Below are 142,756 nucleotides of genomic sequence, written 5' to 3'. Positions count from 1 at the left end.
GATCGCGACTTGAAAATTTTTTCATCGAACGAACCTAAAGTCATTAGAGATGTCAAAAGTGATCGCGACTTGAAAATTTGTCCATCGAACGAACCTAAACAAACAATTATCAAGTTTCGCGCGCAATAGTTGCACTCCTTAATTAAATTTAATTGTTTTCTAAACAAATCTCCTTGAAAATCATTAACTCCAGACACGAAAATGTCTCAAAAGCAGCTCATGTTGTTGTTTTTAGGAGTAAATTAAATAATATGATATCCTGATTTAATTATATTTTTTTTATATTTTTCTTATAGCGGCGCATAAAAGTTGACAACACGAAGAAATCTTTTGTGGTGTTAATCTTTTAATGATATCACGACAAGACGAAGAGTGTTTTAAAATGCTTCTGTCTTTTATCATCGCTCCTCTTTATCCATAAATTTTAAAAGAGTAATTAAATTATATGTTTCTTCTCATCATCGCAGCATCATCGCTGTATCTTTTTCGTCTTAATAAATACATATTCAGGAAGAAGGCGAAACGAGCAGGGAGTTAATAAGTGGCTCATTTTCGTGCGGAAATCGAATAAATCAGAGAAAAATCACCCCGTAATACGAAACTAATAAAATTATAGACCATGAAATGTTAAGAGAGAGTCGACACGAAAGTCCGCCGTTGTACGATGGAAAAATATTTGTTTTATAATAATGGAAAATGTCTCAAGTAACATATAGTTTAAAAGATAAAATTACATTTTTATGCTGCTTCGTCCTTTGGGTGTTGAACATTTCCTGTTTATTTCTCTTCGTCTTTGAATCACTTTGGTATCTCCTTACTCTTCTTAACTCTAACAATTTGCACGAAAGCTTGTCCATTGCAGTTCAATTTCTTCAAGGATTTGAAACACACTCACACACTAGTTTCGATAGACAGGAAATATAAGACTTTTAATTACTATTGGATTTGAGTTTTATCAGATTTTCCGTATAATCTGTGTGTTTGTGCTGTTTATGAGGAGAGAATGGGGATGAAAATGTATTTTAAGTGTCTCTTTTATTATTATTGGAAACTGCATTCATCCCATAGACATAATCTTAAGAACAAATTTGAGCAATTCATGCAAGGAGGAAACGAAGGAGTGTGATAATTAAATACTGGATCATATAAAATTGAAGGTATCGACTTACTATTTTACTACAAATTGATTATTATCAAGTTTATATCCTTTTTTTATTTATTAAAGTTCAAATTTTCTTGACTTTTATAGATTTCGTCTCAAAATGGCGCCAAAAAAAATTTTAGGTTTTGACATCACTATTGGGAGATTCGTTCGAGAAGCAATCAGGCGAGATTTGCAAACCAAACAACCCACATGGCAAATATGGATTCCGAAAAAGACTGGATTAGTAAATAACAAACAATCGAAGTAAATATCAAATCCAGTTTATTATTTCTTCTTTTGCCTGTTTTGGTCTGTTGCGTAAGTTTTTGATCGAATGTAGGATGTATGTTCATCCTAATAAAACACGTGGTATGGCAATCTGAAGTTATGCAAGAAAGATGCATTTGAAAGGCAATAACATTTCAAAAAGGACGATTAAAATGTTTCGATGTCGATGATGGCAGAGTCGTAATAGCAATCATAATAATAAAATAGAGAAACTTCTGTATTGATACCCATTTCATAAGCAGCTTGATAGCGATTTAAAAAGTTTTATTCTCTCCCAACAAATTATAATGATAACTTGAACAACATTTTAATGCTTAAAATTTATATCGAAATGCATTTGTGCTCCCGAAAACCCATACGAGTGTTGATGGGCGAATGAATGTAAGTGACTTATATAATAATATTATTATTAATATAATAAAATAGAACGAACGAGTCACGTTTAATTGCCACAACATACACATTTACATTTTATTTCTCTTTTCAAATATTTAGCTGGAGTCGAGCTTTATATGTGATGATGCGATGATGATGATGATGAGATTTTGTTTAATAATTTACAACTTCAAAGAAATTCAATTGGAAATATTTATTTTGACTATGTTGATTTTTTTGGCTGCCTCCATTGAATGCGGTATTATGAAATTAATCATGCCAATTATGAGAGCCACGTTTTTAAAGAGGATTCGGGTCAAGCCTTTTGTATGCGATCTAAATGGAAAATTTCTATGAATAATTATTTAGAGACTAAATTTTTGGTAAGTTTATGATTTTTTTTTATTTTAAGTAAGGCCTTTCCAAATTTTTTTCTATGTTTTTTAAAAAATTTTTCATACAAAAAAAAAAATTAATTTTTCATTAAAAAATATTTTTAAAATTTTTCATAAAAAAAATTTTTAAAACTTTTTCATAAAAGAAAATTTTTCATAAAAAAAAAATTTTAAAATTCATAAAAAAAAATTTTAAAAATTTTTCATAAAAAAAAATTTTTTTTAAATTTTTCATAAAAAAAAAAATTTAAATTTGAAGACATAGTTCAATAGTTTTAGAAAAAAAATATTTTTAGAGAAGAAAGTGTTTGTGAAAATATTATTTTGAATACAATTCAATACAAAATTCAAAAAAAAAAAAAAAAAAAAAATGAAAAAAATTTTGAAAACATCAGTTTGAAAACGGTCATTTTTGATGAAATTTTTAACTTTTTTTTTTATTTTGCCCCATTAGGACAAAAAGTTAAAAAAAATTTGGAGTGGCCTTATTAGGAACTAAATTTTTGGTAAGTTTGTTTTTTGTTTGAATTTAACTATTTTTTTTAATTTTAGGGAAATATTTAATTAAAATTCATCAAAAATATTGGTTTAAAGTTCTAACAGATTAAAAAGTATTTCCTGATAAAAATAGCCATATTAATTAAATGGAAATTTATTTCATTGCTTGGAGAGCTTCGTTCGACAATTAATTGAGATTAGATTCACAGAGAGAAATCTTTTAATATTTACTCGGAATAAGTCGTCATCAAAGAGACAAAATTTTGCTGCTAATTCTACCATAAATCATCAAAAAGATTAATTAGTTTTCAAAAACGGAGAGATTGTAAGCTTTCATGTTAAATACTTGCCAAAGCTGGGTAATGAATGATTTTGCGGTGCATTCAACCGAATTACAAATTAGAGATGATACGATTAAAATTGCAATATTTTACTTTGGCAACCAAACTTTGCTCAAGGTATTTTTACGCAAATATTTGTCAATTTCTATCGTATTTTTATTTCATTCTGTGTCATGTCATTCGAGATTCTATTAAATGTCTTCGTTGGCATGATTTATCGTCTTCTTGCCATGAAGTTAAATAAATTCCTGATGACACATTATGTAAAAGAGCAGTAAAAAAATTAACATAAAGGGGGATTATTTCCTCCTGATTTAGCAGAAAACTTTCAACTACAATAAAAATCATAATAATAGTTAACAAAAAAACAACAACAACAACTCACAGCACGGCGTTTCACAAATAAAATGGGCTCTAAAATACATGATGAAAATCCTTTTTCAGTTCATTTATTTTTGCCAACCAGTCGGCGTGCGATAGAGGAAAATATTTTCGATGTCATCGTGTGCCCCGTGTCAACTGTCGAACCGGAGGAACGTGTTTGCGTTGTGTCAATCCAATTAAAAACAGCATTCAAGTTAAATAGAGCTTGCAAAAATCACCGAGCATAATAATTATTATGGGATGATTATAATTATAATATTAACTATGACAGAGAGTTTTAAAAACAACAACGTCGCGCGGCACGAGGATACAGATCGAGGGAAGGACGACTTTTCGGTTTTATTGGTGTTTGTTAACTATTTTACTTTGATCCGCACGGTGAGTTGTTAACTACTTTTTGGCTTGACAAGTTTTGATGGAATGATTTTTGGTTACAGGTCTCAAGGATTTTTATGGAGATGAACGATGACTTGAAAACTAACAAATTTTATCGTAGAATCGACTTTTGCTTTAAAAATATTTTTTTTTAACTTCAAATTATCGAAAATCTTAACATCTAAAAATTTAAAGTTTCTAAAAAAATTCAAAAATATTTTATTCGAAAATTTTGAAAGACATCAGAATATATTTTTACGTCTTTTAGATACCAAAAGTGAAATTTTGATTATTAATTCACGAAATGATGAAATAAGAGTATAAAAAAATGCATAAAAGTGAATTTCAAAAACATTCAGAAGATTCGAAGTTAAATTGCAAAGGAAATTTTTAACAAATTTTAAAAAAAAATCTTGAGAAAATTATCGAGTTCAGGTAAGAAATTCATAAATTTTTATAATTTTTCTTCGAAATTTGAAAAATTTATTTTTAATAAATTTTTTTTTTATTAAAAATTAGGTAAGTGAATTACTTATAAAATTTTTTTTTTCAAATACAAAATTAGAGCATTTAAAAAAATTAAATTTAAATATTTTTTTTTTTATTTTAGGGAAATAAAAAATTCACCTCTAAAAATTATGTTTCGATATTTTGAAAACGAAAATTATGAAAAAATAGATTTTAAGGTAAAAAATTTTTAAATTTTATGATTTTTCTTTGAATAATTTTTTTTGAAAAATTATTGAAAAATTGAATTTTAATTAAATTTTTTTTTTTTTCAATAAATAAGTTGAGAACAAAAAAAATCCCTCTTAAATTTTATATATATATTTTTTTTGAAAAATGTTTTAAAAAATGATATTTGATGAATATTTTTATTATTTATTTTATAAAAATTATAATTTCGCTTCCAAAAAATTTTATTTCAATATTTGAGAAATGAAAAATAAGAAAACTTGAGAAAATTATAGATTTTAGGTAAGAAATTAATAAATTTTTAAAATTTTTCTTCAAAAATTGTTTAATATTTATTAAAAAATTTATTTTTTATGAAATTTTTTTTTTATTAAAAATTAGGTAATTAATTAATAAATATTCATATTTTAATTAGAGCATTTAAATAAATTGAGTTTTATTAATTTTATTTATTTATTTTAGGGAAATTATACTAAAAATAATTTTTTGATATTTTTAAAACGAAAATCATTAAAAAAAAATTTAAGGAAAGAAATTTTTAAATTTTATAATTTTTCTTTAAAAAAATTCAAAAATAATTAAAAAATTGATTTTTAATGTAAATTTTTTCAATTTATTTTAGAAAATTTTAGAAAAAATGTTTCGAAGATTCAGAAACTAAAAAACCAACTTTTCATCCCATCGTGCAACGACAATTCATCAAAATTTGTGTAAATTGTGTCGGAGATAGTCCCGCAAAAATAAGACTGACTTCGTAACAACTTTTGTATGTAAATTTAATGTTTATGTGTCTCTTAATAAATTACACGAAAACCATCGAGTCGGCAATGAAGTGATAATTTTTTGGACTAAAACTACTAAAAATGCTAAATGAAAACGTTTTGTCGTCGTCACCGTCACAAAATGTAATTGTTGACGCACACCGAAAAAAGGGGGAGATAAACAAAGACATTTGCATATTATTTGAGTTTCGTTCACTTGGAACTCGATTCGCATCAAAAAATTGCAAAAAAAAATTCGTTGACAAGTTATTAAAAAACAAAAATATTGATATTCTGAGATCGTAAAGATAATAATCAGTAAAAAATCGAAAATGACAAGTTTGGATCATCTTAGCAGCAATAATGTAAATAATAATCATAATCGTAACAACTCGGAGGGCGAAGGCGAAATGAAGGGGAAAATGTAGGACCATCAAAAATCTATTCGGCGTGAAAAATAATGATAACGATAATAATCATTTTATATTTTTTTATAGATAACTCCCGATTTTTGGTCGATTTCAACGGAAAGGCTTCCCGAAATTGCTATTAACGGAGAAAAAGTAAACATTTTTGGCGCTGTCACCCGCAACCATCGTGCGGATCTATAAAATTAGGTTATAAAAGGCACAAAAATAACAAAAGATTAATCTCTATTGTGGGATGGTAAAGGAAATATAATATTTGTTCGGGGAACATCATAATAATAATAACATAATATACATTTATAGGTCCTCAGAAAAGAACGAACGAACGGAAAAAACGGAAAAATTGAAAAATATTTTAAGTGTTTACTCGACAATTTTGTTGTTGTTGTGTTTTGTGTTTATTATTATGATAAAATCGTACGCGCTACGTGCATTCTGCGTCGTACGTCAAAAGATTTAATGTTTATTGAAGTAATTTTAATAACATATTTTCCACGGTAGCGCGTCGTTTTTCTTTTTCTTCGTTTTTTTTTCATTCGCAGCCGAAAAACACATTTCAAAGGGAATCATGTCAATGCTTACATATGAATACTTAAGGAAAAATTATAAACACACACATTTCCGCATCATCCCTCCCAAAATTCATGATCTACGGAGGAAATTGTTATTTTGAGCTATTGAATAAATTATCATTAAAAAAACGATGTCGACGACGTTGTTTTTTTAGAATAAAATTTTCCGAATGAATAACTTATGTCCTTTTAATAATTGAATGTTGCGAAGAAAATGAACTGGAAGTCAATGAATAACATTAAGCGCGACAACGTTCTTCTTCTTCTTTCCGAAATGAAATTAATTTGACATTATTTTCAATAAACAGCCGCGTGTTTAAAAGCAATTGCATGACATGCGGAGAGAAGAGCAGCGAAAAAAAATTATAAAAATGGGCAAGCACACGTGCTTTGAATTTATGGTTCAGAGAGACATTTGTTAATGTGACATTTTTAGAAAAAAAAAGTTTGATAAGAAGATATTTAAAAAAATAACAAAAAAAATGATAAAATAATAATTGAATGAATTTAAAGTTTAACATGAAAAGAAAAAAAAATAACAAAAGTTTAAAATAAAAAAAAGTTTTCTTTTCAAGTTCAATGGACTTATTGAAATTCCTTCAGAATTCTTGGAAAAGATTGTTTTTCCCGTCAAGTTAATTTTTTCTTGATAAAATAGTCTGTTAGAAGTTCTAAATTAATGATCAATGTGAAAAAATATTTTTTTTTTGCTTCTATAAATAATTTAAATCCATTAAAAATGAATTTTAAAAGTTATTTTTGTAAAATTTTAATAAATTGTGAAATAAAAAAAAAGTTAATGAGCAAAACAATTAATTTATTTAACAAAAATATAATTAAATAAATAAAAATTAAATAAATAAATTAATTATCACAGTACATTTTGAACTCAACATTTTTTTTATTTAATAACACTTAAATTACTAAATTACAATAATTGAACGAGAAAATATCATTTTAAAAATTAAAAAAATTGCAGTTGGAGTTGAAAATATGAAAAAACGATACGAAAATTTTTTACAAAAACCAGCGCCAAATGTCCAAAAGATAAATATAATAAATTAAATTTTAAAAAAATATCAAATAAATAAATAATTATTAATTTATATTAATATTTTTTAAATTAATTTATTTATTAATTTTTTTTAAATAAATTAATTTTTTTGCTCATTAAAAATGTTTTGTTTCAAAATTTAATAAAAATAACTTTTAAAATTATTTTTTATGGATTTGAATTAAATATCAATGTTTAAAATAAATTTTAATAAATTTTATTCTATAAAAAATGAATATTTTATAAAAAAATTCAAATATTTTATTTTTTTTTAATAAAAAATACTTCAATTTTTCAAAATATATTTAATTTTGAGAAATTTTATTTATTTTTTTTTTAATTTTATTAAATTTATTAAAAATAATTTTTTTATCTTTATATCATTAAATAATAAATAAAAAAATAAAATAAAATTAAAAAAAATTTAAATTTAAAAATTAATTTTTTTGACAAAAAAATTAATTTGTCAAAATAATTAAATTAAAAAAATTTATTATAAAAAAAAAAAAATTAAAATAAATTAAATTAAAATTAATTTAATAAATAAAAATTAAATTAAAATCTAATTAAATTAAATAGTTTTTTATTAAAAAATTAAAATCTTTCAAAAAAATAACTGACTTTTTCCAACATTTTGTCGCAAAAAATTGTAAAAACCTCCCTCATTAGTATCAATATTTGTCTCAAATTCTCGTCTTGTCGCAAAATCCCTCATAAAACAGACAAATAAATAAAATTCAATCGATATTCGGCAACCTTTCTCGATTTTATTTCATTTGTATCATCACCAAATCATCGCCCATGTATCGAGAAAAAAAAAATATAATAATAATCATAAAAGTTTTCCTGTTCGCCCCGACAAAAAATCTCCTTTTGGTCCATTTTTCCCTCCCTCCGCACATGTATCGATGTACTAACCAACTCCATATTATGTTAATAATGAGCTCAAAAAAACAACAATAACATTTTATTTTGTTTACCAATTTCGTTCGTCGTGCCGTGTGTGATGGATGGAGTGCGATAGAGATGAAAAGATAGATAATAATGGTCAAATAAGGCATAAATGGTGTGAGATTGCTTTTCCTTCGTCTCTCGTGCGACACACACACGGCTCAACGGCACAAGACAAAATAAATAAAATAAAATGTGAAAATCCGTTGTTATTGTTGTTATTTGTTAAGATACGTGACTCCAATGTGTCGACATGTCGTGCGAAAGAGAGGTGCGAAGATAAATATTTTCGTATCAAAGCTCATCTTAAGCTCTCCATGTCAATTTGATGAATTAAAATTAATCTAAATGGACCAATAATCTCCGTTCGAGAGTTGTTTATTTGCATTTTGCGACGCGAAAAGAGGCGACGACACGACGAAAATGCGATTTTATCTGCTGCTGCTGCGGCAATTCGTGGGACATCAAGGCGTGTTGCTTTCAAATGTTTGATTGTGCACACAAACAATGAAGAAAAATAACAAATATCTCCGTGCGACATGCTGCGTCGAGTGAGAGATAAACGCCATGGTAACTCTTTTTTTCTCTGATGGAAGAAGCCTTGAAGGTGATTTTTTTTTTTCGGATCAGGTAAGGGCAATTTTTGAAAATGTTTCACTTTTCATTAAATTTTTTTTTAAATATTTTTATTAATTAAAAAATTAATTAAAATTTATTTAAATTTGTCAAAATTTTTATATATTTAACATTTTTTGACTAAAATTTTATATAAAAAAATAAAAAAAAAAATTAATTAAAAAAAAATAAAATAAAATAAAAATTAATTAAAATTTAATTTAACTCGTATTGATAAAATTTGATTTAAAAAATGAATAATTTGTAATTAAAAAATTTTACAAAAATTTTCGAAGTATCAATTTTCTTGAAAAATGAAAAAAGTATTAACAATTATTAATTTGATTAAAAAATTGATTAAAAATTTAATAAAATATTGAAAGACTTTTTTAAAAATTTTTTTAAAATAAAATAAATTTGAGGTAAAAATTTTTTAATTTTTTTTTTGTCGATAACAATGACATTTTTTCAATTTATTGAATTTTTTTAATGTAAATTTTTTTTTACAAAATTTATTTAATTAATTAATTTTTAATTACCTATTTTTTTATAATTTATTACAAAATACATTTTTTTTATTTTAAAATTTGAAAAAAATTAATTTGGTTTTACAAATTTTATAAAAGTAAAAAAAAATTAAATACCGATTTTTTTTTTCCTCATAAAAAGAATAATTTTTTTCCTTTCAAATATTAAAAAAAAATCTAAATTAATTTGAAACATTTTTAAAAATTGCATCTGCTTAAAAAGGTAAAAATAATGTTTTCGTTCCTTCTCATCCCCCCTTTCTCGACTCAAATCATCATCATCATCATCAAATCAACAAATAGTCCGGATTTTTATTTATTTATTTTTTTTTTGTTATATTTAGATTTCGTTCCAACGGAAAAACAAAATTTTTCGGCAACAACGGTGACGATGCGGAATCTAATCAATATTTGTCGCTCCTGGCAGAAATTATCCAATGACCGTTTCTGGCATACCGCATTGACATCGACAACGACGATAAGGGCTTGACAGGGGCCTGCATTTTTTCCATTCCTCCTCGTCACCGCAGCAGCAAGAGTTACAGATTCGAATAAAAATAATAATAAAATATTTGCTCAATTAATAATTTAGCCTCAATTTTTTTTTAGTACTTTTCAATCGTACATGAGAGACGTACACGTGGCTGGAAGTGAAACAAGAAGCTTAAAAGAAGAAAAATATGTTTTCGATGCGAATTTAATTTGAAGCCAAAAATCAACAGATGAGTGAGAGGCAACGATATGCGGCACGGTAGCACGAGAAAGAAGCATTAAACTGGAAAAGCAACAGCTTAAAATTTCCCCAAGAAAATGTTCAACAAGGTTTGGCGTCTCTTTCACGCAGCAGCTAGTTGTCTCAAATACCGCTTGTACCGAAGCACCATGACAATCGTTCATTCCGGTCAAATGTTCGTCGTCGTCGTCGTCGTTGTCGTGTCGTGCATGTGACATAATGGAAAAATAATCGTTACTCGGGCACGCGATACGCAGGCGCTAACGAAAGGATCGTGTGTGTGTTGTCGTACCGCACCCTTGTCCCATTATTATTACGGACAGACTGTTGCTTTGTACGCGCCCGAGAACATTATCAAGTCTCATGTCTTCAATAAAATAGTCAAAAAAAAAAAAAATAGTGAAACACACAGAATAATTGTGACCTAAGTGTGAAGTCATCCACCCAAGTGTTCAGTCGAAAAGTAGATGTGCTCAAGTGAGGTTCTCTCGGCTCGCAATATTTTTTTTTTATTATTTGATTATCACAGAAATTGTCATAAAATAATATTGAGTCACAAAGTTTTAGAGTTTGAACCTAAAAAAAAATTAAAAAAAATATTAAAAAAATTTAAAATTAATTTTACGACATTCACAGTAACAATTAATTGCTTGACGACGACATCGAATTTTTTTGACATTTAATTTTTTTTATTAAAAAAAAAATAATTTAAAAAAAAAATTAAATAAAAAATATTAAAGTGTCGAAAAAAAAAAGAAAATCTTTCCTTGTCACACGTGTCTGTGTGTTTGTGCATGACAAAGCAGATTTTGCACAGAATCTCACATGCGAGGGAGAGAAATATTAATGACGAGTACATTTGACACAAACAAGCATCAGATTTCGTCATCCTTGCCTCCGTTCCTTCTTCTCGTGTCGTCTTCTCGCATCGACTGCTACTGTGTGTGTCGGTTTGTGTGAAATTCCATCGCAAGGCAGCAGCAGCAGCGGCAGCAAAACATCAGTTGTCTACCATATGGAACAGGTGAGTGAACAAAAATACCATTTTCTCTTCGTTTTTTCGCTTTTCTTATAAATAAATTTATATATTTTGGGTTGGCAGCGAGCAGTCAGCTTTCTTGTCATGCGAGATCCGAACGTTATTATTATTATTTTTCGTGTGCACTTGAGTGAATGGAAAGATAGAAAGCAAAAAAAAAAAAGGATAATAAGATACATGATCTTCGTTGTTGTTGTTACTTCGCGTCACTCGAGTACAGCCGACGACGACGCTAAAAAAGAGCATAATATTTGTTCAAAATTATTATTACATTAATTATACGTGTGTTGTCACCTCTTTGCGCCCGAGATGCGATGCTTGAAGAAGGAAATTTGTTACTTGATATTTTTTTTTTGTTACGACAATGTCACGCTTCTTCGTACGAGAGACGACGACGATAACTGAAAAAGTAATGAAATTATTATAATTAGGGATCACTTTAGCATATTTTTGTGTGTGTTTGACTCCGTATTGTGTCTCGCGGGAGATTATTAGCTTTCAAAAGGTGTGCAATGGATATTTTTTCCGAGAATTTTGGGGGTTGCTTGAATGAACTTTTGTCTGAATGTGACAGAATTTGGCGTTAAATTGATTTTTTCTGAGAAAAATTGTTTTTAAAGCGAAGTTTTTTGATTTCTCATTTTTTTTTAAAGATTTTTAAAGAAAAATAGTTAAATATTTACTAATTTTCTTTGATAAAAGTTTATATATTTAACAAAATTTTTAAATTTTCATAAGAAAAAAATATTTTTTTAAGATTTTTGACAATTTTCATGAAGAAATTTGGAAAAATTCATTAAAAAAATAATGAAAAATTAAAAAAAAATAAAATTAAAATTTCTTAAAAAAATTTAAAAAAACATAAAAAAAATTTAATATCAATTTTTATATATTTTAAAAAATTTTTTTTAGAAATTTTAAATTTATTTTTTTATTTTAAAGAAGTCTTAATTTTATAAATTGAATTGGAATTGAAATTATTTTTTTTTTTACTAAAATTTTAACGAATTTTAGCAATTTTTAATTATTTTAAGAAGATTAGATAAAAATCTTTCAAGAAAACTCCAATTTTTAAATAAAAAATTTCGAATAATTATATTTTTTATTAAAAAAAAATAAATAAATAAAATTATAAAAAAATATTTTTTTTGTCAAATCTTTTAAACAAAAAATTAATTAAAAAAAATTTAAAAAAAAAAAATTTTTTTTTTTTTAAAATCTAATAAATAAAGTCTAAATTTAATTAATTATAATTATTATTTTTAACTAAAATTTTAATGAATTTTAGCATTTTTAAATTTGTTTTTATAAGATTAGATACCTAAAAATCTTTAAAAAAAATTAAATTAAAAATTTATTAAAAAAATTAAATTAAATTAAATTAAATTTTTTAATCGAAATAAATAAAATAAAAGTAAAATTTCAATAATTCTATTTTAAAAAAATAATAATAAATAAAAAAAATACAAAATTTATAAAATAAAAAAATTAAAAATTAATAAAAAAATATTTTTTTGTCACATTTTTTAAACAAAAAATTTAAAAAAATATTTAATAATTACCTAAAATATTTTTTTACGAATTTTAATAATTTTTACTACCAAAAACCGTTCTCACAATTGTCACCTTTAATCATTTTCGACACAATTAATTTAAAATTGCTGACATTTCAGGTCCCAATTCCATTCGAAATCCTTCTTACTGCTCTCCAGAGGCAATCATTTCCTCCTAAAAAAAAAAAAAAAAATAAAAATAATAAAAAACGTAAGCTATCAACCTTCAACTCCCCAAAGAAAAGTCTCACCTCTCCAATTTAATGGGAGCATCATCATCATCATCGTCGTCGTCATTCCCGAGCGAGACTCGAAAACGAAAATCGCAAAACAAGATGAAAGTAAAAGCATGTCAGAAGCATGAAGGAACAAATAAATTTCCATATGTTTCTATCTATCTTCAACGGCAAACGCGAAACGAAAAAATATGTATTTAATATTTATATTGTTTCCTCGTTTCTTTTCCTCCTGCACGCCTTGTCTTACTTTCATTTAGCATTATTGAATATTCATGCCGTATTTTGCGAAAGTAAAATTATATTTTCCGATATTTTTCATTTCCCGAAAAAATTTTTCGGAGAGAGAGCCTCGAAGGTATTTCTTGTTATGTTCGAAACGTACATCATAAAATATTTAACAAACAAATGTGTTGTGTACGCTCGAGAGACGACGTTTTCACATGAAAATTAGGTGAACTTCTCTCTGCAGCACAAAAAATAAACGATTTTCCGAGCAAGTTGTTTGTTTTTCGTCGAATTGTCGAAAAAACACAAACATTTTCGACGAATTTCAAAGAATTTCTGGCGGGCTCAGCTGCCGAATGTCTCCCGGAACGTATTGAATGCTCATTAAAGTTTAATTTGGAGCTCATTAGTTGCCGCAAAGTGCAAGTGCGGAGGTTAGACAATCAAAATTACAGTCTAATTGAAAGCATTTTATTCTCGGTTGCGTGTCGTGCGCTCCAATTTATTGCTGCAAAGGCCATTATTCCATTTGCTCCGTTCAACTTGCGATGCTTTGTCGTCTAAAAAGGAAGAAAAAAGAATAATTTAATGAGTTTTGACGATATATTTAACGAGACTCAGGTGAAGCATCGCACCTAATTGTTGACTAACAACGTGCCTGCCTTCATTAAATTACACGAAATTTTATTGCATCTCGCCGTTCGTTACTCGATCGATCCTTCGTTTTTTTTTATTGCCTCGTCGAGTTGTTGCTTTTAATTCCATTTAAATGCGGAGGCAATTACCATGAAACGGTGTCCATAAAAAAAGCGAGTTGAGTTTTCCATGTCAAAACAAAGTAATTTTTTTTCCTTTTTTTTTTGAATCAATTTAATTTCATTTCAATCGTCTCTCGTTTTATTTTATGATGACTGCTTTTTTTTCGGTGTTAAACGCACGGAAATGTAATTTATTGTAATTTATCAGGACGAATGAACAAAAAAAAGGGGGAAAGAAAGTTTGTTACTTATGCCTATTAAAAGACAATTTGAATCAATTTTCGGTAAATATTCAAAAAAAGTTTATGTCAGAGTGACAAAAAATGGTCTGGCTGTCATGAAAATTCAATTAAAATGATTTTTATTTCGTTTGTCTATCGAACGAAACTAAGATCTAAAAATTTTTATATGGGCTTCGTTCAAAAAGCATTCGAGTTTTAAATTTACCGAATCAATTTTTGTTTAGTTAAAATTTAATGATTTGAAAATTTAGAATTTAATTATGTTTTGTGGTTTTAAAATTAGATTTTTATTTAAATAAAATAAACATTAAATTAATTAAAAATTAAAATTTAATGAATTTCTAAAAATTATTAAAGAGGTTTGTTCGATAAGCTTTATTAAAAAATTTATTTTATCAAAAACTTAAAATTTCAGTTAAATATTTATTTTTAAAGAATTTTCAAATTTAAAAAAAATAAATAATTAATTAAAGGTTCGTTCGATAAGTTTTAACGAAATTTTTTCATTCAAAAATTTTAAATTTGAAGCAAAAGTTTATTTTTAATGAATTTTAATAAATTTTTATTAACTTTTTATGAAATTTATTAATCTCAAAAAAATGTACATCGAACGAACCCTCGAAAAAAAATTATTAAATAGGTTCGTTCGATAAGTTAAAATTTTTTATTTATAAAAAGTTTTAATTTGAGACAAAAGCTTATTTTTTAAGAACTTCTTTGACATTTTTGAATAATAAAATTAACATTTTTTTTTAATTATTAAAGGAACTTAAAAAAATAAGAAAAAATGCTCATCGAAAAAAAAGGTTCGTTCGATAAGTTTCAATGAAATTTTTTTTCAGAAATCTAAAATTTCAAATTTAAATCAAAAGTTTATTTTTTGAAAATTTTCTGAGATTTTTATTGATTCAATTAATTAAATTTATTTAATTTACCATTTAATTAAAATTATTGATCAAATCTCAAAAAAATGTTCATCGAACGAACCCCCAAACAAAAAAAAAGAGATCAATCTCAAATCCCTCTAATTCTCATTCAGTTATGAAAAGAATACGAAATTGAATTATTATCGATTTTTTCTCAAGATTCTTCCTCTTTAATTCGATTTCCTTTCTTTCTTCGCAATTTTTATGCGATATTTCATTATTCAAAAGACAAGAAAAAGTCGAATTAATGAAATATGAAAAAAAATCTTTTTTGTCTTCTTTTTCAAAAGTGATTTCATAAAACAAGTTGACGTGAACAAAATCCATCTGTAATGAGTTAAAGCAAGTCGTCGTCGTCCAAACTGGTGTCTTCCCCACGGGTAATGGAATGTAATATAATTAAAAATCATGCTTGTCTTCTGTCAGAGAGAGAGAGAGAAAGTTGAGAGGAGTCTGCCTTTTACATCTCGCCGCAACCACAAATATTATTTGATTTTTGTTCGTCCTTTGAAAAGTTTTTACCGCCACCCGTTCACGCAACTCTTTATGGGTCATCGGTAACGAATTTTGAGGAAAAAACGGAGCGAAAGATGAAAAAGAAACCAAAGACGGCAGACAAAGTGAGTTATTGTGTGCCGTGAATGGTGCAAGTGAAATAATACCCAACGGCAAATAAAATGTTGTATTTTTCTAATTTTATTTATTTAGAAAAAAAAAAAGATTGAAGAAAAAAGAGATTTTTAATTAAAAATCTTTATTACTTCATTATGGGTTGTTGGTTGGTTGTCGGTTGGCTTGCTTACTTTTTGCTCTGTCGGTCGACAAACAAATAAAAATAAACCGATTACTGGTGGTTGCGTCGCTTCATTCATCATTATGAAGCAATTAAAGCAATATTGAAAGGAAATCCGTGCCCTCGAGTCACTCGTCAATGATGAAAGAACTTTTTTTTGCAATCTCTTGACATTTCCCCCTTTTTTTGCTTTCGGACTCTTCTTTGTTTCAACGCAAAAGTAATCACATGTTCAAATTCCTGCCTCGAAGGCAACATATTTACCGAAAAAATATTTCATAACTCAAATTATGGGCAAAAATCGAAAAAAAAGTTAAAAAAAAAAAATATTAAAAAAATATTTTTAAAAAATATTTAAAAAAAAATATTAAAAAATATTAAAAAAAAAATAAAAAAAAAATTTTAAAAAATATATAAAAAAATATTCAAAAAATAATATTAAAAAAATATTTTAAAAATAATATTTTAAAAAAATATAAAAAAAATATTTTAAAAAAAATATTTAAAAAAAATATTAAAAAAAATATTTAAAAATAATATTAAAAAAATATTTAATTTTTTTTTTTAAAATAGAAAAACATCGCAAAAAAACCTCAAGCACGTCATAACTAACATTTTTCTCCAAAAAACATATGCTCTGAGACGTATAGTTTTCGAGATCACATCTCAGCAACAAATTTTGTAAGGCAAAATCAATAAAAAATTGTAAAAAAAAATTATTACTAAAAGCACATCATTCCTGCTCCTTTTATTGTCTTTTCACATCTAATAAAAAAAATGTACTATAAAAAAGTCACTGAAAGTATTTTTCATCCCTTTTGTCTGTTTGTTGTTACTTGTTACAAATTTTTACCCACATCTGCCAAAGTTGCGTTCAGACCTATTACAGCGATCTGATAACATAACAAAATTTGAATATAAAGCAACGGACTAAATTTCACCCGAAAAAAAAATTTTTTTTTTGCTCACATTTTTTTGTTATTCAATAAAAATGTGAGTAGTGTCAGCGATGCTGTGCGAAAGTGCGGTGTGACGTCAAAAGTGTTGTTGTTATCAGTAGACAGCAACAAGCGACACACATACAGAGATCTATGTTGTTTGGGATTTTTCGCAGTATATTATTTTTCTCGGGACAAAAGTTTTTTTTTTGTGTTCGGCAACATATTGTCGTCGCTCTTACGGGCCAAAAAAGCAAATATTCATGAAAAAATGGGGAGAAAAAAATTTATTATGTGTTCTATTTCTCTATTTTTTTTTTATTTTATTTTGGGATCAGAACACAAATCAAATTTGTTGCTTGTCGAACGAAGCTAATCTCTGTGATTTTTTTTTTTATGATGGACCATTTATGGACAAAATATTTGGTTTTCATTCGAAATTTATTGAAAATTACCCCGAGAAAAAAAGATAAATATTAAAAATATCAAAAAAGGGAAAAATTTCAAAGTTTGGCGCCAAAAACGAGATCGATGGAAAATTCATTGCATACAGCTCGGAGCAAGAAAATTTTTTTGGCACGAAAAAAGGACAATTTTCAGCAATTTTTTCAATAAGCCAACAATAAATGGCAGAAAATGGGGCAAAAAAAAGATTCAATTGTAACTTGTTGCTCCATATTCCGTACAAAAAAAAAAAAAAAAAAAAAAATACGAAACCGTGACATACGAAAATTCTTGTTATAAAAAGACTTGCGTGATGTCTTGCAAGACATCTGACTCGGTTATGTGTTCAGAATGTTAACCATATACGTTGCGTGCGATGTCGAGGGTGTTTTTTCGTTTGCCTGTTGCTTTGCTCGATATCTCTGTGAGGAACGAAAAAAAAGGGAAAAAAATGTTCTGTCGTGGTAACAATAAAATTTCACATAAAAACGCATGAAAAAAAGGTGTTTGTACAAGAATTATTATGATTTTATTACGATTCATATCTCCTTGCTTGCCCCGTATTTGGCTTGTTTATTGTTATTGTTATAGTCTGCTGTTTGACTTTTTGATTTGATGAGTTATAGAGACGATTCAATCGGCAAAAAGTGGGTGTTTTCTTTAACCTTTTTTACGAGGTATTCCGGAAATGATTGAGAAAAACATAAAAAGGCGAAAAAAGCGGAACGGAGAAAGAATGTCGTTAAATTGATTGAGTTCAGATGTTGCCCCTCATTGCATTCATTCATTATTAATGTTGCCATTTTTTTTTGCTCGGCGAAAGAATGAATGAATGGGAAAAAGTGTCGAAAAGAGGTAATTTAATTCAATCTTTCAATCATCATTTATTGTAATCAATCAACAATTGTTCATTGTTAATTTTTGTAGAAGTGCAAATTTTTTTAAGTGAAGGAAAAAAATCGATTTTCTTTCGACTTTAGAGCTGTTTTTAAAATTATTTTTAAAAAATTAAATTTTCGACGATTTTTTCGATTCTAATATTTTTTAAAATAAATTTATATTTTTTTTAATTTAAATTTTTTTTTCAATTTTTATTTTTAATTTTTTTTTATTTTGAATTTTTTATTATTTTTAATTTTCAAACGTAAAATACTCCAAAGAATAATTAAAAATGTTAAAAAATTCAATTAAATATGTATTAAAAAATTAAAAAATAAAAAATTTAAAAAAAATTCATAATTTAAAAAAAAAAAATAAATTTTTAGGAAAAAAAAATGTGAATTTAAAAAATTATTTTATATATAAAAAAAATATTTCTTGAGCTTAAAAATTAAAAAAAAATATGCTTTGAAATAGAAGACTTTAATTTAAAAAAATAAATATTTTTTAACGTTCAATATACGAAAATGCATTCGTTCGAATTTTTTAAGAGATGTTTTGAAAGGAAAAGTAAATTTTGAGTAATTTTATATCGATTTTTCAATTAATTTTTAATTAAAAACTAAAAAAATATCTTTACAGAACATAATTATACTCAAAAATTAAAAATTTTGAAAAATTCGATCCAAAAAAAATTTTTTTTTAACAAAAATTAACCAAATTTTAGACTTCAATGACGAATTTTTTCACGTAATTAAATATCAGCCCCTTTCAAGTATCCGTGAACGACATTTCCCGTTAATTGTCACCTCCAACATCCAAAAAGTCATCTACTTTTGACAAAAGCCAGCTTTCCGTTTGCCCAAAATGAACATTTCTTGCTGCTCTTACATCGCTCGCCCTAAAAACAAAAGAGACACGAGAAGATTAATTTCCTTTATCAGTTAACTGCCAGTTAGCAATTTCAATAAAATACCTTTCCATTTATGGAAAACCGCAAATTTTGCAACAAAACCGACCATACGCAGTACAATCCCCTCCGTTTTATGACCAACGCAAAGCTCTCTTCGCTCCTCCGTTCATTAACTCATCAATAATTTATTACCATTATTATGAAAGATAATGAAGCGAAAAGCATGCATGACTTGTTTATTTGTTGATATTACGACTTGACTTTTCGATCGCCTGATGATTTTTTGTTGTTTTCGAGTCTCGAGTCCTGAGAACTTTACCTGAAAAAGTAAGGAATAATCAATAATTTCCTGTCATCGGGTTGTCGTTCGGGTTGATACGTCGAATAATGGTAAAGTAAACACACTGTGGCTTTGCAAGTAATTAATTAGTCAAACAGCGATAGATATGAGCGAGAGACAACCGCCGCAGCACACACAACAACAACACACAATGCCAACGCACCAAAGCGAAAACTTAATTTTAATGGTAATAATAATAGTTGGTATCAAAAAGCAGATAACACTCCTCATTTGTTCGTATGGGCGACGCACAGTGGGAAATTTTGGGGAAATTTTCGTCGAAATTTTGATCAGAATTTATTTGAATAAACTTAAAAAAGGCTTATTTGATGTAAATTAATCGAAAATTATGGAAAAATTATTTTTTTTACATATTGAGGACCTCTAAAAGACGAAAAAGTACAAAAAAATGTAGAAAAAAAATGAAAATGAGGTTCTTAGAGGACAATTAAGTTGAAATTTCGAACACAATTTCATCTAATTAAAATATTTTTATATCAAAAATGCTCATCCTTTTTCGAAAAACGATAAAAATTAAGATTTTTTAAAAAGTTTAATATTTTAAGTCCAAATTTTCATCTTTTTTCAAAAAAAAAAAACAAAAATTAGCTATGAAATTGAACATTTTTGTATAAAAATATTTTAATTAGATCAAAATATGTTCGAAATTTCAGTTTATTTGTCCTTTCATGAATTTTATGCTTAAGATTATTTAAATAAACAAAAAATATATTTAAAAAAAATGAATTTGTTCAATTTTAAAGTTAAAAAATTTTGATTCAGAGCTTTTTTTTTTTGAAAAAAAATTTTTTGAAAATTTTGAAAAAATATTTTGAAAGTTAGATTTATGGTTCTCGAGCATGAAAAAATCCCAAAACCAACAAATAATTTTTTTACGTATTTTTTACGTATTTTTTTACGTAATTTTTACGTAATTTTTTATTATCAATTAATTTTCGAACTTAAGAACCATTAAATAAAAATTCATGGAAATCATGCAAAATTTTAGATTTCCCTCGAAATTTGTAATTTACGTTCCAGATGTCAAAATTAACCAAAATTAATTAAAATTTTTAAATTAAAATAAAATTAAATAATAAAATTATTTTTTTTTCGTGATTTAAATTTTGGGTTAATAGTTTGTTAGAGTTTAACTTTTAAATTGAAAAAATTCAAATTTTTTTAAAGAACCACATTTTCCATGAAATTTTTTTTTAATTTTTTTACTTAAAAAATTAAATTTTTCATAATTTTCGTTAAATTTACATCAAAAAAGCATTTTTTCGAGTATCAAATTATCGAATGAAAATTTCAAAAAAATTTTTTTTTACAAATTTTCATGAAAATCCCCCATTGTGCATCATTATCGTAACGAACGCTCTTTGGCGGCGTCGACGAACGACGGTGTTTGCCATTGTTTTACGACCTGTAGGCGAGTTACCCACAGAAATTTGCCGAACGCTATATGCCAACAACACGTTCCCCATCATCGTGCTCATTGTGTAAGTTTTCAATTAGCTTTTTCTCCGCATACGACATGTGTGTGTGTTGTTGTTGTTGTTGTAATTTTAATCATCAACGTCATTGTTATTACTATTATTACATTACATTTTCCTGTTTGATGTGATAATTTAAATTAAATAACCTTTGAAACAAACCACACGGAATTATGTCTCGCTCATCGTACTCATCGCTTGTCGGTTTGGTTTCCAGTCCGTGAGAGATTAAGTGATTTCGATGGAAAATATATTTTCAGAACTAATCATGATTTGTGAATTTGCGTAAATGATCGACATAAATTACGGAAAATGTTTTCCTCCTCGCATGGCAATAATGAGAAATTACGGTAATATGCATATCAACACAATTTCCTGCCATCTCCGAGGCACCTGAGACGAAAAAAAAGGAGAGAAAAAGTTGTATGGACAGGAAGCACAGGACGGCGAATGGCAGAAGACATTTACCCTTATAATTATTATTGTTGTTTCCTGTCTCAATATCCGTCGTAATAGCGTCTAATAATAATTGCCGCGCGCAAGGATAGCAGCAAAATCATCATCAACCACACCTCCGCAAAAGCGGTAATGAAAAAGTAATAACAATAATAGTCGGTAATAATGATAAGTGATGTTTTTTCCTGCATGTGAAATGTGAAGGTTTGGGATTTTCTTCGAGAATTGATCCTTGAATATCCTAAAAAGAGGTAAAAATAGAAAATTTAAAAAAAATCGTATAAAAATTAAAAATTTCTTCTGAAAATTACAAAATTTTGCATCAAAAAAAATATTTTTGGATAAATTTTTGAACATTTTAATCTAAAATCTCTCATAAAAGGTCAAAAATTTAATTTAAAATTGAGATTTCATTCAAAAAAAAAAAAAAATTATTTTTGTCCTAAAATGGATAAATTTTTTAGTTTCTTTTAAAAAAATAATAAAAAATTATCTTGAAAGATCTACTGAAAGATTAAAAATTATTTTTTTTTAATTTTAAAGTCATTTTTTTCAAAATCTTCTCAAAATTTATGAAAATTTACCTCTTTGGTGAATAAAATTTAAATTTTTTGTCCATTTTAATACTTTTATGCTTTGAAAATTAATAATTTCGTATAAAAAATTGATAAAAAAAATTACAAAATTTTGACTCAAAAAATTTTTTGTTTAAATTTTTAAACTTTTTAATTTAAAATTTCTAATAAAAAGTCAAAAAATTCAATTTAAAATTAATTTATCATTTAATTTTTTTTATGAAAATGAAAAAAATCATACTTTTCTTTTAAAAAAATAAATTATTAATTGTCTAAAAAGATTTTTTGAACAATAATAAATTAATTTTTTAAAAATTCAAGTTCATTTTTTAATGAAATATTTTCAAAATCTATAAAAACTTACCGTTTTGATGAATAAAATTTTAATTTTCAGTCCTTTTGAGCTTTTTTATGCTTTAAAAATTAAAAATTTTACAAAAATTTATCTCAAAAGTACCTAAAAACTAATAATTTCGTATAAAACATTGAAAAAAAAATTAATAAAAATTTATTTACCTTTAAAAATTGTCCAAACATCGTTCAAAACCCATAAATTTTCCATTCATTTCCGTTCATTCACTTAAATACCAACAAAAAACTGTCTCGTAATCCTTTACTACTTCGTTTTTTTTTTCGGGTGACATGACATTTTCCGATAATCCGACATCAATTTCTACCTCACCTAAATAATGTCGAGTCGTTCATTCAATTAGTCCAAATTCGAAGGCACGCAATGTCTTCATTTTAGTTTTTTTTTGTGTTGGAGCAATTTATTAATAGGTTCACATAACGCACTTCACACACGCAGTCCCCAATTTCGTATTTTTTATTTTTGGGTTTTCTCTTGAGAAATAGTTCGAGAGAAAAACGCGTTAAAGTGACACCTGTTTTTTTTTATTGAATAACGCTTATCTCCTTTAATAGAGCGACACATATGGAAATACCTTTAAAAATTGATTTTTGGCGTCAATTTTGTGCGATATCACTAAAAATAGGCAAATTCCCCCGGCAATAACGAATTTTTTTTCGTCGTACCTTTATCATCTTTTTTAAGAGGGGCGACAGTTTTTGCACCTTTTTTTCATTTATTAAATTTGTGCGAGTAGTTTTTTTCTCGTTTTTGACGAAAAGTCAGTCCAGTTTCTGAAAGAAAAAAAATAAATAAATAAGGCAACAAACAACAAAAGAGGAAACAGGAAAAGGATGTGAAAATTTTGTGAAATTTCCTACATTTCGTTTGCTCATCCTTGAAGAGTTGTTGCTTTAACTGTCAAATCCTTCCCTTTCTCCTGCCGAATGCCTCCCTTCGTCTCCGTCGTCTTTTGTCGACTTGCTTGTATATTCAATCATTTCCTTATTTCCTCCGTTTTTCCATCTGTAGAAAATATATTTCGAGTAAAAGGTTGCTACTTCTCGGATTTTCCTTCTTCTTATTATTATGCGAGAGAGATACGAGAACAAAAGAAACCAATCCAGGAATTGATGAATGAATTTCCCATTTATTATTAATTCCTTGCTCGGAATTGTGTTTTGTATTACGAAAAACAAAAAAAAATGTACGATTGTTGTTGTTCCATTTCCATTCACATTTTCTTGTTTATCTATCAAAAGTTAGAGCATTTAATCTTGTATTGCTTCTTTTTTTGCTCCTTCTTTTTTTTGTGAACCTTTTATTATTTTATGTGTTACATTCCGAGCAGACATGAGAAAACATGCAAAGATGAGTAGACGAAAAAAAAAATACAATCGATTTTACGAAATTGTATGTAAAGAGCTTTAGATCCGAGTGAATTCAAGCAAAACAACATACGATTGTTTAGTTTTATGGGTTTTGAAGTAAAAATGTGTTTTTTGACCTCGTTTTTGTCTGAAGTAATTTTTACTTGTTGCTTTTAGAATTTTTCAGGTTTTAAACTCCTTAGTTTTTGAATTTCTCAGTTTTTCAAATTTTTTAGCTCTTTGATTTTTTCAGTTTTTAAAAATTTTCAGCTCTTCAATTTGTTAGTTTTTAAATTTTTAGATTTTAAACTTCTCAGCTTTACAATTTTTGAGTTCAAAATGAAAGCTGAAAAGTTCAAAAGCTGAGAGATTAAAACCTAACAAATTTTCTTAAACTTTTCAGCTTTTTAGTTTTTTTAGCTTTTGAGTTTAAGTTGAAGAGCTGAGAAGTTATTGAAGAGCTAAGAAACTCAAAATTTGAAAAATTGAAGAGCTGAGAAGTTCAAAAGTTGAAAGACTGAAAACTGACAAATTTTCTTAAGTTGTTAAAATTCTCAGCTCTTCAATTCTTCAACTTTTAACTTCTCAGCTCTTCAAATTTTAACAAAAAAATCAAAATACGCTTTCTTACCATTTCACTTCAACTCAAACGAAACATAAACTCGTTCAAAAATCCTAAACGAACATTAACCAATCCAGGTAACTGCTCGAAAAATCCATATTCCCCCCATTTAAAGCACTTGAATGAAGCAAATCCCTTTCACAGACGAATACAATCAAAATCTCGTAAAACATTTTGCAAGTTGAAACAGTAAAAAATTGACATAAAGCCTTTTTAAACAAAAAATAAGAATAATAACAACAACAACAATACGGAAACACTCAATTTGTTAAAGTCGTTAACGAGTCTCTTTCATATCAGATCATCTTTCATCGTAAAATTGTTAGAAAATTGCCATCGTATAATTAACAGATCACAAAAAGTTTCGTTCCCTTTCCTCCGCATTCATTCATTGTTTTCGAACTTTTAATTCCATCGTCGACAGTGAGATATGCGCCCTAAGTAGGCCATAGAAATTTTTTCCTATCCTTATCCTTAATTAAAATATTTATTTTTGTTATCATTATCATCGTCGTATCGTATCGACGACGAAGATGAAGTGTCTGTGGAGACGCGCGCGCGAAAAAGAAAAACTTTTTCCCATTCATTTTTTTTTCGCTTTCTTCGTCCTCGGCAAACAAACATTCGCAGGCAAGGAGGGTCTGTGTCTTAAATATTGTTTGTTTCTTTTATTATTTATTTCAGAGGCATATCGGAAAATGAATGAATGACGACGACGATGATAAAGTTATTTGTTTGTTCTTGTTCTAATATTTTCCTCCAACACACACACAAAAACTTTTATATTAATTTATTATTATAGTCATCAACAAGTTATGGCGCCATTCATTTATAACGTCGGATAAAAAAGGACATTTTTTGACCCCAACCCCCCCTATAATTGAAAACTGTCGAAATCCCCCCTCCCCTCACTGAAAAGGAAATTTTTAATATTAGTTCAAATTTCAATGGAAACTCGTGAAAAATTTAAAAAAAAAAATCATGGGGGGTACCGACCCTCCCCTAAACTTTCGACGTCATTAATGGATGGCGCCCTATCTTTTTCTTCGTAGCACACGAAAATGCGGAGAATGTTGCAAATTCGAAATTCGACGAAATATTTTCGGCATTTATTACTTATTTATCGATGATGGGAATTCGAAACGACCTCCTTTTTTGCATCGATTGCCTAATTGTCTCGAGCAGAATGAAAGGAATCACAACAATGCCAACACAAAAAGTGAGTCGGAACAAAACACAAGAGGAAATGTGACACAAAAGCAGAAAGAATGAATTAATAGCTTGAAATTGTTTCCTTTTTACTCCTCTTTCTCTCCCTTTATTCAAATTTCACAAAAGTGTATCACGAGTTAAGTCGGTCTTCAATTATCTCTCTCATGGCGTGCAACCTTTTGTTGTTTCACAATAAAAAAAATTTTTTTGCATCAAAAAAATTTTGGGGAGCTTCCGGAGCATTTCCAAAGAAACGTTGGTTGTCAAGTCCAAAAAAGATCCAGTCATCCATGAAAAATGGATTTCCATGGAAAAAAACGAGAAGTCACTGAAACATGTGATGAGCATTACAATAATTATGAGGCAAACTGAATTATAATTTCTTGACCCTTTTTTTGTGTCTGGATACCTTTTTCTGCCTTGCGTTTAAGTAGCTGGCTCGGGTACAGAAGATGAAGTTGGTCATGTGCTTTTATGTCATGATAATTGAGATAAATGGTTTTAAGGGACTTTTGTGTAATGGATCTCTCTTGTGATGAAGGAACTTTTTTTTTGTTTGAAGAGACGAACGAATTAAGGAATTTTATGTGAAGGTACAAAGAACCAGGCGTTCTACGAAAAATCGTTTGAAGTTGCGTTTATTTTTTTTTATGTTTGGTTAAGTAGGTCAAAAGAGGATTTTTTATTAATTTAAAAAAAATAAATAATTTTTAAATATTTTAAATTAACCAAATTTTTCATTTTTTTCATTTCAGATGATTACTGAAGGTCTTTAAAGTAACATGAACAACACAAAGACGAAGTATAAAAATTTTTAAAGTGAGTTCATTGACTTTTTAAAATCCTTTTGAGACATAATGTGAAAACTTTTCAAATGAAAAATATTTAACAAGAGCAGAAAATGAAAATTTTTTTTTTATGAAATTTTTTGATCAATTTTGGATTTTTATAAATTCAAGAAATATTTTTTTTTAATTCTAATTTAAATATTTTAATTGTATTTAAATTTTATAAAAAAAAAACTTCAAAAACTATACCTAAGATCAAAAAATAAAAAAAAAAAATTAAAAATTAAAAAAAAAATAAAAAAATTAACAAAAAATAATTTTTCTAATTTTTAAAATTTTTCAACAATTTTTAAATATTTTTTTAACTAAAAAAAATTAATAAAATTGAAAAATAAAAAAAATTTAATTAAAAAAATTGTTAAAACTTTAACAGCAAAAAATTAGATAAATAAAATTAAATAAATTTAAAAAAAAATAAAAATTAGGTATTAAAATTTAAATTTAAATAAAATAAAAATTTTTAATTTAAACTGAAAAATTTAAATAAAATAATTAAAATTTAAAATTAATTAAAAAAATATTTTTAGAAAAATTAAATTCAATTTATTTAAAAAAATTTCCAAAAATTAAAAATTAATTGTTAAAACTTTTAATTTTTTTTTAAAAATATTTTCAACTTTTGGATAAATTTTTGAAAATTTTTCTTTTAAAAATAAATTTTTATACTGAAATTTGTCACTATTTTCATAATTTTGATAAACAAATCTGCTGAAAAAAAAATCGTACAAATTGAATTTCGTTCGCCTCTAATTAAATTGCAACTCCTGTTGCACCATCAAACCGTATTTCACACAAAATCATATTTAACGCACGGCACAAAAATAATCAAATGAGTAAATATTTTTCGATGATACATTTCAATCAGCAACGTTATTTTTTATGTATATGTACATTATTTATGCCGGATGTGATAAATTACATTTTTGCCGTGTAGTTGCTCGACCACGTTGCACATTTAATTACAAATTCTGTAACGAACAAAATAATTTTATTTTAATGCACGGAACGACCACTTAATTAAATGCACATGAACTCAAAAAAAAAAATATTATCGTGGCTTCGTCATCATCATCGTCATACACTTTCGCTAATAGAATCAACCATAAAATTTATGATATGCCAGGTAATGATATTATTATATGTTATTTTTTTCGGTTGGTCTGCGGTTTGAATGGCAATTGAGCGACGACGAGGACGAACGTTACTCATTTAATTTGTTTATCGATATCAACAGTAATTATATTACGTTTCGTGGCGGAACTTTTATTTTGCTGTGAGATGACTCTCTTCTCGCTGCGGAGACAAAGGAAAAAAAAATCACGTAATTGAATTTCGATTCATTTTCCGAGAAAATTGCACGAGAGACAACGAACATCGATGCAAATTTAATTTGATTTGTGGTTTTCATGGAAAAAATGACGACGTCGCCGCTGTAAGTCCTGCCCAGGAACGTATCGAATTTCCCATTGACAACGACCAATATTTGTCTCGTGCTTTTTCCCCCAGAGTAGTAATTAGATTTCTCCATTTAATTTTGTATCGGAAACAGGCACTTTATATTTTTTCGCATCCACGCGCCCATAACAATGAATAACTAAAAAGAGAAAGAAAAAAAAAATGCAATTTTGATTTAAAACTACTCGCTTGTTGAACATGCTGCAAGGAGTAGAGCGACGAGCAATAAAAACACATGTGTCACTTTTTTATAACCAATGTGTGTGTTGTCATCTATTTTATTCAAATTCATTCGCATGATATGCTGCGAAAGAGAGATTCAACTCGACATTCAATTATATCACACACAATCACGTTTTTTTCATAACCAGCGTTGGACAACGATGACAATGTTCGTGATGATGATGATGATGAAGGAGAAAGAGGATGAAATTTGTGTAAAAAAACGAGACGATGGCTAATAATAGGCTGTGACACGCTCTCAAGTGCTTGAAGGATTTTTTTTACGGAAAGAGGATTAATTGTGCGATGTTTTGATGTCTTGAAATGACAAGAGATGGCGCTTTATTTTAAGGAAATTTTTAGCGTCAAAAAAATTTTCAATTAAATTTTTGTTAAATTTCCTCAAAATTTTTTTCTTTCAAAATTTTTTAATATTTTTCACTAAAAAATAAATTTAAATTTTTTTTTTTTCAAATAATAATTTTTTAATTAAAATTTAAATTTTAGAATTGAAAAAAAAAAATAAGATTTAAATGAAATTTTAAAAAATTAAATTTTAATGAAATTCAAAAAAAAAAACTCAAATTTTAATAATTTTTTTGAAATAAATTTTAACAAAATTTAAAAAAAATATTTTTTAAAAATAAAACTTAAAATTTTTAATTAAGTTTTATATAGTTTAACAGAAATTTAAATTTTAAATAAATTTTTTATTTTTTTTAAATTTAAAAAAAATCTTGCGGATTGACTCAAGAGCAAAATAAAACTGCATTCTTAAAAAAAAATAAAAAAATTTAAGAAAAAAATCCGATTCAAGTGCATCCGAGTGAAAATCATTCTTTCAAATGATAATGAAGTACTTTAAAAAGAGATTGACAACAACAACAACAAAGGCAAGGAGCAACGGCAACAAAACATAATGAAACGCAAGTCATGTTTGAAAACTTCTTACGAACGACGAGAAAAATGACGTCGATTGAACGACGACGACGACGAAAACGAAGAGAAAATTGAGTCTACTTATTACTTTGCTTTAAATATCTTACGTACGACGACAACTTGATAGGCGATGGCATGGAAAAATTGATTGAAAATAAGTTATTAAAAAAAAATATTTTTTTTTTGTGAAAAGTCATCATGATTTCGCGTCAACTCCAAAATAGAACACGGACAGACTTGATTTTTAATCCGCAGTGAAGTTGCACAAAAAATTTTTCCATTCAGTAAAGTGATGATTTTACATTTTGAGATCCTTTGTGATGCTTTGCCCTAAAGAGAGAGACAAGATAGCAAGCATCAGTGACATAATAATAATAATTTTAAAGTGAACGAGCGTTAAATAAACATTCCATGAACAAAAAAGGGGAAAAGGCACGGAGGATATTCGCGAGTGCCTTAATGACTTAATAATAATGAATTTAATTGCCGCTTAGAAGTCTGGGAAACCACAAATTGCTCTTTAAATGGGAGTCACACGGAATATTTTAAGCTTAAACGGCAACACAGCAGTTGCTGCATGCATAAATTGCCTCTTAGATATTTATTTTTATTATCAAGCAATTCATTTTCAACGCACCATATACACCTGACACTATTTAGAAGTACCGCTGCTGATGCTAAAAATAGACACAGGCACAGCAGGTGTTGGAGATTTTTATGAACTTGTGATAAAAAGGACATTTTTTGATCTTTTTGTGCGTAATTGAGTCAATTTTTGGCAGAGATTTGTTGAAAAATTATTTTTTCACGACAATTTTTTTTAAAGACGAACGATTCTTTGAAGAATCTCACTTTTTCAGTGCCCCATAAAACTGCATATCGAGAGAATGTCACGAGATTTTCAAATTTAGTAGATCAGAAAAAGCATATTTTTATGGAGATTCCTTCATTTTCACTTTTTTGTCTTCTCCAATTCATTTTTGGTTGAAGTTCAATGCTCTTGAATCACTTTTTGGTCCTTAAATCTAAAAAAAAAGAAAAAAAAATAAATTTTTGTGAACAAAATCCCGTGCACTTAAAATTTAACTCGAATAAAGCTTTCCCTGCAAGTAAAATGAAAAATAATAAATACTTATACAATACATAAAAAAGAGTAGATGGCGGCATACACAAAACAAGCATTAATATTATTATTATATTTTCTGCTTTCTTCTTTTATGCCGCCGTGTCTCGACTTTAGCTTCGAAGGAAACGATCCATTTACGATTTTTTTTCTTCTTCTGCTTCGTTATTCTTTACTCCTTGCCTGTTGCATGAACATTATTTTAAAGGTGGTTTTAATTTTAATTAAAATGAACTCTCTTTATATCCGAACCATTTAAAGTCATCTATCTTTATTAATGGAGACGGCTAAAAAACGGATTTGTGTTCATTCTTTTATCTTCGTTTCTCAGAAAATTTTTCGGGATCTTTTGTTCTCTCGTCTTTTTGTAAAGTAAAAACATTTTTTTTTTTTTTTGAAAAAGAATTTCAAGCAAGAACGAGGACACGAGAAGAAAAAAAAGGAGCAAATTTTATAAATTGCCAGAACATTAAAGAGGACATTTTGCTGTGTGTGCCTTGCAGTTACAACTGACGAGACAATTTTCTCTGTATGTCTCTGTGTGTGAGATTAAAGAGAACTGACTTATCGTAAAAAGCAGTAGTAGTAGTAGTTGGAGTGAATGAGTTTAATTTAATAATTTTTAACAAATTACGAATGCGAACAAACGATAAGCCCGGAGTAATGAGATGAGATGAAATTCGGTCCCCTTTCCTTGTCTTTTTGTCGTTTAATTAAAATTTCTGAGGCACAAAAAAAAAACGCAGCTCGTGCCAAAAACTGGATTACGCGTAAAATTGCCTTTAATTATCGTAAATTATCACAATATGTCAATACTACCCGGAGCGGCGGCGACGGCGGCGAGGACGAGTCTCGGGTGAAAAAGGCAAAAAGCAAGCAAATATCGTAAAAAGAGCGAGAGAGAGACCACATCCTGTGCAATCAAAGTTATTTATCCAACACATAAAACCATTTATACCAATTTAAAATGTGTCCTCTCACTTGTCTCTACCGTGTGCCTCTACTGTGTGTAATCCTCTTTAATTTAACAAACAAATATAAATGAGAAGTACAAATCACCATGTTTTTGCCTGCACACGAGCTGCTCAGTGTTGCGGAACGGTGAAAAATATAAAGACATAAAATGAAATTTAAATACGAGTCAACATTAAAACAAATTACTTTTGTGTAGTAGCTCTGTGTGTGTGTGCCTCAGTGCAATGGAGATAATAAAATAAAAAATTGTACACAAACAATGGGAAAAATACACCGGAGTGAAGTTGAGTAGAAAACTGTGTTGTAAAAAAGCAACTCGGTAGCTACAAAAAAAGAATTAATTTATATAATTTATTTAAATATACGGAACGATAAAGGTACTTGCTTGTTATACGACGCTCCGATTCCATTTTTATCGCCTTTTTGTAACTTTTTTTATGCAACAGAAGAAAAAAAGCGGAAATTGTCAAAGAACTTTTGTTTTGATATCGAACAAAGCTAAAAACAAAAACTTACCTGACGATGCGACGAACGAATCTGCTCCCAGCTAACATGCACTTGCTAAAATCTGTTCAATTACAATTATGGCTCATGAATCAAATTTAAGTGCCTTCCATGCGCTTTTCATGCCTTCGAACATTTTCATAATACAAAAAACAACAAAAAAAAATTGTTGCACATGTGTGCTCGATAATTGTTCCCAATAAATTTTCATTTTTTTTTTCGCGTTCTCTCTCATGTTCAACATTTGTCTCCAATAATAATCGCATGGCACTTCTAATCCTCCTCGTGCATGGAGAAGCGAAAAAAAAAACTCGCGCCATATATTTTCCAATTACATTTCCTGCCTGCCTTTACGTGCTTATGGTGCGTAAAAGTCAATGCGATAAATTTCGCCTGTCATTTGGCAGTTGTTGTTGTTGCTTTTGCGATTAGAATTTCATTTCCATGTTGCATTTTGTGCGCAAAAATGGAAATCTACAGGATTTTAAAACGGCCTGCACAAAACGACAACCGCAATAACTTTGTGTCAGATATATTAAAATATTCTGGCTTATGCACCAATTATCTCCATAATTTGCCAATTACGAGCCTTTTCTAATATTTTTTGATACTACCAACAGTTGCCGAATCGTTTTTTTTTCAGTGGTTTTCAATTGTTATTGGGAGTAAATTAACTTTCTCTCCTGTTCTTGCAATTGGCCTCTTTTGTTCAGCTGTGGAAATATCAATTTATTTGAACCGCGATTGGTTTTAATTAAAATTTTTTAGAGATACTCACAGGGACAGATGTTCTCTATTTGCACTGTTGTTGTTAGCTGGGATACAAAATTTGAGGTTGATCTTTAAGGATCGCTTGATTGAACTTTAAACAAGCTATTGATAGCTGGAAGTCGAAAAGTAATTCTGATGCACTTCCTGACAAATAAACGTGACATAATTGAATAAATGTCTTTTGGTCATGTCTCGGCATGTTTCTCAAATATTTGCAATCCTTTGGATGTCGTTGAGTGTTTTGCCTCGAGTGTTCTGTGCGCGCTGTGTATATAAAGACCCTAAATTAATTACAACACACAAACGCCTTCCTTGATCGAAATCGTAAAATAATAAAGTAATCGTTCCATTTAAAAGGCATTTGTCGTGTTTTCGTGTCTCTTGTGCGGCGGCAGAGGGAAGATGATGATGATATAGTATACGGAGAAAGAGGAGGGCGCTGCCCATTAAATAAAGCCACAAATAAATAGAAATGTCAATAGATTGCTTTTTGTACAACGGGAAATGTGAAAATAATAAAACAATGAACCGCAAAATAATTGCAAGTAAAATCTAATTATGTCGTAAAAAATAAAAGGGTGTAATAAATTTATTTGTTTGTTCGCCGGGCTTGCTTGTGTGTGTGCGAACCTTATTTAGTTGGAAAAAGTTGAAAAATAATTTATTTATCTCGTGCTTCTTTCTTTTTTTTTCGCTCTTTTTCTCCTCTTGCGTCGAGTCAAGTCGAACAAGGCTCGGTAAATAAATAAATAATTGCCACACCTTTTTGATTTCTATTCCAACAAAGTTCGTTCGACGACGACAACGACGCGACTTTTAATGAATGACTGCTTTGTGTGCCGGGTCATCATTAAACAAGGATACAGATCGCTAACAAGCAAAGTCAGTCTTGCAATTCTTGCGGATACAAAATGGCTCGTTGCACGAATGAATGACTGAATAAATGCAACAGCACAAAAAATATCGTTATAATAACATTTTTTTGTTCTGCCTGCTTTTTTTCACGCTGGATATTGATACACTTGTGCCGTTTTTTTTGTGCTTTTTCTCTTTAGAGGATTTATGATAGTCATAGAGTACACACTCTAACTAACAAATACAATAGATAAACATTCTCAATTCCAAACGAAAATAACAATGAAAGTTTATCATGCAATCCGAGTGCAATTCATTGAACGAGTTTCAATTTTTTTTCCTGTATTTTTGCATCGCCTCGTTTGGAGATCCAAATTTGTTCCTCTTTAAAGCCCGTTCCTCCGAAATAAAAAGAAAGAAGCAATCACGGCAATCAAATCACCATCATGTCAAGTGTTTGTGTGTGATGTTTGTAAACATCTGAGACCTGAAACAGAAATTTATCATGTTTATTTGCTACCTTATATCGCAGAAAACATAAAATGACGACAAATATAACACAAATAACACAAAATAGAACAAAAAGTCCTAAATAAATAAATCATATTTGCCTACAAAACTATCATCAAAGACAAATATTAATAAAATGTTGCTTGCTTCTGTTGATTTCATGTTGATGATGATGATGCTGCCTTTTTTTGTTCAGGCTCCTCTTTTTTTTGTTTTTGATATTTATTTGCAAAATTTTGTACAAATATTCAAGAAATGTCCATTTTTAATATTTACATTTTTAGACAAGTAAATAATGGTACATCGACATAACAACAGGAAAAATTAATAATAATAAAATCTCTCTGCTCTCCAGAAGGAAGCACTTGATTAAAAAACTTTTTTTTCGTTCGTATATAATATGGGAAATATTTGAGTTGGATCTCTTTTTTTTTGCTCTATTGATCTTTTTTGTCTTCGTTTTTTGAATTGTAGAAAAAACCATTGCTGCAAAAAAACTACAGTCATTTGAAAAATTCAACCTCAAAAGTATTTCGTTTCTATTGTAGCTGATTCTACTTAATTTATTACATTTTTTAAAGTAAAGCTGTTTGTTTACGTTATCGAACGAAGCTTAATTTGTTTACATATATACCCAGCGAACATGAGTGTTTTTCAAATTTTGCTTAAATTTGAATTTGATCATCATAAAAGTTGCTTTAAATTTTAATCTTAACCACAATTCATGTCAAATTCAACTCAATTGGTTACGAATCGAGCAAATCTATTTAAAATTTTCGATCAAAATAAACAAAAAATCAAGCAATGATGATTTTATTGATATTGATGACGACGATAATGTGTTGAAAAGCATGTTTCGCCCCAAAACATTTTTCACACACGTAAATAAAAAAAAAGTACTACTACATGAAATAACGCAAACTCATTCCTCATTCATTCACAAACTGCACGAAATAAAAAAAAAATGTTCAGACAATAAATATTTTGAAATGTTTTCTGGTTCTGCTTGGTTATTTAACTTTTTTTTTTGTGTATTTTGATAGTATGTTTGCGGTGTGTCGGAAAATGTTTTGTATGTTGAAATATTATATTATCATTATTATCATGTTGTTCATGTGTGTTTCGGTGAACTTGAAACCAAACAAATGGGTACTGATGATTGAAGTTTTCTCTCACATATCCACATTTTGAGAAGATGTTGAAATTTGATCGGTTTTTAACAAGTGTTTCCTTCCTCGTTTCTCGTTTTCATCGTGCTCAAGCGTGTCCCTTTCTCCCGACAAAAAGTAGCAGATTTGTATCCAAAGTATTGTCACGATTTTTCCTCGCGATTTCCTGCAGAGTCTCTAAAACATGGAAAAGCAATATAATAGTAAATAATACCCAAAATGAAATAAATATCACGAATCCAGTATTTGTTCTTCGTGACAATTATTTTGTCGATTGTTGGTTGATGATTTTTCTCGTACATCATTCTCTGTTCTGTTCAATCAATGTCGAAGAAATGAAGGAATCTCTCTCGGCTTTTTTTTTATTGTCATTATTGTCAACGCAATGATTTTAATCCGCAAATCAATATTTTGTGTTTTATACCATGAACGCGAGTGACAGCGTAAAGAGAGAGAGGAAAAAATGTAAACGTTTCGTCGTAAGACTTAAAGCCCTTTCGTTGTTCATTACTGCCATCGTTATGTTTATTTTTCATTGAAAAGCAAATAATTCGTGGCTTTTCATTCCATTTCCTTGTTGCCGATGTTTATCTATTTCATTATTTATTGGAATGTTTGTTTTGCAATTGAGAGCTTCGTTCGACAGACAATCGAATGAGAATTGTCATTTTTTTGCAAAAACATGTTCGCTGGGAGTTCAAAATGACCGTTAAAGATCCATCCATCAGTTTCGTGACAAAAAAAAAAGTTAATTATCATCGTTCTAATAATGTGCGACATGAAAAATGACAAGAAAAGTACTCATAATGAGCGTTTACGCGACGACGACCATGTTCTACATCATCAATTTGTTAACGAAGGGAAAAATTATGCATTCACATTAAATTAAATTAGAGCAAATGAGGATATTAATCATGTTGGTTTTTTCGTGTCCCTTTTTATTTTTCGTCGTCTTTCAAGCAGTTTCTTCCTTCGTGTGGTAAGACGACAAACTTTTTTTTTAAAAAATAAGAAAAAAAAATTAAACGTTTCATCTTCGTCGTCGTCGTCGGTGTCTCGAAAAGTACTAATAATAGCAAACGGACCATCCAAGCAGGCTAGACAGGCGATTTGTCATCCCGTAATTTCCTTACACATTTCAGGCTACTTGTGTTATTATTTATGCAGCACATTTTCGCACAAACACGACACACACCAAGGGAGCGCAAGAAGAAAAAAGTAATTTTCCTTTCATGCCTTTTCATAAATTGAGTGCGGATACCAACCACATGATGATCCAAACTATAGTTCGGTACCATAAGAAAACTATAAAATATTAAAGAAGAAGAGAAAAAAAGTTTAGAAATAAAATCTCGTTGCGGCGAACGAGTTTCGTAAAGTGAAAGAAAGAAAAAAATAATATTTATGGCTTAAACAAAGTTGTTGCTTCCTCGGAAATAATACCGAAAAAAATAACTTGTTGCACCAAATCATCTACGGCTGTACGAAGTTATTGTTCTCTGCACGAGTTGTACGGCAAGAAAGTTAATGGGAATTGTTGGTGTTCTTCTGCTTCTGAGGAAATTGAAAGATATCGCGTGCACAGTTTTTTCCGTGTTTTATTTTTATCGCGTTGACGACAACTTTATGGAAATTGAAGCTGAAAAAGAAGAAAAATTGTGTTGTTTTAGCAGGAAATGCAATCACGGCTTTGATGCACTCGAGTGCCTTCGCAAAAAATACTAAAGAAGCTGTCTAGATTTTCCTAAAAATTAAAATTTTATTGAAGATCGATTTTTAACCTCACTTTTTTTTGTTATTGTTTACGTTTAGCTTCGTTCGATAGATAGCTTTAACTCAACTTCCCAGCTAACAGATTTTCCTAAAAATTATTATGGATCGATTTTTAACCTCACTTTTTTGTTATTGTTTACGTTTAGCTTCGTTCGATAGATAGCTTTAACTCAACTTCCCAGCTAACATGATTTTTACAAAATTTTTTGCTTTAAAGCTTGAAAAAGGGAAAAATCTCTCTTTAACGTCAAATTTGTCCATTTCAATTAATTTTTCGTGCGAAACTTTCTTCGCCATGGGAAATGCAAAGTTTTGACAAATCGCTATCTCAGTTTTTTTTTCACACATTTCCCCTGATGACGACATTCGCGTTCGGCTCTGTCTTCGTTCGCTCTTTGACAATAAACAACAAGTACTTCTTCGTCTTTACAAACTATTTATTTCAGCAACAAAAAAAAAAGAAGAATCAAGAGGAAAAACTTTTTGTTTGTGACTGAAATTCATTTTGCGGACTCGTTCTTGTGCAACCCGATTATTATATCTGAATTCGCTTCGTCCGTCGTCGTTCGCGTCAGTACAGGACGAAACTAAAATAAAACGATGATTTGAGATACGATGCATGTGGAATTTTTAATTTTCTTTCTTCTTTTATCCGTTTCTTGTGTTGGTTTCATTCTGGCATGCAGCGAGCACGAAGAAAAGGGGCACCAAACGTTGTCATGTACCATCTATAAAAATTTTCTCACACAAATGGGGTAATAACTTGATATAAAAGATGTGTTTTATGTATGAAGTTTTTTTTTCGCTCCTTCTTCGATTCTTCTCGTTTGTGGTAGAGTTCAGGAAAATTGTTATGATGTCTGCTGAGAAACCGTTGAATGCACGAATCAACATAAATTGCAATTATTTTTCAGTTATTATTATCCGACATTTTATTATGGAAGCGAAAGGAGAAGAGTTTTTGAGCGACGAGGAGTGGGAATATTTCCGATTTCTTCCTTATTTTATTAATAATAATGAATGACTTTATTTTTATGACTTTTGTCTACTTCTTTTTTTTTCAGAAGATGCAAGTAGAAGAAGAATTGGAGGCAGAATCGACTAAAATATCGCAGACTCTTGTGTTGGCCACGCGTATTCTTGGGTTGTTAACACATTTTAAAGCTTGTTATTGCTTGAGAATACACGTAGTTGACAAGTTTTAAACAGCAAATTTTAGTCGCAACGATTTTGGTGGTTTTATTGAATTTTTTTCCAATTGAAAAAATTAAAAAATGTATAAAAATCTAATTAAAATAAAATTAATTTGCAAAATTTAATTTTTTTAAAATTTTAATTTTTGTGGAATTTTTTTAATTTTTTTTTTATTAAAAAATTAAATTAATTAATTAAAAATAATTTTTAATTAATTTTTTTAAATCATATTTTTTAATTAAAATTTTTTAATTTTTATTAATTTTATAATTAAAATTAATTAAAAATTATTAAAATAATAATTAATTTAACGATTTTCAATAATTTAAAAATTATTTATGTTCAATTATATATTTTTCTTCATCAATTTAAAATAAAATTAATTAAAAAAAGGAAATTTAAAAAAAAAATGTTTTTAAAATATGTATTTAAAAAAAATTAATTAAAAAAATTGTTTAATAAATAATAATTTTAATTTTAAATAAATAAAAAAAAAATTTAATTAAAAAAAATATTTTTTTTTTTTGAAAATTAAAAAAAAAATAAATTATTAAATTAAATAAATAAATCATAATAATAAATTTTTTTAAATAAAAAATCATAAATAATAATTTAAAAAAATAAAATAAAATGAGAATTATTGAAATAATTTTTAATTTTAAGATTAAAAAAAAATTATAAAAAAATTATTTATTTATGTTCAAAAAAATTTTATTTTTATAATTTTAAAATAATTTTTTTAAGTAAATGCAAAATAATTTTTATTTTAATTAAAACATTTTTTTCAATAAATTAAAAATTAAAATAAATTAAAAAATATTTTAAATAAATAAAAAAATTATTTGAATTAAATTAAAAAATTATTTAAAAAAATTGTATATTTATTAATTTTAAAAATTAAAAAAATATTATCAAATATAATAATTTTAAAGGAAATATTTTGTCATTCATTAATTAATTTATTAAAAAAAATAAAAAATCGAAAAATTCACAAAAAATGCATTTTATTCTTTCATATTTAAAAAAAACTGTAACTGAATTCCAATGTAATAAAGAAGGCTTCTCAACATTAGTTGAGCTTCATCAATTCTTGCCTGAAAAACGAGAGAAAAGTAAACAATCGTAAGTAAGTTTAATAAACACAAAAATAAGAAAAGAAAGAAAGAAAAATTGAACAAACAATTTTCCAAATCAACCTCTTTCTTATTTTCTTCATTTATATCTTCTCTTACTTTTTTTTCTTAAAACTTGAGCTATTACTGAACTGATGACCGGAAAATGCTTTTTACTTTTTTGTATCCTTTTTTCCGTTGATTAAATTGAACGAAGAAGAAAAGATGCCCTTTTGTTGCGCGTTTCGTCGAGTTGAAAGGAAATCGAATGTATTTGATTTTATTTATAAAATATTTTTTTTCTGCCTGTCTTTGAAAAGTCGGCAGCAAAAAGGGAAATATTATTATTTTTTTTTTCGAAGATCAATTGCAAGTTTATTTATTTTTTATGAAAAATTTCTCTCATTTTATTGAAAAATCGGTTTGAAAGGGTTGCATGTCGCATTTCAGGCCTTTGATTAGCGAAATTTTGCCATTCAAACGACTTGACAGGGGTTAGACAGGTTAAATTTGGGCCATTTTTCATCACATCACACGAGACAATTGTCCCGCTCTTCAGGTCATGAAACTGAAAATCCGCTTTTAACCCATCCCCTTCCCCCTCTGTGGATGTCGATGCGACGAGATGAATTTTAAAATTAGCAATCAAGATAAAATCTGTTAGCCAGACAGGAAATCAAAGTAGGCACAGAGAGAGATAAGACGAACGGAGAAATAGGAAGCAGAAGAAAATCATTGATGCAGTGAAACGTGTTGCTTTTTTTCGGGTTGTTTGTTTCCTTTTCCCTTTTTTTGTGTGTCGTTCCTTTGTGCGTTATTTGAGCAGGAACCGATTTCGTCGTCGTCGTTCTGTTTGTGAAATGTTTGTCGGAAGAGTTCATTCTGTGCACTTTTCTTCTTCTTCGATTCGATTTTGGGTAAGAAATTCCCTTGAAATGATGAAAATTGTGAGAAAATCTTGCTGAAAAGGTGAAGTGAGCAAAATCGATAACTGTCACAATTGATAATGATTTATTCGGTATATTTATAATTCTTAGATGGGTTCATTTTTGGGTTCGTTTCTTCGTATTTTGACGAAAATAGTAGAAAATTATTATCTGAGATTAAAGTTAGTTCTTTAAAAAAATAATTTTTCATATTTTTAATGGTTAAAAGTCGATAATAAATTTTTCTCAGAATTCCCGGGTCAGAAATTCGTTCTCTGAAGGATTTCATGAGAACCAATATAATAAAAAAAATAACTCAATAAAGCTATAAGACTTACCCTGAGGCTTCAAATGTGATTTTTAAAGATTTTTTCAACTTTTAAATTGATGTTTTTTGTAAAGAAAAGTTTTTTCAGACAGTTTTCGATGAATTTTTTAAACTTTTTGGGCCTTCTGAGAACAATTTGGCTTTTAAAAAGTTCTTTAAGGACATTATTGAGTTTAAAATTCGAAAAAAATTCTATGAAAAGTTGACTTTTTATATGATTTTATTTTTATTTAAAATTGATTTTTCATTAAAATTAAAAAATTTATAAACATTTAAAAAAAAAAATTTTATATTAAAAATTTAATAAAAATTAATTTTTAAATAAAAATTTAAAATCGATAATTTTTTTAAAATAAAAAATGAAAATTATAAAAAATTAAAAAAAAATTCATTTTTAAAAATTTTATAAAAATTTAAAAAATTAAAAAAATTAATTTTATGAAAATTATTTTTTGTTAAAAATTAATTTTTATATTGAAAATTATGTAAAAATTAATTTTGTATTAAAAATTTTATAAAAAATTAATTTTTGATGAATTTAATTTTTTTTAATTTTTTAAAAAATTAAATTAATTAATATTTGATGAAATAAATTTTTTAAAAATTAATTTCATAAAAAATTTTTAAATTTTTTATTTTTTTGTTAAAAAAAAATGAAAAAATTATTAAAAAATTTTTTTTTTAAATTTCGTTATAATTACAATATAAATATCCTAAATTTTTAATAAAAAAATATTTCAAAGAAAAATAAAATATTTGTTAAAAAATTAATTCTTGGAATAAAAAAAAACAACCATTTGTGACAACAATACCATTGAAAATCAATTTTTAATATCTGTACATATCATATTTATTTATTTATTTATCCATTCTTTGCATTTGTTCACATAAGTTTTGTCTTAAAAAATATTTAAAATAAAATTATTTAATTCTTTGTCTAAAAAGATAACATTTTTTTGCGGATTTTTTTTTTTATTTATTTTTTACAACGAAAAATCCCAAATAAAATTCTTCTGAAGGAAACCGAAGGAAAAAAAAATAAGGACAATTAATAAATTTTTTTGTAACCTGTACTTTACCACAAAAATTTATTTTCACAAAATTATCTGCGTTGTTTAGTGGTAATTTGGCCCAAAAGTATTCATTACATGTCATTATTACTATGTAGAAAGAGCCAAAAATAGAAGGGACGACGATGCAAGACGACCAATAACGAAAAAAAAAAAATAATTACAAAGTCACATTATTCCCTTGAGAAGTGCCTCCGCCCTCGTCGTGTTTATCGTCATCATCGTGACTCGTGACTGTAGTTGTCGTTGTCGCAGTACTCTCACTGCTCAAATTAGTCTCTGGCTTAAAACAATTATTTCTACTATTATTACTATTACTACTGCTGCTTGTTGTTGCCGCTGCTGCGTCGTCGTTCGCGACATTTGGTTCAAGAATTTGATGATTTTCAGTAGCGACGACAATTTCGCTACTTTTTATCAACGTATCACGTGTCAAATCGGGCGCCGCTTGCTCGTTTGTCGACGAATTTGTCGTCAACTCGATGCGTCCCGGGATGGGAGCGACTGAATACAACGTTTCCGCTGGATTTTCGTGATGATGATGATGATGGTGATGATGATGCAAGTGTCGATGTCTTACATTGCTACTATTTACAGTCGATTGTTGCTCCGTAGACGGCGTTTGACTCGTTTGAGCTCGATCTCGTTCTCGCATCAAGATATCCGGAGGGAAAAGAAAATTATTTTCTTCATAATTCCTCTGAAAATTACTTCTCGTGTCCCGATTCTGACCATCTGAAGCATTTTCTTGCATCCCAGCTTGATTTGTCTCTTGATTCGCCGTTCCCGAAGTCGCTGTTCCCGCATTATTTGGCGTTGGAGCCACATTTCCCGTGTCGCCGTCGCGTCGAACGTTGAGCGTTACTCGAACCTGTCCCCTCAAAACGCTCGCCATGCGATTCATGACGTTCAGCGTGCCGCGGAGGAATTCGTTCATGTTGTTGTTATTGTCATTGTTGAGCCGTTGTCGGATAAAGGGAAGCAAAACGGGCAACGGAAGTCGCATATTTGGTGCTCGAGCGCCCCGAACTCCTGTTCCGGCATTTCCCTGCGGTTGTTGCGCCTGCTGTTGGTTCATGTGACGATTTCGGATGAGAAGTTGCTGAAGCTGAGCCTGTTGGATTATCACGGGCAACTCGAAATGATGAAAGAAGTATAACATGGAGTGCTGCAATGAAAGAAAAAAAAAGATTTTTTTTAGAGATAAATTTATGAAATGTGAGTGCAAAAATGTTGCATAAATTGCATCGAATTTGAATAATAAAGATACGAGGAAAGAGGTTCAAAAGAAGTCGTTCGAAGCAGAGGCGTCACGTTGGATGGAAAACAAGAAAATTAATTCTTAACGCTTTGAAATGATTAAAAAGCATTTAAAATGAACTTTTTTGAGCTTCAAATGACCTTAAGGGTAAGATTTTTCGATTTTTAAAATTTTTTATTAAGAGAAAATTTTAGTTTTGGACAAAATTTGTATTTTTTAATCGTTTTAAGTATCAGATTTGATAAAAAATTAATTTTTTTTGGTTTAAAAATTATAATTTTTACCCAAAAATTTTAATTTTATATTACAAAATTGATAAAAATCGATTAAAATTAATAATTTTTTTAATTTGAAGAGCAGTTTTTTAACGATTTGCTCAGAAATTTATCTACTTTTGTCTCTTACTCTCCAAAAATAATAAAAAAAATTTTTTTAGAAGTTATTTTTTAAAAAATTAAGATTTTTCTTAAAAATTTGAATTAAAATGACATTTTTGTGAACTGAAATTTAAATTTTTTTCCAAAAATTTAATTTTAAGTATCAGATTTTACGAAAAATTCACTTTTTTAGAAGTTCTTTCATTAAAAATTAAGATTTTTGTTAAAAATTTGAATTTGAATTAAAAATTTTTTAACAAAATTCAGATTTGACGAAAAATTTACTTTTTTTTAAGTTCTTTCATTAAAAATTAATTTTTTTTTTTTAAATTTGAATTAAAATAACATTTTTGTGAACTAAAATTTAATTTTTGGAAAATAAAATGTCGAAAAAGGCTCAGTTTTGATCAAAAATTTCATTATTTGCTTATAAAATTTCAATTTTAAGCCACAAATTTAGATTTTATTTTCCACAATCAACTAATTTAGGTCAAAAATGATCTTCAAAATGATAAAAACTTTCAATTTGAGCAATTATAATCTTAAAATCGACTAATTTTCTATTCAAATCTCATCATATGAACAAAATTTCTATTTTTTTGTCTCTAATTGACCATTTATGAACAATTCAACAAAATATTCGGCTAAAAAATGCACTAATTCGCATGACACCTGCGAAATTCCATCTCCATCACTGCCTCATAAATTTCGAGAGAGCTACACATTTTTTGCATGTTTAATACAAGAATGTGGCTTGAATTTCAAATTCTAATAACTAAAATAAAATATATTTATATTCGCATATGTTCCGATGCGACGACTACCGACAAACACACATTTCAAAAATAACTTGCAGAGACGAACATAAAAGCATTTTTTTGCTGCTTTGTTGTTCATCTTTTAACTACTTGACTTCGAAAAAGTCACACATCGTGCATCGTCCATTTCATTTACGATTCAAATTCAAAAGAAACGAAGTTGCACTTAAAATATCCCGAAGCTCTTTTTCTCTCTCTGACTCTCGAAGCATATGAATAAATTTCGTTTTAATATGAAATCTTTTTTTTGCTTGTCTCTCATATTTGTTCTCGATGTAAATGGCCGCAAGCATCGATTTTTCGTCTTTTCTTCCGTTTTTTGTGCTCCGTGCTCCGTTTCTGGTAGATGGGCACCTTTAATCCCCGTTTCGTTTGATGTACTTAATTTTATTTTCCTGCTACTTATGTTCCATTTTTCTTCTTTTTTTTCTTTCTCCCGACAGATTTTATCATTTCCATACTAATACTGCTGCATTCAGACAAAAAAAAACGAAGAAGAGTCTCTCACTTAAAATAAATGTTAAAGGAAATGACTTGTTTCCTTATTTTTGCACTCTAATTTCTGTTCCAACGTGTGTACAGTGAGGAGACAAATAATTTATAAAACGGAGGAACATTTTTATTCCATTCAGGAAGTTGGAATACAATCACATTCGCATTGTGTGTTCGTTTGTTGTTTGTGCAAAAAAACACTCCAGAGCGTTTTTCGGGTGAGGAAAAGACGGAAGAAAGGTACTTGAAATGTGATGATGAATAATTTGAATGTTTATTGTTCATTTATTCAAACATTTCGATTTTTACAAGATTTTTTTTTTCGAGGAAATTTGCTCCAAAATGAGTCTGTCAGTTTTTATCAATATTGATTTTAACTTAAAATTGTATTTTTTATAAAAAAATTTTTTAAAATTGAAAAATTTCTCAAAAATTTGACAAAAATTTAAAAATCTGAAATTGTTAGATTTTTTAAAATAAAATTTTAAAAAGACTAAAATGGAGCTAAAATTGTAATTTTTGATAAATTCGAAGATTTTTCAAGCAAAAAACCTTTTTTGATTATAATTTAAAAATTTTGTATGAAAACTAACAAATTTCAAGTTAAAAAAATAATTTTTTAATACGAAAAACAAATTTTAGGTTTAAAAGCTGAAGGCCTAATTTCATACATTTTAGGCCTGAATATCAGTTTTTCTAAAGTTTTTACATTAAGAGGCTTTAAATTTAGTAAAATACTAAAAACTAACAAATTTAGGCCTCAAATTTTCAAAAGCTGAAAAGTTAGCTCTTGAAAAAAAAACTAATAATATTTTATGAATTTCAATTCAAAAAATTTTTTAATAAAAAGGCCTCAAAATCTTCAAAAACTGAAAAGTTAGCTCTTGAAAAAAAAACTAAAAATTTCATAAAATTCAATTAAATTTTTTTTTGAATGAAAAATTTATAATAAAAAAAATTTAAGAAATGCGCCCTAATTCCCTTTAATATTCTACTTTTCTAACAAAAACTTTTCTCAACTAAAGGAATCTACCGCCAATTTACAAAAATTCAACATTATCGGATTCCCTTCTTTTGCACGCGTACATGACGAGTGGGGCTTATTACAAATAAACAACATTTTTACGCAAAAAAAAAATTAATAAAGAGTCCTTAGAAAGCATTTCGTACCTTTGAACGACAGCAAGGCATGGAATTTGGGAGAATCACGGAAACGAACAGCGAAAAGAATGTAAGTAGGACTAAAAATAAGGTAATTTACATATTTTTCACTCTCCTCGTCTTCATTATTATCATTTTATTATTAATATTAATAGATTCCTGAAAAGTTGTTGTTCTTGCGTCATCATTATCTCAAAAAAAAAAAAAAATAGAAAAAAAAATATTTTCGATTGAATGAATAAACAAACAAAATACTTCAGAAACAGAATTTCACGTGGATTTGCCACGTGATGCAATTCGAGCGTCATCGAATGAAAACAATTTCGAAACATATGCAGAGATTTTACGTTTTTTTCCCTCTCGTAAAGGTATTTACATGACAGACGAGCGGAACGATGAAGCGAAAAGGACAAAGTTATAATAAATAAAATTTGACGGTAATTGTCTTACGTATTTTGCATATGCTCGACGTCGTTCGTTCGTTCATCTCTTTTTTTCTACTTTTAGGAGGAAAAGCGGTCTATATGATTAGCTGGGAAATTTTTTTTTGTCGTCTTTAACAACTTTTTCTGTGAGTGCGGCCCGCAAATCAGGCGACGACGAAGCAGAAAGGTGGCAAAAGCGAGTTTAAAGTGAATAATAAATAAAGATATTTCGTTTTCGCAGGCAGGAAACGGCAAAATATGATTTGCAAAGTTGTTACGAAGAGATTACAAAAGTTTGTCAACTTCATTTTGCTTCGTCGTTGTATCTTGTCGGGTACCTTGCGTATTGAATTTTTGATTTGGTTTGATTTTAAATCAAAAAAATTTTTTTTTCTTCAATCAAATCAGCGCAAAGACTGCATTTACAGGTCATGTCACATGTTTTTCATCGTGATATTTTTCTCCATTTTTTATTTTTACAAGCAATTGTCTCGAATTTTTCTTTTATTTCTGCAAAAAAAAACGTACAACAAACAGTTATTATTGTTATCCAGCATATCGTTTGTTTTTGACTTTTATGTCATCGCTCCTTATTTTCTGATAAACAATAATAAGTATAAAATAACTAAAGTATTTGTTTTCGCGACGAAGAACGATAAATGAAGGAAAAAAATAACAATCGTTTTCCTTTGTGAGCTGCAACGAGCAATTCAATTCACATTTCTTTTTTTTCTGTGTATTTGTTTGTTAACAAGCTTTCAAAAAATTTTCATTCGCTTTGTTATTTTTTATTCATTTGTGTTTTTTTTTGTTTTGTTCTTAAGATCTTTTTTCTTCTTCTTTGGGATTCTTTTTTTAAAACTTACTTAAAAGAGGTGTACGACTTGTTTTTTTTTTGTTTTTCTAAAGTTACAAACAAACGAAAACATGTGCGGAAAAACGTGAGAAACGCGTATTTAAATTTTTTTTTAAAGAAGATTTTTTTTTCGCAGAACGCATTAAAAATTTTGTTTCTTTAAATCACGAAAAATTTTTTTTTATTTCTTTAAAAATCAAGGAGATTTTGATGGAAATAATCTTTAGAATGAATATTTATTCAATTTTAGCTTTGAAATCCATCAAAAGTTTGTTAGATCTTGACTTGAAAAATTTCATGACCGTTTTAATTTTTTTTTCGAAAAACGGTCAAGGAAAAAAAAATTTTTTATTTCTTTAAAAATCAAGGAGATTTTTATTAAATTCTTTATAGATATTTTATTAAATTTAATTATTTTATCATTTAATTAATTTTTTCATCAATTTTGAATTAATTAATTAATTTTTTTTACAGAAAAATTCAAAAATATTATTTTAAAAGTAAAAAAGAAAAATAATTGACCAAATAATAATTTTTTTGAAATGTAGGAAAAATTATGAAATTTTCAAAAATTTTCTATTATTAAAAATATTTAAAAATATATTGATATTTTATAAAAAGTTTTTTTTTTTTATTTATTTTTTTTAAATTGAATTTTTAATTATTGTTCGAAGTTCAGTTAAATTTTTATGAAATTAATTAATTATTAAATTTAATTTTAATATATTAACTTAAGAACTTAAAGAAGTTTTCTGTTTAATTAATTTTTTTTTTAAATTTAATTAATTTATTTTTAAAATTTAAAAAAAATATAACTATAATTAGATCGTTATTAAAAAAAATTAAAATTAATTTTTTTATCTAAAAAAAATTAATAAAATTTTATTAAATTATTTATTTAATTAATTAAATTTTATTTTTATTTTTTTTTTAAATTAATTGATTTATTTTTCTATATAATATATTAAAAATGAAAAATAAAGTAAAAAAAAAAATTAAAATATTTTTTAATTAAAAAATTTATTATTTTAAAACAGTAAAAATTAAGAAACTGTCGAGAATATTTTTTTCTATAAAATTTTCATTAATTTTTTTTTATAAAAAAATAAGAAAAATTTCCCGCAAAAAAAAAATTCAATTAAAATTTAAATCCTCCAAACATTCCTCGGTCTTCAATTCTTGACATACATTTCAAAAAAAGAAGAAAAAAAAACACAAAACGAAACATCCCATAAACCAATCAATTAAGCTGTAAAAAAACGTCAAATTTCGGATGTTTGCCTTTTTTTTTCTTCCTTTCTCTGTCTCACTCGCTGACATATTACAATATTACATAAATTATTAATAAAACATGATTGCTCTTCTTCCTGTGAGCGAAAGTGCGTGAATCTCGACGGAAAAAATGTTTCACGCTCTAAAATACGCACTCCATAAAAAAACACATAATAATAGAAATCATGAAAGGAACGAAATGGAGACGAAGAATTCTTCTGACACAAACAGAAGAAGAAAAAAAACACGAAACGTTGGATTATTATTCATTTACCCTCTTTTCGGGTGTATCGTGCTCATTCACGTGTGTTCTGTTTATTTATGACGAAAACATACATCCTCCGAAATTATTGTGGATGTAAATTTTCATCTCGCCGAGACAACGGAAAATTTTTGATGGAATGCGGAAAAAATTCAATTGATGCCAAAAATTACGCTCAATTAAGTGAGAGACTTACCTGGATGAACAGCCATGATGTCAACAGCGCCAAATTGCTGTATTGCCCGTTAAAGCGGTAATGATAGGCGTAGAACGAAAAGTGATACAGGTAGAAGAATCTGCAAGAAAACAAGAGTTTTTACTTTAAATTTGCACAAAAAATGCATAAATTTGATGGGTAAATGTCCCTTAAAATTATCATCATCGTCGTAATTTAGTCTGAAATATTTTTTTTTTTATTTTTTTGATTAACAGCAGTGAAAATGCGAGAAAAAACGGCAAATAAAATGTAAATTATATACCATACAAACAATATTAATATTCATGAATATATTGAAAATGTTGCTTTTTTCAGTTGTTTTGTTCGTTCGTCGACTTTTTCTCTCTACAATACATCACAATCATCATCATCATCGTCGCTGCTGTGTGTTTCGATGTTACATAAACACACAATTTTCTGCTTCTTACATTCCTTTTTCTCGTCATGTGAGCAGAAAAACAACAATAACAGACGATGGCAACGACGACTTGCCACACATAAACACGTGTACTTTGTCAAACTGAATTATATTCATGATGTTTATGACTGCGAGTGTTGTTGTTACTTAATACACTTGCATGCGTCTCGCCTCGGCTTTTTTTTTTCTTCGTCGTAACATTTCCATGAAAAAATTTGGACTTGTGTGTGTGTGTGGGAGATGTCGTCGTTGATGTAAGTCTTTCGCTGAGGGAAATTCTTCTGAGAAATTGTAATGAAGGAAATTTTTGAAAATTTGTTTAATTTTTTCGAGAGATTCTAAAAATAATTGATTTTTAACAAATAAGTTAAAAGTTGTCTTTGACTCTTTTAAAAATTCAAGAAAATTCAGAAAATTTTAGAAATTTCGAAAAATTTGTTAAATAGTTATGAACAATTAAAAAATCATTTGAGGTAAAAATTCAAAATTAAAAAAAAAATATATAAGAAAAACATTTATTTTATTAAGGACTGAAAAATAATTAAAAAAAATTAATTTTTAAAAATGTTAAAATTTAGAACTTTTTTGAAATTTTGCAAAATTTTATAAAATTTGTAAAATTTTTTAATGTACCTAATTTTATCAAAAACTTTAATTTTAAACAAATTAATTTAAAAGTTTTATTTAAAAAATAAAATCTTTAAAATATTTTCAAGAAATATTCAAGAAAATTTGAGATATTTCGAAAAATTTATAGAAAATTTTAAAAAATTAAAAAAAAAAATTTTATTAAAAAAAAAAATAAATTTAAAAATTTTTTTTCAAGATAATTTTTTGAATCAAGAATTTTTTAAAAATTTGTGAAATTTTTAAAATTATGAAAATTTGAGAGATTTTGAATATATATAGAAAATTATAAAAAATAAAAAAAAAATTGAAGTTAAATTAATTAAGATTAAATTTTTTTAATTAAATTTAATAATTCAAAAACAAAATGTAAATTCGAAAAATTTTTGGAAAATCATAAAATATAAAAAACAATAAAAAAGTAAAAAAATTAAAAATTTCTTGAATATAAAAAATTGAATAGTTTAAAAAAATTAATTTTTAAAATTTAAAAAAAAATAAAAAAAAATTTGGATGAATGAAAAATTTAATAATTAAAAAAAATAAGTTTTAAAAACAAAAAACTTTAAAAATTCTAAAATTTTGGAAAATTGAAGAAAATTTCATTCAAAATACGATAAAATTGTTCATTTCTTTCAATACGACAAAAAAAAAATTATTCTCATTTTTATTTATTTCCATCATCATATCGCAGAAAAAGTATTATTATTACACAAAAATAATAATAATGAGGGTACTTGTCTCTTGCAAATGTATCGTAAAGGCATTCAGAGACGTAACTTCAACTTTTCTCTCATTCACCCTTTGACTCATTTTCTTCAGCAGACCAAATTTTTCCGTTACATCACTGAACCCCGATAAAAGTTGCTTGTTTTTGATAATCTCACGCTGTGCAAATGGCAAAATATCTCCGCCAAAGGAATGGATTTAACGCATTACGAGAAGGAAAAAGTTGACGTCAAATTATTCGCTCGAATTTCAAATAATCAAAACCCAATCAAATCATCAAAACTCACTTAGAAATCAAAATATTTTCATCAATTCCGTACCTGTCGTGCCCTCCTGTTGCACACACAAAAAAATATTAAATTCAATCAAAACTGATACTGTCCATCATTTTTCTCTCGTCGTCGTCGTCGGTTTGTTGATGATGATCGAAATCCAGCAAAAAATGTGCAAATATTTATATTCAATATGATATGACAAAATACAATCGAATCGACAATCATTCATTTCGTACACGGAATCCTGTAATATTTATGATGACGAGAAGAGGTAACAACAACTCGGAAAAAAACATGAAAAATTGACGAGAATGAATGATACTCGTTATTGGAATATGATGAGAGTAACGAAAAACCAGGAGGAACATGCAGACAATTGATTAGCAATATGAACGAAATGAAATTTGTTTTCTCTCCGCTTGCAACATTGAAAGGTTGTCGAGACTTCGGGGAGAAAATTGAGATATTCGGAAATTATTTGTGCTCAGAAAAGGGAAGTGTCTCGAGAGAGATCGAATTTTGATGCATATGAACATGAAAGAAAAAGTTTTTGTGTCGTTTGAAGAGATTTTTGGTAAGAATTTGATAAAAATATTCTGAACTTTAATTTAAATTAAATTAAATTAAACATTTTTTTTTTGCTTTTAAATAATTATTAATTAATTATTTAAAAATATTTAAATTATTTAAAAATTATTATTTTTTTTTATTAATATATTTTTTTTTTTATTTTTATTAAATTTATCTGAAAAATTTAATTATATTTAATTAAATTAAATTTTTTATTTTATTTATTTCAATTTAATTTATTACTTAAAAATTATTATTTTAATAAATTAAAATTATTTGAATTTTTTTTTTTGATTTTTGTGAGAAATTTAAATATTTTTAATTAAATTTTTAATTTTATTTAAATTTTAATTAAAATTTTTTTGCCTCAAAAAAAATATTTTTTAAATTTTTTTATAAAAAAAATCATTTTTTAAAAATTATAATAAATTTTTAATTTAATTTATTTTATTAAAAAAATAAAATTTAATAATTTTTTTAAAAAATTAATTTATAAATCCTTGAAAAAAAAATCAGACAAGCCGAAGCCAATTAAAAAAATTGTATTTTGTTCCTATTGAAAAATTTTTCGCCGAATCATCCACGAATCCATAAAAATTTTCATATTTCAATAATTTTTCGGCAAAAAAAAACAGAAACAATATTTTTTTGATGTATTTTATTTCGACTCACACCTTCTTGTTTGTTTATTATCCATTACACTCCATTAAAACAAAATGTTTTTTTCCCTAAATAAACATGAAATTACAACAAAACTTTTTTCGCTCACACAAAAACCCAAAAAAAAAACGTGTATGGGGATATGAAAATACGGAGCAGCAGACGACCATCCATCTTCTTTTAAGATTTATCAAATATAAATTTATGTTGATGTTGATGTGTTCCCTAATAAAGAAGCAATAAAGATTAATTTTTGAAACAACTTCACTTTATTATTTTGTGTTTTGTTACATATTTTTATTTCTTCTTTTTTCTGCTGTTTTTTTTTTTTGTATTTTTGGGATGAGCAGAAGGTGTGTTTATGCGTAAATGTTGGAGATTATTAATAATAAAAAATTTACTGTTTTTCTTTTCTTTTCCGATAGGACGACTTCCGGCACTTACAAGACATATCACATTTTAATTGTTGTTTCGAGAGAAAAGAAAAAGACTTTTATTAAAGTCACGACAAAATTCAAGGAAAAATGGAAGAGAAAAAAAAATGCAAAAAAAAAGACAAAAAGTTACGTGAAATGAATTATTTAAACGCATTTCGTGAGTAAGAAAATTATTTTTTTAAATTTTTGATGAATTAAAATTTAATATTTGAACAAAAATTGAGAAAAAATAATTTTTGAAGAATTTTTTAAATTAATTTAATAATAATTTTAAATAAAATGTTTAAAAAAATTTAATTGTGAAAAAAAATAATAAATTGTATGATTTTATAAAAATTTTAATTTAATGTAAATTAAAAAAATATTTTAAATAATTTTAAAAAATAATTAAAATAATAATAATATTAATATAATTTTTTTTTAAATTTATTTTTTTTTTTTTTTTAAATTTTTTTTTATTTATTAATTTTTTATTATTTTTCTTAATAATTTTTTAAATTTTTGTTTTTTTACTTAAAAAATTTACTTTATGAAAAAAATTTTTGAAAAATATTTTTTATTTTATTTTTTTCAGCAAAAAACTTTGATAAGCCAAAAAAGGATTTTTTAAAATATTTTTTCACGGATCGACATCAAAAAGATGATTTTTCACGAAAATTCCTCGAAATGCACTAAAATCAACGTAAATATTTTCCTTTTGCATGTCGCTTCGTCTACTAATATAATTTTCATTTTAGATGAGGAACGACGCGACAACAACATGAAAAATGAATCAGAAGAAAGAAGCTTAATTTTGCTTTTTTTTTTTGCTTCTTTTCATCATCGCCGTTGTCAGGGTTCTTGTTGTCTGCCAACGCTCAAGCTCAAGTGCAGACAAATCAGCATCTTGATACGACGTGACAGAAACTCCTCAGATGCCTCGGACTCTTCTCGGAACACTCAAGCGATGGAATTCGACACCGCAGAAAAATCAATAACTTTCCCATCAATTACCATTTTCGCCATGTCGTCTTTATTCCCGTTGTACCCTCGCCGCACGGTCCGTGTGTAATATTAACTACTATCATCAAGAATTAATAATACTGGCATGTCTCTTTCGATCTTATAAATATAGATAGAGAATACGTTGGAGACACACGACGAGCACCGACGTCGACGACGACGACATCGAAGTAGGTAGATATTATTGCAATAAATTGAGTTCAAGTAGTATTATGACACAAAACAAGCAAGCAACGGCACACCCAACACAAAATGATAAAGTGGCATAAAATATGTCGACTTGTTGCTTTCATGTGTATAAATTTACAATAACTCATTTTAAGTGTGTGTGACTCTGTGTGTGTGTGCTTTAAATTTAATAACATGCCAAACAGGGAATGGTGATGATGACGTATCTTCCTATCAAGGGCTCAACATAATTTTAGCTTAAAAAATTAATTTTGAAATTAAAAAAAATTATTTTTAAGTCTTAAGTTTTCTTACGTCATCTTAAGTCGAGAAAAATTGAAATTTGCATTGGGATTTGAAAAACTTAAAAAAAAATTTTAATTTTTTTTTCTTAATTTTTAATATTTTTTGTATAAATTAATATTAGAGCTTTAATTTTATACAAAAAAAGGATCTATAAAAAATTAAGAAAAAAAAATATTTTTTTTAAAAAGTAAAAAAAATCCCATCGCAAATTTTCATGACTTAAGCTGACGTAACAAATCCTTAAGTTACAATTTTGACCTAAAAAAACATGTCTTAAGTTAATTTTAATTTTTTTTTGAACTTTAAGACATGTTTTACTGTTAACTTAAGGATTTGTTAAATTTTTTAAGTTTTTGACTTTAATTTTAACTTAAAAAAATTTTTAAGTCAACTTTAACTTAAGCTTAAGTCAATTCAAATTTTTGACTTAATCTTAAGTAAAAGCAATTTTTAAGTTAAAAGCAACTTTTTAACCCTGTTTCTATCTTTCGCAGGTTGTGTGCCGAAGACATGATAGTTGTTACTTTCCTTTTGTTGTCGTAGAAGAAGGAAAAAGGAGGAGGAAATGGACGAAAATTATTCTATTCCATTATTATTGAAACTGGGACACCCCAAAAACTATCAAATTACCATTATTATAAATTATTGTTGTTTTCACATCATCATCATCAAAACAATTTCAGCTAACAACGACGCCGACGACAAACTACGAGCAATGGCAACAACTTGGGACACACGATAATAATAATAAAGTAGCAACAAAGCAGTTAATGAATGATGAAAATATGGAAAAGTGAATTATATTATTATTATTATGAAGTAGTTGAGTAAACAATAAACAAAATTTAATACGAGCAGAGGAGAGGAAAAAGGTTTCCAGTTAAAAACAACACAAAAATTATATGATAATGACTGGTATGTGCTCTGTTGACTGTGTTGCTGTGTTGCCAATGTAATGGAGTTGTTTCTGATAAACAACATATTTTTCGATGAAAATACCTAATTACGGGGAGTTTCTACTCAGGGCGGTTTTTCGGTGATGAACAAGTAATTAGTTGTGTTGCGGAAAGGCAATTTTCGGTCAAATTTTGTGTTTATGAGCTTCGACATATAGTTCATTGTTACGCTAAAAGCTGTTACTTGAAAAAAAATTGTGTAAGAGGTAAGTTTTTTGTTAATTTTTTAATTAAAATTTGACATTTCAGGAAAAATTTTCATGATGACTTAATATTTTTTATTTTTTTTTATTGATGGCAAAAAATTCATCAATTCTTTAATATTCACTCGCTTTCAAGGTAAAAATGTTTTTTAAAAAATTTAACTCATCATGAAAATCAAGTACTTTACAAAAATCTGCTAAAGTTTAAAAAAATTTCAAAAATTTTCAGTTTTAAAAATTTTGATTAAAATTATGAAAATTTCAAATAAAATTAATTCTTTCAATAATTTTTTTTTCATTAATTTTAAACTTAAAAATTAAGTTTACTTCCAAAATTCTTAAAATATTAAAAAAAATATTATAAAAATTATTAATTTCAGAAAAGTTAATATTTTTGGGTAAAAATTAAATAAATAAATAATTAAATTAAATTAAATTAATTAAATTAAATTGAATTATTTTAAAAAATTAAATTTAAAAAAATAATTCGTAAAAAATTAATTAAAAAAAAAAAATAAAATATATTAATTTAAAAAAAAAATAAAAAATAAAAATTAATTTATTTAAAAAAATATTTCTAAAAAAATTTGTAAACAATAATTTTATTTATTTATTTATTTTATTTATTTTATTTATTTATTTTTTATTTATTTTTTATAATTTATTTATTTATTTTTTTTTATTTATTTATTTATTTTTTTTTGATTATAAAAACAAAATTTTGGAGTCATTTAGACCTTCAACTAATTCAAAAAATTAAAACTTTTGAAAAAAAATTAATAAAATTTCACTTTTTTTATTTTTATACTAAAAAAATCAAAAATTAGCTAAAAAAAAGTCTCTCAAGTTGAATCTCCCTTCGCTAACGAACATTCCTTTGAAAAATAAAAGGAAAACTTGTATATCTTACCACTTTTTAAGTAACAAAACATATGCTTTCGACACATCTTTAATGGATTATTTTTCATTGTGTCTGTGTGGCGGCGCGTGTGTGTCAGCAATTATTTTGTAACTCTTCTCCCTTTCAACATACACATGAAAGTCTTGTGAAAACCACAGAAACACACAAAATAATTGTTATTGTTATTACTTCTTCATTTTCATTCAAATAGCTTCGCATCCACACACGACACGAGGAGAAAAGAAACCGCATTATTATTGAGGTTCATAATAATAATTTTCCTTTATGGTTAACACAACTTGGCAGTTCAAATGTCTTAACTTTATGATTTCTCCCGTTTTTCATTGTGCTGTTGTTATTACTTTGTGTCATCATAATCGAACGTCGTCGTCGTAGCTCGAGAAATGGAAATTCAATGGAAATTACTCAATTTTCGATTGTTCTACGGGTGAAGGAAATAAATTTTGTTTTATGGGCGACAAAGCGATGGAATGAGACGCACGATAAATTACACAAAATTCAATTAGGTCACAAAACTTTTTCCTCATCGATCCATTTTCCCTGAAAAATGACAAATTTTTAATTTCTCCCTGTCGCTGGATTTGAAGAAAGGATTATTATTGCGAAAAATTAATTTCCTGTCTCTTAAAAATAATTGTTAATTTTTTTTTTTTTTCGTTTTAGGAGGAAACGAGTTTCGTTGTTGCCGAGCGCCGAGTGAACAATTTCGGGTCCATCAACGCGACGGGGGTCAAAAGTCGTCATCATCCCCGTCACAGCATGCATTAACAGCATATTGATGTTTTTTGATCATAAATATGGGTGAAAATTATAAGTATGTCGTCGTCAGGCGTCAGTCACTGTGGAAAAAACGTAGAAACAAGCAATCACACCCATGTTTAACTTTTTTCTGTATTTGACCTGAACTGAACTTTTTTTTTCGAGCAACGCGCAAAAATGCCACTTTTTTCGAGCTCGAAGTAATAAAAGGACGTTAAAATTGTTTTATAATGGATTTGCCATGCTTTGTGCACTAAAATAACATAAACATCGATGTGTCATAAAATTTAAGTGAATTTTTAGTTATTATGTCGCTTCGCGTGGAAAGACTCTCGCTCTTTTACGAGAATAACGCGGAGGAAAGATTTTTATTATTGAGCTCGTAAAAAGTTGGCGCGAAAGTAATTATTTGATTGGAAATTTACTGTTTTTTTTTTCATTTTCAGGGGGACGAGAGATAAAAAGGGGGATTATTTCCGAACACACCTAATTTCAAGAGGAATTGTCGAACGAACGAACGAAGCTATTCAACAATATGATGAAATAAGATTTCCAAACCAAGCAAATTTATTAAGTTTACAGCTCAATTTTTTCCTCGAAATGCGATAAAAAACGAATTTTGTCGAATTTATAAGATTTCCGCTAAAATCTTTTAATTAATTCGATTTAAAACTCGGTCAATGAACAGAAAAGAGGATGATTGTCTCGCAATTGACAAGCAATTTCGTTTAATTTTTTTTATTTTCTCGTCGTAAGTAACTACAAAGGAATCCATCCCATTAACATCCTTTCGGTACTCCAATTTTGTCCTTTTTATTAAACAACAACTGTACAACCTGTCGTCATCGGATACTATTTAAGACGAAACACACAGAAAAAAGGGGGAAGAAAGGACCGACGAAGAGAAGAGGAAAAGCATCAAACACCAAATTATTATTATTATTACATTATTATCGAATCGAATAAAGTACTTGTGTCGCATCCCATCGTCGTCGTCGTCGTCTCTTTTGGTAATTTTTTAACTCAGTGTCTTATCGTTCGGGCCGAAACAGGAAAGGAGGGACGGTTAAATGAAATGTAAGTAGGAAGAAATAGACATTGTTTACTCTGTGTTTTTTTGTGTGTTGTTAGTTAACCCCCTTCCAGTCTATTTGTTTTTCGGTTTGTATATATTTCTCTGATGTTCATGTCGAAGATGATGATGACGAGTTTTGAAATTGATTATTAATGTTCCGGATTTTTTTCTTTCGTTGTGTGAAAAATGTGTTTCTTTCGGAGAAGAGATTGAGATAAGGTTTTCTTTCAAGAGATTTTTTTTTTGGTTTGACCCATTTTTTGTTTTGTATGAGAATAAGTTTTTATGGAAAATCAATATTTTTTAAATTTTTCAATTTTTATCAATATTTATTTTATTAATTAATTATTTTTTAAGGATCACAAATTATTTAATAAATAAATAATTAAATAAATAAATTATTTTTTTTTAATATTTTATTTTAAAATAAAGAATTATTTTGATTTTGAAAAATAATTAATTAAAAAAAAATATATTAAATTAGGTAATTAATAAATTTGTTAATTTTTTTCCAATTTTTAACAAAAAATTTTTAAATTTTTTTTTTTCTTTAAAAATTTTAATTTTTTTTTAATTTTAATTTTTTAAATTTATTAAAATTGAACATTATTTTTTTAAATTTTCCCGAAAACTTACAGAGTAAAAAAATAAATTTAAAATAAATTATTTTGCATTATTACCAGATTTATATTGTATTTTTTTTAAATTAAGTTGAATATTTTCTTTTAAAATTTTAATTTTCACTAAAAATTTGAAAATGAATTTTAAAAAAATAAATGATATTTTTTTTAAAAAATTAATAAAATTAAAATAATAAAAAAATTAGAGTTTTTTTTGTTAAATATTAATCAAAATAATTTTTAAAGATTTTTTTTATATTTTTTTCTAATTTTTTAAATTAAAATTAAATTGAATTAAAATTTATTCGTCAATTAAATTTTTAAATGTTTTTTAAATTTTCTCGAAAACTAACAGAGTTAAAAAAAAATTTAAATTAAATTTTTTAATTTTTTTTTTAATTTTTTTACTGAAAGAGTTTATTTAAAAAACTTAAAAAAATTATAAAAAATTAATAAAAAAAAATTAATAAAAAATTATTTAATTAAAAAAATTTTATATATATATTTTTTTTAAATCTTAAAAAAATTGTTCAATGAAAATTTAATTTTTTTACATTTCATCAAATTTTTTTTTAATATAAAAATTTTCAACCTCGAATGAAGTAAAAATTCCCGCAATTTCAAAACAATTTCCTTTATAAAATTTCTCTTCACCGTTTCGCAACATATTTACAATCAATAAAAGTTAATAAAGTACGTTCTTTATCTAATCTAAAGGCAATAACAAAATAAAAAGAGTTACGCCAAAAATAAAATTTCGGTTGCCATGATGAAGTGTTTGTTTCATTAAAAAAAAATACCCGGATTGGCGAATGGTAACCGAAAGATAATATTAGAGATATAAACAAAAACCTCTCATCTTCGACGTCGTCGCTGTCTTCGCTGTTGTTTAATAAAGATAATGTCGATTATGTTTTCATCAAGGAAAAATTTGTTTTGCCCCGGTTTTTGTGCTGTTGTTGTCGAAGAAGTGGCAAAATAACAAAAAAGGAGGTTAATTAGGTGGTATCCGTATCATCATCTAAATTAATATCTATCTTCCCTTCACTCATCCTCATCATCATCGCACTTGTCATAAGCATCGTGCGCCCTCCTCCGCTTCGTAAGGTAAATATTTTATTTCACAAAGTTTTATGTGGCACTTGTCACTCTCTCTTGCTCTGTGTGTGTGTTTTATTTCCTTTATAATAATAATTTTTCCCTTTGAAATGAATAACGTTATTATTATTTCTATCAAAAAATATGAGATTTCATAGTTGTTCGGTACAGTTTGTCTTTGGCTTTGGTAACTAACCAACCAGAAGCAGAAACATCACACAAAACAATATCTTGGAAGTGGTTTTATTGTGTATTTAATTCAACTTGTCTCTTTGTTCCGTGTCTTTTTGATCTCAAAAACTCCTTTTTTTACGGGAAAAACCTCAATTGTTCGACCATTCTTGTCTGTCGAACGAATCTCACGATCTCTTGATCTCACATTTTGCAATTTTTACGAGTTCAGTGACGAGAAATCGTCATATTTTCCCATTTTCACTCGTATTTTCAATTGTACATCAAAAAGACAATGAAAACAAACGACATTTTTAACAGCGACGACGACATAAAAAGAACGAGAAAAGGAATTTTGCACTTGATTCGTCGTCGTACACCTTTGTGGAGAGATGGAGAGACGACGGTTATTGCTATTTTTCACTCTTGCATTTGTGTCATTCTGCCTCGCAATTTCACACGAATAGATGACGAAAAAAAAAAAGAGGAGAGAAACAAGTAAAAAATATTTACAATGCTCTTATTATAAAAGGTTGAAAAACGGTTGACACTTAAACGACCTTTTGTACGGCGCGCGGTGTCACAACAGCAAAGAGCGAGAGCTTTAGTTCGGGTAGATTGCCCTTGTTGTTGTTGCCGCTATAAAGCAAAGCATTTATTTTATTTTATAACAAAGCGCAACAAAATAACAACATCAACAATAACATCGCAAAACAACATAAATGAAGGACTCTTATCATAAACCATACACAACTCTTGACTCTCACTCGATTTTTTGTGGGATATTTTTGACGTTCTACATTGATTTTGGTTAAATTTTTTGTCAGATTAAAGCAGAAGTTGAAAAATAAAGTTTTAAAAGAATTAAAAATAAAATTAAAGATTAATAAAATATTTAAAAAAATTTATAAAAATGAAAATTTTTTTATATTAAACAAATTGATGCAAAATTCATGAGATATATTTTTTTTCGAGAGACATTTAACAATGAAAAAAAATAAATTTACAGATTTATTTTTTTTAAAGGAAAATATTTTTGAAAAATTTAAGATTAAAAAAAATTCTTTTAAAAACTATATAGGAAAGTTTTAAGGAAAACAAAAGAAATTAAAAGAAAAGAATTTTTTTCAATTTTTTTTTTATTTTTTTTTTTTAAATATTTTCTTTTAAAAACATTTTTTTATTTAAATTAAATTAAAATTAATCCGTAAATTAAAATATTTTTTTTTTATTTTCAAATGTTTCTAAAAAAAAAATATTTTTTATAAATTTTGTATCAAATTTAAAAAAAAATCAATTTTATTAATTTTTTATATTTTTTTTGAATCTTTAATTTTTTCTAAAACTTAAATTTTTTTTCTTAATTTCTTCATTTTTTAAAATTTATTTTGTTAATTCTTTAATTTATTTTTTTTTATTTTTTATTATTCATATTTTTTTAATTTTAATTTAATTCTTTAATTTTTTTAACTTAATTCTTTTAAATTCTATATTTTTAATTTTCTTTTTTAATTAATTTTTTTTTAAATTTATTATTTATTTTAATTTTCATTTTTTATGTCTTAAATTTTTTTAATTTTATATTTTTTTAATTTTTTTAAAAATTTTTTAAAAATTTTTTAATTTTTTTTTTTAAATTTTCAAAATAATTTCAAAATATTAAATCGAAAATAATTCTTATCAAAATTACTTGCTAATTCAAAGAATTCTTTTTGTGTGTCGGCATCATCGCACACTTCATTCATTCAAGTTAATTGAGCATTTCGCCAATAAAAATATTATTTACACACACACACACACGAGACGACGTCAAGCCAAAGAGACTTTAATTTTATATCCTGCCACACAACATCGACAAACAACCAGAAATACGACAATGTATCGACATTGTTGGTGTTAAAAAGGCAATGAAACTTTTTGTCTCCTCTTTTATTTTATTTTTTTCTCTTTTCATCAGAGTTGAGTTGTTGGTTGCAAATATGCGGCAGTTAATAATACGAAAAAAAGGGTCGTCTCCTTGTTACCGTTCCGAGAATATTATTTTTAATAAAAAAAAACCTTTCGAAAAATAGTCGTCGTCGTTGTAAATTAATTACTTTCGCGACCACAATTTCGCTGTTTGTGTCATTTCGCTGAAATTCACTCAGTTTATCCTCTAATTGACTTTCGACGTCGTCCTCCTTCGTCATTTCGACATCGACACGGAGGTGCAATAACATCAAAAAAAAAAAAAAAACAACAAACAACCAACAACGACGAAGGACAGCAGTAAAGGTGATATCTGACTGACCATTTTAATTTATTTAAAACACAAAGCCAATTGTCTGGAAGTATTAGGAGTGCAACACAATGCACGAACACGGCGCATTGCCGGGGAAAAAATCCAATGTTTTACCAGTTTATTACTTTTTCTCTTCTTCTTCGGGATTTTTTTTTTTTCAGTATTTTTTTAATAAATGATATTGCCTTATCTAGTCCTCGTCGACGTAGAGTTGTCGTCGTGCAAAAAGGGAGGCATGCATAGAAATGTTGTTGCTGCTGTTCAAGAACAATGCATTGCACAATCATAGGTGTAACTAACAGAATTTTTGCCTTTGGAGTGCGGGATTCGTCGATGAATGGCTTTTCGGGGATGATTTGAGCGCATTTTTGTACGAAACTTTTGAATTTTTATTGAAAAATTAAATTTTTTATCTAAAAAAGATTCGAAAATTCTAAATTTTTATTATTTTAAGTGTAAAATTAAGAAAAAAAGTACCTTAATTAAATGAAAATATTTGAAAAGAGCAAAAATTTTTAATTTTTTTTTTGTATCTTACTTAAAGATTGTTATTTTTTTAATTTTTTTTATTTTTTTAAACTTTTTTTTATTTTTTAATTTTTTTAAAATTTTTATCTTTTAAATTAAAATTGAAAATTGTGAACTTTTTTAATAAAGTTTTAATTAAAAAATAATTTTTTATCAAGAAAACTTCAAATTTTAATTTTTTGTTAAGAAATGTCCATTAAAAAAAAAACTGTTAATTTTTTTAAAACGATAAAAAAATTTCAAATTAAAAAAAAATTAAAAACGAACAAATCATGTTAAAAAAATTATTTTTTTTTATTTTTAAATATGTATTTTAATTTTTTTCCCTTTTTTATGTTTTTTCCCTTTTTCTTATAAAAAAATTTTTATTTCGTAAAAAAAAAACAATTTTTAATTTTAATTCAAATTAATTTAAGAATAATTTAATTAAAAACTATGAACTTTTTAAAAAAAAAAATATTTTTTTTGTTTTTCATCTTTTTAAACAAAATAAAAAATTTTGAACTTATTATAAAAAAAAATAATTTCAAAAAAAAAATTTAATTTTAATTTTATTAGAAATTTAATTAAAAAAATTTTTTTTTTTCAAAAAAAATATTTAAAAAATAAATAATAAAATTAAAAAATATAAAAAAATTAAATATTTAAAATTAAATCAAAAAAAAAATTATAAATTGAAAAAATTGTTTAAAAAAAATTTTTTTCTTAAATTTCTTAAAATATCAAGTTTTTTTAAAATCTTCAAAAATTAAACAAAAATTTTCACAGACAACCCTTAATCTACATTCCCTAATTTCATCTAAAAGTAACGCCCGAAACCTTGGATGAGCCATAAAAAGCTGGATGAACTTTTTTGTGTGCAATTTTTTTACGCAGAAAGTTTGAACAACGAGAGAGAGAGAAGTCAACTAACATCCAACCAACTAGAAAGCAAGCAAGCTGTGTTACATAAAAAAAATATTTATTGCACAAAAAGCACGAGAACTAAGGTTACGCTAAATCTGGAAGATTTTAAAATAATTACGTGCAAGTAACTCGAATAAATCACAACAACGTTGAAATATGATTTTTATTGAAAAATTCTTCAGTCGCATTATTATTTATTTCTATTTACAAATAAATATATTGGAAAATTGATACAAACTCGAGTGAAATTGCTTTACAGAAGTCATTCGTCTCACTCTCTTCAGTTGTAAAACGTAAAAAAAATGCTTTTTGAAATCATTTGAATTCCAGACGCAAACTCTTCCCCCAACAACTCTTAATTGAACATTCATTTAATTTTATGTCGATATTTAAATCGGTCTTTTATTTCGCAATGAAATGAACATATTAATAAATTTTCAACACACGTAGGGCAGAGACCTGATTTTAATTCAATTTAATTGTATTTTAATGCCGTTAATGAACTGTTTTATTAAAAGATTCCAATTAGAACCGCAAACTACTCTTTTCTGAACGGAAAATGGATGCCATTGTCCATTTCCCTTGCTCCGATGTCACAAATAATTACTGCTCGGGCAAATCAATCCAGACAAATATCTCCGACCAAATCAAGCAAATTATTCAACTTGACTAAATTTGTAATTTTTCTCGTTTTTTTTTTAAGAAATTCCGAAATATGCGATGATAATAATCAAATTTCCTCAAACTTACCGGAGCCAGTGTCTCTTGGTAACCGATGTCCGGCAACAAATTGCATCATATTGATCAGCGAACCATACAACGAGGATTATATAAAATGCCGTTGTTGTATCATTGAAAAATTCTGACATGATTGCCTCCATACCTGGAATTAAAAAAAAATAAATAAATAAATATAGAAATTATCCGAGGCAAAAAAAAATGAAGTGAAAAAGAAAAAGAAAACAAATTATGACCAAAACAACTTATCTTGTTTTTTTTTTCTTTTTTTCGTATCGTGTCGTGTTTATTTGTTTGTTATTTTTTTCTTTTTTGAAGGATACGGAAAAAAATAATAAACAAGATAATTTTCCAGAAAAGATCTCCTAATGAGAGATTATCTCAAGCATCATTTTCCTATCAGATTATTTTAAATATTTTTTTTCTCTCCCGTTGCATGGTGATTTTTTTTTACATTTGTCGAAGGATTTGATGAGTTGAAGAGCGCTTTTAGTAAAAATTGAAGTCGATGATTTAAAAATAAAAAAAAATATTTAAATTATAATTTTTTTATTTTTTGAAATTTTGGTTAACGTGACTTGATTAATTTTTATTCAAAAAGATAAAAATCAAAAAATATTTTTTTTTTAAATCCTTTGAGAAAAAATTTTATATTTTTCGAAAAAAAATTATTTAAAAAAAAAACTGTCTGTCCTTCCGTATGTCGCATTGAGGAGTACAAAAATGTGAAAATATAATTTTTGATATTTTAAAAGATTTTTTTTTTAGAAAATTTTAAAAACAAATAATTTTTTAAACTAATATTTATTTTTTAAAATTAATAATTTTTTTTAAAATTAAAGTTTTAATTTTTTAAGAGCAAAAAAAATATTTTTTGATTTTTTTTATATTTGTAAAGTTTTTGAAAAATATAAAAAAAATCATAAAAAGTTTCATTTAAGTTATTGATTAAATAAAATTTTATTAAAAAAATTTTAAAAAAATTTTTTTTATTTAATTTAATAATTTTAAATTAAATTAATTAATTTTTACAAATAATTTTTAATTCAAAAAAATATTATTTTAAATAAATTTAAATTTTTAATAATTAAATACTTTAAAAAAAATTAAGTTTAATTTAATTTAATTAAAAAATAATTTTTTTTTATTTAATTTAAATAATTTTAAATTTAAAAAAAAAATTTTTTTTTGAGAAAGACGCCTAAAAATCGAAAATTTTCATAAAAAAAATCTAAATGTTTTTCATTTTGTTTTTCATTCATTATTTTTTTTTAAATAAAACGACAACAAACAACAACCATCACTATTTATTTATTTTTTTTTAAATTTTAATGATTTAATCGCAATTGTTTTTATTTTTTTTTTTTTAACTAAACAACAAATTGTTGTCTCGGATTCTGTCTATCAATTACCTCGCAATAAAAATCTCAAATTACCAAACTGAGCTGGCTAATTATCGTCATTATTAATTATAAGCGCCAAAAAAGCCCAATTTTAAAATAAAATGCCCACAAAATTAATATTTTGTTATATAATGATTATTATTATTATATAAAATTTCCCCAAAAATGTTTTTTTTTGTCATGTCAATCACGCGAATATATTATGACAAAAATTGTGAGTTTGTGTGTGGCGATGATGAAATGAACACAATTTCATATTTGATTAGGTAACAAAATATGTATCGTTTTGTGGCTTATTTTGTGTATCCATGTCAGTTGCGGAAAATTTCGTTGAAGCAAATGGTAATTAATGTTTTGTGTGTGAGTTTCGGCAGAGCAAAATAATAAAAATCTTGTCTCTTTAAAGTCGATGGTTGACAGGAAAAATTACGTATTCCAAGCAGATCTCAAGAGAAGTGTTTGTGTGTGTGACGAAAATTAGACGAAGGTGATGCGTGATGGGGTTGAATTATGTGTTTAATTGATAAACAATACACTTCATTAGCTTTTGTGGCAGCTTTGACATGTCGTCGTCGTCGGTTCGTGCTGCGTTTCTGTGTTTAATGTTATTATTATGATTATTTATGTGGGAGTTAAGACAAAATCAATCCAAAAAGCTTACCCATTAAAATAAATCCTTAAATGAAATACAGACAGAACGTTAAAATTTATAATTGGATTACGATATTCCGGAATAAAATAAAGTTAATGTTGGAGTCTGTCATTTTAGGCAAGTGCAAAAGATCAAAATCCGTTTTAATGACTGTGCGCTGCATTGCTCTTTAATTTGTCGTGCATGCCATTTATGGATGGAAGGTAATGTTGGATGACTCTGAGATGAGAAATCGGTTCAAACTTCCAAAAATTCAAAAAAATTTCATAATTGATCAAAAATGAGGCAAATTTCTTAAAGAAAAATGTAAGTTTTGTCACAATTTTTTGAGAAAAATTAAAAATTTATGATTTTTTTTTCTATTTTAGATCATTTTCGTGCATATTTTAATTTTTTTTTTAAATTTTGATTTAATTTAATTTAATTTTAATTTTATTTTAATTTAATTTAATTTTAATTTAATTTTAATTTAATTTTAATTTAATTTTAATTTAATTTTAATTTAATTTTAATTTAATTTTAATTTAATTTTAATTTAATTTTAATTTAATTTTAATTTAATTTTAATTTAATTTTAATTTAATTTTAATTTAATTTTAATTTAATTTTAATTTAATTTTAATTTAATTTTAATTTAATTTTAATTTAATTTTAATTTAATTTTAATTTTTAATTTTAATTTAATTTTAATTTAATTTTAATTTAATTTTAATTTAATTTTAATTTAATTTTAATTTTAATTTTAATTTAATTTTAATTTAATTTTAATTTAATTTTAATTTAATTTTAATTTAATTTTAATTTAATTTTAATTTAATTTTAATTTAATTTTAATTTAATTTTAATTTAATTTTAATTTAATTTTAATTTAATTTTAATTTAATTTTAATTTAATTTTAATTTAATTTTAATTTAATTTTAATTTTAATTTTAATTTAATTTTAATTAAATTTTAATTTAATTTTAATTTAAATTTTTAATTAATTTTAATTTAATTTAATTTTAATAAATTAATTTTAATTTTTTTTAAATTTAATTTTAATTTAATTTTAATTTAATTTTTAATTTAATTTAAAATTAATTTTAATTCAATTTTAGTTTAATTTTAATTCAATTTTAATTTAATTTTAATTCAATTTTAATTTAATTTTAATTCAATTTTAATTTAATTTTAATTTTTTGATGAATTTTATATGTTTTTAGATCCAAAGATGTCAACAAATTTTTAAAAAAAGGGAATTTTTGTGAAATTTGAGAGATTTTGACCCATCATGCCAACCAACTCACACAATTTGATTTTATTCCTCGATGGTTATTGTTTTTATACACATTTCTCGTCTCGACACACCGAACTGCAGATTTAATGCTTAAAAAGAGGCATTATCTTTATAGAACTTTTAATTGCAGCATAACAGGAATTAATTGCAGGAGTTTTTGGGTTGAAGTTCATACAACGAGAGAAAGATAAGCACTTGAAATTGCTCGAAATTTATAACTTAATCTTTTGTGGTCTCCTCCTTTTTGCCTTCCTACGTCTCGTTTCGACTTCCCACGAACATCAAAAATGTATCAAAAGAACATTCTCGTGCGTCGTTTCCAATTACATTCGAATTCTCGAGCCATTTCAAAAGACATTTTTTACTCGCCTCGTGCGACGTGTGAAGAAAATTCTCAAATCTGGATTAAATTTCATCGTTTTCATGCACGAGTATCACATTCGTCGTCCATTTCACATGAACTCACACTCGAAACGTGCACGGAAAGTTATGAATTATGACAAATTTCTACGTTGTCGGCATCAAAGTGTAAAGTCTTGCATATCAAATTTTAATTTACATCCCCCCATTACGTAAATTTTACATGAAATGAGTGAAAATTGAAACTGGCATGGCACAAATTTAATCATTACAATCATAAAAAATTGATGCCAAATATTTGATTTTATTTGTTCGCAATTTTTGACTAATTTTCAATGCGATTTAATATTTGAATGAAATGAAAACCAAAACAACGCCCGCACACTCACACAAATATTAGCTAATAATTAACTTGCCGTCGAACTTTCTGCGATATTTTGTTCAATTTATTATTATTATCATCATCAAATAACAAAACAACAAAAATGCCTTTGTTTCGTTGGAAATTTTTCGCTGTGTAATGGAACAAACAAATTAAGGATCAATTATTATTAAAATTTATAGAGGAAAATTCATTTGAAAAAATATTTTTAAGCGCTTTAATTTAAGAGAATTATTTAAAAAAGCAATTTTGAATGGTAAAAAAAATAAATTTGAAGTAAATATTTATAAAATTTACAAAAATATTTATTAAAATTTATTAAATATTATTTTTTAAATATTTTTAATTTTTTTTTATTAAATGACTTGATGCAAAAAAAAAATTAAATATTAAAAATAAAAAATAATTATTATTAAATATTTTTAAAAAAAATTATTTATTAAATAATATTTATTTAAAATTATTATTATTATTATTAAATATTATTTAATAATAATATTTTTTAAAATATTTAATTAATAATATTTATTTTTTTTTGCTTACTATCAAAACACTAAATAAAAAATTTAAAGATAATTTTTAAAAAATATATATTTAATTTAAAAAATATTATTTTTAAAAATATAAAAAAAAAATTATTTATTTTTTTTCTTGAAAAAATATATTTTCCTTAATTTTATTAATTAAAAAATAATTTAAAATTTCTTAAGATTTTTTCTTAAATTTTCTGATTTTTTTTATTTTATTACCTATTTTTTTTTTGAATAATTTTAATTTTTTATTTAATTTATGATTTTTCTTTAAGAATAAAAAGAGATCAAAAATTTTTCTTTTTCCACAAAAAAATGTCTTATTTATCTAACCTAATTTATAAAAACTATTAAAGAGTCTCCCATCGCACTCGAACAACAAAAAAAGGTCAAAGCAACAAAATATGCACGCAATTCTTCAAACGAAAAAAAAACTAAAGGATCTCCCCAACGGACATTGCCGAAACCGTATCTAGATTTATTAATATGATTTTTCCGTTTTTCATATTTTTTTGTGCTCTCTTATATTATTTTTATTATTATTACAATGAATGAACCTTGTGAACATCATCATCATCATCGGAGGAATCAGATTTTATTATATCGTCTCATATGCACACATTATTATATAAAATATTGGAAATTTGATATATTTTTGTGATATATTACTATGGATACTATGCATGGGAAGCAGTAGTAGCAAACTGAATAACAACATTTTGTGTGTTTTTCTTCGTATTTTTTTTTTTGCTGCCTCCCAGTTTTTTTTCCTCTCATCCTCTTTGTCGTGCCTGTTGCTTGTGTTGTTATTATTATTTGTGATCAATTCATATGATACAATTTTTCTTATTTTTTTGTGAATATTTTTTTTTTGTGTTGCCGGGCTGGAACAACGTCATTTGCGAAAAGTAGGAACATATGTTTGTACAAATAATAAAATTCAATAAACAAATAACAATAATAGTTCTATTATTATTGGGCTGTTTCCGACGTGCACACACAAAGTACACGTAGCGAGAGAAAAAAGCAACGAGGACTCGATATTTTTTAACAAATTTACATTTATTGAGTTATTACTTTGAAAATAACGGAGATGTTAAACTTTGGGACTTTTTAATTATTTTGATTTTAAGATATTTTCAGTTTTTCAAAATTCTCAGTTTTTACAAATTTTATCATAAAAAGTTGTCAGTTTTCATTTAAAATTACTTTTTATTTAATTTTTGATCATTTTATAAAAGTTAGGCCAAAAACTGACAAAGCAAAAAATCTTTCAGCTCTCATTTAATGACTCAGATTTCACAAATTTCATCATAAAAAGCTGTCAGTTTTCATTTAAAAATACTTTTTATTTGTTTAAGGATCATTTTTTAAAAGTTAGGCCAAAAACTGACATCTTCAGCTGTTAATATAGCTCTCAGTTTTTCAAGTTTTTAATAGAAAAAGTTTTAAATCAAATTTTCTACATAAAAATCATAAAACTGACAATCTTCAAAGGTTAAAATTTGAACTTAAATCAAACTTTTTTCAGCTCTTAAAACTAACAAAGCCCTAAATTCAAATTTTAACAAAAAAAAAAATCGAACCAAAGTTGAACATCCACGTTCTCCAAAGTCCCATTGAATTTTTTTCTACTGAATTTATGGATTTTAATACGATTTTTTTCTCTCTCTCTCTCCGCAAATATGTTGTATTGAGTACCACGACTACAAAAATAATTCGCAGAAAAAACTCCTGTTTGTTAAATTTATTTATAAGCCCCATTTTTTTCGTCGTCGACACATGCATTGAATTCGTACCATGAAAAAAAAATGAATTTTATGAAGTGGTACAATTATTTTATTTATATTGCTTCAAAAAGAATCGCTTTGAAAAAAATATATTTTTTTGTGTGTGTACCTTCATATGTATGTAACAACATATTATTTTCTTTTTGTCAACATTTTTTTTTAAATACTTTATAATTTTTCAAATTCATCGCGCATTTAAGAGGTATCATCCATCGCCTCGCATTTTTTTTTTGCACAGCAAACATTTTCCAATCAATTAATTTGTTTGAATTGAACGAAAAAAAAATAAGGCAGGTAGCTGAGAGGCAAATTGGCAACCAATTATCATCAAATATAAAGTCTCGAACGACAAAAAAATTACTCGAAGGCTTTTTTGTAAGTCTTCTTCGATGATTGCTTTACGATTTTTTTTTCGATTTGAATAAAAATTGCAATTTCAAAGGAAAGTTGCCAATCATCTTCGTGGAATGTTGCAGCGATTGACAAGATAAATTCTTAATTCAGACAAGAAGACTTTTAAAGTTCACGGAAGTGGCAAAGGAGGAAAAATTTCTCTCGTAAAAGTCATTCGTGTAACTTTTTATTTATTTATTTATTTATTAACGACGAGGCACGGGAAATGCATCATCAGGCATAAAATCCAGTTAAATTATTTTTCTTATCCTTCATCGCTGCTGCCGCTTTGTGAATGAAGATTTTTAAAACCTGATAGATGCGAATGCGAGACACGATGATGCATTAACAATTTAATTTTTTTTCAAAGGCAGGTAATATGCAAGCAGCTTTCCGTCAGTTATTTTTCATAAATAATAAATAAAATTTGTTTAAAAAAATATAAAAAATACACAGAAGCGAGATGAATTATTAAAGGATTCGCATGTTTTTTTGTTGAAACACACGTTGTTACAAAGGAAAAATGGTCCCAATACACAAAAGAAGCATAATAAGATAAGTTGACTTGTTGTTTTTTTCCATAATTTTATTTTTTTTTATCTTTTTTTCATGCACAAAGGCGAGTCGAGTCATCATTATGAATGCAAGGAAGAATTTTTTTATGGCGATGATGTCGGGAGATAATGATTTGTTGGGCGATTTGATCATTACGCTGCACGAAATTTGAGCAAATAATGAATTTTTTTAAGGAAATGACAACCTTGGACAAGGATTAATAATTTTAATCATCTTCGTTCGTCCAAAAATAATCTCTTAATTAATCCAGAAGCCAAAGACTTTCCAAATTCTGCCATCAAAATGCATTTTCGTCCCAAAAAAGGTGTTTGTGGTTTGTTAAAATGTGTTAAAAGACGAATGCAAGTCAATAAATTGATAAAATTAAAGCTTTGCTGAACATAATCCAGCAATTGTTGTAAACCATGTGATTAAAATTAACAAGAAAGTCAATAATAATTTTGCATGTTTAGAGTAAGATAAGAAACAATTGAAGGAAAGGCTCTTTTGTTAATCAAATTTATGAAATTATGAACCAATAGAGAAGATTTTAGTGAAACAATAGAGAAATTTTCGAGTAAAAGTGTCTTAAGTTACTAAATTTTGACGAAAAATCATAAATTTTGAATATTAAAGGCTTTTAATTTTTTTTTTTTTTTTTTTTTTTGATTAAAAGTAAGAAGAAATTTTAAAATTTTCTTCAAATATTTCCAAATTTCTCTCAAAAATAAAAAAATTAAAAATTTTGTCTCAAAATTAAAAAAAAAAAATCTGTTAAAAAAAAAATATTAAAAAATTCCAAAATTTCTCTTAAAAAAATTAGAAAATTTCTCTCATTGAAAAACAAAAAATTTTCTCAAAATTAAAAAAACTCTCAAAAAAAATATTTTAAAAAATTTCTAAAAATTTCTTTAAAAAAAATTAGAAAATTTCTCTCAATAAAAAAATTTTAAATAATTTCTCTGAAAAAAAAAAAATTTTTCTCCAAAAATTTTTGTTTACAATTTCGAAAATGTTTCTAAAAAAAATTAGAAAATTTCTTTCATTAAAAAATAAAAAGTTTTTAAAAAATTTTGAAAATTTTTCTAAAAAAATGAGAAAAAAAATCTTATTGAAAAATAAAAATAATTGTAAATTTCTCTCAAAAAATTTTCTTAAAATTTATTTTTATTTTTATTTAAAAAATTATTTTTAATAAAATTTTTTAATTAATAATAAAAAAAAATGTTCATAAAATTACTTAAATTTTTTTTTTAACATGAAAAATTTTTTTTTCAATCCAAAAATTTTACAAAAAAATATTTTTTTAAAAACAATAAATTTTAATTGCTTATATCATACAAATATCGAATTCAGTTGACACTTGTGACACATTTTTGTAGGTAATAAAGAGATATCAAAAAGATAAAGGTCCTTATCACACACAAAAATGCCAATTTCGATCAAACACTTTGCTGATTAAATGTCAATTGTCAACTTTTTAATAAAATTATTATCAATTGAACACTTTCCGAGTGTGTGTCTTGTACTGAAATTCAAAGCAAAGTTAATTATTTCACTCAACGTGTCATCGTCTCTGATTGAAAAGACACACAATACATGCCTGCAGGACATTTAAAAAGCATCACCGATATATTTTAATGAGTCTCAACTCTTTTGATGTCTTTGTTTGCTAAGTTTTTAATGACGACTATCACCGTAAAACGATTATTTACCTCCTTTGAAGCGACTTTTTCTCTTTTTCACACACACATAATTGGTCAGAAAATTCTCGATACCTTGTCATTTAGTGTCTAATTTCGACATCTCTCACTTAATTAAGCAAATGTTAAATTAAATTTTCCCTTAATTAGTATTCTCCTCCGAAATTGCATTTCTCGGTGTCACGTGCGCGGAAGACGACAAAAGACACAAATTGCAATTTGGTTTCTGCCGAAATGCATTTTATTGAATAATAATTTGATGATAAGCTTCTTTCAGTGTTTCAGAATCAAAAAAAAAAAAAAAAAATCACGAGTAATAAATAAAAATGATTTTTATGATAATATTATTGCATTGGCGCGCAAAAAATCCACTCCATTGTTATTAATCGGATTAAAATCCGTAATGGGATTGATGGCGACAGGCGTGTGGACTAATAAAAGCTTCATTTTTCACGCACATTACACACGAGAGAAAAAAAAAGAATCAAAAAATCATCAAACGGAATTATCAATTTTTAATTGTTGTAAGCCGAAAAAACGGCAGGAATTTTATTTTTAATTCCTCACAGCAAAAAATCATATTTTTTGTAAATAACAAGGCGTCTCCATCGAAAAAAAAAAATTTAAAAGGTACTTACCCACTAAAGCCAAAATAACGGTCAACAAGGGAGCGGCGGGAAATCTCACGGAAATGTTCATCTCCAACATGCTCAGTAAGTCAACTAAAAAAAAAAAAATTTTTTTAAAAAATTTTCAATAAAACACAAACAATTAGCTGTAATTAGTCAAAGAAAGAAGTTTTTTCGTAAATTTATTTTAAAAAGCTTTCATCCCGTGCGACGACGAGACTTTGTCAATTAAAAACGATTTTATCTCGTTTGTAAATTACTTTTTTTTTCGTTTTAGGGACATTCAACTATAATCCAAGTAGGCGCTCGCCTTGGAGAGGAACGAAGACTAAACTGATGACTAATGTTCTCTTAATTGGCGTAATGATAAATAACGAGAGAGAAATGGCGGCCGTCGAGAAATTCCAAAGTTCAGTCAAGTGTGATTGCACAAATTGCAAGAAACGAGCTAATTATGTTTTAGCGTGAGTTTATCGGAGAAACACAAACACACAAAAAACAAAAAATGGAAGCTAGAAGAGTTTTTACAATAACAGGCGTTGGATATTTTGTATGGCGAGAACAAAACAAGAGTAATATCAATTATAATTTACGCTAATTGCATCATCGTTATAGTTTTAAAAGTATTTTGTGTTGTGTTTTTATTTGTTTTTGCTTCGGTAAGGCACGTCATGCGGGACAGGTGAACATGGAAAATGATAACGGGAAACGTTTTTTACTGAAAATTTACATGAGCGCATTTTAAATTTTAAAAAAAAAAATTTTTTTATGTTTAATATTATTTAAATATTGAAATTTAAAAAAAAAATTTTTAAAAATTTATTTTTTAAAATAATTATTTTTTTTAAATATAAAATTTTTTAAAATAATTATTTTTTAAATATTTAATTTTTTAAAATAATTATTTTTTTAAAATATTTAATTTTTTAAAATAATTATTTTTTTAAAATATTTAATTAATTTTTTTAAATATTTAATTATTTTTTTTAAATATTTAATTTTTTAAAATAATTATTTTTTTTTTTAATATTTAATTTTTTTAAATATTTAATTTTTTTTAAAATAAAAAAAATCAATTTTAATATAATTTTTCATATTAAATAACTTTATGGATCATTAAAAAGTATCTTGTGACAAATTTTTAAAAAAAATTAACATTTTAGGTTCTCATTAAGAATTAAAATTTTGAATTTCAAGTCATGCTAAGACAAATTTTCAACTTTTTGAACTAAAATCCATCAAAATTTGACCGACACTTTGTAAAAAACTCAAAACGAGCATTTTTCATGTCCATCCAATCGCAAAAGGAAGCAAAAAACAGTAAGAGACAAACAATTATAATTGCTTATTGCTTAGAGATGGCACACGAGAAGCGTGAGCAACTGTTGCTGCAATTAAAATAAAGTTTTTTTTGCTCCTCGAGGGCATGTGCGTCACTTAATTAGCTCAAATTTCCAACAAAATTGATCTTTTTCTATCAATTTGAGTAAAATTTCCTCAATTTTTACATCAAAACTTTCAAAAAATCATTTTATATTTAAAATTTTCGCATAAAAATTAAAAATTTCAACATTTTTCAGGATTCAAGTTACATCTCCGACGCTAAAAAAAATGGATTCATTAAAAACGAATTGAAAAACTGCACGTTCGCGTTGTAATTTATGGCGCACAGACAAAAAACCCACACAACAACACGAAAAACAATATTTTTAAAGACATTTATAAGTCATCTATTTTGATGAAACAATTTTTTTGCGTTCACTCGTGTGAATGAGACTTACCTATGAACACGAAAATTTGATGATGTGAGTAACGGAGAAGCATTGAGATGGAAATTGTCTAAAAAAAGTAATTAAAATTATTTCATGGACTAATTTTTGTTGTTTTTGACTTACGAAGAGAATCATGATGAAAAAAGCTGCTGGATACGATCCGCGAGCCATCCACCACATTGATACGAAACGATAATGTTCGCCCGTGATGACATTTCTACAAGAAAAAAAAATTAATTTTTCGATTTTTTCAGGTTTAAAATTTTTTTTTACCTCAAATATCCTTGATTATCTTCCTGTTCGGCGAGAACTTTCACAGAAGCCATCAGTAAATCGTCGTATCCCAAGAATTCGTGCAACACAAATCGACTAAATGCATCGCCAAAGCACTTGTCTTGCTGCGGATCGAGCGTTACAACGTGCACGGGTATGTTAAGTCGCTGTCTCGTTGCTGCTGAAAGTCTTAAAAACCCGTATTCCAAGGAATATTCAACGACATATTGATCATCGCTCCATACGGCGTTCGCAATTTTCTCCATTTCGGGTACTTTTGACTTCAGACTCGCTTCTGAGTCGTATTTTTCCTCAAATTTGACACTTCTTTCAAGAGATTCGTTCTTGTAGATTGTCGTAATCTCCTCATCTTCAACAGAATCATTCGTCGTTGCCAAAAAGGGGTTCGATAACTTTTTTGTCGCACTCGTCGCATGAAAATCCGTACTTTTTACCAACACATCCGACGACTGATTGACATCGCGTTGCACGAAAGTCGTCGAAAACAGTTCTCCCGAGTCGCTGTGACTCTTATTTGCCAGAATTTCTTGATTTATGGGCGATTCGTCGCGCGTATCTTCATTCAGTTGGTACGGATTTTGCTCGTGCGGCAACGTCGTCGACGGATCAATGCTCACTAAACCGCCTTTATTCGTATTTCGGAGAATTGTCAACTCATTTTCCGTCGAAGGGGCTTTCCCGTTCTGACTATTTCGTAAAATCTCGACACGAAGAATGCCATCACGAGGCCATTCGTTTTTGATGTGATCTAAACAAGTAGCGGGCGTTTGTGAAAATGTGATGTGAATGTAGACGAGGATGAAAAAGGCTCCTACTGCCTTTAATAGCATTATTAATTCAATTGCACGACGAACGGGTCTAAAAAAAATTTTTTTTTTTTTAAGATTTTTTATTAAAAATTGATGAAATTAACTCACTTGGGCACCAAACGAGCATATTGTAACGCAGATTTGAAGAACAGCGCATGAAAAAGTCGATCCCGAACGTTCATTAGTGGATTCTGAAAACAAAAACAAAGAAAAATTAAAGAATTTTAGCGAAAAATCATGAAATTACGCACTTGATTCGGTCGATTTCTGTTGACATTGATCAACGGCACACCTGGTTGCGGATTATTTTCGGGATTGACGCCCTGCGGAAGCGGATTCTGTGGCTCTGCCATGCTCCGAGCTGTTTTATCGATACCAAGGTCACTTCAAATGTAGTTGTATGTGCAATGTCGCTCAATTTCTGGGACAATTTCACGACTTTTTTCGCCGACGACGATCAATAATGGAAACAAATTGATTAAAAATTCTACCTATTGCATATTAATTTCACAACTACTGCTGCTTTATGCATTATCAGTTACTTCTCTTGCTTTGTTGACGTATTTTTTCTCTTTTTTTTCCTTTATTGAGGTGTGTGTGGTTACTATGATATCGTAATGAGAAAAAAAAAGAAAAAATTAGAGCAATTTATCATCAAAAATTCATGAAAAATTAGGAAAAATCAAATTTTTCAAAGATTTTACATGAAAAATCTTTAAAAAAGGCTTAAAAATCGAATAATGACATCGAAATCCGAGCCTTTAGGAGAAAAATATTGGAAAATTTATTTTTTACCTTTTGTGAAAAGTAAAAAAAATCAAATTTCAGCAAAGACGAGGTCAAAACTCACCAAAACTGTTGTGTTTGTAAGTAGCTGAACCGTGTGTTGCGTAAATGAGATCAAAATCTCCCTGATTTCTTGCCACAAAGGTCCAAAAAGGTCTCAATTTTGGGTCAGAAGTTAGTCAATGTTTACAAAAATTTTCGACTGGCGACATCGGCGACATTTTTCAGTCGCCCTTCTTCGAAAAATCGTCCGTTGATGCCTTTGTGATCATAAGCGAAACTTTCAAGGTAAGAAAATTTAAGAAATTGTATCTCAAAATAATTTTTTTCTCCCGAATTCGTTACAGGAAACAGAAAAAAGCAGCTAAATAGAGGCAAAAAAGTTCAAAATTGATACTGAAAATCGCCTTTTTGCTAATTCTACCATTTCCCATGTCACAATTTAAAATTTTTCACGACCCAAGACAAATTTCCAATTGTGACATGGGCAATTCATACCAAAACAAACAACAATTTTCCTTGACGCCGCGGAAAAATCAGGGAAAAAGCATGGTAAACTACCATCTCGTCGATCAAGCAGCAGTAGGCGGCAAAAATATCGTCTTGAAAAAACTTCGCAACAACTTGGGACGCGACGAATTGGGCGAAGAAATCATTCAGCATCGCGAAAAGCTTGGAGAACTCATTATCGAAGGCGATCATGTGGATATCGTCGATTTTGAGGTAAAAATTGCATCATTTCCACACTTTTCCTTTACATTAAACTAAAAAATCTAGCATTCACAGTTTTACGGTCCCATCAAGATGTTCATCAACTTACAACCCGTCACTGTGCAAAACAGCGAATTGCGTGTCGGAGACTTGCTTGGAGTTGGAAATGCCGTAAATGTCGAGGAATATCGCCAAATGGGCGGCGAAGCTTACAACAAAACTCGATTATTCAAATTGGAGGAATATCAACCCGAAGATGGGGGATGCATTTCTTCTGACGAAGAAAATGAAGATATTTTTCAAGCTGACACAGATTCGTGTCCGAGTGCCTGTGACGAGGCGAGAATTAACGATCTCGATGAAATTGACAATTTAGATTTAAATGCAGATCGCAAGACACCCGAAAAAGTTCAAGTTACCTCAAATTTACCAAATGTTGAAAATGACTCTGATGCGTCAAATTCTGGATCTGAAACCATCGAAATTGACGATGATGATGACTTTTGTGCGTCTCCCGAACAAATTGACGCCGAATATAAAGGAGATCCGTACAACAGTGATTCGTTGGATGAAATTCTGCCGGATTCCTTTCGACGACAAGGAGAAATTCCGGAAGAAAATGTGATTGATCTCATTAGTGACGAAGAAATTTTCAATGAAGAAGGTCCTGAATCGGGTATCGGGGAGTCAAGTTCTGATCCGCGATCTGGTTCGAGATCCCCCGAAGGCGAAGATTTACTTACCATCCAAAGTGACATGCAAAATCCGCAATTTTGTAGAGTAGATTTGGCTGAATACGGTATTGGGTCGTGTTTGACGCCGCCTTCTTCGCGTGATGGATCCATGAGTCACGACGAAGTGCCTGAAAAACAAGAAATTCCAAAGAAGAAACAAAAACGCAGCAAGTTAAAGAGACCTTCGCGAGACTCGAACAGCGCAGATGACTCCAATGACGAAGATAAAAGTGATAAAAATTCGAGAAAACGTCCTAAATTCAAAAAACACGAAGAAACTGCTGGATTGACATCATCTTCAGACGAACAAAAGACTTCCGATAAAGAACCCGTCGAACAACCAAACGCTTCGCCTCGCATCGATCCATACCGTTACTCGGCAGCTCATCAAATTGCCCGCAAAGCTTTGTACACGGAACCAAGTGAAAGTCCCTACAGAAGCTACAAAGGATACAAAGCGCCTCCAATTATCCCAAAGCCGCAGAAAAAACCGCCGCCAAGTATTAAACAAATGGAACAAAGTACCAAAGGTCGCTTTGGGCCACAGAAATGCACGAAAACTGTGGCTCAAATGCGCGAAGAACGTGCCAAAATTCAATCGATGCTTCAAGAAAAAGCTGCATCGACATCGACAACGCCAAAAGTGAAAATTAGCGAAACTTCACGGAATGATCGCATATTGCAAGAAATGTTGAATACTCCGTCGACTTCGAAGCAACAACCAAAGGAGCCGCAACCAGGTCCAAGTCGATTGTAACTTCTCTCGAATGTTTGCCATTCCATGTGCCTTCCTGACTTATGTTAATTAAATAAGACTTTTTTGTACTTTTTTCATACGAAAAATAAATAAGTTTTGATAAAATTGGTAAATTTTTTCTTTTAAAAATTAAATTTTAATTTTATTTTTTTATTAAAATTTCAATAGAAAAAAAAAAAGAGAAAAAAAAAATCTAAAAATCGAACCTTTTCAAACCCAAAAAAATGAAAAAAAAAAAATTGATTAATTTTTAAAAATTAATTAAAATTTTTAATTTAAAAAAAAATAATTTGGAAAAATTATAAAAATTTCAATTTTAAAAAATTAATTAAAAAATTTATTTTAAAAAAATAATTAACATTTCTATATTAAAAAAAAATTAATTAAAATTTTTTGTTTTAAAAAATAATGAAAATTTTAATTTAAAAAAAAATAATTAAAAATTTTAATAATTAATTCAAATTTCAATATAAAAAAAATTAATTAAAAATACAAATTTCAAAAATTAATTAAAATTTTACTATAAAAAAATTAATTAAAAATTTAAATTTCAAAAATAAATTTGAATTTTTTTTCAAAAAATTATTTAAAATTTTAATACAAAAAAATTAATTAAAAATTTTAATCATGAAAAATTTATCAAAATTTTAATATAAAAAAATTAATGAAAAATTTTAATCATGAAAAATTAACAAAATTTTTAAAAAACTAAAATTTTAATTTTAAAAATTAATTAAAAAAGAAATTAATTAAAATTAAATATTTGTGAAAAAGTCGTTAAAGAATTTTTAGATGGAAATTAAGGAAAAAATTAATAAAAAAAAATTATTGTATTAAAAAATATTCCTCTTTATTCCTGTTTTAGTCTAAATCTCTTAAATTTTAACTTTTTACAATTAACACTAACAATAAGTAACAATTCTAGTTCATTTTCAGTTACAACTAATGACTTAAACTTGGATTTTCTTGTAAATTTTAACATTTATATAACTTTATAATATCAATTTATCAAAAATATTCGAAAATAACGTCGCTGTGCGTTCTCTATAGAGGTATTTGATTCGTTTTTGTTTACATTTTTTCAATAAAAATAGAGTTTCTTTGATTGCGTGGCACTTAATTCCCTAATTTTTAACGCACTTGTGATGTGTGTGTGATGTCTCTGATATGTTTCGTACTGGCTACCAATGTATTCTGAGGACGGAATGTGAGAGGTGTCAGTCTTAAAGTTCCCCCCTTTTCGTTAAAATCAATGTTCAAAGGCCCATTTCTGTTCCGGCGCATGAGGATTGCAATCTGTGACGTACACAAATTCCTGAACATGCGACTCAAAGTGATCGAGACACAATCCGCTGTTGATGTGTCGAATTTGCTTGTCGGAGGTCATCTCGAATCTGTCGTCAATTTCGTCTGTGCTGTGACACGGAACCATCAAAACGTGTTTTTTGCCGTGATTTTGCCAATCCGGGATTGTGGCGCAACTTCTTTCCGTACGGAAGACGCCGTCGTTTGTCAAAGAGAAAAGTTGCGAATTTGTGATTTCCGGGCGGTTACAATTGTAAACGCCGAGTTTGTAAGATTCATCAGGTCCTTGCGACAAGTCATCCAAACAGATATTTTGCTCGGATTTCGACGTAACTCGTCCGTAAGCACGAACATTCTTCGTCGGGACGAATTTTTCCGGATAAATGTGCGTCATGTACCAATCGAAACTTTTGCATTTCAGTTTTTCACGGAGCAATTTGCGATGCGTGACGTCGCCAATATCCTTGTTTTTCTGCAAATCCGGGCGATTCATGAAGAAATAGTCGATATAGTCATCCATCCATACGAGTGCCATGCGAACTGTGTTAATGCCGTGCGTGTCGCGATCATTTGGGAAGCTGTAAGGATGGAAATCGCGGAAAATGTGTCCGATACGAGAACAGGGAATTGTTTCTAAGGTACCGCCGCACATCCAGATACGGAATGACATTTCGAGATTTTCACCGCCCCATCTAAAAAAGAGAAAATTGGTTAAAAATTTGATTTTTTAATACGGAAATGTTGAAAATTTACCCATCCATTTGTTCATCATAGCTTCCAATTTCCCAAAAGTAATCGCGGCGCATTGCAAAAAGACCTCCAGCCTGTAAAATAAAAAAAATAATAAATAAGAAAATTTAAAAAAAATAAGTTTAAAAAAAACATAATTTTTAATTAAAAAAAAAGTTAATGAAAATTTTAAAAAATAATTTTTGAAAAAAAAATTAAAAAAATAAAATTTTAAGTGAAAATTTTATTTTAAAAGAATTTGAAAAAAAAAAATTTTGAGTAAAAAAACAATAAATATGAAAAGAAATATAAAAATTTAATTTTAAAAAAATTAAAATAAACAATAAGATAATTCAAATTCTAAATATTTAATTTTTAAGAAAATAAAAAAATATATTTAATAAGAAAAGAAAAATCAACTTTTAAGTGAAAATTAAAAAAAAAACAATCGTAAAAAAATTAATGAAAATTTTAAAAAATCATTTTTGAAAAGAAAACTTAAAAAATCAAATGTTAAATAAGTGAACATTCGAATAAAATTTAAATTTGAAGAAAATGTAAAAAAAAATTTTTAGCGAAAATTTAATTTTAAGGAAAATTATTAAAATATATTTTATATAAAAAAATAGAGGAAATTAGAGAAATTGCTTTCAAGTGAAATTTAAAAAAATAATTTAAAAATAAAATACATTCTTAATGAAAATTTGAAAAATTAAAGTTTTAAATGAAAATAAAAAAAAATTCTGAGTGAAATTAATAAAAACATAAAAAGTGAAAATAAGAAAAATATTGATGCAAAATTTTAATTAAAAAAAAACAAGAAAATTTATACAAAAATAATTATGAATAATAACAAATAAAAAAATCAAATCTTACCATCGTTGGTGAGTTCGTTGGACAAATTTCGGGCACCTTTTCAGGACATTCTCGTTTCAATCGTTGATATTCTCGATCAGGCACGTTATGCCAATCAAAATGACCATCCCATGTGAATCCGCCTACCTGTAAAAAACACAAAAATCAAAAAATATTCTTCTATTCGTTCATTTTTTGCTTCAAAAATCGCAACATCCATTCCAACTCACATCAAAATTAAACCCAACCATATCCCCATTTTGGTATTCGAACGTTTTATAATCAATCACATCGATAATTGGCGTCACAACTGCATGCGGAGCTTCAACGATGCGATCCAGCAACGGCTCCAACCAAAATCTCGTGCACTCGCAATGGGCATCCAAGAAAACCAAGACTTCACTCTTCGCTAATCTCGCTCCTGCCAGTCTTGCTTTGATCAAACCCGATCGTTGAGGTAATCTCAAAAGTTTTACTTTGTGCGGCAATCGTGTTTTGAGGTAATATTCCAATTTGGCACCCAATTGAGGCAAATCACTGCCATCATCGACGAGAATTATTTCTTTCAGTAAATTTTCATCGGCGGTATTTAGCACACTGTGTACTGTTCGGAGTAAAACGGAGTATGGCTCGTCGAAAAAGACGATAACGACACTCGTTCCGGGATATTTGGCACGTTTATTCAGCCAAAAAGGCTCTTTTTTGCGACATTCCGGATGACGAGGGTCTGGCACGGTACGATGGTATGTCAAATGAAGACTTAACTCCTCGTTCATTGATAACAAGGCGATATCTTTGGCAGCTTTGTCGCCTGCTTCGCCCGTTAAATTCACAGGACGACCCAAATCTCCGAGTCCGGGCACTTGCATACGCAAATCTTGTTGGATGGCAGCTTCGTAAATCTCATCTTCGTGGTTCACGAGGATTTTTTCGAGATCGTTGATGGTCAAATCGTCGAATTTGACGAAGAACAAGAAGAAACATAGCACAACAATGAAGAGAATTACCAACTTTGCGAAGACATTTCGTTTGCGTAAGATCATTGCCACTCCGCCAACAAAGCGATATTGTTAAAAATATTCAAAGCACACACAAAGTTGATGACGACGACGACACTGAACGCGACTTAACATGTGAACGGATCCGAAACAACTGAATCAAAAATTTTTACCTATACGACTACGATAAATATTAAAAAATTCAAACATTCAATCTTCTAACTCTTTTTTATTTCTTCTTTTTTTTTGTTATTTATAGCTTATACCCAAACAAACGTACAGCGCGGACCGAATTTACATAAAAATTGTATACGATGCCAAAGTTACCTAATTTTATTAACATAAGTTGGTGTCAACCTGCTTTCGAAAGTGCAACAAGGACGAGCAACGCCTTTCACTTTGACCCAATTTTCGCGAAATTTTCCTCAAAAATCCCGAAAAACCCTCAAAAAATAATTTTTTGGATGATTTCAACTCCAATCTAATTATCATAAAAAAACTTTCTGTGGCAACGTCGATGAAAAAGAAAGAAATGAAAGCAAATTGGCTTAAAAATTATCAAACTGCTGAATATTTAACGGAGAAGGAGAAGAATAGAAAACAGACAAAAAAATTAGAAACAGACATTAAGAATGAATGGATCACATGACGACTGCTGTTTATAGTCGATATAACGGTAAGAGACTCGTAAAATATTTAAATAACAAAAAAATAAGACTAAAAAAGTGAGATATGTGAAATTTGAATGTTTAAAGATGTAATTGGAAGGTGATCAAAGAAGAAAATCGACGATTATTAGACGATTAGAAGATGAAAGGAAGACAATGAAGTTGAATGGTTTCGTTTTGAAAGCAGTTTTGGAGGCAGCGGAAGGTAATTTCTTCTTAAATTAACATCTTTGGTTCAATTTTTTATCGAATTTAATGATTTTAAAGTAATTTAAGTTCAAATTTTCAGTTATTTAGTTCATCAAAGAAGATTTTTGGTTGAAAATTATTAATTTTTGTCTCTTGCAAAAGGTTTCTTGCTTGTTTTTGATGAAATCCAACGATTTTCGAACTTCAGACAAAAGATATTTTCATATCAAATGAAATTTTTTCTGTTGTTTTGCAGTTTTAAAAATTTTTTTTCGCTTTTAAAGGAATTTCTGAATACTTTTTAATTTTATGAACTAAATTTTATTTTTTTTTTAATTTTTAATCACTAAATAAATTTTAAATTTTTATAAATTTATTTTTTTATTAAAAATTTCAATTTTTCAGAACCATATTCATATTTTTTAAAAATTTTTTTCTCATTTTAAATAATTTTCAATTTTTTAAAATAAATTTTTAATTAAAAAAAATAAATTAAATTAGGATTGTTTCAAAATTTTAACTTTTCGAATTAATATTTGCAATTTTTTATTTTTTTTTCCTCTCATTTTAGATTATTTTTAATTTTTTTAACTAAATTTTGAACATATATGATCTTCAGAATTTCAAATTTTCGAAATTATATCCTTAATTTTTCAAATGAAAGATAAATTTTTATTGACTTTTGTATCTTGTTTTGAATTTTTCGATATAATAATTACGAATTTAACAACGTTTACGTTTTTAACAAAAATTAAAGAAAAAAATTGAATTCTTTTAATTTTTTAATTAAAAACTTTTGTTTCGACAACAATTAACAAGAAATTAACAATTACCCCGAGGCTTTTTCACATTTTTCGTTCCATTGTAGTAATTTTCTTGACCGTCAGTCACCCAAAACTTTGTATATAATCAATCAACGCCTACTTTTCGCACTCATCGCTGACCACTGAGCACGAAATTCCTCTTCAAAGCACATCTCCGCTCCAACGATCCCCGAAATTCGCCAAAATTCATCCAAAATTCATGAGATTTTTGTTACAAGCCGCCAAATTCGCTTCATAACAAAACTGTTTTGATTAGCAAACAATCAATTTCAATTGTTTTCGTTGAATTTCTCTCGCGGCGCCTCTACTCGACTTATGAACATCTCCATACAATGCCGTGACTTGATTGTTTTCTTAAAACTCGACTAAACATTGTAAGAGTAATTTCGCTCGCTGAGAACAATGACGCAGCGGAATTCGCGTTCTCAGCAGTAAGCAGCGCGAAAAAGTGTCATTTTTCTGTCCAAACATCGTTCGTCAGTGGATTTTTGAGTAATTTCTTGCATTTATGAATACAATTAGCGTCTCTCGTACCAAATTCGTTCGCGTAACGTAACGGCTACTCCGCACACACATGAAATTCACAGTTAATACGAAACGAACGAATGTCAAGTCGAAACAAATAAAAGTTCGTTGAACTTGTTGTTTGGTTCGAAATTTCGTAAATTCTTACCTGAAAGTGATTCGCGCCATTTGTGCTGTAATAAAAATTCTTCGCTTCGATCACATCGATGATGGGGACAAGAACTGCATGCGGGGCTTCACGAATTCGATCGAGCATGGGCTCCAACCAGTGAGTGACGCATTCGCAATGGGCATCTAAGAAGACAAGAACGTCGCCTTTTGCCAAACGAGCGCCTGCCAAACGTGCTCTAATCAGTCCCAATCTGGAAAAAAAAAAAAAAAAAATAAAAATTAAAAAAAAAAAAATTTAAAAAAATTTAAAAAAAAAAATTTTTCAAAAAAAAAAAATTTAAATTAAAAAAAAAATAAAAATTAAAAAAAAAAATAAAATAAAAAATTAAAAAAAAAAAAAAAAAAATTTTAATTTTTAAAAATAAAAATTTAAAAAAAAATTTTAAAAAAAAATAAATTACTAAAATGTAAAAAAAAATTAAAAACTAAAATTAAAAAAAAACTAATTTTTAGATGTTATAAAATAAATCCAAACCAAGCAAATTATGAAATTAAAAACAAAAATTATCACAAAAAAGATGAAATCGACGATAAAATTGAACTTTTTTAATGCCGCGCAATATGATTATCATTATCACGTCGCATATTAAATGGATCTGCTGACCACAAAAGTTTTATTGTTCAACGCAACGCGCAAAAAACGATTAATTTTATGGCAATTTCGAAATCATTAGAGCACGAAAATTGGAAAACGCAAGGTGTTCTTGCCACTAAACGAATCATAAAATAATAGAATTGCCGGATAATCTAATTACGGAAACGATTGAATGAAGGCGGTAATTGAGAGGAAGAAAAAAAGCAGATGAATGAATGATCAAAAGTCGATTATTGCGGATGAGTTGTGACGAGAAAGTGAATTATGAGCCACGTAAGTTTATTAAAAGTTGAAAATTTGAAGTTAGAATGAAGAAGAATGAAGTTTAATCTAAATTTGGGCATTTGACTTCCAAAAAGGGCGTTAATTGAATTTTTAAAAATAAAAACATAACAATAAAAAAAATTAATTTTTAAAATTAAAAAAAAAATAATTTTTAAAAAAAAAAAAAATTTTTTAAAAATAAAAAAAAAATTTTTTAAAAATAAAAAAAAATAAAAAAAAAAAAAAATTTAAAAATTAAAAAAAATAATTTTTAAAAATAAAAAAAAATATTTTTTAAAAATAAAAAAAAATTATTTTTAAAAATAAAAAATAAAAAAATTTTTAAAAAAAAAAATTAAAAAAAAAAAAAAAAAAAAAAAATTTTTAAAAAAATTTTTTAAAAATAAAAAAAAATTTTTTTTTATTATCCAATCTCAACTTAAATCAACAAAACCCGCAAAGAACTTTAAAAAAATTACTGCCAAGTACGATTTTCATCAAATTTTTGCTCGATTGACAACATCTGCTGTGCTCATCTGGTGCAAAAAAATGCAATAAAAGTCACTTTTGGACAGATGCCGTCGAAAAAAATTTGCATTGCTAATAAGTCGTTCATGCCAGTTTTGATTAAATGTTCAAGAGATGAAATGCGATAAATTATCTCGAGCAAAACAGACAAAAATTTATTACAACCAGAAGTGAATAAATTCAATGGAAGCTGTTACGATGCATGTTTAATTAATAAAAAAAATAAAAATAAATAAAAATATGAACAATAGTGAAATCATGTCTTGCATGTCTTCCCAGCGGATGAACACAGAGCGACTCTAAAATGAGATAATTGCTGTTCGTAACAAAACTGGAGTAAGTAGAAGTCTTTCTCTGTTTATCACACTTTTTTTTTATTTTTGCTTACAAACTCAAAATTTTATCTGTAATTTCTTTTTGTTTTGTTTAAATGCTGAAAAACTGACGAGTGTAACAAATTGCAGATTAATCTAACAATGGAAGAAGACGTTGCGTGTTAATTGGAGAATGGGAATGAAACTGCGGAGAAGCGTTAAGAAACAATTAAAAAGTCAAGTGCGAATTAATTGCGTTGATGTGATATTTGTGTCAGTGATAAAAGAGATTTTGAGCGCAGATAAGCGTTCATGGGCTCTGATTTTAACTTTTTTTGACCGAAACGTCGTTCATGGACCCCAAAAAACTCCGAAAGTTGTTTTTATTTACATTTTTACGCGTTGTCTAACAACCAAAACAACAAAAATCAACTAAAAACAGCAGAAAATTCACTTTGCCAAAAGGCACGAACATCAGATAGCATCACGTTCCGCATAAAAACACCTTAAATTTGTCATTTTGATGCCAGATTCGCCAACTCATCTATTTTTAGCACGTCATTTGAGGCATTTTGGTGTCGCGTTGCAGCAACATGACCTTTCGTTCTCATAATTCATGCCCGCAATTTGAATGTCAGTAGTAAACCGGTAAGTGAAGTAGTAAAAAAAATCCAGTTTACATATGTACTTTAACGAAAAATATTTATTGAACGGCAAGAAAGTAACTTTTTTTTCGTTGTAGAAAGACAAAAGAAAAGAGAGGAACCAATACAGACGAACATCTTTTGCTTCGATTCGTGTGATGATCGCAAAAATTATCATGAAAGGTACTTATTAAAGATTTTTATTGAGAAATCGACGATGACGCAATGCATGGAGATTAAATTTGTATGGAAAAAAATCGGGGATTGGTGCGGTAGATGGTAATTTTCGATGCAATTCAATTGAAATTTGTGCAATTTTTGACTTGTTGAACGAAATTTTAAAGTTCATTGTTTTGTTTTTGCAGATAAGGGCATCAACTACATAAATTTTGTATGAAATTTACAGAAAATTTTAAGAAAAATAATTTTTTCATGAAAAATTTTGTTTAATGTATAATGTTAAAAATTTTTTCATATCAAATTTTGATGTTTTTAGTTACAAAAATATCTTATACCTACATTAATTTTAGAACCAAATTTGCAAAAAAATTAAAGAAAAATTAATTTTTGATGAAAAATTATAACTTTTTGAAATACAAAAAGTTCTTATAGATCAATTTCGAATTAAAATGAGAAAAATTTTTAATGAAAAATTTGATTTTTGAAGCAAAATGTTAAAAAAATGACCTAAATTGACAATTTCATGTATCAAAAGTAACTTTTTTGATTCTTTTATTGTCAAAATTTATAATGAAATTAAATTTTTATGTAACTTTTGTATAAAATTTTAACATTTTAGCTTGTTTTAGATAAAATAATTACAAATTACTAATTTTTTATCTTATCTTTTACCCTTTCAGTGACAATCAGTACAAGAAATGAACATCCAAACCAATGTTTAGTTTAAAAAAATGTTGTTTTTATACAAAACAAACATTTTCTAAGCAAAAACTATTAAAATTATGTCAACATATGGCAAAAAATCTGAACAAATAACTCGTAAGTAGCCTTGAAAAATCTATGACTTCAATATAAATCTTAAAAATTGCAAAAATTTGTTCAAATTTGTAATTTCTCAACAAAAAAAAATATTATTTTAATTATTAATTTAATTAATTTTTTAATTCAAATAAATAAAAAAAATAATTAATAAAAAAAATAAATAATTAAATAATAAAATAAATATATTTTTTATTAAAATTAATTTAATTTTTTTTTATTAATTTAATTTATTTTTTTTAATTTTAATTTTTTTTTATTATTTTTTTTTTTTGTTAAGAAATTACAAATTTTGAAATTAAAAAATCACTTTTAAAGCCTAAATTGAACAAATTTTTGCAATTTTTTTTTTTAATTAATTTATTAATTAATTTTCTGTTTGAAAATCGTAATTTCAGAACATTTTCTCGAAGAAAAAAACTCAAAAAGTTCATCGAAGCAAAATTTCCACACGAGAACAATTAACCCGCACCGGATATTCAGTTTTACCGTAACTTATGCGTAATAACTGCCAATTGTAGACATGTTACATTGCACTTTGGATATCTCCATTTGCCATTTCAACGACGACGTACGAGGCGAATTGCATAATCTGTCGAGTCATAAAGAGAAATAAAGTAAACAGCTGTAATCGCACTACAATTCAACAAAACAAATGCAGATAATTCTCAAAAGTCGCTGAACCGTTGATAATAACTCGAAGAAGTCTCGTTCGTGGTTTTTTGTTGCACCATCCGAACAAAAGCCCGCAAATGGAGCTTAATTACGTGTGACAAAATGTGTGTGTGTGATTGATCGACTTCCAACTGATGACGAGCCGCACACTTCTTCGTAACGAGAATAAATCATAAATAATTAGAAAAGCTCGTAATTATCATAATATTAATCGTTTTACAAAGAGTTTCGTTGTTCGTTGCAACTCGTAACATGATGAAATTATGAGAAAGATGTTGAACATCGACGAAATGGGTAATAAAGAAGTTGTAAACCCGAGTTGGAAAGTAGAAAACAATGGATTTCATTCAATATTTGTGAGTTGTAATCAGCACCTTCGTGGTTATTACGAGCGAAAATGCGGTAAAGATGGTTAATTGTTGCGTAATGATGCGAAAAATGGTTGTCTGGAACGGGATTGGCGGGGAAAATTTGATAATTTGAATGAAATTCAACAAATTAAGGTCGCTTAATGCGTTTTAAGGCACTTAAAATCGATGAGAAGTTACGATATGGAACAATTTTTGTCTGAAATTGACTTTTTTAAGCTTTTGTTGACTTGAAATTGCTTAAAAATTGCATTTTGAGTCATATTTTGCCTAATGAATGCTTGAAATTTGATAAAATTAAGCTCAAAGTGCTTCTAAAAACTCGAAAATGAGTCTTATGAGTTAAAAATTATCAAATTTTGATCGATTTTAGCTTTGAAAATCAATTTAAGAATGAATTTTCGTCTGAAATTCCCTCAAAAAGAAACTTTTTCGTTCGAAAATCACCTCAATGTGTCATTTTTTGGCTTTTAAATGATTAAAACTTTAAAAATTTGACCTAAAATGCCTTTAAAAGCCTTTGAATCGTTGCAAAAATCATGAAATCGCAACATTTCTTTACAATAACTCGTCTTGCTGCGTCATTCTTTCAATATTTACCTTCTCTCAAGGAGTCAATGCTACCAAAACACTCGAGTCAAGTACATTTCAATGCATTTTTTGAAGTATTTAGCCTTCCGCAGACATTAAATGAAGCTTTTATAGCTAATTATCCGCCTTTTATAGAAAAAAATTAAAAAATTTTCAACTTTTTTTAATGAAAAATCGCTCAACTTCCACTCCCTCGCTAAATTCCTCGAAGGGATCGCCTATTATTTCTTTCATAATTCACTTGCGTGCCCATTCAACGTTCTATTAACCTAATTTTCTGCCATGCTACGTGCCACGTAACGTCCCTTCGCTTAACCGAAACCAACAATCACTCAGTTTCAGTACGAAAAAAAAACACACAAATTGGGTATCCTGTGCAATTGCATGCAGGCCGGCGAACAAATCAATAGTCGTCGTGTGCCGCATGTCGTGCATTTATTATCGCAGGTTGTTTATCACAGTCACTCACCCATTCAGTGCAATGAATGAAATGGAAAAATGTGATTTTCCGACGTATGGCGAAGGCATTGAAGCAGTTCATTGAACTTTTTGTGCATCACAACAAAGGGATGGAATTGAATTTGGGCCCTTTTTTGATATTTTTTCTTTGAAAAGTTCAATAACGGCACGAAATTCACTCGCGAAACAAGGAACGGCATTGACTCGAGTGATTTGTCCTCATTTCCAACCTTTGTTAATACAATAAATTGCCTGAAAACGTCCTGTTTCGTACATAAAAAAGGAGTTTCCTTCACAGGAACATGAAAAGTACGAAGCTACGGGCTGTACGAAGGCGAAAAATTGAATGAAAAGTTCTCTCGTGCATGAAAATTGTTCTTCAGTGCGAATGCGGCGGTAAATGTGAGTGAAAGTGCGACGAGTTACGAGCTACAAATGAAAAATAATGTAAGTTTTTATTAAAATTTTCATGAAAAAAATTAAAAATGTTAAAATTTTCATAGAAAAAATAAAAATTTAAAAAACTTTCATCAAAAACATTTAAAATATGCATAAAAAAAACTAAAAACTTTCATCAAAAAATTCAAAAATATTAAAATATTCATCAAAAAAAAATTAAAATTTTCATCAAAAAAAATTTTAAAATTTTCACGAAAAAAAAAATAAAATTTTACCAAAAAAATTAAAAATAAAAAAATATCCATCAAAAAAATCTTCCACTAAAAAAAATAAAAACATTAAAATTTTAATAAAAAAAAAAAAAATTAAAATTTGCATTAAAAAAATTTAAAATATTAAAATATTCACGAAAAAAAAATAAAAATTTTAAATTTTCACAAAAAAAAAAATAAAATTTATTATCAAAAAAATTAAAAATATCCATCAAAAAAAATAAAAATATTAAAATTTTCATCAAAAAAATTAAAAATATTAAAATTTTCATAAAAAAATAAAAATTTTAAAATTTTCATGAAAAAAAAAAATATTAAAATTTTCATTAAAAAAAAAAAAATAAAAATTTACATAAAAAAAAATTAAAAATTTTAAATAATTTTTTTTTATTTTCAGGAAATCGAAGAAAAAATTTTCTCTTCCGAAGCCATCTTACGAAAATTGAAACTTGCTACTGCCTACATTTTCTTCACGTCATTGCCTGGCATCATATTAGCTGTTTATTACGTTTTTCTGTATGAATCATCAACCGAAGGCGCAAAGCAAAATTTAACATCGACTTAAAAAAAAATCAAAAAAAGTGGGATAATGGATCGAAAATTACGTCAATTCCATAAACGGAAGCAAAATCCCCCAAAAACGGTTGAAAAGAAGCAACGACTTCGCATGATGCATGCCGAACTGAGCATCGAAGAGCAAATTCAGTTGGCAGCCAACAACAAACTTTACACAAATCGCAATCCGGAAAAGGGAATTCGCGTTATTACCGTACTTTTGTACTTTTTGAGCATTTCACTCGCGGCAATTATTCTATCTTGCTACTACGTGTACTTCTGGCATCCAGAATATAAAAATGCAACTGTCGTCAGGAATGTTAATTGTGGTAAGTTGACTACTTTTGATGACATTCGATGAATTTGAATTGAAAATTTAATTTTTTATTGCAGAAATTGTCAAAGAAATATCACTTCGAACGGTAAATGCGACGGAATTGTTCTACAATAAGCTATTGGAAAAGCTTCGGAGAACCGAGAGACGTCAATGGCATCATAAGCGACACAAAACACGAGTTCAAAATGTCAATGAGGAGCTTTTACTGCCGGATCCCTTTGAGGAAGTTGCAAAAATTGACCCGAAAGATGATTTTTTGGAAAGTACTGAAGAAGCAAGTACCGTAAATGAGATTGAAATATCACTAAATGATGAAATTGATTGATGATATGAGCAAAAATACGAAATTTAGCAACGAATAGATTACAATGACGAATCAAAGTTCAATAAATCAAGTTAAAATGATTAAAATTGTTGACATTTGAAAGAAAAAGTTGTCTTTTGAAGGAGATTCAAGTGATTTTATGATCAATTTCAATCGTTTCTGTTGAAAAATTTCATAAAAAATGTAAATTTTTATAAAATTGAACATGAAATTACTCATAAAATACGTATTTTTCCTTCAAATGACAATTAATTGATATAAAACTCGTTCGTACAATCGCTCACTCACACATAAAATCGAGTGTTGGCGATAGAAACGGAATGCGCTTGACCTTGAAATCGAACTTACCTGCTTTTCAGTCGCAGCAACTTGACTTTCTTCGGTAATCTCGTCTCTACATAATATTCCAGCTTGCCCTGAAGCTCCGTATTTGTGCTGCAATCGTCAACCAAGATAATTTCCTTCAACAATTCGGGCGGCGAAGTATTCAGGACACTATGAACCGTTCTCACAAGCACCGAATAAGGCTCATTGTAAAAAATAATGATGACACTTGTTGTCCCGAGCTTTGAAATGTCGTATTTTTTCCGTTTGCAAGCCGGATGTCGCGTATCTGGAGTCGTTCGGTTATAACTCAAATGTTCACTGAGCTCCTCATTCAAAGCAATTGTCGCTAATTGCTTCTCTCCGAGCTCTTTGGCGACGCCATCAAGTGTCACAGCCTCCCCGTTGTCGCCGAGACCCGGTTTTTGCTTTGCCAGATCCGCGAGAATTTGTCTTTCGTATTGCGCGCTTTTGTCAAGAAGCAGGGGACTCGCATTTACGGTTTCTTTGAGAATTCGAACGAGTTTCTCGTTTTCCTCCAAGTCAATTACGCCGTTTGCGTTGATGCCCGGAGAGGCGTTGTGATTTTTGAAGTAGAACAATAGGAAGACAATTAACACAACTAACACTATTAATTTTTTGCTTCGAAGCATGCCGCCAGTTCTGCTTATCCGAAGCATTTTTATGATTCTTTTTATTTAATTTTTATTTTTTTTTTTAGTTGCACGCACACACTCACACACAAAATTCTTGTTTTTCTTCTTGTCGTCGTCTCTTTTATTTCTTCACATCATTACTTGTGATATCTTCTTCATGACCGACGACTCATCTTCAATTTTTTTTTCTCTAAAGAACACTTGCATGGCACTTTCACGACGTTTTTTCAGTTGCTCTTTCTCGAGAATTGCGTAAAATGATAACACAAAGCAATTAAATCATGATTTTTGGACAATTAATCACGCAAAGCACGGAGCAAAAACAATAACAACGAAAGCGGGTGAGCTACTAAAATCAACTGTTTCGTCGGGTGTCTGAATCTGTACTGAATCTACAAGTTGAAAGTGTTCTTGCTCTTAAAAATTTTGAGAAATGATATGCCGTTTTGTGTGAAATGGACTTTGAGATTTTTTTTTTTTTTTAAATTTAATTTAAATTAAAAAATAAAAAAATTAATTAAAAAAATAAAAATTAAATAAATATAAAATAAATAATTAATTAATTTTAATAAAATTATTTTTTTTTAATTTTTATTTTTTTTTATTTTAATTTTTTAAAATTTTTTTATTACAATTTTTTGAAATAATTTTATTCAAGTAAAAAAAATTCTTAAAAAATCATTTGAATTTTATTGAACAAAAATAATGATTTTTGTTTTTATTTTAAACTTAAAATTTTTTTAAAAACATAAAAAAAAGTATCAATACTTTTTATTTTTTTTTAACTTAAATTTTTTTAAAAAATATTTCAATTTAAAAAAATTATTTTTTTTATTTAAAATTTTTTTCAAAAATTGTTTGAATTTTTTGAACGAAATTTTTTCATCAAAATTATTTCAGTTCTTTTAATAAAAAATAATTTTTAAGAAATTATTCGAATTTTATTAAAAAATTCATCAACTTTTTTTTTGTTTTCTTTAAATAAAAATTTTTTGAATTTTAAAAATTTAATTTTTTTATTTATTTATTTTTTTTAAATAAATTTTTATAAAAATTATAAAAATAATTTTAGAAAAGTTATTCGAATTTCAACAGATTTTTTTATAAAATTAATTAATTTTTATTAAACTAAAAAGCCAAAATTAAATAAATTTAATAATAATTTAAATTGAAAATTCGAAGTTCTTGAAAGATTTTTAAGTTATTTGCCTATAGATGGCGCTGAGGCTTAAACTTTTAAAATAACTTTTGAAACTGAAATTGCATACAAATCATAAATAAGGTATCAAAAATACACTCTAAAGACAATAAAACACTTGAATTAGTTCAAAATCTTCTTAAAATTAGTCAAATTCCTCAAAAAATAAATGTTGAATTGATTGCATACCTTTGATGATTTGAATTCTTAAATTTTTCTATATCTCATACTTTTCAAATTCGTTAAAAAAGAAAAGTTTGATGAAAAATAACCAAATTTTAACTTTTTGATATATTTTACTGTTCGAATAATACTGAAAGGTGCAATTGAGTCCTCAAAACTACATTGGATTTTTCATTTTCGAGCTCCTCAACTAAAAAAATGCCATCTCTTGATTGATTTTCGTACTAAGTTCCATCATTTACCTTTCCGAACACACCCCAAGCCACGTCAGAATCTGTCAAAATACTTCATTTGCCGTCGTGTCAAGCGAAATTTCTTTTCTGTCCCGGTTTTACGTGATTAACTCAAGGAATCCAAGGTAAATATCCTTTTTTAATCCTTTTTAACATCATTTCACATGAGATTTCATTCAACAAACACAAAGATTTGTCGTAATTTCAAGCTAAAAACGCATTTTATTGCATTGCAGATGAACATGCTATACGCTATCGTTGCTGCTTTGGCACTTTTCACCGTGACTTGCTCCGGCGAGGATGAACAAGTAGCTCGTTTATTGGTCTCCAAGCAAATCTTGAACAAATATTTGGTCGAAAACAGAGACGTGATTGTCAAATATACGCTCTTCAACGTTGGAAATGGTCCCGCAATCGATGTTAAATTAGGTAACAATCCTGTTTTCTTATCGCTTGTCGTCATCGTTTAATTTGTTTTCTCCTTTTGCAGTTGATAATGGTTTCCATCCCGAAGCTTTTGAAGTTGTTGGCGGAAAATTAGCTGCGACAATCGATCGAATTGCTCCCCAAACGAATGTTTCGCACATTGCCGTCGTTCGTCCCAAATCCTATGGATATTTCAACTTCACCGCTGCCGAAGTCAATTATCGACCAGTTGAGGAAGCAGCCAATTTGCAATTTACGGTCAGTTCGGAGCCCGGAGAAGGTGCCATTGTCTCTCTCGCCCAATTCAACAAGCAATTTTCATCACATTTCTTGGATTGGTTCGCTTTTGCCATCATGACGTTGCCCTCATTGGCCATTCCCTACTTCTTGTGGTTCAAATCACAGACAAAATACGAACTTTTGGCGAAACCCAGCAAGAAAGCGATGTAAAAAAATGGAAACGGGAATGAACAATCGAAATCGAACCAATAAAAAAATGTTGTGAGAGATTATTTAAGCGCCCGGTTTCTTTTTATTCTTCAAATGATGATAATTCGGAAGAACTTTCCTCAGAAAATCAACTTGCAAAATGTGTGAACCTTGTTTCTCGATCGCTTCACGTTGTTGACAATCCTTCCCAAACACCACGGTATTTTCTTTCAACTCTTGTTCGCCTTGCAATTGACATCCAGCTCCAATTATGCATCCATTGCCTACTTTCACGTTGGGCGATGCGAAACTTTTGCACTCAAAAATGTTTTTTTCTCCGATATTTCGACTTTCGATCCGACAACCGACTTCAAAAATGTTATTTGGACCAATTGTCATCGTTACAGGCTCGGAATCCGTTGGCAGGGTTTTATTAATGATCGTTGAATACTCTTCAAAGATGCAATTTTCGCCGATTATGATGGGACCTCCTTCAGCTGCAAAGAAAAATTCGATAAAAAATTGTTCAAAAAGCGAAAAATTAGAAAATTTACCGATAATACAAGCTCCGGGATGAACAACAGATCCTGCTCCGATAGTGATGTCACCCCTTAAAGTACATTCATCGACAACAACTGCCTTTGGCATGATTTTTATGCTAAAAAGAAATTTTTAATGATTGATTTTTGAGATTACGAAAGTCACTTACTCATTTTTTATCGACATTTTGTGAGTTGGAATGAAGATTTTAGTCAAAAATGGGCTTTTAAGGCTCTGCCCTGAAATTTTTTTAGTAAACAGAGTGATGACAGCTGTTGGAGATTGCAAATTTTCGTCTAATTAAAAGTTCGAATTTTTATCTTTTTATTAAAAGCTCGAGATTTCAAACTTTTTAATTAAATTTTATCAAAAAAAAAAAAAAAAAATCATAAAAAAATTAAAATTTTATAAAAAAAATTTTTTTCATAAAAAATTAAAAATGTTCATAAAAAAATTAATTGTTAATTTTTTATAAAAAAATATTTTACAGAAAAAAAATTAAAAATTTTTCATTAGAAAATTAATTTTTCTTAAAAAAATTAAAACTTTTTATAAAAAAATTATTTTTTCATAAAAAATTAAAATAAAAATTTTTCTTTTTTTTTCATAAAAAAATTTAAAAAAAAATTAAAATTTTTTTTTTAATTTTCATAAAAAAATTATTTTTCATGAAAACAAATTAAATTTTATCAAAAAAAGATTTTTTTTCATTAATTTTTTAAAAATTTTTTATCAATATCAAAAAATTTTTAATTTTTTTAAAAAAAATTACAAAAATTTATGAAACGAAGAAAAATTTGCTCGATCTCGAGCTTCAAGCAAAAATAAAAGCCCAATCTGAGCTGTCAGTGAAGAAGTAACAGAGGAAAAAAAGAAACATTGAGGAAGGAAAATTGAGAAAAACAAAGAAAATCAAGAGCAAAAGTGGAAATTTTCGCGTTTTGGAAGGATTGACACCGATTGGAATGCTCGCAGAGTGAATTGTGCAAGAAAAAACGTGAAAATATGAAAATTTATTAATTTCGCAAGACCTTCACGATGAATGAGTCAGATACGTTTAGTCGATTTAAGTGGTTTTCGTCGTTGTCGCGCCTCAAAAGTGACTACAATGCGACCTCGGAGCAAAGTAGCAACAAGAAAACCGTCAATATCTTCTACACAATCCGACGAAAGTTGCAAAAACGGTACAATACAACGCGAAAAGTCAAGGCATCCGAGTCACAACACAACAACAGTGTCGAGGAAGCAGCTCGAATTGTACTCGAAAGCGACAATGTCGCGCCCACAGTTGCGTCTTCCTGTGATAGGGCGTTCGGGATCTTTCCGCGGGACGACGAATCGCCCGAAATGCGTGCCATCAAGAAGGAGCTGGCTCAATATGGATGGTATTGGGGCAATCTCAAACGCACAGACGCTCAAAAAAAGCTAAAAGGCAAGGAAAACGGCTCATTTCTCGTGCGAAACTCGCAAACGGAGAAGAATCAATTTACGCTGAGCTTCCGTTCAGCTGGCGTTACGCTCCATTGTCGCATCAACTTGGATGAAGATAACCAATGGTAAGTTTTTTTCTCAAAAATTTTCATATTTTTGACTCAAAATTCAATTTTAGGTCCTATATCGAGGAAAGCAAATTCGCATCTCCGGTCGAACTGATACTCGAAACGATGCGCCGCTCGGAAACGGGAGTTTTTGGCTTCGTCAAACAAGATTCGAAGATGCAACCGCCATTTCCCGTGCGATTAACGAACCCCATCAATCGCTTTTACGAGGTCACGTCACTTCAGCATCTCTGTAAAAACCAAATTCGTTCGCGTATCCATCAAACGGAGACCATCGAGCAACTTCCGTTACCAAATCAACTGAAAGATTTCCTCCAAAGTGATAGTTACGAGCCATAAAAATGAAAAATATTAGATTTAAACCACAAAAAAATGGAGTTCCAAAGATATTTTCTCCCCCTCGGATGCGTTTCACGGGGAGATTTTTCGTTTTTCGTGTCAAATTCCTTCGCTCTATCGTTATTTTCGGGATCTTTTGAAGCAATAAGAACTTTTTTTTCTTACTTTGTACTATCGTTAGGTTAATTTTTAGAATAATTTTTATTGATATTGAATTTTTTATGTTAATTATCACCTAAAAGTATTATGTTTAAGGCCAATTTTGTCTGATACAATAATCAAATTTGTTTTGTATTTCATAAAATCCCCCAAAAAATCGAACTAACAAAGTCTCTTTCAAAAAAATTCGATAAATTCGCTACTTTTACAAACTTAATTGATGTTCTCAATTGGGAAAAAACAACTTTGACTATTGTTACAGCCTAAAAATAATCGAATCTGCATCTAAATATGTTAAAATAAGCTCTCTTTTTATCGAATTTTACGGATAAATGTAAATTTCAAAATAATTAATTGAAAAAAAAAAAATATAAAAAGAACCGAAATCTCGCCTTTTTGATGCTAGTTTGCGCTCAGACTACTGAAAAAAGGCCAAATTTCATTCTGAAAACTACTTAAATTTATTTTCTGAACTAACGTAAGGTACATCCAAGTAAATTTCTACAGACTTTGAGTACACAGTCCTAACATCTCAGTCAATGAGAGTCTCTTTTGCAACAGTAACTGACTTTTTTGTGTGAATTTTTCACCTTCGACTTCTATCAAAGTTCATGCCCAAGATGTTACGAGCCTAAAAATAAATCATTTTTGGGAAAAAATTAAAATTTTCCTGAAAAAATTTTAAATTTTTTCATAAAAAAATTAATTTTTCATAAAAAAATTATTTCACATAAAAAAAATTAAAACTTTCCATAAAAAAAATAATTAAAAAAAATAATTTTTCATAAAAAAAATTTCTAAAAAAAAATTAATTTTTCATAAAAAAAATTCAAAATTTTTTTCATATAAAAAAATTTCAAAATTTTTTTCATAAAAAAAAAATTCAAAATTTTTTTCATATAAAAAAAATTCAAAATTTTTTTCATAAAAAAAAATTCAAAATTTTTTTCATAAAAAAAAAATTTAAAATTTTTTTCATAAAAAAAAAAATTAAAAAAAAAACAATTTTTCATAAAAAAAAAATAAAATTTTTCAAAAAAAAAAATTTTTTATAAAAAAATTAAAATTTTTCACAAAAAAAATTATTTTTTATAAAAAAATTAAACTTACGGTATCAAATATGCTTTTTCCCGTTTGTTGAATGCCTTTGGTGAGTCCCTCAGAGTGTTTGAGGAAATCTTGCATCTTGCTCGCATCGCTAATTCTGTGCTCCAAAAAATTCCATGTCTTTTGATGATCCGGCGACTTATCCTGAAGCATGAAAAATTCAGTTGCTTTGTAAATGCTCGCCAATCCAATGCGACGAGTGTACCAATTGAACTAAAATCATTAAAAATTATTTTAAAAAATCTCAAAAAATTAAAAATTTTAAATTTCTTACATCCACAGATCGATCTCCGGCATAATAACAAATATCATCGACCATCGTGAGGAGATTCGACAACGAAACGGGAACATTCGGTGGCAACGCCATCAAAGCTAAAGCTTGTGGCCAACTATCTTTATAAGGCTCGAGCATGCGAAGTCGCAATTCGACAGCTTTTGCAACAAATTTCGTCGGCGTGTCGTATTTGCCTTCTTCGGCGCTCATTTTTAACATTTCATCGATGAGATCTTTGTTGAATTTTGCATTTAAGTACTCGACAATTTCGACGCCGCCTCGTGAAAACATCCCATGAGCGATACTTGGGTATCCGACTTGCTCGGCGCCGTGCGCTAATGAAGTTTTGCTCCATCCGTGTTGCGGAACGTAATTCAAAGCTGCTTCAAGAATTTTATTTCTGATCTCGACGGTGTCATCGGAGTCTTCTTTTTCCTCATGGGACTGTTTTTCTTGCTTTTGTGATGCTTCTTGCTCTTTGGCGAAGGCATTTTCGAACTCTTGTTCCCGTTTTTCTTCACGAACACGGAAATCATCGAAAGTTTCTTCCTTCTTGGGAGGTCCCGGAGGCGTAACTGACAAAAATCTTACATTTTTGGGATGTCTCACAGCTGAATTTCGTGCCAACAAGAGGAATCTGTATCCTGCAATTAGACCAAGAATCGAAAATGTAAGTAAAAAAACGAAAAAATTAATTTTAAAAAAATTTTTATTGAAAAAAACTTATTTTTTGTTCTTCAGATCGACACATTCTTGAACCCGAGCAAGCAAACGACTCATGATATCGAACATATTCGTCGCATAAGTCAAAATTTCCAACTTTTTCTCCTTCGTGATCTCAAGTTGAGTGTCTTCCGCATCATTTTGGATGTCAATTTCCATTTTTTCTGCCTTTTGCTCTTCTCCCTTCTCAACCAAATTAGTTTCGTTCGCATAATGTGCCCGCGAAAGTTGAAGCGCTTTCTCCAAAGGCTCGAGAAAACTCTTTTGCAGCTCATCAATGACGTTAAAAATGCCCGTACAGTTGTCCTTGTCACGCATCATGAGGAAAATCAAGAGATTCAAAGCCGTCATCAGCAGTTCGTGACTTTCCATCAAGTCGGTTTTCTCTCCGTCTTTCAAGCGACACACGTAAGTCTTCAAAATGTTACAAAATTTGGCAGAACTGAAGTTACTTAAGTCTCCCGAGTTCAAAAGTTGAAGGACGATGCCTTTGTAAATCATCGTTGTATGCGAAAGAAGCCCCGAATGCGATGTCGTGTTGAACAAATGATCGATAATTTTGTATTTTTCAGTCAAAATGTGCTTGGAAACGTACAAATCGAAGAGTTTCATGCCGTTTTTGCGATTTTGCTCGTCCGATGAGAAGACTACGACTTTTGTTAACAAGTCGAAAAATGCATTTCTTGTATCTGAGTCGATATCGCCATCTTTCAGACTTGAATCTGAGGCTAAATTTACCAATTCCAGCCCCAAGGCGATGCCTTTCTTCTGTAATTGAGGAAAAGTAGTGTTCAAAAAGTGATTTACTAACAAGAGGCCTTTGTCAATTTTGTATTCGTTGCGGTAGATTTGAGGTAATGGCAGAAAAATTTTCTCGACGAAGGTTAAATAGAACGCCATAGCGACGGAAAGTTCTGTAAATCGTTCCTCCGAATAGAAAATGTTCTTGAAATCCGTTTTGTTGCTCGGTTTTTGAGGTAAATTTTTGACGAAATGTCGATCATCCATGACTTCGAACAGTTTAAAAATATTTGGATAAATTTTTCCGAGTAATTCCATCAAATTTTCAGCTCGTTGTCGACTATAAGACTTAAAACCCTTCGCCCCGAGGTCAAAGTTCAGATGAGCGAACGTGCCTTCCATCAGTTTCAACAAAAATGTCGTCATGACATTCCTGCTGTTGAAGTCTTGGTTGAAAAATATTTGTGTAGCGTCGTGTGTTTGTGTCAGCAAGCATCGTTGGACAGGTTCCAAGAACAAAAATATTGTCAAATACAGTTGCAGCAAGCGTTCGACTGTCGGATCATTTTCAATTAATTTTTCCATTTCAGCTCCAACTTGTCCTTTTAGCATATCCGGCATTTTTATCTCTCGTTCAAGGTATTGCACTACCGAGTCAAGAACCCATGCGATTGCCTGTGATTTGTTATGATCCATCCGCAGCAAGACAGTTTGAAGCGCCTTTAAGACACTCGTGAACTTTTCATCGTGATCGACGCCTTCCAAAACTTCCAACAACTCGAAAAGCGCATCTTCCTTCACAGCTTGGGCCGCAATTAAACGCAGGAGATTCTCACAAGCGAGATATTTTTCAACATTTTTCGCGTAATTGTCACGGGTTAAGTGCTCAGCGGCGATGTTGACGAGCTCCGAGCATACCAGATGCAACGATTCACTCGTTTGCGCTTTAATTAATTCCGTCGCAGCGAGAAGTTCGTTCTTCTCTAAATGCTCTTGCACGATTTTTACGATTTCGAATGACATGACGTCGCGGAAGAAATTTCACGGAGTTGCTAAGAAGTGTTTTGCACTGAGAATTTACTGACCTGATACGTAACGAGATCCTGCAGTTAATGCACGTAATGGGAATACCATAATTTTCGAGAGTTTTGCTGAAATTTCGGATTATTTGGAGCCCTCACGAGTCGTAGTTTCGGGAAAGACAGAGTCGTTGACAGAAAAACAAAGTTGAATTAGCATCAAAAAAAAATTTACCCTATGGATCGAAGGCGTTCGTACATGTACTTAACAAAAATTGTCGATTAACGAAAAATTTTTATAAAAAAATTTCAGAAATTCGTTTTAAAAATATTTAAATTTAAAAAAAAAATGATTTTTTAATTTTTTTTTAGTTTTTAAAATTAATTTTTTAAAAATTTTGAATATTTGGAGCAAGATTTAAAAAATAGCTTTTCATTTTTAAGTTTAAAATTTTGATAAATGATTTTGATTTCTGATAGATTTTTATCCATTTGGAGCAAGATTTGACAAAAATAGCTTTGACACAGTTTTTGACACAGTTTTTTTGCTCTTGATTTAGTTTTTAAAACAAAACTATGTCAAAGAAAAAAAATTTTTTCAGTTTCAATTTTTTGGCAGTTTTGAGTTATAAAATGATTAAAAATGATAAATTAGAGCCCTCTGACAAATTTCAATCCATTTGGAGCAAGATTTGACAAAAATAGCTTTGACACAGTTTTTGACACAGTTTTTTTTGTTGCTCTTGATTTATCCATTTTTGAAAACAAAACAGACAAAATTTTTTTTCAGGTCAAAGAAAAAATTTTTTTTCAGTTTCAATTTTTTGGCAGTTTTGAGTTATAAAATGATTAAAAATGATAAATTAGAGCCTTCTGACAAATTTTTATCCATTCGGAGCAAGATTTGACAAAAATTGCTTTGACACAGTTTTTTTGCTCTTGATTTAGTTTTTAAAACAAAACTGTGTCAAAGAAAAAAAATTTTTTCAGTTTCAATTTTTTGGCAGTTTTGAGTTATAAAATGATTAAAAATGATAAATTAGAGCCCTCTGACAAATTTTTATCCATTCGGAGCAAGATTTGACAAAAATAGCTTTGACACAGTTTTTGACACAGTTTTTTTGCTCTTGATTTAGTTTTTAAAACAAAACTATGTCAAAGAAAAAATTTTTTTTCAGTTTCAATTTTTTGGCAGTTTTGAGTTATAAAATGATTAAAAATGATAAATTAGAGCCCTCTGACAAATTTTTATCCATTCGGAGCAAGATTTGACAAAAATAGCTTTGACACAGTTTTTGACACAGTTTTTTTGCTCTTGATTTAGTTTTTAAAACAAAACTATGTCAAAGAAAAAATTTTTTTCAGTTTCAATTTTTTGGCAGTTTTGAGTTATAAAATGATTAAAAATGATAAATTAGAGCCCTCTGACAAATTTCAATCCATTCGGAGCAAGATTTGACAAAAATAGCTTTGACACAGTTTTTGACACAGTTTTTTTGCTCTTGATTTAGTTTTTAAAACAAAACTATGTCAAAGAAAAAATTTTTTTTCAGTTTCAATTTTTTGGCAGTTTTGAGTTATAAAATGATTAAAAATGATAAATTAGAGCCCTCTGACAAATTTTTATCCATTCGGAGCAAGATTTGACAAAAATAGCTTTGACACAGTTTTTGACACAGTTTTTTTGCTCTTGATTTAGTTTTTAAAACAAAACTATGTCAAAGAAAAAATTTTTTTCAGTTTAAATTTTTTGGCAGTTTTGAGTTATAAAATGATTAAAAATGATAAATTAGAGCCCTCTGACAAATTTCAATCCATTTGGAGCAAGATTTGACAAAAATAGCTTTGACACAGTTTTTGACACAGTTTTTTTGCTCTTGATTTAGTTTTTAAAACAAAACTATGTCAAAGAAAAAATTTTTTTTCAGTTTCAATTTTTTGGCAGTTTTGAGTTATAAAATGATTAAAAATGATAAATTAGAGCCCTCTGACAAATTTTTATCCATTTGGAGCAAGATTTGACAAAAATAGCTTTGACACAGTTTTTGACACAGTTTTTTTGCTCTTGATTTAGTTTTTAAAACAAAACTATGTCAAAGAAAAAAATTTTTTTCAGTTTCAATTTTTTGGCAGTTTTGAGTTATAAAATGATTAAAAATGATAAATTAGAGCCCTCTGACAAATTTCAATCCATTCGGAGCAAGATTTGACAAAAATTGCTTTGACACAGTTTTTTTTGCTCTTGATTTAGTTTTTAAAACAAAACTGTGTCAAAGAAAAAATTTTTTTTCAGTTTCAATTTTTTGGCAGTTTTGAGTTATAAAATGATTAAAAATGATAAATTAGAGCCCTCTGACAAATTTCAATCCATTTGGAGCAAGATTTGACAAAAATAGCTTTGACACAGTTTTTGACACAGTTTTTTTTGCTCTTGATTTAGTTTTTAAGACAAAACTGTGTCAAAGAAAAAATTTTTTTTCAGTTTCAATTTTTTGGCAGTTTTGAGTTATAAAATGATTAAAAATGATAAATTAGAGCAAAGAAAAATTTTTTTTTTCAGTTTCAATTTTTTGACAGTTTTGAGTTAAAAAATGATTAAAAATGATAAATTGAAGCCTTGAACAAAATAAAACATTTTTTTTCATATTTTTCGGATTAATAAAATTGCTACTTTTATTACATCTAATTTTAGATATGAAAGTTAAAAAAAGCTTATTTGATATTTTTTTCATATTATTTTTTTTTAGAAATACGGTTCCTAAGTAAGGAGGCAGCAATTTTTAAAATTATTAATTACACGAAGGAAAGAAAAAAATTAATTCTCATTATTTTTGTTTGTAATTCAAAATAAATACATTACTTTGGTACAGATTGATCTCAAATCGAATGATCTTTTGTGAAGAATTTTAATTATTTTATGAGCAATGTTTATTTTTTTTGTTTAATTATGGCAGTTGCTAAATTTATGATGAGTTTTGTATTATTTTATAGTAAGTGCATTGATTTTTGTTCATTTTCTACTTAAAATTCGCTATTTTTTGACCAACTTCTAATTTTTTTATTTACAGAAAATGCAAGGAAGTGAAAATTAAAGCTGCTGTCGGTCTCTAAAGTAAATTTTAACTTTAATTTTATTTTTATTTTATTCCTGAAGGTAAAAATGTGATGATTGAGTTTACTTTTTAAACACAGATTGGCAAATTTTTTATCTTAATATTTTTAAAAATCTGCTAATTCTAGCTCGAAGCTGTTCTTAAACGTCTAAATCTTAAAGTTATTGGAATAATTTGGTTTAAAATTAATTCAAAAAGCACCATTTGGGCTTGCGTCACATTTTTGATCATTCGTTTTATCTTATCTTATCACGTGTTGTTAGCAAAACACAAAAATTAAAAATTAAATTAAATGCTCGTTCACGACTTTCACAGTTTACAGTCAAATTAATTGTAAATTTGAATTAAAATGAGGAGGCTTAAGATCGTACAGATGAAACACAAGAGCACAGGCAAGATGACAACAAAGCGCAAAGATCTAAAAATAAAAAAATTAAATTTTTAATCAAAAAATTCATGAAAAATCGAAAAATTACCTCAACTGCCTGTGGTTCAATCGTCGTCAGAGAAACCCGTTATTGGGTTCTTCCGCATCAACTTGATCCACGGAATTGGCATTGCTCCGCAGCAAACTCACGCCATCGATATTCGTCAAAAGTTGCCCACTCACGCCCGGCGTCCCGATCGACGATGAGGTATTGAATTGATTTCGCGCTGCTTGCGTCGCGCCCTTCTTCGATGATTTACCTGAGAGCCAAGAAAAGACTTTTTTCCAATATGAAGGAGTACGAATTAGTGAAGAGTGCTAATTGAAATGGCGACTACTTAAAAATAATAATTTTATATAAAAAAAATTAAAGCAACGACGAGATTTTTTTGCGAACGAAAGAAAAAACTTTGTACAAAAAATGAATGAAATGAGCGTGAAATGAGACGAGAGCTAATTGCTTGATGGAACGTACCTCCAGAGAAACAAAGACATCCTTTTTCGTCGGTTAAACTGTCTTTGTGCCCTTCGCGTTGTTCGCGATTCATTTCGTTGATGCATCGTTGGTAGTAGTCAAAGTCCTTCAAATACCAAACTGGGGGCCAACGATGTTCTCGCAAATATTCTTGATTCTCTGGATGCAAACTCTTCAAATGTTTCTGCGAACGCTTGCAAATTGTGTTGTAATTGACGCACAAGTAGGACATGCACCATTCGGCGAGTTGATGAGCATTGTGTAACTAAAAAAAATTTTTTTTCATTAAATTTATTCAAAAATTTATTTAAATTTTTAACAAAATTATTAATATTTAAAAAAAAAAATAAAAAAGTTAATCAGATTTTTTTTAAATTAAAAATAAAAAATAATTAAAAAATATTTTAAATAAAAATAAAAAAAAAATTATTAAAAATTTTCATTAAAATTGTTTCAAAATTTTTCAAAAATTTATAAAAAAAAAAATTTTTAGATTTTTTTTAAAATAATAATTTAAATGATTTTTTACTTAGTGCAGATTAAAAAAAATTATTAAAAAAAATTAAAAAAATTAATTTGAATTTTTTTAAATTAAAAATATTTTACATAAAAAATGATTTAAATTTATTAATTTAAATTTTTAAAATTTTTTTAATGTAAATTTTTATACCTAAAATTATATAAATTATTTGTAAATTAAAAATTTAATTTCAAAAAATTTTAAAAATTTCAATGAATAATTTTTATTAATTTTTTTATTTTAAATATTTCATTTTTATATTTTTTTAAAATATTTTTTATATTATTTTCTAAAATAAAAAATTAAAAAAAAATAAATAAAATAAAAATTATTTAAATTATTAATTTTTATTATTTTATTTATTTTTTTAATTTTTTTTTTTTTGACAGAAAAATTATTTTTTCAAAAATTTAAAATGAGAAAATAATGATTAAAAAATTACCTTAACTGTCTCCAATAACTTCAAACAATGATCAACTGCTTCTCCCTTGCCTTCTCCATTATCACTTTGCGATACGCGTGTCAAATCTTCGATCACTCTAACCTCAACAAGATTCAATAATCGCGGGAGACACAATCGATTCGCAAATTCCAACAAATTCAGACACTTTTCGACAGAAATCGGCGGAATCTCGTCTGTGTAGAGGTAACACAGCAACTTATGGAATGTATATTCTGTCACAGTTGGCAACGAAATCAAGTTGGAATGCGCTTCACGAAAGTCCCCATCGAGCATCGCACGCATTACCTCACAACGGGCAACCAACATGGCACGATTTGCTGTTATTAAGCCATCATCCAGCTCGAAAGTGACATCGCTAAAGATACCGCTTTGAATGCAATACTTTTCAAGATTCTTTTTTATGTACTAAAAAGACGGAAAATGTGAAAAATTTCATTAAAAGCGACAAAAAATGAACTTACCATCGAATACAACTTCATTGTCTCGTCATTTTTGAAACTTTGTTTCGTTTGTGTGTTATTCAGCAACACCAACAACGGCGATAATTCTAAAAATTCGGCTGCTTGGCGTACTTCCTGTGAAAATTAATACAAAATTCAATTAAAAAATATTCCAAAATTAATTTTTTTAAGTTTAATTTTACCAGCAATAATCCTATTGATGCAGTCTGTGCGGTTTGATTTGAGTTTTTTGTTAGCAAGAAGCAAACAAATTGTTAGAAACGAAAAAAAATCACACAAAAAAGTGAAAATTTTACCTGTAAATCCAAATATTCCTTGTCTATCGTACCGGTATAAATAAATTTGAGACATTGCAACATCGCAGTTGCGGTTATCATCTTACTGTGTAAATGAACGATCGTTTGTGTTTGCATAAAGGAATTGTTTCGACCACTATCTACCTAAAAATTTAATGAAAAATTAGATTTTATCGATTTTTGAGGAAATTTAAGGAGACTTACCTGTAAAATTCTAATACTTTGAAAAATTGAGTGATGGAGATCACGGTAAAAATCTCTTTTTGGTTCAGTTGTGGGAAGCGCTTGATAACTTGAACGTCGTTTAAGATGTTCCCACATTCTGGAAAAGAAATTTATGTAAAATCTTTAGTAAAATTTTACCATTTTTTTGTTAGTTTTTAAGAAATATTTTAAAAAAATTTGTTGAAAAAAATTTTAATTAATTTTTAAATTTAATTTTTTGTAAATTGAAAAAAGTAAGAATTTTTTTTTTTTGAGAATATTTAAAAACAAATTATTTTAATGATTTTTTACTTTTTTCAATCTTAAAAAATTTAAAAAAAAAAATTATGAAAAAAATTTAAGTTAATTTTTAAATTTAATTTTTTGTACATTATTTAAAAAAAAGAAAAAAAAATCTTTTTTGAGAATATTTAAAAAAAAAAAATTTAAATGATTTTTTACTTTTTTCAATTTTAAAAAAATTAAATAAAAATAAAAAATCAAATAAAAAAAATTAAAATAATAATTTCGAGTTTTTTTTATTTTAATAATAATTTGAATTGAAAATTTTATTAATTTTAATATTTTTAATTTTAATTTATTTTATTTTTTTTTTTTTTAAATATTAATTTTTAAAAAAAAAATTTAAAAATATTGAAATTTATTTTTTTTTTATTTATTTTTTGAAAATTAAAATTTGAATTCGAGTGTTAAAACTTAAATTTGAAAAAAATTCTCTAAATATGAAAATTTTCACTCAAAATCATGACAAAAATAATCTCATACCTCACTTGCTGCTTTTGTTCAGTCCTTATCAGATACTCTGTATCTTCGTTAAAGTCTGCCGTATTTGATTCCCCAAATGTTGAGCTGACCTAAAATGAAAAAAAATCATTTTTAAAAAATATTCTTTTAAATAAATCTCCTTTAAAACTACTTACGACACTACTTTCACTCGAACTCCGAGCCCCCATGTCGCTAATATCCATCGTTAGAAGTCGATGGAACGCACTTGAGCTACAGGCAAGCATGAAACGATGAACGGCGAAACGAACTGTACCAACAACTAAAATTAAATCCGTGTACGATTGTGAATTGAACATATGAAGCATGTCCTTCGCATAAGTCCCGTTCATCACAGTTACCTAAAAAAAATAAAATTTAATTTTCTTTTTCATTTTTTTTTTTTTCAGAAAGTTCGTTACTTCTGGCGGAGGAGGCTTTGGCGGTTTAAACGGCGCCTGTAACAATAAAAATAAACATTTAATCCGCAAGTCACGTGTTTCAAAGGAAAATATTCACTTGTAAAATCGGTCTTTGCACACGTTTGAGATTCGCCATCCAGAATCTCTGTTGTTTTCGTGCGATGAGTGCTGCTCTGATTGCATTTTCAAACACCTCGTTGACGCCAAAATATGTCAAAACCTGTCAAGATAAGTTTTTTTCATGATAAAAAAGGTAAATTTTAATCTTTTTTTGACTTACACTCGTTTCGTAATAAACAATTCCCAATTCTTTCGCCACAGCACGCGCTTCGTCGGGCATCACGAGATCACATTTGCGCGTTGCTCTCACAAAAGGACTCCGATCTCCAAAGTAACTCAAGTACGTTTCATCCCGATACATGAATCGCAAGTCATTTTTGCATCCAACGAGAATTACGGGGGTCTGAGGACAAAATCTCCGAATTTCCGGATACCACATTGCCTTTGCATTCCGCAGCGAAATGGGATTTGTGATGGAAAAACACAACAAAACGACGTCAGATCTCCCGTAGGCAAAACGACGATCCTTTTCATGGTCTCCAAACGTATCCCAAAGACGCAGCGACACATTTACATTGTCAACGACTTCCCATGAACGCTCAAGAACCTAAAAAAATTGAAAAATTTTTCAATTAATCCAAACCAAGCTAAAATTTTCGAACTCACATCCTTGTAAATGCGATATTGATCAATGGCCCACACGGTAGGAACGTGCGTCGAGAGCAATTGCGACAACGAAACATGTTTATTGCAAGCTCTGGCACAGATGAGACGTGTTTTGCCAACTGCTGTATCGCCAACCAGCACGCACTTGACTAATTCCTGATGGGGCTGAAAAACAAAAAAAATTCATTAAAAATCATTTAAATGCAGAAAAAATGATGCAAACCTGTTCGTTGTCCATAATTCCATCACGGAGATGCTTCTCTAGACGCTCAAATTTCACGTAATCTACAAAAAAATAACAAATTTCAACTCTGATGAATCACGAAACAAAAATGTTTTCGACGTATTTTCTTTCTTTTCGTTTTTTTTAGGCAGACAAGCAACCACTTGTTGCTTTTATTTGCGTCATTTGAAGGAAAATCGATAAAAAGGGAAAATACATTTAAAGTTACTTTATAATGCGATAAGTTTCGATGACTTTTTTTGTTCGAACCGCAATACAAAGAGAGCATCACGACACTTTTTTGCCCAAAAAAAAAAAAATTATCTGTTCGTCAATCGCCTTCCCATGAAACTTGCCCTGAGTAATGTTTTTCATCAAAAAATAAAAAATTTTCAAAATTTGGAAAAAAAATTTTATCTCTTCATAAAAAAATTTTTTTTTTTTTTTTTAAAATTTTTTAAATTATAATTTCTTGAATGGAAAAAAAAATTAAAAAAAAAATTTTTTATTATTTTTTTTTTAAAAATTTTTTTTTTTTTAAATTTGTAAAAATTTTTTTATCTTTCATTGAAACTTGCCCTAAATAATATTTTTCATAAAAAAAAATTTTTCTTTTTAAATTTGGAAAATTTTTTTTATCTCTTTATCAAACTTGCCCTAAATAATGTTTTTCATCACAAAAAAAAAAATTATAAAAAGCCATGTCAAAGGCGCCATTTGAGGATCTTTGTCTGTCTGTTTGTCATTAATTCTCATTTCCGGAACGCAAAAAACGTATCAATGGCTTTTGACCTTCCTCTTGTATTTACTTTGAGTTCATTTTGCGCGACAACGACGACAACATTGACGATAACAAACAACAACAGACATATAAATAGAAATAAAAACCCTTAAATTTGCGCTAAAAAGATATGTAAACTCATCTCGTTTCGTGTCAGAGACCATAAACAACAACAATTGCGGGCAACTAACTAATAAAACTCGGTTATCATCATGAGCAGTTTATGTTCGTTAAATATTGGTCTCGCGCGCGTTCTTTGCAGTTGCGTTCAATTAGAGCGATGAAAGAAACGGCGACTCGAGAGAGAACAAAGGAATCATCTAGCTTTTTTTTCTTTCCTTTCGCCGTTTGTTTGTTTGGTGTGCTAAAAATAGCATTTTGCCTCGTAAAAAAAATCGTTCGTTCGGTTGAAGTTGTTGGTCGAATAATGTGCATGTTGCTGAATGGAATGGAAAAATTGCGGTAATAAAAGAATTTTACGATGAGTTTTGTCTGGAAATAACGGCGAATTGGTATGGCGCGTTGAAGCAGAGGGAAAAGTCGAAGCAAATCGAGCATGAGTAGAAGGGGAAGTCATGTGATGAATGAACAAACGGAGGTTTTGAGTGCACATGAACGGAGGTTTTTTGTTGAGAAAGGTCAATTTTGGGGTGAAAATTTCTGTTTTAAGCTTAATTTTTGTCTTTTTGGGTCAAAAAATATTGATTTGAGGCTTTAAGAGACAAACATTTTCTTTAAAATGTAAAATTTTTGATAGTTTTTGTGAAAAAATTTATCATTAAATTTAAATCAAGATATCGAAGACTCATGAAAATCAATAAAAAATTAAATTTTGGATCTTTGAACTTCAAAAAAATTTTTAACAAGCCATTTTCAAGTTCATGAAATAAATTTTAATGGATCTTTTCAGTCATCAAAGTCATTCAAATGCTTAATTTTGGATTTTTGTCATTTAAAAATGCTTTTTAAAATGATAATGAAAGAAAATTGATGATTTTTATAAAAAAAAAAAATTATTTAAAAAAATAAATAAAAAAGTTAATCAGATTTTTTTAAATTTAAAAATAAATATTTTAAATAAAAATTTTTATAAAAATTATTTTTTAAATTTTTTAAAAAAAATTTTTTTAAAAAAATTATAAAAAATTAAATTATTAATTTTTAATTTTTATTAATTTTTAATTTTTATTTAATTTTTTTTATTTTTTAATTTTTTTATTTTTTTTTTTTTTTTGAAAAATTATGAAAATTTATTTTTAAACCTTTTTGCATCGAAATTTGTTCATAAAACTGATTTTTAGGATAAATTACTACCAAAAAAATTATTTTAGAAGTTCAAATTCGTACTTTAGCAAATCCAAAATTTCCTTTGAAACCATTTTAAAGACTATTAAAAAGATTTTATCTCAAATTTTGACCTTTTTGTGACGAAATTTTTTTTCAAGACATCCAAAGTTCATTAAAATCTTAAAATATGCTTAATTTGAAACTTTTTGTCATCCAAAAAATACTTTTTTTTATTTCATTTTTGACTTTGAAGGATCTTTAGAGTTCTTCATAATCTCAATTTTTATTATTCAGACTCTTTAGTGTCCTTTTAAAATTCTTTTGAGACATTATTTGAGTCTCAAAACAACACTCAGAAGTAAATGTTTTTAATTTCAGAACAAAAAAGTGACAAAATCCTTCAAAAACTCCCTAAAAATGCACTTGAATGAACTTTTCTCGACTACTTTTGCAAAATTTTCCATTCAATTTCGCGCATCAACACAAAACTCGCTCAACAACAAAGCAATTTGCCCGCTGAAGTGGCATCCCAACTGTAAACAAAGAACGGTTATTCTTCCCCCGGGTTGTGTTTCCAAGTTGGATGACCGATTAACTCAAATAAGTGTCATAGACCTTGTATAATCAACTTGACAATGAGTTAAAAATAAATCCATATTTGTTTTGTATTTGTACACAACCAAACCCGAACTGCAACAACTAACGAAGTAACCTCTCTATTGCGTATCACTTCACTTCACATTATCGTGATTCACGTCGTTGTTGTCGTTTAATTTCTTCTTTGCGGCGCGATTTTTATCTCTCAAGTGTCCTCTTTGGCGTTCTCTTCACGGGAATTCCTGCGAATTTGGCACGTAACTAACCAGAAATGGAGGAAAATTGTGAGAATTTTGTCACACCGGCGATCGAGTCACGTAACTGCACGTAATTTACTTTAATGCAACACCCGTAATTGCTCTGACATCAAACTTTTAATCAATTTCCTTATTATTGAAATGTTTGTCTATGCACTCCAATGGGCGGGCAGTGTCTTTGTTAGCTTAATATTTAATGTTTGATTAATTGAGTTGTGACTGATTGACGTCGCTGTGAAGATTTTTTTTTCAACAACGACACTTTTTTGATGAAAAATTAATTTCCGCCATAATTTTTTTTTAAATTTGAACCGTTAGTGTTTAAAAATTGAAAAAAAAAATTATAAAAAATTTTTTTAAAAAAATATTTTTTCATAATTTTTTTTTTTAATTAAAAAAAAATTAAAAAATTGTTTTTAAATTTTTTTCATGAAAAAATTTACAAAAAATTTAAAAAAAAATTTTTTGTTTTTTTTTTAATTTTTTTTTTAAATTTAAAAAAATTTTTTTTTAAATTAAAAAAAAAAATTAAAAAATATTTTTTTTCATGAAAAAAAAATTTTTTTTTTTTTTTAAAAAAAAAAATTTAAAAACAATTTTTTTAATTAAATTTTTTTTTTAAATTTAAAAAAAAAATTAAAAAATATTTTTTTAAATTAAAAAAATTTTTATAATAGTTAAATGTTTAAAAAATTTTAAAAAAAAATATTTTTTAAATTTTTTTCATGAAATAATATTTTTTTTAGATTTTTTTTTTAAACACAGACAGACAAAAAAATCTTCTTTGGAGCAAATTAACCGTTCAAAAGTGTCTCAAAACGAACATTTTAGTAATCAAATCAAGTATTTGCGAGTTCCACACTTCTCGTACGATGAATGAAGCAACGACGACGCGACTTGCAATTTAAATTTTTTTTTCGTATAAATATTGATTTTCTTTAAGATGCAATTTTTGCAGTCTACTCACTTTTTTGTCGCTTCCAAAAGGAGTTTTTGCCGTCTAGACAAGTAAAGAAATTATTTTTCTTAGATTTCGGCTGTCGTCTGTTTTCGTTTGTTCAGATTTTTGCAAAAATTTCTCATTTTCCTCTCACTGACGGTCCTCTGTGCGATGCACTTTCCTTCTAAAGACCTTTTTGTGTGTGAAATGCAAATAAATTGGAATGAATTGACAAAAAAAAATCGTAATCAGGAACGGAATGCAACGAAACAAAGAATTTTTCGAATTTCTCACACACGCACAGAAAGTTCTTTCTTTTTTTTCGTTTATTTTTTTTTACGAGTCTTTCTTCCTCGAATTGCGTTTTTGCGAGTAAATATTTTTTTGGTCGCGTTTCCCGATCACTTTATCACAAAAAAACTTGGAAATTATTTCGACGACGACTGTCTTTATCGTGACTTTATGTTCTTTTGTGCATTACTAATTGAATTGTGATATTTACACAAACTACTCGTCGTCTCTCGTGTATTGCGCATAAAAGTCTGTGAGAATTCAAGTAAACAAACCGGTCAATTGCCCCGAAAAACGGGCACATTTGCCGCTGAAACGCGTGAGAGATGTGCCGTTAATGCATTTCGATGGGTTTCAGCGAATTTGGCAGCCCGTAAAAGTGCAAGGAGGAGGCAAAATGCGCGTTGGAACGTCGAAATCCAAGCACTCGAGGTAGAGATTGCAAAATTTCGGGGTTTTTTAAGCTCGAGATTTTAACTTGAAGCTCGAGGAATTTTTTGAAAGCTCGAGATTCGAGCTTAAATTTTAATTTTTGTCGAAATTTTCTTCCCAACGCTTAATTCTAAGATATTTTTCGTAAAATTTGACTTATTTTGAACAACCTTTCTGAAGGATTTAAAAATCGGATGAAAAATAAAAAATCCGCGATATGAAGAAAAATTCTCTAAAAAACATTTTTTTTAAATTGTAAAATTTTTGCAAAATTTAAAAAAATTAAAAATTGAGAGAAAAATTAAGTCAAAAATATTTCAAAATCTTTTATATTTTCGGAAAAAATCGTAAAAATTGATAAAAATATGAAAAATTTAAAAAATTTGACAAGTTTCGAAAAACTTGACACCTGTCAAAATTTATGAAAAAAGATAAATAAAATAATTTTAAAAAAATATGAAATTCGATTTATTTTGTTATTTCAAAAAACAGATAACTAAAGTCAACGAAAATTAATATTTTTGAATATCAAAGATTAAAAAAAAAAAATTTAAAATTTGTATTTCATACTTCACGTTTCCATTAAAATTTCACTCTGAAGCTCTAAAGGAAAAAAAATCATTCTAAATTTAAAAAAAAATAAAAATTAATTAATTAATAAATTTAAAAAAAAAATTAATTAAATAAATTAAGTAAAAGAAATATTTATTTAAAAAATTAATCAATTAAATTAATTAAGTATGAAAAAAATTCTTAAAATATTTTTTCAAAATTCAATAAAATTTTTATTTTTCTTAAAATAGGTTCGAAAAATGTTCTCTAAATTAAAAAAAATAAACAAAATTGAAAAACTGATTAAAATTTTCAAATAATCTCATTAAATTTATAAAATTTTACTGAATAGCTGTGGATAATTTAAACAAAAAAAAATTTGTCTTTTTTGAAAACTTTAAAAAAAATTCAAAATCTCGAGCTTCGAGCACATACAAACCCCCGAACTTGCAAACCCCAACTCGAGCCCAATAACATTGATCGAACATCAACAAGTCTGAAAAAAATCCTCGAAAAAAGTGACTTTACTTCACGTACGTGTCCCTTTTTCGACATTTTCCTGCATTTATTTAGCTACTAAGTGCTTTGGCAATCAATGGCAGCTCAATTTTCATAAGATTCACGCAGAAATCTCGCATCACATTCCATCACATCTGACAAAAAATGTAAATAGAAAATAAGAAGACAAAAATTTAGCGAAAAAAAAAATTATATTAAACATGGAATTTAGCTTCCTGTTGACAAAACAATGCATTTTATTGAATTTCTTGTTGCTTGTATTGATGTTACCTCGATGTTGTTCCGATAAGGTAAGTCAATTCCCGTGAGAATAATTGCCATATGTTAGATTTTGTGCTTTTTCAGGCTGATTATGGATCTGCTCAATTAAATAGTAGTGATAAGGATGACGAAACGGGTCCGGATTCCAAGAAATTAAGTCAAGGTGAGTCATTTTTGCTTTTTTTGGATTAATTTTAATGAATTTTTAATTTTTTTTTAGATTATTCGTACGATCCAAACTTTGTGGCGCCCAATTTTGGTCCCGTAACTGCAGTTTGTGTGGATAAATTGAATAATTTGCATGTCATGTACCGTCGGAGTCGTATCTGGGATGCTTCAACGTTCGACGGGCAAAATCGCTTTGTCGATATCCAGCAGGGACCCATCAAAGAAGACGTTATTTATACTTTAGATCGTGAAACAGGCGCCGTTCTGAAGGCTTGGGGCAAAAATTTCTTCTATTTGCCTCACGGATTGACAGTCGATGAGAACAACAATGCATTTGTGACTGACGTTGCGATGCATCAAGTGTTCAAATTTGCGTTAAACGTCTCAACGGAACATCCCGTCTTGACTCTCGGAGAAGCTTTCAAACCCGGGCAGAGAAATCGCTTTTGCAAACCAACTTCCGTCGCTGTTCTCGCTGATGGCACATTTTTCGTCGCCGATGGTTATTGCAACTCGCGAATTGTGCAGTACACGAAGGAAGGCAACTACTTGCGACATTGGGGCGAAAGTTCAATCTCCGGAGAAGCAGTTCATCCGGCGCCTGAGGGAAAATTTTTCATCCCACACGCGTTGACACTCATCCAAGAAGCGAATAAAGTCCCCTTGTTATGCGTTGCTGATCGCGAAAATGGTCGAGTGCAGTGCTTCAACGCCAATACGCAAACTTTTGTCACGCAATTTCACAATCCCATCATCGGGGCGCGCATTTTCAGCGTTGCTTATGCCAAAAATAAACTTTTTGTCGTAAACGGGCCCGAATACACGAACAACGACGTCAGCGGATACGTCATCGATGTCGACACAGCCAAAGTTACCTCGAAATTCGACATTGACGATGCCAAAGGAGGACTTGCCAACCCCCATGATTTGTCTGTGACACCTGATGCCATGGAAATTTTCGTTGCTGAACTCGATCCCCAACGTTTAGTTAAATTTGTCTACACAAATGGCACGAACAAAGTCATCCGGAAAAATATTGCATCAATTCTTCGTAAGAAAAATTATTTTTTACCTAAAAAAAATAAAAATTAATAAAAATGTTTTAAATTGTAGCAGAAAGAGACGAAAACGGAATAACGATCCAACATGACGCGACTTTGATTCTCGTAACAGCAATGGTTTTCTCGTTTTGCATCATGGCAGCCGGGATTGTGGTACTTAACATGAAAAGACGTCGCAGCAGAGGTAATTTAGCCAATTTGACGATCCAAAATAAACATATCGAGTATAGTCATTTGATGTCGACGAGCATGGATGACATCTAATTGCACGAAGAGACTTAAAAAATTCACGCACGGTGCTTAACTGAGGCCTTATTCATAATTTTATTGGTTATGGATTCAAATTTTTTTTAAATTTTATCATTTTCTGTGTTCAGACATTCCATAGGAAGAAGAATCTCCATTCGAAACATCGGAAAAAGTACAATTTTATCAATAAATGTTTTTATAATTTGAGTTTTTGTTTGATTTTTTGTTCGTTTTTGTCAAATTTTCTGAGTAAAAATTAAAATTTTTGATTTTTTTTTAAATTTTTTTTTTGAAAAAATTTTTGTTGTAAAAATTAAAATTTTTGATTTTTTTTTAAATTTTTGTCTAATTTTTTTGATGAAAAATGAAAATTTTTAATTTTTTTAAATTTTTCTCGAATTTTTCTTTGAAAATTTTTAGTTTTTTTAATTTTTTTTTTGTTAGTTTTCGTCTAATTTTCTGAGTAAAAATAAAAATTTTAATTTTTTTTTAAATTTTTGAAAATTTAGATTTTTTTAATTTTTTGAAAAATGATAAAAATTTAAAATTTATAATTTTTTTAAAATTATTTTTCAAATTTTTGTTTAATTTTTTTTTTTTTTTTTGAAAATTTTGATTTTTTAATTTTTTGTTCGTTTTTGTCTAATTTTTTTGTGAAAAAATTAAAATTTTTGAATTTCGTTCATTTTCGTAAATTTTTCGTAAAAAATTAAAAATTTTCATTAAAAAAATTCGATTTTCAGGTTGTTTTCAGGAATCTCGCAAATCGCATGGATGGGAAAGACCCAAATCGAAGCGAGGACAACAATTTAAGCTTTCCAACATTCTAAACCGCAAAGAAGGATTTCTCGAATTAGACCAAGAAGCGAGCGATGATGAACATACGTCATCGTCTTCGGGCAAATTATTGGGAAAAAAGTCCGAATCGCCTCTCTTGAGCGAAGAATTAGCCTAAAATTTAATATTATTGCACTTTCGTAACTATTTCTATCCTCTCACCCTTTATTATTATTTGATCTCCACAAATTATTACTAAATATTAATAAAAATACGTGTCAAGTACAAAGAAATTAACAAAAAATGCGAGTTTTTGGTCTCAAACTACGTAATTGTCTAAATTTATTCTCTAATTTCGTTTTTTGTTAGTTTTTCCGCTTGTCGATGCCTTCGATTTATCCGAAGCCTTCGCCGTAGAACTTGCAGGATTGAAAAAAGATGTTATCATTTCACTAATTTCGGGCATATCGCTCGTCATTTTGTTCAAATTGAGTTGTTCCATTTCTTTCTTTGTCTCTGGATCGTTCATCATTTTAGGCAAAACGAGCATCAACTGAAAATTTATCAAAAAATTTAATTAAAAATCGATTTTTTTCGACTTTACAGAATAAAAACTTACGAGAAGAGGCAAAACCATGATAATAATCATCGGATTGAACAAGAAATCCGTGATTTTCCATTGTTCGCGTTGTTGAAAATAGCGAAATTTCGACAAAGCCTTCAATTTTAGCGGATATGGCACTTGCAGAATCTGCGACGGAATGATATAGTTGACTTTTCGTGCACGGAACTTGCCTTTCGGATTGATTTCGACACGAACAGGTTCATAAATGTAATCCGGATTCAAAACTTCAAGCACATAACTGCCCGAAGGAACACTTGAAATGATAAAAGAGCCGTCTTCCTTCAAGAAACCCTTGAATTCGCCTCCGTTGATTGTTACAACACTATTTTTGGGCCATTGATTGCTCATAGAAGTCACGTCAGGAGGAAAAACTTTGCCCTCGATCGTGTAACCCGTTGAATCTTCATATTCCTCGAGCAAGGTGTCAGCTAAAACACTCACAGCGCCCGAAAGGAGGGCGAAAAAGACGAGTTTTGGGTTCATTTCTTGTGAAATTCAATTTTTAATTAAAATTTTCTGTGTTTTTCTCGCCTCTGTGAACTGTCAGATAAAGGCACGTGACTGGATGGCATGCGAAATCCATAGTGACGAGAGTGACAACTTTAAGGGTTATCAATTTCATTCGTCTCAGTATCACTTTCATCGACATTCTTCATCTCATCTCATTATTTTTACTATTTTCGTAGATTTCTAACAGAAAAGTAGCATAGAAACATCGAAAAGACTGACAATCTCTTCATGGAGAAACTCAACACGTTGGAGATTCCGTTGGAAATCAAGCTGGATGCGCGAGGCGTTGAAAGGCATCACGATTTCAGCCACTTGAGAGTAATTTTCTTTGTTTATTTTGAATGAAAAATCAATTTTCTGCCTTTTCCCGTGACTCAGCGACGAAATTTCAACAATTTTTGATCGTTTTTCAGACATGGACCAGCATCATTTGTCGCATAGAGTTCGTGAAGACCTTTCCATCCTTCATGAAAATGACTTTTATCACGCCCAAAGCCACAGATTCGAGTGCACGGGAGATGTTGGTGCTCCGAATCAACATTCCAGGCTTGTTGGTTCAACTGGCAACGAGTCGCACGAAGAAATACTCGTATGGATTGTTTTGGAAAGCGAATCGGGGGAAGCGTTGTTGTGCTTTTTTGGCTTTTGCAACACAATTTGACTTTGAACAGCACATCCAATGGATCAAATATTGGATAAAATATCTGGAATACTATCGAAAAGGTAAAAAAAATAATTTTTTCTTCAAAAAAAATTTAAAAAAATATTTTTTTTGTTTTAGATTTCTTGTTAAATCGTCGAGATTGCACGATGAATAGCACAGTTCAAGATTCTCGCAACGAATCTCTCGTCTCAAACATCAACAACACACAAAATGTGAAAGATATTAAGGAAATTCTCGGTCCATTACCCAAAATCCCCGATTCCCTGAACGAAAGTTGGGTCCGTCGACAATCTTGTGTGTCGGGGATTTACGAGGAAATTGGTTCAGGACGTCGAAACGAAGGTCGTTCACGTGATTCAAGTGTCTCGGGTGTATATGAAGACGTTGAATTTGACCAAAATTCAAAAGATGATGTCAAAGGTGATAATTTTTTGGCAAATTTGGTTGAAAAAAATCGCCCGCGCGTCAATACAAACGACTTTGTAGGTGTTAATCGATCCCAAACAAACACAGAAGCTGAATTAAAACACAAAAAATGGTGGACTTTACGCGGCATCACAAAACGCTTTGATGGAAATGCGAAAAACGAAACAGGTGAAGTCAATCGTCGTCGACATTTCAAATCTACCTTCCAAAAAAGTAACCGAAATAGCTTTTCCACGCCAGATTTGTCCCAATTACCTGATATTTTTATCAATTGTCAACGTGGCGACATGAATTTGAGTCATACGGACTCCATTGACTTTTTGAATATCAGTTTCGAGAGCATCGCAGACGATTTGGAGCATTTGACGATGCAGGAAAAGCCTCCAGCGACGAATATGTTGTGCACAAACTCATCCAGTGTGAATTTCCTGTCGACTACAGGTTGCAGCATTTCCGTGCATGAGAAAACAATCGAAGATGAGCCCATTTATCAAGTCCCCAAAAACATTCCAGTGCGTTTAATTGACGAAACGACGGGTTATTGCATCATGGGTCCTCCGATGCATCGTTCCGTGAATGATTTCCCGCCGTTCAAATCGCCCGAAAAAGCTTTGCCAGACACAACGTACCTCAAAATGGATGAAGTTCGTGTCGAACTTCGTAAAAAAGTCCCGCCTGAAGAACCAATTTACGCAAATATCGAACGTCGACCACGAACTTCGTTGCATCGATGCAGTGTCGAAGAGAAAATTCCGTCGTATTTCCCCAATGAGCACGTTTATCAGAAGCCAAAGATGAAACCGCACACACACATCAAGAAATGCCAAAGTATGAACGTGAAACCGTCGAATATTTACAGTCCCACGCCGCGCAAAAGTCAAAAAACGCAACGAAAGACGCGAGAAGATCACTTGAACAACTCGTACGAGAACGCGATGTTGAATCAAATTGATTTGGAAGCAGCTACAGGAACGCCCAAAGATAAATTTGGTACTTTGCCGCATCATCCGACTTCCTTCAAGCCCTTGGATGCGAAAAATCACTTCGGATCGTTGCCTCGCTTCAAGAAAATTGACTTTTCGCCGTTGCGCGTCAAACTGAACAACATGTTCTTGCGCTATAACAACAACAACAACAATAATAGTAAAATTTAGACAAAAAGCTTGCTTGAAAAATCGAATCTCAGGAACAAACCATCTCTTAGAATGTAAGAAATTATCTAAATATAGCGAAAATTATACATACCGAAACGAAACATTTCACCGAAAAATGAAAATTTTAACGTAGATTAAGGAATTTTGCCGCGCCATGTCGACCAATGCTTGACGATGCTACTAAAAATTGCTCATAACTAAAGAAAAAATGAAAAAATAGACTTAAGTAGTGAAATTTTTTATCAACTGAAACATATCTCGGAGTAAGAAATTTTAAAAGAAATATTTAAAAGTACCTGGGACTCAAAAAAAAACTGCTTTTAAATGTGCCATTTTCCCAAATTTAACTTTTATTTTGCTCTTTTCCAATTTTTCCCTTCTCTCTATGACAAAATGAAAAAAAACTTTGTATACGCCTCACACGCCATGATCTCGTTGCCATAAAAATGGTCAATTACGCACAAATTGTTTGCATAAAATTTATCTGTGATGCTTCTTGATGAAAAAGCTAAAATAATAATTGATAAGAGCCTTATGTAAAAGTTAAGAAATTTGCGCTGAAAAATTAATTTTAAGGAAGTTATTTAAGATGTCGCTCAAAATATTCTATCAGCTTACGAAATTAGTTGTATCCGAGCTTGCCGTATTTTTAAGTAAGATTAATGAAGCTATTGCTTAAATTATACAATTTTCTATGAGTTATCAATAAATGTTTATGGAAACGCTATTTTTGGGGTTTTTCTTACCTTTTTCACTTTTATTTGAAAAGAATCAGTAAAAAAAATATTATTTTTATAAAAAAAAAATAATTCTTTTTAAATTAATTTTTGAAACAATTTTTCAAATTATTTTTTTCAATTATTTTTTTAAATTAATTTTTTCAATTATATTTTTAAATCAATTTTTTATGAGGGCTCATGTAGAGATTTTTAAAAATTGAGTTATATTACCGTTTTTCAAATTGAAGGTTTTCTTAAATGTCTTTAGAAACAAAACTTTTTCCAAATTTATTTTTCGATTTTGTACAGGAGGGCTTTTTTTTAAATTATGTTAAAAAAAAATTGATGAAAAAAAATTTAAGTCAAAATCCTCTTATTATGAGGGCTGAAATTAATTTTAAATTTTTTTTTTAAATTAATTTTTTAAATTAATTTTTTAAATTATTTTCTTAATTAATTTTTAAAATTATTTTTTTTATTAATTTTTAATTTTTTTTTTATTTGAATGTTTTTAAAGTCAGATTTTCATGAAAAATAATTAATAATTAAAATAATTAATATAAAAATAATTAATGAAAAACATCTTTAAATTATGAATATTTGAAAATAATTTTAATTCAGTTTTAAATAAATTAAAAAGTATACATTACCAAAAATGCGAAACAGAATTAAAATTTTATTGAAAAATAATTTTTTTGGAACAAAATATTTAAAAAATAAGACAACAACAAGGAAAAAGGTAATTTTGAAGCCAAAATTTAAATAAAACATCAATATTTTTTTTTCATATATAACAGGAACGTACGTTTATTTCTTACTGTCATACAAATTTTTTTTTAATTATTCACTTTTTTTTTGAAATTTTATTATTTATATAAATGTAGCAGAATTTTCTTCTAAGCTAAGTAATTTTTTTTATCATTTTATAAATATTGATGACGAATACTTAATAAAAATTATAATAATAATTAATATAATAATAGAATAATTTTATCATCTTACTAAACTTTTTTTTTCAATATACTTTTGTTTTTTAGATACTTATGCTACAACAAAAGCTTAGCTTTGTTCATTCATAATTTTACTTATTTAATTTATATTATTTTATTGAATAGCGGATTAACCTATATCAAAATAAATTTTCTCTTTACTTGGGTTTTTAAACTAATTATTAATAATCATAATAATTAATAAAGTATAGAATCTTTCATATATAATTAAATATATATTTTAAATGTTTTTTAAAGTAAAACAAAATAAACGACTAAAATTAACATTAAGAAATGCAGTTTTTTTTAGCTATTTTTAATATTAATTTTTTTTGTATTTTTTTTAATAATTATTAAATATAATTATTTTTTAAATATATTAAATAAGCAGTAATCAAACACATTTTTTGCAATATTTGTGCTGCTGAGTAAAAACACATTTTTTAAGTAAAAGCAAGCAACCAAAGCGCGGGACATAACATAGAAACAGGCCGATTAATGATAATAGAGATGGATGTTTTTTTTAAGGAATATAACTTAATATATTAATAATTTATAATCAATTGTTGTTCTTCATTTATACTTTGTTGTATGGCCATCCTGCGTTTCTCTATAAAATATTTTGTTTTTAAACTACGTTTTTTCTTTTTTTTTTCATATCACTAGAAAAATTTTCCGATTGTTAATATTGGTAACATTTTAATTATTTATTACTTTTATTATTAATTTATTATTTTTCTTCATACCCAATATGATGTTTTTTTTATTTTTTGGTTTTTGATGTACTTTGACGTGATGAAAAATATATTTTATAAAAAGTTTATCAAAGACAAGAAGAAAAATGTCCAATATTTTGGTTAGTTTAACAATTATTTTTCATATATATAATTAATTATATAACATAGATTGAACAATAAGTTTTTTTTGTGTGCTATACATGAAGATAATCTCGAATTTGAAGAGATTTTCGTTTAAAACAGTTAGTAGTAAAATATTTTGTATGAAGTTTTATATAGATTAAAGGGGGATAGTGATGTTTTTTTTGTATTACTATTTTATATTAATGTTTGATTTTAAATGATTTGTTGATAGTCGACGACTTGGCTATTGCAAAATCACTATTTTGTGCTATTTTCATCATTATTAATTATTTTTTATTTATTATTATTATATAAAATATGTTTTTCACTGTTTTTGTCATTTTTATTATTATTCTTCATTATCATATTATTGTAATAATTATAACTATCTAAGGTACAAATGTCTTTGCAACAAGAGTCCTTTATATAAAAAGGTTTTTTTTGAGTACATTTAATTTAAATATATAATAATCATATATAAGAACATTGATTGTTAATTATTATATTTTTAGTGGTGTGTAGTTTGTGTGTGAAAAATGTCATTTTTTTATTATTATTAATAATTTTAAATTATTATTAAGTTTTGATTATTATTTTTTGAACAAAGTTCTATCTATAGATGACTTTTTTTTTGTCTGTGGTGTGTTTTTATGTGTGTTTTTGTCAAAAATATCCATTATTATGTTATTGAATAATTTTTAGAGATTTTACACAAATAGTATATTTTTTTATTAATAGTTATTAAATGTATTATAAAAGTAAAAACGCGTCTCTGTTTATTTTTTTTTTAATTTATTACTTTATTATTTAATAAAAAATGTATCAAAATACTGTCGTGATTATCCATTTCTCATTTTGTAACATTTTTTTTTTGTTTTCTAATATAATATGGCAACATTTTTCATTGTTATTAGTGCTTAGCTTTTCGGCTTTTATTTATTTTATTTTAATTTTTGTGTCATTATTATCATTAAAGATGAAACGGAAAATGAGAAAAAAAAGAAGTTGATCTACAATTTCTACTGAGGAAGACTCCTTTGGGAGACCGAAAAATTCGAAAGAACAGAAAAAAGTTTCTGAAAAAAATTTTTTTTACAAAATATTTTTTTATTATTTTTTTTTTTAAGTTTTATATCAACTTTTAGAATATTCGTTTTGCTTCATTTTTATTTATTTATCATCGCTTCTAGCAATTTTTCTAAAATATTTACTACATTTTTTCACCTATTTAATACGACGAGTACAATCACGTGCGGAATGTTTTTGAATAATAAAAAAAATATTTAAAAAAAAATTATTTAAAAAAAAGCAGCTAAGCGCGTGTTTTTACGTATATTTAAAAAAATTCAAAAATTATGTTTTTCTTGTGCAAAATTATTTTTTTTTATTTTTTTAACAATTATATTCCAGCAGCATGTTACCATGTGTTCATTCAAATTCATTATAAATATTTTGAATAACGAGTACAAAACACTACATGTGTACAAAAAAACGAAGAAAAGTACAAAATGTTGTGCATTTTTTCATTATTTTATATAAAAAAGTTGTTTTTTGCATGCAAATTGTATTTAGCTAATTTTAAAAACTTTTTCTTCTTAACTTTGTTGTTTACATTTTTTCCATTATTATTATTTTTTTATATTATTTATAACATTATGTTTGATTTCGATACGTATATTTTGCTAATTTTTTTTTGTAATATGATGAGTGTGTGCCAGAAACGTTGAAAAATTAATTTTATTATTATATTAACATCGAAAAAAATTGTTTATGTATAAAAAATATCATCAACAAACATGTACTATTTTTTGAATTAGTTTACAAAAATCAAGCTGCGCTTCAATTACACACACCAGCTCGCTATTTTTTTACTAATATATATTTTTTGTTTTTTTTTCTACATTTTTCTTTCAAAATATACGTTTATCAATCATTATTACTTTTTTTTTTAATTTTATTAATATAATTAATTTTCAGGAAGCAAAAATTTTATTAAATTTATTGTTTATAACAGTCGAATGGCATGTTTGCGTTATATTGCTTTGCCGTGTTTTTTTTATTTTTTATGTAAAAAATTATTATGTCGTTCACTACTCTTGTTTGTTCATTATAATATTAATGTTATAAAAATGATTCATTATTCATCTTTTTTTTGTTTAGAAGAATACTACTCTGTTTACTTTTGATTGTTATCTCATATATTGGCAGAATTGTTGTAAAAAAGTTGTTGTTGTAGAAGAAAGAAATGCGTTTCATGTATTGGCTTCGAAGAATTAACATAGGAGGAGTTCATTTTTTTGATTATGCGTGTTGTTGTTGACTAGTTAATATATATTAAGTATTACATTTTAAACACCTTTGGTTATAAAACTATAAAAAAATCTTCAAATAAATTTTTTTTGTAACAAAAATATATTTTTTCTTGAGAAATAGAATTCAGAAAGTAAGAGACTTAGTTTTGTTTGTTCACGTACGAATGTTTTTTTTTGTATTTATTGACTAAAGAAGCTGATATAATTAATGATTAAGCCGAGCATTGCTTAGACAAGGTACAAAGAATAATAGTTATTAATATAATATACATAATAATAATTAATAATACATACACAAAAAATTTGCACAAACAAAAAAATAAATTTTTATATTTTTTTTTTAATTTTTTATAATTTTTTTTATTAAATTAAATTTTTATGTGACGGACAAAATTAATTTTTTCTATATTATATTATTTATTATATTATATTTCTAAATTTTTATATATAATATTGTATATAATATACATTATATATATAATATATAATAATAATATACATTATATACAATATTATATATAATAATTTGTATATAATATGCATATAATTTTTATATATATTTTTTTCATACTAAATATCAAAAATTATACCATAAATCGATGAAAAAATAACTCAATAAGAGTATAAACTTCGATTTATGATAAAATTTTTGATATTTAGTATGAAAAAAATATATATAAAAATAATAAGCATATTGTATACAAATAATATACAAATTATTATATATAATATTATATATTATTATTATATATATAATATATATAATGTATATTATACACAATATGATATATAAAAATTTAGAAATATAATATATACATATAATATAGAAAAAATTAATTTTGTCCGCAAAAATAAAAGCAAATGAAAATTTTAAACAGTCGTTCATCATATACATCATTACACTAATATTGCATCAAAAGCTAATTTTTAGTTTTTTTTTTAATTTTTTGATTTTTCGAATTGTTAGCGTCCTTAATATAATATAAAATTTAATTAATGATAATTAATCTAAATGTATATGTCTAGACAGGAGTAGAAGTAAATATTAATTAATTAATTAAAAATGCGTTGTCAATTCAATACTGCTTCTTCTTATGATGAAAAGTCTTACAAATTAAACAATAATAAAATATATTTTTTTTCCTTAAATTTTAACAAAAAAAAAATTATTAATTAAAATTTGTACTGACCCTATATTCATTAAACTTTTTTCTTATAATTTTTTTTTAATTTTTTATATATATGATATAATTATATATATTACGATATTTTTTATATGTTTTATATTCAGAGGTCTGTTCTGATTTGGCGTAATTCTTAATAACTAAAGAGGGGTGTAGTTGTGACGACGCTCGCTATTATAGCATGTTAAGCTTCATTTACGTTTTGTATCTTTTTTTAGTAGTTTTGTTTTTTGGCAGTGATTTTTTGGAATTTTTCGGCTTACTTTAAAAATTGTGTACGTGTGTGTGGAAAAAATCATGGCATTCGATCGAAATTTGAGCAAAATCAATTTTTGGCCATTTTTACAAGCTTTGATTGATGAAATTTGTTCACGATGATACGATGATGGCTTAATGACATATAGGGGGGAAAAATTATAAAGCGATAAAAGAATTCAAGATTTTTCTCTCTAAATCTCTAAAATGATGATGATGATGCTTATGCGTGACGTTTCATATGGAGCGCTAAGTGATCCGAACGGGAGAAACATCTATCACAATGGCGACACTTGAAGGGTTTGGCTCCCGTGTGTTTTCGGAAGTGCCTTGTTAGTTCGTCGCTGCGCGCAAATCTCCATTCGCATCCTTCCCACGAACATTTGTACGGTTTTTCGCCTAAAAAAATAAAAAAAAAATTGTAAGTGACAATGTTAATGATATTTTAATTGACGAAACAAATTATTCTAATTATTAATATTACAGAAGAAAAAAATAAGGGCTTTAATTTTTTTAAACAATATGAACTCGTGACCTGCGTGATTCATCGTAGAGTTGTAAATAATTTGTTCATTCATTAATTGGGAGCATTTTTCATTAAAAGATAATTTAACGCGTAGGCGGAACAGCGCCGTAGATGAAAAAAGGTCAATAATTAAATGATCAAAATTTTTATTGAAACTCATCTTATCCAGATTTTTTTTTCGAATTTCGTTCACAATTGAGCGAAAAAATGCAAGAAGAATGCACAAAAGGTCTTTGTAATAATTATATTAAATTAAGGCAATCTGAGACCGTGAGTAAGAGAGGAGAGAAAAAATAATTTTATATAAATTAAGATGAAAATCTTGCTGGCTGGCATCAAATAAGCGGGTCAATAAGGTTAAATCGAATGAAATGTAGTTGTTAATGTGTCTAAAGACTAATAACAATTTGTTTCAGATAATTTTTGTAACGTTTTATGGAGAGTTCATTATCATCAAAAGCGGGTTAATGAAACGCGCTAAATGTGGAATTTTTTCCATGTACTTTTTTTGCAAATTTTTGTTAGATGACGTAAAATTGTTTCTTATTTGAATTTGTTTTGATGATTTGAAACAAAAATTCTTTGACGATAAATTAACTTTTTTTGACAAAATTAGTCAATTTCAGCATAAAAGGCGCCTTTTAATGACAATTGACAGACAAATCGAGAAATGATAGACAACAAGACGCCTCTTCAGGTAACTAAAATTCTTCTTATAAGATTGAAATTTTGATACTTTGTTAATTTTTTTTAACGAATTTATCAGTTTTTGAACATTTAAAAAAAATATTTTTTAATAATTTATTTATTTTTTTTTTTTTGAATATTTAAAAAATTGTTTTTTTAATTATTTAATTTTTTTTTTTATTTAAAAAAATTATTTTTTAATTATTTAATTTTTTTTAATATTTACAAAATTATTTTTTAATTATTTAATTTTTTTTAATTATTTAAATAAAATTAATTAAATTAAAAATAAAATCATTTGTTTATTTTTAATTAATTAATTTTTTTTTGACAAAATTTCAATTTTTGTAAATTTTTTATATAGAAAAGTTAATCTTTTAATAATTTTTTTCTACAAATTTAAAATTTTCTCTTTTTATCTGAACTTTGAATCAAAAATATGAAGAAAAGTCGTTCATTTTGTATTTAAATAACACGAACGATATTTTTTCAACATCTGAGAAGACTTTTAATGAGAACAAATTCTTCTTGAAATAACAAAAATGCTCTTGAAACGAATTGTTTTCGTAAAATATTAGTAAAAATTCACTCGTGTCCCTCATAATTAACAATTAAAAGTCATGTTTCAACTTTCTTAATGGCATACGTGCCCAAAACGCAGTCAACTCTCCAATAAGACACGTGCAAAAATTCCCATTTTTATCGATTCCAGTTTGAAATAAACTAAACTGAGTTACTGCCGATATCTAGTTCTGACTCGTAACGTGCCTCGAGACGGTATCGAGACGATAAATATCAAGAAAAGGAGAAATTAAAATTCCATTCACACTATTTGGACAATTGTGACATGTGAGAATATTTGTTTAAATGCCCATAAATTGTGAAATTTGAGCGACGAAAGTTGAAATGGAGAAAAGCTTACCGGTATGCGTTCTTTGGTGTGCTTTCAGATGAGAACTCTTTGTGTAGACTTTCTTGCATCCGAGAAACTGACATTTGTGGATTCGGCGTTTCGAATCACTCTGCACTATCTCATTGCTCTGCTTTGAGGTCGCTGATGATGATGATGATGAAAGTTTTGTACTTGAAGCTAAAATTTGAAAAGGAAAATTTATTAATATTTTTTATAAAATTTCAAAAAAATTTTTGAGAATTTTTATAAAATTTTAATTTTAATTTTAAAATTTAAAAAAAAATAAATTTAAAATTATTTTTAAAATGCTCTTTTAGGAAAAAAAATTAGGTTAAAAAAATAATTTTTAAAAAATTTTTTATATTTAAAATTTAAATTAATTTTTCAATATTTTTAAATTTTATTCCTAAATATTTTTTAATATTTTAAATTTGATTTAAAATATTTTTTTAATTCTATAAAATTAAAATTTTTTTTCTAATCTATTTTTTAAATAATATTTTTTTTAAATTTTATTATTTGATTTTAACTTTTTAAAAAATTTTAATTAAAATTTTAATTTTTTTAAAAAAATTAAAAAAATAATTAATTTTTTTTTTAATTCTTAAAAAAATTTTAATTTTTTTAATATTTTAAATTATTTTTTAATTCTAATTTTTTTTAATTAATTTTTATTTTAAAATTTTAAAAAATTTTTTTAAAATTTTTAAAATTTTTTTTTTTTTTTTTTAATTTTTAAATTTTTTTCATTTTTTAGTACGAAAAAGGATCAATAAAAAAGGACTTACATGGTGGGTTAACAATACTAACGGCTTTGCTATCTGATATTTGTGTCGCTTGAAACTTTGTGGGATGCACATGAATGAGTCGCGCTGTCGTTAGCTTCACAATCGTATTGCGTGTGAGTTGACTTGTCGTCGACGACGTCGAATTTGTCTCCGTCATCCGAACTAAGGATTTGCGGTTACTTTTAATGCTACTGTTATTATGATTACTGCAGTCTGTTGCATTGTTGCTATTGCCTTGCGTCTCTCCGCCGGATTTCTTGGAATTGGGTTCGGGCGACGAGGGCGGCGTCAATTGCGATCGCGCCACAATCGTGAATTTTATTGCATTTTGAGATTCTGCGGAGCTTCTGCGGTCTTTTGACGCCCTCTTGAGACTTGTCGTTGTCGTTGTTGTCGCAGTCGGGGTCGCACTTGGCGTAATTTCGCCGCTACTGCTCGAATAAACTTCCTCATAACTGTCGGAATTGTCTTCGTAATCTGTGTCAAGAGGTTCCTTTTTGACAGAAGCAAGTACGGCGTAACTCAGTGACGCATCCCACGAGAGACGCGATGAACACGATGACGAAGAGGATATCGTCGACATCGAATCCATGTGCTGATCGAGATGCAATTTGTTCAAACACAACGGATTTACTTCCATTTTCCACGTGCCATTGACGGCGGGCGGCGATTCTGGCGGCGCAAACATATCCCATGTCGTGTCAATTTCATCGCCCGGTAACTTTCGGTTCGAGCCAAAATTTGACTTTGGCTCCTCTTTCAGGTAGCGTTCCATCTCGTAGCATGTCTAAAATAAACAAAAAAAGACAATGGTGAGAAAATATTCGATATTTTTAGACAAAATGTGTCCCTATTTTTTTCTATTTGACTTTTTTTACCCGTTTTCATTGTTTTTTTAGACGAAGAACACATTCCGAAAAAGAAAACAAACAAAACTCAAAAATGCAAAGAAACGTGTAAACATACTGAGCTGTGAGCAAACATGTGCTGGTAGCTTGCACGACAAACGGCGCTCATCACAATACATTTCTTTGTACAAAAAAGTATTTTTTTCCCCGTTCGAACATCATAATTTCCAACAAACGCAATTTCGTATTCGAATCGACGAGTCAAGTACTATCGGAGAGGAAGTCGATTCTCTCCAATTGCACACGCATGAAAGGCATCAAGGTGCGGAAACGAATCTACATATTGCTTTACTACACATTTCCTTGGGTCGTCGTTAGATTGGAGATGTGCGGAATAGAATAAGAGGAAGAATGATTGTCTCATCCGGAATTGATTATAAAAAGTTAACAAGGTTAGTCTTTATGATGACAAAATTTGTGGTCAATTTTGTAGAATTTTATCTTTTCTGAGATCATTTTTGTGTCTTAGAATATTTTTTTAGCGCAAAATTGTAAGAAAAATTCATTTAAAATCAATTTTTAGTTTTTTGAAGTGCTTTAAAATTCTTTTTTGATCTGAAGTGATCGTCAAATAACCTCAAAAATCGAAATTTTCAGTTTTTTAGAAGATTTTTAACCTTTATAATTCGTTTTCAGTCGCTTAAAAGCATTAAATTGATCTTTGAAGACTTATAGAAAGCTTGAAACGTCATTAGAAAGTTCTTTCGAGATCTTAAATTGAATCAAAAAGTCTTGAAAGATCGTTACATAACCTCAAAAATCGAAATTTTAGATCGTTTATAAGATTTTAAACCTTCGTAATTCATTTTCAGCCTCTTAAAAGCATTACATTGATCATTAAAGACTCAAAAAAAGCTTGAAACGTCATTAGAAAGTTCTTTCGAGATCTTAAACTGAATCGAAAAGTCAACAGAGATCGTTACATAACCTCAAAAATGTCTTTTAAAAGATTTTTAATGACTTGAAAAGACATTTATTAGTTTTTTAAAGGATTTTTAATAACTTTGAGTACTTTAAAATCCTTTAAATGTCTTTTGAAGTCATTAAAAATCTTTTAAAAGACATTTTTGAGGTTATGTAACGATCTTTAATGACATTTTAAATAAATATTAGATCACGAAAGAACTTTTTAATGACGTTTCAAGCTCTTTATGAGTCTTTAATGTTTAATTTTATGCTTTTAAGCAACTGAAAATGAATCCTAAAGGTTCAATATGTCTTTTAAAGTCTTTTCAGAGAACTTTTTAATGAAGATATAACCTCAAAAAGTGTAAATGAGTTTGAAAAAGATCTTTATGTGCCTTAAAAATCATTTTAATGAAGCTCAAATGTCTCTTTTTGCTACTAAATGACTTAAAAAGTGCATTTTCGATCAAGATTCATCCTTAAATGAATTTTCAAGTAAAATGTTTAATGAAAAATTTTCGTTTAAAATCAATTTCTTTACCATAAACGACTTTAAAATGCATTTCACTATTACTAAAATCGACATTCCATTCTTGCTTAATGCTAAATAGAACACAAGTCGACCCATTGTCTCATCCGGCGTTGATTACAACAAAAAACCTTTCAAGTAAATAACGCGCCCAGTCTTAATGGCGCGACAAATTCCATTCAATTAGGGATTCTTTTTAATGGCGAGCCATTCCCCCGACCAAAAATAATTTTTTTTAAGTAACCAAAAAAAAAACAATTACTTTAGACTCATAAAATTTTTCTACCTGAGACACATCGCAGGTATATGGAGACTCGTTAACATCTTAGTCAAATACTCAATCAATAGAGCTAATAGTTAATAGTAATTAAATTAGCACGACGACGCGTTTATTTTCTAACACCGATTTCGTAAAAGTCTCGAAAAAATAGATTTTTTAACGCTTTCATTATATTCATTTATGTTGAGTTTTGTTGTTATGTTCGACGCATTCGTACGTTAATTGTTGATCAAATAGTGACTTTCCAAAAAATCTCAAACAAAGTGCATTCCATACAAGTCCAGCAGTTGTAATTCCATAAAAATAATTATTTTATTTATTGCAGCTCTACAACGCTCTCTAAACACAGCAAATCGCTCTAACAACATCATGTCAAGGTAACATTCTGCATACCGAGATGTTGTTTGAGAAAAAAATCCGTAGCTGTATGTGCAACCGAGAATCGCATAAATTTGCCAAGAATCGATCGGAGGAAGGATCGCAAACTCGTTTTTTTAAATTTTTTGGGTCTCAAGGTTTTTTGTCGTTTCGCGCTAAGGATTCCGAAAAATTTAGCATTTAGATGGCTTTTTATCTTTTATTTCATTTTTTCGCAACGTCTTTTTTAGCAACGCACACCAACGAACGACGATGCCGGCTAATAATTATATATATATATACGACATGTTTTCGTTTTCAATATGCACAGGTGTGTGCGTTTCATATACAATACAAGCATCGATCGAGCTAGCAGCTATGAATGACTAAAAAAACAACAACAAGTGTTTTTGAGTAGAAAAAAAAATTGTTATAAGATGACGTAATTTTTTGAGAAGCGCGTTTTTTTATGCATATAAGTATGTTTTCGGTCGTATCATGCGAGAATATGCGAAGAACACACAGAGAAACCAGTGATAATGTATTTTATTTGAGTTTATACACATAGCTGTAGTAAAAATAATAATAAGAAGAAAACGAAGAAAAAAAAATGACCGTTAAAATATGTTTGTGTACAAGAAGCAAGCTGTGGAGTAACTTTTATAACAAACAGTTTAGCGCATTATTTAATTTTTATTAAACAGAAGCGTTTGGGTAGATAAGAATGAGATTTTAAGACTTTTTTAACGGTTGTCTGTTTGTTGTTGAATTTTGTTTGTTTAAAAAAAAGTTATTTAATTTTTGTAAAAATTAAAAAAAAAAATTTTTTTTATACATTTCAAAGCTTTTTATGGATTTCCTTTAATGAGCTGAATACAAATTTGCTGAATAAAATTAAAAAAAAATATAAAATATTAAATAAATTAAATTCAATTAAAATTTATCGATTTTGAATTATTTAAAAATTAAAAAAATGTTTGCTGAATAAGTAAAAATTAAATTCACGCCTTTGCTGAATACTTTTGACCTTGAAAAGTACTTTAATTCAGCAAATTTTATAAAATATTTTTTAAAAAAGATAATTTTAAGACTTTATCTCATAAAATTTGATATTTTGAATAAATGCTTGAAAATTTGCATTTGATTAAATGTTTGCTGAATAACTTTTTAGAATTTGCTGAATACAAATTCGCTGAATTCAATTTAAAAAAAAATTAATAAAATAATAAATAAATTCAATTCAATTAAAATTTATCGATTTTGAATCAATTTAAAAAAGAAAAAATATTTGCTGAATAAGTAAAAGTCTAATTTAGGTTTTTGCTGAATACTTTTGACCTTACAAATCAGCAAAATTTATTATTTTATAAAATAATGACCTTGAAAAAGTTTTCGAACAAATTCAAAAAATAAATTAATGTCAAAAGATATTTTGAATACTTCAAAGATTTTTTGAAAAATTTTTTTAATTCATAAAATTTGAATTTTTTAAAAATAGAGTAAGATTCTTAACATTTGAATTTTTTAAGTTTTTGAAATTAAATTAATTAAACGTTTGCTGAATAACTATTTGAAATTTGCTGAATTCGAAATTCGCTGAATACTTAAAATTTTTATTCAGCAATTGTTTTAATTTTTATTTTTGAATCAAATTTTATTCAAAGCAACATAAAATGAATTTAAGAAGTCTTTAAACGAAGCTTAAAATATAAAAAAGCGCTCAAATCACATTCCTCAAAAAAATTCCATGACAACTTCCTTCCATAAACATAAATTCTATAATAATAAAAAATAAAGTTGTTGTTGTTCTTAAAGTTCTTTCAAGTTTTTTTTTTTGCCATTACGTTAAGAATGGCTTCGGATATTGCACGAAACACAAAACGCAATGCATATTTTTTTTTCATTCCATTAATTAAGCGACACATAAAATGATTTTTTTTCTTGCGAAGCTACTTCAAGCTTTTTAAGTGATATTGGCTTCTCCGAACTTGCGTACGTGCCGCGTTTTATTTTGCAATTTAGAGATATAAATATTTTTTGTATGATAATTTTTTTTTGTTCGTTGTGTGATCAATTATGAATGTCTGATGCATGACGACGTCGATTGCGAGCTATTTATTAAGATATATATTGTTATTATTTAACTCAACGATGACTCACAACTCAATGAGGAGAGCCAGATCAAAACTAGACTGTCGTGTGATTCAATTTTTTTCTGTGTGTTTTTATTTCTAATTAATGCAAATGTTTTTTTTTCTATTACTTAACAGGCATTTTTCAGCTGAAATCATCAATTCAGTTGAATTCTTCATGCGATTCTCGTTAAAAACGATGAAACATCGATGATAATATTTGTCAGCTATCAAATGACAAGTAGCTGTAACTATTTATGGCAATGCATGAAAAAAAAAATAAATTGCAAAAAAAATTAAATTCGATTTGCTAATTTTGTCAGCAAACAACAATAGAAGAGACCGATTGTCGTTAAAAGGCTGCTTTTTAAGAATGAATGAACAACAGGTAATTTAAATTTATACGTTGTCAACACAATTGTGACCAAAATCACTTCGGCAGCTCGTAAACTATTGAGGTAATGTAATAAATAAATTATACGCGACACGACTTATGCATATGAAAATGTATTTTGTATGATTTAATCATCAACATTAAAAGTTCATTGTTTTTTTTCTTAGCCACTTATTACTCGTAGCATTGTAACCGAAACATAAAACCATTTTTTTTTCATTTTTTTTATTATATAAACACGCATGCAGTTCGAAACCCCATTTTTATCACTCGCACTCATTGTTCTAATGTTACTTAGTTATGTTTTTCTGGTAAATTATTTATGCTAACACATTTATGGTTCAATCTATTTGAACATGAATATGAATTATGTTGACAGACAGTGTCGACGAGAGATGGAAATTATTATTAACTCGAGAGAGTGTGTGTATTTTATTTTGCTTCGAACGAGGGTTTTACAATGTCTGGTTCGCTTGTTTTGTTTACGATGATAAGAAATTATAGTTGTTAAGTAGAAAGTTATCAATGCGAAAGGGTGTTCAAATGGACAAATTATCTGATTTGTTATTGTGATTTGTGACATGAAAGGGATTTAATTGACATTTTGTGTGGAATTTTTGTCAATTCAGCGGATAATTTGTGGTTTGCTGAATTGAATTTTTGTTACAGATCCATAAAATGAAATTTTCTGTAACAAATGTTAATTTTCAAACTTAATTTTTGTAGTTTTGAACCTTCAAATAATTTTAAAATCATAAAAATGAGATTTTTGACGTTTGCTGAATACAAATTTTCTGAATTTGAGTCATTGCTGAATTCAACAATTTAAACATAAGTCGAGTTTTTGTCTTCTAAAATAAAATTTAGTCGAATTTGAATCAATTTAAAAACAATAAAATATTTGCTGAATAAAAATTTGTCAAAATTTGATGTTTGCTGAACATGTATAATTTTTAAAACTTATAAAGTTACTTTAATTCAGCAAAAATGAAATTTTTTGTACCCAATGTCATTTTTAAGCTTCGTTTTTTTTAAGTTTTTTTCCTTGAAATTTTTCAAATTCATAAAATAGAATTTTGACGTTTGCTGAATACAAATTTGCTGAATTTGATTCTTTGCTGAATTCAAAAGATTTAAACATAAGTCGAGTTTTTGTTTTCTTAAGTAAAATTTAGTCGAATTTGAATCAAATAAAAGCAATAAAATATTTGCTGAATAAAAATTTGTCTAAATTTGACGTTTGCTGAATATGTCAAATTTTTAATTTTAAAAAGTTACTTTAATTCAGCAAAATTGATAAATTTTTCAGAATAGTTAAGTTTAAAACTTCAACTCATAAAGTTTTATTTTCTAAATTTGATCAAACGCTTGCTGAATAACAATTTGACATTTGCTGAATTCGAAATTTGCTGAAAAATAAAAATTTTCCTTCAACAATTGTTCAAAGAATCTTCTTACATTAAATTTTCTTTAAAATCAACATTAAAGACGCTTTCATGTTCCATTATCTCCTACTTTCAACACCTTTCTTTCTTTTTCCTCAAACATTCAATCACACACTTGTTGGAGAAATTTCATAAATCACTATATTCAAAGAGCAAATATCAAAGTAAACATCCACAAAATTAGTGTTAACGTACCATGAAAATTTTTGACAAGTTGCCCAATTATCGTATCTCATCAAACATGCAATTACTGTACTTTTTTTTCGACTAATCTCGTCGAATGAACTGGCTTTGCAGAAAAAACTATTCCATTTCGTTTAGAACAGTCAATTTGTCATCATCACATCTCGTATCGCGAGTCACAGGAAACAACAGATTTAAACGCAAAAATGCGTCTCGTCTGATATTCTCTAAATATACAGCGATGATGATATTTTAATTGTTATTTTTCTCTCTATTATTGTTATAAATATTTATTGTTCCCGACTAATAGCTCTTGTAAACAATTCCGAGCCGACAACGACGAGCGTCGTCGATAATAGTTATTATCAAAAATGAACTTTTTACACATAATGAGCTCATTTGTTTTCAATTTATTCAAGTCTCTTTTTTTTCAAAAGGAAAAATATGCATTCTTATTGTTCTATAAATGTATATTTTTTATAAAAAATAAATAAAATATTTTTTAACAACACACATATGCAATGCATAAAGAAACAAAAACATGATAACTATAACAATAAATAAATAAATTGATAAAAAAATGTGTCTAGAGAGTTTGCGTTGTAATGGTAATGGTTGATAAGTTAAAGTCTTCGCTCGCAATGATAAGCGTTTGACTCAAGATAAGAACAGTTAAAAGGAAAAACTCATTTGTCTTATTCTTAAACTAAATTTTAAGTTAAAAGCTTAATTTTTTATGATTTTAAAGCACAAATGAAGTTTTTTTTAAAGTTTATTTTAATATTTGACGTTTGCTGAATACAAATTTTCTGTAAATTTGACATTTGCTGAATTCATTGAAATCAAGAAAAGTCTAATATTTGTTTTATTATCCTAAATTTAATCAATTTGTGTTTAAAATTTGTTTTTTAAATTTAAAAATTTGCTGAATATGTAAATTTTTTTTAGAATTCAATCGATCTTCATTAGAAAATTGATTAAAAAATTTGCTGAATAACAGAAAAATTTAGAAATTTGCTGAATATGTAAAATTTTTGTTAGAATTTAATCGATCTTCATTAGAAAATTGATTAAAAAATTTGCTGAATAACAGAAAAATTCAGAAATTTGCTGAATATGTTAATTTTTTGTAAAAATTTATTCGATTTTAATTCAAAATTGATAAGAACTTTGCTGAATATGTCAATTTTCGTAATTAAAGAGTAAATTTATTACAAAATTTTTAACAAAAATTAAGTTTAGGATTTTTAAAAAAAAATTTTTTAGTTTTCATAATAACATTTTAAGTCAAAAAAATATTTTTTTTTACTTAATTTCATTATCATATCTAAAAAAAAGTAAAAGTCGAAAGCATTTTCTACCCTGCCTCTTGACACTTTTTGATAAGAAATTTTTAAAAGGAAAGAAACATGACTCCTCGGGACTCGGATGATTCATTGCAAAAATCATGCCAATGTCGAAACATGACAATTTGTCTACAGGTGACGACGCTCGCACGACAAAAGTCAAATCGCCGATGAATGTGCCCCTGAATCAAATTCAACAAAAACACAGAGAAAAAAAAACTAAATAATAATAAAATGTTGTGTGTACGGAATGATATCACCATTATGGCGGCACACAATCGGCATCATCAAGTTACGTACGTTACGATGTTATGTACCCGATCTATCTATAGATTATTGTCCAGATATTTTTTTTCGTTGAGGAGTGATATCATACACATTCACATAATTAATTCTTATTAACACACAAAATGTTAATCAATGCTCTTTGTTCAACTTCAACATACTTTTTAACTTTTTTTTTTCGTTTTTTTTTTGTAGGAGAAGAACAACAACATGCATTCGGTATATAACGTGCTTATGTAAAACATCACCCTATTTACTTCGAGCGACACACGACTCCAACTCCGACTTCGCTCTCAAACACCATGCGCATAATGTTGTACATGACATGCATGTAATAAATTATAAAATGAAAGAATTTCTAAAGAGAAATCCCGAGTTGGAAATTTATTCTCGGCACAACTAACCTGCTGCCATTGATCTTCGATGGAGGAATGTGACGAGAAGAATCCGGTGTCGTGAATATCTTGCAGCTCCCGAAAAATGTGAAATTCTTCGCTGATGCCTCCTGGTAGAATGTCCATGATTTATCCACTTAAATTTACGTTTAATTGTACAAAAAACGTCTCTTATCGGTATTTTTTCAACAACAATGTTAACTTTAATTTATAAAAAAATTTCTTTTTTTTTCTCTATGTGATGCAAAAATTTATCTATTTAACATTTTTTTTCACTTTTTGTATTTTTTTTTTATTTTCAGAAGTTTTCACTGTGTGTTATAGTAACTAACTGTTTGTAGTGTGACTTATGCATGTAGTTTACTTTATATTTATGTATAAAAAAAGTATAAGAATAACACATGAACTTTTGATTATATTAAAACAAGACGACGATGAATCAATTTCCTGAATCAATTTTAAACACTCACTCGGTCGCTTCTGCCCCTGTGTTGTGTGCTGTACGATGCCGAATGTGTGAATGACATGACAAGAAGAGAGAGAGCAGCGCACTCACAATTTTACTCGGCGTGCCTGTACGGAGTTGTATGACATAAAAGTTCTTATTGGCTTTTTCATATTACACTTTTTTTCTCATATACAAAATTTTTTTGTATTTTTTCTTGTGCACAGAGCATTTCTTCTTATAAAATTTAATTTTTTTAAGGTTTTCTCACTCACGGCGAATTTGTTGGATTTTTTTGTTTAAAACACTTTTGAGTATCAAAACTGAACACTACTAAGCCACTCGTATGCGTTGAAAAAATATGTCAATAAAATTTTCATTATCAACCATTGAGCAAAAAGGAACTATGATGATGATGATGAAGAAGATGGAGAACGGAAAATTTTGTTTGTTTGTTCTTTCGCGCAAAAAGGCCGACAATTTTTGTTGAAACGGAGACGAAAACAAGGAGATTTTATGATTTAATATTTTTTTTTTGCTAATCAAAAAGTTCCTGTGATAAGAATAAAAAACACACTTTAGTACTCTACTGCACTACAGGTTTTAAACAATCGATTGCCTGTTTGGTACTAACCGCTTTGTAGTCTCTGAAATGTCTTGTGCTTCAAATTTTATTGCCAGATACCACTCAGTATACATAATTTTGTCTCTCTCTCTCTTTCACACACACACACATACAGAGGCGATGCATGTTTGTTATACAAGGGGGAACTCAAACTCAGCTCAACTGGATTATTGGATAATTCATATACAACAGTCACGGGGGAATGAATAGATGTTACAGATGTTAATGAAATTTTGATTGTTCATATAAAAATTTGATATTTTGAGTGTCAAATTCGATAAATATTTTTAAAAGGGAAGATCGATATCAGTTTTATGGGAACAAACATGTGGTTTTTTTTGTATGAACTTGAGAATCTTAAGTTTTGTTAAGTTGATGAATTTTTAAATTTTTTACTAAAATAGGTTCAAAAAATTAATTTTCTAAAATTTTATTATTTTATGAAAAAAAATTTGGTATGAAATCTAAAGATTCATTGACTTAACATAACTTAACATGACTTAAGGCCCTTAAGTTCATATAAAAAAATTTTGTTTTTTATTTTGTGACTTATGAGACTTAATCTTAAATTTTAGTAAATGAAATAAAAATCATTAAATGTTGATTTTAAACCACTAAAGAAAAAAAAAAATTTTTTTTTGAAGTGTGAAAAATTCATGCATGTTACACTCAAAAACAACAAATAACATTCGAAAAAAATTACGTATTTTTTTACGTATTTTT

The 142,756-nt window shown here is 27.8% G+C and overlaps 13 protein-coding genes across 18 annotated transcripts; 5 read left to right on the top strand and 8 right to left on the bottom strand.

Annotated features, from left to right (window-relative positions):
* Positions 1-41,079: 41,079 nt before the first annotated feature.
* LOC134831492 (membralin) lies at positions 41,080-77,406 on the bottom strand. The gene is made up of 10 exons (XM_063845227.1): positions 77,270-77,406; positions 76,671-77,023; positions 76,528-76,610; positions 75,590-76,468; positions 75,440-75,533; positions 75,326-75,383; positions 73,554-73,637; positions 63,883-64,015; positions 48,401-48,500; positions 41,080-42,448 (listed from the first exon to the last, which is right to left on the bottom strand). Exons 2-10 carry the CDS (start codon positions 76,770-76,772, stop codon positions 41,441-41,443), a joined length of 2,541 nt encoding a protein of 846 aa, XP_063701297.1. The 5' UTR covers positions 76,773-77,023; positions 77,270-77,406; the 3' UTR covers positions 41,080-41,440.
* A 306-nt stretch (positions 77,407-77,712) lies between these two features.
* LOC134831222 (uncharacterized) lies at positions 77,713-79,510 on the top strand. 2 transcript variants are annotated; one of them, XM_063844896.1, is made up of 2 exons: positions 77,713-77,928; positions 77,992-79,510. In XM_063844896.1, exons 1-2 carry the CDS (start codon positions 77,755-77,757, stop codon positions 79,405-79,407), a joined length of 1,590 nt encoding a protein of 529 aa, XP_063700966.1. In that variant the 5' UTR covers positions 77,713-77,754; the 3' UTR covers positions 79,408-79,510. The 2 variants fall into 2 exon arrangements, with proteins under 2 accessions (XP_063700966.1, XP_063700965.1); XM_063844895.1 differs by having other exon boundaries at positions 77,983-79,510.
* A 750-nt stretch (positions 79,511-80,260) lies between these two features.
* On the bottom strand, positions 80,261-94,330 carry LOC134830147 (polypeptide N-acetylgalactosaminyltransferase 1). Its single transcript, XM_063843537.1, has 5 exons — positions 93,345-94,330; positions 85,649-85,862; positions 82,318-82,443; positions 81,466-81,536; positions 80,261-81,404 (listed from the first exon to the last, which is right to left on the bottom strand). The coding sequence occupies exons 1-5, from the start codon at positions 93,998-94,000 to the stop codon at positions 80,657-80,659; spliced, it is 1,815 nt and encodes a 604-aa protein (XP_063699607.1). The 5' UTR covers positions 94,001-94,330; the 3' UTR covers positions 80,261-80,656.
* Positions 94,331-95,609: 1,279 nt separating this feature from the next.
* On the top strand, positions 95,610-96,533 carry LOC134828335 (translocon-associated protein subunit beta). Its single transcript, XM_063841266.1, has 3 exons — positions 95,610-95,715; positions 95,827-96,019; positions 96,081-96,533. Exons 2-3 carry the CDS (start codon positions 95,827-95,829, stop codon positions 96,464-96,466), a joined length of 579 nt encoding a protein of 192 aa, XP_063697336.1. The 5' UTR covers positions 95,610-95,715; the 3' UTR covers positions 96,467-96,533.
* LOC134828336 (dynactin subunit 6) lies at positions 96,518-97,252 on the bottom strand. The gene is made up of 3 exons (XM_063841267.1): positions 97,155-97,252; positions 97,000-97,103; positions 96,518-96,942 (listed from the first exon to the last, which is right to left on the bottom strand). Exons 1-3 carry the CDS (start codon positions 97,169-97,171, stop codon positions 96,530-96,532), a joined length of 534 nt encoding a protein of 177 aa, XP_063697337.1. The 5' UTR covers positions 97,172-97,252; the 3' UTR covers positions 96,518-96,529.
* A 593-nt stretch (positions 97,253-97,845) lies between these two features.
* LOC134829331 (suppressor of cytokine signaling 6) lies at positions 97,846-99,131 on the top strand. Its single transcript, XM_063842368.1, has 2 exons — positions 97,846-98,541; positions 98,595-99,131. Exons 1-2 carry the CDS (start codon positions 98,024-98,026, stop codon positions 98,881-98,883), a joined length of 807 nt encoding a protein of 268 aa, XP_063698438.1. The 5' UTR covers positions 97,846-98,023; the 3' UTR covers positions 98,884-99,131.
* A 398-nt stretch (positions 99,132-99,529) lies between these two features.
* On the bottom strand, positions 99,530-103,104 carry LOC134829330 (ubiquinone biosynthesis protein COQ9, mitochondrial). Its single transcript, XM_063842367.1, has 4 exons — positions 102,973-103,104; positions 100,424-101,067; positions 100,153-100,362; positions 99,530-99,673 (listed from the first exon to the last, which is right to left on the bottom strand). The coding sequence occupies exons 1-4, from the start codon at positions 103,019-103,021 to the stop codon at positions 99,629-99,631; spliced, it is 948 nt and encodes a 315-aa protein (XP_063698437.1). The 5' UTR covers positions 103,022-103,104; the 3' UTR covers positions 99,530-99,628.
* On the bottom strand, positions 101,112-102,964 carry LOC134829328 (glomulin). Its single transcript, XM_063842366.1, has one exon. The coding sequence runs from the start codon at positions 102,908-102,910 to the stop codon at positions 101,147-101,149; it is 1,764 nt and encodes a 587-aa protein (XP_063698436.1). The 5' UTR covers positions 102,911-102,964; the 3' UTR covers positions 101,112-101,146.
* Positions 103,105-105,804: 2,700 nt separating the features above from the next.
* LOC134829799 (rho-related BTB domain-containing protein 1) lies at positions 105,805-115,461 on the bottom strand. 3 transcript variants are annotated; one of them, XM_063843061.1, is made up of 16 exons: positions 114,909-115,461; positions 111,020-111,081; positions 110,797-110,961; positions 110,351-110,737; positions 110,168-110,290; positions 110,071-110,106; positions 109,807-110,010; positions 109,652-109,740; positions 108,866-108,983; positions 108,662-108,805; positions 108,548-108,571; positions 108,366-108,479; positions 107,884-108,309; positions 106,922-107,186; positions 106,496-106,706; positions 105,805-106,437 (listed from the first exon to the last, which is right to left on the bottom strand). In XM_063843061.1, the coding sequence occupies exons 2-15, from the start codon at positions 111,032-111,034 to the stop codon at positions 106,522-106,524; spliced, it is 2,295 nt and encodes a 764-aa protein (XP_063699131.1). In that variant the 5' UTR covers positions 111,035-111,081; positions 114,909-115,461; the 3' UTR covers positions 105,805-106,437; positions 106,496-106,521. The 3 variants fall into 3 exon arrangements, with proteins under 3 accessions (XP_063699131.1, XP_063699132.1, XP_063699130.1); XM_063843060.1 differs by having other exon boundaries at positions 105,807-106,437; positions 106,496-106,724; XM_063843062.1 differs by lacking the exon at positions 108,548-108,571 and having other exon boundaries at positions 105,806-106,437; positions 106,496-106,724.
* A 1,168-nt stretch (positions 115,462-116,629) lies between these two features.
* LOC134830329 (peptidyl-alpha-hydroxyglycine alpha-amidating lyase 1) lies at positions 116,630-119,465 on the top strand. 3 transcript variants are annotated; one of them, XM_063843775.1, is made up of 6 exons: positions 116,630-116,821; positions 116,887-116,965; positions 117,021-117,099; positions 117,157-118,155; positions 118,218-118,349; positions 119,158-119,464. In XM_063843775.1, the coding sequence occupies exons 2-6, from the start codon at positions 116,939-116,941 to the stop codon at positions 119,367-119,369; spliced, it is 1,449 nt and encodes a 482-aa protein (XP_063699845.1). In that variant the 5' UTR covers positions 116,630-116,821; positions 116,887-116,938; the 3' UTR covers positions 119,370-119,464. The 3 variants fall into 3 exon arrangements, with proteins under 3 accessions (XP_063699845.1, XP_063699844.1, XP_063699842.1); XM_063843774.1 differs by having other exon boundaries at positions 116,630-116,965; positions 118,221-118,349; positions 119,158-119,465; XM_063843772.1 differs by having other exon boundaries at positions 116,630-116,965.
* LOC134830330 (ER membrane protein complex subunit 7 homolog) lies at positions 119,401-120,368 on the bottom strand. Its single transcript, XM_063843776.1, has 2 exons — positions 119,811-120,368; positions 119,401-119,744 (listed from the first exon to the last, which is right to left on the bottom strand). Exons 1-2 carry the CDS (start codon positions 120,297-120,299, stop codon positions 119,541-119,543), a joined length of 693 nt encoding a protein of 230 aa, XP_063699846.1. The 5' UTR covers positions 120,300-120,368; the 3' UTR covers positions 119,401-119,540.
* Positions 120,369-120,478: 110 nt separating this feature from the next.
* Positions 120,479-123,211, top strand: LOC134830879 (uncharacterized). The gene is made up of 3 exons (XM_063844488.1): positions 120,479-120,644; positions 120,740-121,049; positions 121,108-123,211. Exons 1-3 carry the CDS (start codon positions 120,555-120,557, stop codon positions 122,568-122,570), a joined length of 1,863 nt encoding a protein of 620 aa, XP_063700558.1. The 5' UTR covers positions 120,479-120,554; the 3' UTR covers positions 122,571-123,211.
* A 5,435-nt stretch (positions 123,212-128,646) lies between these two features.
* Positions 128,647-142,083, bottom strand: LOC134830881 (Krueppel-like factor 7). Its single transcript, XM_063844492.1, has 4 exons — positions 140,973-142,083; positions 131,804-132,590; positions 131,025-131,192; positions 128,647-129,288 (listed from the first exon to the last, which is right to left on the bottom strand). Exons 1-4 carry the CDS (start codon positions 141,087-141,089, stop codon positions 129,113-129,115), a joined length of 1,248 nt encoding a protein of 415 aa, XP_063700562.1. The 5' UTR covers positions 141,090-142,083; the 3' UTR covers positions 128,647-129,112.
* Positions 142,084-142,756: the final 673 nt, after the last annotated feature.

Source organism: Culicoides brevitarsis, chromosome 2 (assembly GCF_036172545.1).
Source record: "Culicoides brevitarsis isolate CSIRO-B50_1 chromosome 2, AGI_CSIRO_Cbre_v1, whole genome shotgun sequence".
Classification (NCBI taxonomy): Eukaryota; Metazoa; Arthropoda; class Insecta; order Diptera; family Ceratopogonidae; genus Culicoides; species Culicoides brevitarsis.
Note: the sequence above shows the minus strand (reverse complement) of the source record. Positions and strands in the feature narration are given on the sequence as shown.

Excerpts from the sequence above, each read along its gene's own strand:
- LOC134831492 (XM_063845227.1), bottom strand. The coding sequence starts at position 76,772 with ATGGCAGAGCCACAGAATCCGCTTCCGCAGGGCGTCAATCCCGAAAAT. Across the intron at positions 76,469-76,527 it reads TATGCTCGTTTGGTGCCCAA|ACCCGTTCGTCGTGCAATTG; the intron begins GTGAGTTAATTT and ends AATTTTTTTTAG. Across the intron at positions 42,449-48,400 it reads CATCATGGCTGTTCATCCAG|CACTCCATGTTATACTTCTT; the intron begins GTAAGTCTCTCA and ends CTTTCATTGCAG.
- LOC134831222 (XM_063844895.1), top strand. The coding sequence starts at position 77,755 with ATGGTAAACTACCATCTCGTCGATCAAGCAGCAGTAGGCGGCAAAAAT. Across the intron at positions 77,929-77,982 it reads TGGATATCGTCGATTTTGAG|CATTCACAGTTTTACGGTCC; the intron begins GTAAAAATTGCA and ends TAAAAAATCTAG.
- LOC134830147 (XM_063843537.1), bottom strand. The coding sequence starts at position 94,000 with ATGCTTCGGATAAGCAGAACTGGCGGCATGCTTCGAAGCAAAAAATTA. Across the intron at positions 82,444-85,648 it reads ATGGCGCGAATCACTTTCAG|GTAGGCGGATTCACATGGGA; the intron begins GTAAGAATTTAC and ends TGTTTTTTACAG. Across the intron at positions 81,405-81,465 it reads TATGATGAACAAATGGATGG|ATGGGGCGGTGAAAATCTCG; the intron begins GTAAATTTTCAA and ends TCTCTTTTTTAG.
- LOC134828335 (XM_063841266.1), top strand. The coding sequence starts at position 95,827 with ATGAACATGCTATACGCTATCGTTGCTGCTTTGGCACTTTTCACCGTG. Across the intron at positions 96,020-96,080 it reads CGCAATCGATGTTAAATTAG|TTGATAATGGTTTCCATCCC; the intron begins GTAACAATCCTG and ends CTCCTTTTGCAG.
- LOC134828336 (XM_063841267.1), bottom strand. Across the intron at positions 96,943-96,999 it reads TCCCGGAGCTTGTATTATCG|CTGAAGGAGGTCCCATCATA; the intron begins GTAAATTTTCTA and ends TTTTCTTTGCAG.
- LOC134829331 (XM_063842368.1), top strand. The coding sequence starts at position 98,024 with ATGAATGAGTCAGATACGTTTAGTCGATTTAAGTGGTTTTCGTCGTTG. Across the intron at positions 98,542-98,594 it reads TTGGATGAAGATAACCAATG|GTCCTATATCGAGGAAAGCA; the intron begins GTAAGTTTTTTT and ends ATTCAATTTTAG.
- LOC134829328 (XM_063842366.1), bottom strand. The coding sequence starts at position 102,910 with ATGTCATTCGAAATCGTAAAAATCGTGCAAGAGCATTTAGAGAAGAAC.
- LOC134829330 (XM_063842367.1), bottom strand. The coding sequence starts at position 103,021 with ATGGTATTCCCATTACGTGCATTAACTGCAGGATCTCGTTACGTATCA. Across the intron at positions 101,068-102,972 it reads AGGATCTCGTTACGTATCAG|GATACAGATTCCTCTTGTTG; the intron begins GTCAGTAAATTC and ends GTCTAATTGCAG. Across the intron at positions 100,363-100,423 it reads CCGGAGATCGATCTGTGGAT|TTCAATTGGTACACTCGTCG; the intron begins GTAAGAAATTTA and ends TAATGATTTTAG.
- LOC134829799 (XM_063843060.1), bottom strand. Across the intron at positions 110,291-110,350 it reads TTGTTTATTACGAAACGAGT|GTTTTGACATATTTTGGCGT; the intron begins GTAAGTCAAAAA and ends TTATCTTGACAG. Across the intron at positions 106,725-106,921 it reads ATGTCTTTGTTTCTCTGGAG|TCTTTTCTTGGCTCTCAGGT; the intron begins GTACGTTCCATC and ends ATTGGAAAAAAG.
- LOC134830329 (XM_063843772.1), top strand. The coding sequence starts at position 116,876 with ATGGAATTTAGCTTCCTGTTGACAAAACAATGCATTTTATTGAATTTC. Across the intron at positions 117,100-117,156 it reads TTCCAAGAAATTAAGTCAAG|ATTATTCGTACGATCCAAAC; the intron begins GTGAGTCATTTT and ends ATTTTTTTTTAG. Across the intron at positions 118,156-118,217 it reads AAATATTGCATCAATTCTTC|CAGAAAGAGACGAAAACGGA; the intron begins GTAAGAAAAATT and ends TTTAAATTGTAG.
- LOC134830330 (XM_063843776.1), bottom strand. The coding sequence starts at position 120,299 with ATGAACCCAAAACTCGTCTTTTTCGCCCTCCTTTCGGGCGCTGTGAGT. Across the intron at positions 119,745-119,810 it reads TCATGGTTTTGCCTCTTCTC|TTGATGCTCGTTTTGCCTAA; the intron begins GTAAGTTTTTAT and ends ATAAATTTTCAG.
- LOC134830879 (XM_063844488.1), top strand. The coding sequence starts at position 120,555 with ATGGAGAAACTCAACACGTTGGAGATTCCGTTGGAAATCAAGCTGGAT. Across the intron at positions 120,645-120,739 it reads ACGATTTCAGCCACTTGAGA|ACATGGACCAGCATCATTTG; the intron begins GTAATTTTCTTT and ends ATCGTTTTTCAG. Across the intron at positions 121,050-121,107 it reads TCTGGAATACTATCGAAAAG|ATTTCTTGTTAAATCGTCGA; the intron begins GTAAAAAAAATA and ends TTTTTGTTTTAG.
- LOC134830881 (XM_063844492.1), bottom strand. The coding sequence starts at position 141,089 with ATGGACATTCTACCAGGAGGCATCAGCGAAGAATTTCACATTTTTCGG. Across the intron at positions 132,591-140,972 it reads TCGAAGATCAATGGCAGCAG|ACATGCTACGAGATGGAACG; the intron begins GTTAGTTGTGCC and ends TGTTTATTTTAG. Across the intron at positions 131,193-131,803 it reads TAGTATTGTTAACCCACCAT|CTTCAAGTACAAAACTTTCA; the intron begins GTAAGTCCTTTT and ends TTCAAATTTTAG.